At 42.5% G+C, this 132336-nt stretch overlaps 1 protein-coding gene across 1 annotated transcript; it reads right to left on the bottom strand.

The window, feature by feature from the left end:
• Nucleotides 1-10916: 10916 nt before the first annotated feature.
• On the bottom strand, nucleotides 10917-74273 carry CYYR1 (cysteine and tyrosine rich 1). Its single transcript, XM_055702982.1, has 4 exons — nucleotides 74079-74273; nucleotides 71850-71955; nucleotides 15672-15829; nucleotides 10917-11918 (listed from the first exon to the last, which is right to left on the bottom strand). The coding sequence occupies exons 1-4, from the start codon at nucleotides 74167-74169 to the stop codon at nucleotides 11785-11787; spliced, it is 489 nt and encodes a 162-aa protein (XP_055558957.1). The 5' UTR covers nucleotides 74170-74273; the 3' UTR covers nucleotides 10917-11784.
• Nucleotides 74274-132336: the final 58063 nt, after the last annotated feature.

Here is a 132336-nt window from a genome sequence, read left to right as displayed (position 1 = left end):
AGAGTTGGGGCCAAGGGTCTTTTACTCACATACTCATACTTCTGCTCAACAGGCAGCTTTCAGAGGAAAGGGAGAGGGAACTGATGTGTGAAAATCAACTACGGACATAAAAAGCTAATTTGCTAAACTACCTGCTGACTTCAGTCTCATTAAATTCACATTTCCGGCAGTATTTCATGAAGAAGCCGGCATATCCCAGCTGGACATGAGGTGCCAGTCACCAGGGACAGAGGCACTCCCCAGAGAAGGGCTGGCAGGAGCACCCAGCCCGCCGCAGACCAGCTCCACCACCACCCCTGCCCCAGAGTCCCCAGCACACAGGGCCCCCCACCAAACGCAGCTGCCGACAGCACCATCACAGAGACCAAGGCACTGTGGTGCTGTGCCTTGTTGCAACTGGGCAGCCATCAGGATCCAGCCCCGTTAGTGCATAAAAATTGAACTTACTGCTTTTAAACGGGAAGGGAGCTCCTCCCTTCCTCAGCTCAGTTGAGATTTTTTAAAGACTGTATCTTCCTGATGTGAAAGATGGGTATTTGCCTATGTTTTTAAAGCCGTGAAATAGCTAATTATCTTACTGAAAAACTGGGGTGGGGGTGGGTGGGTGGGGAGTGACTCCTGTTCTTTGCAGAGTGTGGCTGAGGAAAGGAAAGTTGCTGTCAATATTAAAACAAACAACCCTGACTGACTTCCAGCTGATTTTGCAATAAGGTAGCGAGGACTGGTTATTAGCTTAGCCTGTGGTAAAACCTTCTTTTCTTCCTTTTTTTTTCCAGTCAACCTTTATTTAAGGCTGAAGATTTCCCGGAAAGAAATATGAATGCATGCACAATAAATCTGAATTTTCTGGAAAGCTCTGCAAAGATGCAGTAAATCTCCTTCAAATATAAAATTAATCTACCACAAGGAGCAGGCAATCAGCAGCAGCTGAGCTGAAGGCCTCTCTGCACCTTCCCAGACCCACCTGGCCTGCGGGGTGTGTAGGCAGCCACGTGGCAGGCAGCGGCCTTCCTGCCTGTGACTCTCGCATGGTGGCCTCAATGGGTCTGCTGTGTATTCCCAGGAAAACTCTGGAAAGTCCTTAAAATCTGCCAAGAAAAACCCTCTGGGCTGATAAGGAAGATATAGGAAAAATGCATGAAAACTTGGAGATGAGGTTGTCTTAGCCCAAGCAGGCTACAAACCCAGAGTAGGTGGAAAGCCTTCCTCTGTTACGGTGATTTCATTATTTTTACCTCCAGATCTTGGAAGTTTATTCAGCATCCAACAATCCTGGAAAGCAAAGAGGGGAAGATCCTCTTCTTTTCCCAAACCACAGGCCAGCTTGTTCATTTCAGGGTAAACAAGCTGAACAAATGCTATCTTTTTTTAGTCCCATCTAACTGGTATTCACTCTTCATTTATCAAAAGACAACCTTCTTGTAGGCTGTCTGTTGTATAACCTACAACATCAGGTACGAAGTTTAAAAAAGACATGCCTCCCAACCCACTTAGATGGTTTTAATATCCTTCTGGTCCTGAGGACACCGCTGCAGCATGCACAGGGGTACCAATGCTTCCTTCCACTAAGGGGTTTAGGGCAGGCGTGATGGCCTGCAGTTATCACAAGAACTCATAGCAGTGGCATGGTCTCAGCAAAACGTTTAGATATGTAAATCTCTGTATCACACTCCAGCCTAGCAAAAATAAAATTTCAAGATCAGTGGCTTTAGCCAAACTCAGAAGTACCACACAGGTAATAGAAAACATGTTAATTGCCAGTGAAGCCAAATACACCATGGGATCTTCACCTTCCACATTAATGGGTACTCAAGCCAAAAGGTTTCTTAAAAGCCATTACCTCTCCTAGCGTACTCTGTTCTCATGCTGCCTTTGGTGGGTTACCAGATCTCACTCAATACACCCAACTCAAATTTACCAGTAACAACATGAGCAACAGCAGCAGCAAAGACATGGGAGCAAGGACAGCAGTGGTCTTGGAATGGGTGCAGTCTCTCCAGAGCCTCTGCACCTCCCCCCTGCAGGTCTGACTGTTGTGTCCTCTCTGCTGTCCTCCCAGGTGTACCATGTGTGAAAATCACACTTGCACGCTGCCACACAGAACTAACTTCAAGTCTTGCTGACACATTTCAATGAAGAATGCTCCAAGACACTTTAACTGCCAACCTTGTATTCAATATTTCCGAGGGCAAAACTGAATATTTTGTCATGCCCCATTACATTTCTAAGTTCAAGTCTTCACTCAGACCCGAACTATATGTTGAGTAATTTTCTTCTTGCATTACACAGACTAGCAAATCATGTAAAGGAAACCATTAAAAGCAACGAAAGCTATTTTGTGATTGTGTTGTCTCTAATAAATAGGGACTGTGAAAACGTATTATATTCAGTATCAATTATTCATATTTCCAACAAGTACCTGACACATCCTCAAGTTATGACTTCTATCCACACTGGCTATAAAATACCATTTTCAGTATGATTGGAATGGCTGTTACTGGCTGTCAATTAAAATATATATCATGTACCAGGCAATAGAAACTGACAACACCAGGAAGGAATAACACTTGACAGCCACTTGGGAAATATATAGGCAAGAGAAGACTGAAAATTGTTGAAGATCTTTATCTACAGCTTCTTACTTTTAAACACTGACCTCCAAGATAAAAAGAACAGAAAGATTTATCTGCACTTGAAGATTTCCCTTACCTCCTGTTGTTCTGTTTTCTTTTCATAACCAGGATAAGTGAAATATTTCCAAATCACAGATTGCATTACGCATATTTTAAAAATGCAGCACCAAAGTCACTCCCACTGCCCAGGATGAGAAATTCCCTTTAGCAGAAATCCTTGGCTGTCATTTTCTAGCCCTTGTACTCAGGGTGGACTGGAGCTAATTACCTGAAGCGAGGAAGTCTTCAGGTGAAGCCCAGGGAAAATTTATCATTTTGTTTGTTTAGCTCTTAGACCCAATGGAACTGGCCTTTCATAGCAATATATCTTTCATGCAGGACGGAGGATTATTTTTAGAAGCTGGGAAGTCAGACCAAATATTCTTGACTCTTGGGTAGGCACCCAGATGCGGACAACTTATGCAAAGTAAATACATTGTCTCAAATATTAAGTCTAGAGATTGCAGAGTTGGCCATACGATTGCCTAACAGTTCCCAAGGCTGGATGCAGATGCTCAGAGCTGTGTCCGATCCCTCCGTCCACGCTGTCACCGGGCTCTGCAGGAGGGCAAGGCCAGGCAAAGCTACTGCCAGAGGTCAGCCTGCACTCCGCTTCCTTACTCACGGGGCATGGAAGAAGCAAGTGGCAGAGACTTAATTGCCCTTTTCAGTTTTAAAGGTTGAAAATACCAGTTCATCAAATTCGATATAAAATGAGTAAGTGTATTTCTGGACGTAGATCCCGCTTTGCTTAATCCAAGTTCATTGTGCATGCCAGCCTTATGTGAGGGCCATGGTGAGCAGGGCACAGGGAAAGCAGACACTTTGCTCCCCCTAGACCAGAATTTCTTCCATCCCAGACAGAACTGATCACTGTTGTCCTATTTAATTTATGAAAACTCTCACCAGTTATCTAGACTGGCATGATCAAAATAAAGCCTACTATCCATGGATAGAGAAATGCTTTAAAACTTCACTGAATCTTGAGCTCCAACTAGTGGGATGCATTGTTTTCCCTCATTTCCCATAAGCCAAAATCTAAGATCCGAATCAGTCCCTCTTATTATCTGTATTTGTGTCAGAAGGATCACTGTCCAAGCTTACCACTGAGTAGATAGATAAGGCTTAAAAATTAAGTTCTCCGCACTCAGCAGCTAAAGAAAGAATGTATCTTAGGCTTCTGATCTTTTTTTAAATGAATATGACAAGTGTGGAAGGGATAGGAATGTCAGGATGCTACTCTTCTGACTCTAAAGATAAGCATCAATAAACCTACATGTTTATGTTGTGACTTTTCCCAGGCTTTTTGATTATCAGGTTGATCTTACCTTTCCGCAGGACTCCAATCCTTGAGACATACAGCATCCCCTCTCCGCACCACATCACTAGTCACAGCTTGTCCTCAATCTCACTCACAGAAGCTGACCAGAAATTATAATCAGCAATAAACATAAGCAACCAAAAGGAAATGTGGATCTTAACGACAGTTTTTTCAATGAGAGTAAGTATTGGATCTTACCGAGTTGATTTACTAATGTGTCCACCGTTCATTTTGCTACCCCGTGGGTGCCATACACCAGCCCCCGCGGAAGCGGGGAGCAGCCGCTTGTATGGTGGGACATGGGGACTCCTGGCTGGGAGAGGGAGCCCTCCCCGGCAGGGAACACTCACCGAACTGCCCTAGTCTGATTGTCTCACATAGTGAGAGCTGGTGGGAACTTTGTTTTACTCTACCAGTCTCTCACATGTGTCAGGGACCTTTCATACCTCACCATAGTCTCGTGTAGATTTTGAGGACGGATATACAGCAACAGTAATAGCTGCCGCAGACCTCTTAAGTCTAGGTTCACAGTTTGTGGGTCAGGAGCCCCAGTCTACCACCCAGCTGGGATGGTTTATCTCCAAGCTCAGCACTATGGGCACACACATTCATCAGCTGATTTCCCAGTCCTGATTCAGATGGCTGATCCTCCTCCCTCCACCTCAGAGGAAGAGCACCACCAAATGAGGAACAGCAATGGAGCACATAAGTATTTATTTTCATTCCTAAATCTCAAGAATTTACCTGAAAAGGTCTCAGCTGAGGCACAATAGCAGAGACTGTACTACCACAGCGCTTCTCTGATGAATGCCCACAAGAACACTGCCTTGTTTTTTAAACACAGAAATAATAAAGATAATTGACAAGGGCAGCCTCAGATGATTTCATAAATTCTTGTTATGTCAGGTAGCAGGTCCAGAAGCAACCTTGTCTCTTATATGTCAATAAACGGTAGGTACCCTGGTATCCCTTTATGCTTCGCTAATAATCAACCACCCCAAGCCCATTCCTATAATGAAGTGGCTCACTGCAACCATGCCCAGCCTCAAACAAGGGTCAGCTGCAAGTGTATGGATTTACTGCATGTGTATGTTCTGCCTATCCTGCCATACAATCTATACAATCTGGTTGTCGAGTTATGGTTCAAGTTTCTGGATATAATGAACGCGTTTAAGTCCCACTACATGGGTTTACTGGATTCCCAGCCACAGATTAACATTTTGTTTAATTAAGCACAGCCTAGTCACCAACAAGTTACTAAATAAAACCAAGGGACATTAGACATCTAAAAATTAAGCCAGGACGCATATTATACTTCAACAAAGCAAAAGTTGAGCAATTATTCGCAAAGGTCCAGACACAAAGCAGAGGGCTGCAAGTACCAAAATCACAAGGCAGCCCCAGGGATGTGTGGGCTTTGCAGTTGCACAGATGCCCATAACATACCCTCCCCTCCTGTTAAAGATGCTCTACAGCGAAGGGAAACATAAACATTCAGTAAAGAGGAGACATGCCATCAGCTTGATAGCTGGCAATACACAGGGAAAAAGACAACCCTCAGACCTGAGCTAAACCAGAGAGCAGATGTGGGCATGACTGCTTTTTACATTTCCTTTTCTTCTTTCTAAACTTACTGACAATATTAGAATTTTTGGAAACAGAAAGGGGAGCCTCATCACAAGCAAAGCTTGGGCTGAGGATGATCACAGGATAGCTGCCAAACAGCTGGCCTTCCTCCCCTGCAGAAAAGGCTATGTTTGAAACCAGGGCACGGCTGACTTGCAGAGCTCAGCCTCCCCAGGCAGCTCCTAGCTGATGCAGAGGTGATGCAGAGAGGCAGGGGAAGGGGTCTGCTTGGGAAGTGTTTTCTTGTGACCAGTGCTCTTCAGAAAAACTCTTTGGCAAGCAGCAGTAAAACAAGGACACAGCCCTGAGGGATCTTGAGGGAGCATGCAAAGTAAGGACAATGAGATGAGTCTGGTAAATATGCTATAATATAAAAAAGACAGAATAATTTGGATAAACTGGGGAAAGGTGGTACCAGTCTCCAGATTAGTGCCTGTAATGGAGAACTTCCCATCAATACAGCATGGGATCTATTGTGAGAAAACTGGGCATTACTTACTGGCCATGAAAAAATGGTTTTGCCCATATCCCTGAAAAGCAACATATCATAGATGTGTTGTGAAGTTTATGTGCTAAGATAGCCAGCTTGACATTAATGCCAGAAAGGGGACTGCGTTGAAGTCTTCCCCCCCCTCCCCCCCAAGCAAGTTTCCTGCAAGTGAGTGGAGGGGTCAGGTGAAGTCTCAGACCTGGGGAAAACCAGCATTACACAGTTCCCTCTTCAGCCTCCCTCCTGCAGGCTTCAGCTGTTTAAAATCAGCTGCCTTTGCTGGCAGTAGGCCATCTCGCCTCCATGAAGGAACTGGCTCCATATGCTAGGCTGACAAAAAAACCCCACTTTCTCTTCAGAAACACCTAAGTCTTCGGCGTTCCTTTTGTTTCTGTTGGCTTTAGTCCATTCTTAGTCATTACTGTGATAGCAATGGCATACAAAGCCTGCCCTTTCCTACTCTCCAGTAAAATACTAAGGGTGCATAGCATAATGAAAACAATTAACATTTTCCATTTCCAGTGCTGTGTAAACATTGACCATCTAATCTGCACAACAAACTGGACAGACAAGCATTTCTACTCTAGTTATTGCCTCCAGCACCTTGAGTTACATGATCCCCAAGCTGGAGCTTCCTAGATCCTTCTCTGGTCTGTTCTCCGGATGGCGTGGCAGCTCCTCAGCATACTCTCCATGCTCATTGCTTTTGCTCTTCCACGGTGAAAGTCACCAGCACCAGCACCAGCGAGCCATTCTCTGTAGGAGGGCAAAATCAAAAACCCTTGACCATTTTAATTTCCCCCTATCTTTCTTTTGCTTTTGTAAAGTGAGGAACCATCACTTCTCCTTTTAGTCCTCTGTTCATCTCTTTCGGCTGCACACCAAAATCATGACAGAGCAGGAGTGTTTTTACAGTAGGTGCACTATAATCCAGGCGTGGACTGGGGCTCTGCTTTTTGGACCTCAGGCATGGCTGCAGTATAAAAACCACCACTAGACTTGGTGCACCCATTGGAAAGTAAGCATAAGGACCACTGGATAAAAGGTCCTGGTTGTTATTTTCTCAAGATGTTTTGTCCAAGCACTGACACTTTAGTGAAACTGAATAAATATATTCAATTGTCCTTAATTCTTTTGTGCAGCTTCTGCCTCGGGGTGTTACATACTATTACTGTGTGCTGTTAAATACCTGTTGCTTTTTATTCCAAGGTGACTAAAATAATTATTTTTCCAGTTACTAAAACATTTGGAGAGCTTCCAGGATGAAAGTGAATACAGGAATGCCAAACATACTGCTCTAACAGACAGCCATCAGTGCTTTATGAACTATCCCATTACATCCAAAAAATATCATTGTGATTTCACAAAAGGTCTTGAGAACATTTGATTTAAATCGAAAGACTCTATTTCTACTATACCAGTACACTGTTAATATTGATCCAGGCGCTCTATGGAGCAATCTAATCTTTTCATTGTGGCGCTATTGAAAATGTGGTCTAGTACACTGGTAAAACTGCATCTTTCAAAGTTACCAACATTCAAAAAGCAAATCATTACATTTTTCATTAATTAAAAAAGGCTTATAATAGCATTAACAATCCTTTCTTGGGAGTGTGTCATTTAGGTAATGGCAGTCTGGCACATTAACTTCCCTTGGCTTTGTCTTGGCCTTTTAACTCCCCCAACTGATTATTACCTAATTTGTAAAGTCTCCCAAATGGGTCATTAGCTCTTAAATAGATTTCTCCTGCTGTTTGGTATATACCCTGGAAACAGCAGGCCGTCAGAGAGATAACTGGTTTCGAAGTAGCTCATTTTTTTTGGGGGGGGGAAAAAGTTAAGGAAACGCCAGATTAAATTAAGTTTGTGAAATGAATCATGGCTTGAAATATTCCTGATACATGATTAACTAAGACATCACACAGAAATTTTTTTTCCCATAAAACAGGACTGGCACCAGAGCATGTGAAAACATATGTGCCCTTGTAAGCACCTGCAACTCCCGCTGCTTCCAATCCGTAACAGCAAGTGTGCAACCAGGCAGCCATCTAATGTGCTAAACTAGGAAACCAAGGAGAAAGGCTCACGGGACCAGGTCCTGTACTCCTGACACAGTGACCTTCCTTCTCTGCCTCCCCAGCTCAGCCTAGAAATCATGAACCAAAAGCAGAGGGACCTGAGACCAGAAGAAAATCAGTTGCATTTGGTCCAAGTATATGAACTGCCCAGGGCAACGTTACGGTTACCAACCAAAATACTGATAATGTTCCCTGCCAAGTGAGAAAAGCGAAAGATAGTTTGGCCTTTCGCAGCCATAGATTTAATTTCTGTATTTCTGTTCTTACTCTGCAATGCGATGTAGGGCATGAGGCTGAAATAAGTCAGTGTGACTAAGTCTCTTTGTACTAACCCGCTCATTTGCAAGCTATTCATGTGAAACAGAACAAGCGACTACTGGCCGGCAATGTCTGCACTGCAGGAACTTTGAATATGGAAGCGTTGAACAAATTATATGTTTCCACGCAAAGAAAATAACACTTAAGGTATAACAGCACTTCAACTTTTTCAACCAAACTCAACTAATATAACTTTAGTATTAACAAATGCTTCCCTATGTTTATGTAGCAACTTCTTTGTTCCACTCTTTCACGTTTATCTATCTTTCAGACTCCCTCCTCTCTCTGGCTCTCTCAGTTTTACTTATTTTCAATGCAATCATCACCTCTTTTTGAAAATAGGTTACTCTCTGCTAGTTTTACCTGGTTTGCTGAAAGGGCAACACCTTTATTTTTATGCCTTTAGCAAGGACGAGATGCGGTGTCCTCTGAGATTGAAATAATTTGTCTGGTATGGCCCAACATACGTGGATCTGCAGAGCATTAATTAACATACCAAAAATCAATGTCCTGACTAGTGTTTTTATAGCAACAACCAGCTCTTCATCACTATGAAGTTCTCCATTTCCTATCCCCATAGTTTATCCCCCTGGAATAAGTCATGTATACATTGTAGGTACTTTGGTCACTATGAGTGCCCTCAGAGGCTACACACAATTGCAAAGCTGAAAACCAGAGAACTCTGTGATTAAAGACTTATAGTTATTTTCCAAAAATGCCTTTACATCTAAGAAATCTGCTTTCTAATTTGTTCTGACAAATGTCACGGCTGGAGAAATTCTTCCTCTAAGGGAAGATTTATGATCTATAGGATAATTCTCTTTCTCTGTATTTTTCAGGAGACTGGATTCATCAAATGCAAACTGCTCTTTGATTTGTGTGTCTGCATGCTCAGTACAAAGAAATGAAATACAAGAATGTGAAGAATGACAACACTCTTTATCTATAGGTAACTTTTTGGAACAGAAATACCATCCGGTGTGATCAGCTGGAAAGTGCTGAGGTACTGGCTTAGAATGATGTGGTAGGAACAGGACTTCCCGCAGAGAAAACTACGCTTCCTCTGTTCTTCACGCTGGCCACCATGTTGGCAGGCACATCGATACCCCAGCAGATGGTTTTGAGCAGGGACTGCCAAAACACCGCATGCAGAAGGTTGCCCTTCCTTCATGGGAGGATTTCAACTGAGGAACATCAGTCTCTTGAGAGGTCAGGGTACCAGCTACTAGCTGAAATGTCACAGGACACAGCCCAGAGGAGAAGTAATTGTAAAGATAACCTAGTTCAGGACTTGTCACCTCTGAACAGCAAAATAGAAATGAGAATGTAACTCTCCTTCCTTGGAGAGGACTCCAAGGAACCCGCAGCAACCAAAACTTGTGACACAGCTGTTTTCCTCTGACCAGGTTACAAATGCCTGGGTAGCTAATGGGCCTGTGATTCGAGGCTCAGTTTGGCCAAAGGCCACAACACAGATCATCTGAACTTACACTGGCAAGGACTGAGGCCATTCGTGCTTTCAAGTGGGGTTTCAAGAGGATAAGTTATATCAGCCTGGAAAGGTTGAAACTACAAAATCTGATCAAGACCAGTCAATAAGGGCTAGTTTACAAGAAAGCCTCTGAGTAACTTTTGTGCTCAGTTAAAACGATGCTTGAGTTCTTCCCTGAATCATGACAATGCCAAAAATATCAGACTGAGGGGGTGACGAGAAGTTATTAGTTGACTTCACTGCGATATGGTGCCACCTTCTGCAAGCTGCTTTTTTATTCATTAATACACTGATACACCTGAAAAGAAGATGAGGGTCACCCTGGAAGACATTTAAATGTGTGCTGATCTCTGGGAATCAGTGGTAATCTGCAGACTCTCCCTCTGAAACGGACCTGATGCCATAGCTGTCCTGAGCTCTAGGTGCTGTATTTTTGACACCTTCTGCTATTTTGGCTGTAGCACTTTCAAACTGCCTAGGCACCCAACTCAGACCAAGGGCATTCAGCACTTTCAAATCCCTGAAAAGAACCACTGTCTTTGTGGTTCATGAATAAATCTGCGAAAAATACTAGTCTTACCCTGGAAGGGTGATGCTTTAAGGTAATGGAATACTCTGTTCTGAAGTCAAATAGCTTCTGCTGATTTACAGTGAGTCCCATAAGGATATAGGACATTTTAAATCATAAAGGTCTGTAGTTTATATTGTAGAGATAAAGTAATTTTGAACAATATGTGTGACAAATGCAAAAAGTATTACAGTTTTAAAATGCCCAAGACAACATTGAAAAGGAGTCTGATGCTTATAGTCTCTATGTTCATCTCTTTGGTTAGGCTGAATATCATTATTACTGGTAAACAATGTGTTTTGTTTTTTTTTTTTAAATAGTCTTTATGCAATCCAACTGAAGACAAATCAATGATGTTTTAATATTTGGTTTTTATTTCTTCTCCCATTTGTGAGTTTTCCCAATGCAGTATTTTTGTAAAAAATCAAAGTTATCATTTGCTGATAAAAGAGGCACTGTAGCATATTTCTAATGTATACAGTATTCAAGTCCAGGTAAAATAAATCAGCTATAAATTAGAGTATTTCACATATAAAAATGCTCTTTGTTTATATTTTAGGCAACAAACTAGTTTCAAACTGTTTAAAAAAAGGCACTTAAAACAACCTGCACTCAGCCAAAGATAATATCCATAATTTTTTGGTTACTGAATAGCTCCGATAGCATTTCTCCTTGTAATATGCTTATCAGACCAATATGCACGGCTGGTCACTCGGTATTACCAGACTTAAGAAGAAACTGAAAATAGCTTCAGTCTTCCTTGTTCTTTCTTATTCTCCTCATTTCAAGGAAAGATGTAACACATACTTGACAACAGTAGTTGGAGTTTTATCCCGGAATAAGCCCCAGCAGGTGCCTCTTGTGCTTTCAAAACAGCTTGTTGAAACATGTGCACGACTTGCATGTTCTTACACGGGAAGACCTCCACTCCCACACGCTGTAACGTGTTGCAGCTGAAGCTAAGCACTAATACTAAGCACTACCCATCAGGCACTAACTTACAGGAACTGTTTCTTTGGTCACATGTTTAATCATGAAAAATGATGGTCTGGAGTGGACAGTATTCTTCTTCATCCTGAGCCATGGCAACCCCCACAGGTTATTTCAACACCTGGCAGTAAATGTTGATGCAGACCCCTTCCTATTTGTCCCTGAGCCGATAATATTTGTCCCAATGGTGCTGGCTGTTTCAACAGGCTATCTGTATGAAGCCATTTGATTACTTCCCTGAATAGCCAGGGTACGGAGGGGGTGGGGGGTACTGTATCGAAGTCTGTGGGGTTGGAGTATAAGGTGGAGGTAGGTCAGCTGGGTATTCCATTTCATATTCGTAACTGTATGGTGGTGGAGCCACTGAAATTGGAGAAAAAAGAAAACATAGTTAAAAATATTTTTTTCAGATGCAGGCCCCCAAGTATTTTCTAGTTATCATTCAGACCTCCATACAACAGATGTTAAGCCTCCCGGCAATGCACTCACTTTTTTTCCCCAACTGTCATTATACAGCCACTTTATGTTAGTGCAAGTCCTTCCTCATTGCCCTTTCCTTCACTGCTTAGCCGTGGGCACAGAGGCACGTTGTGCTTGTAACAGTGTTTGGCCATACAGCAGGTGGGTCTCCTCGGTAATTTAAAAGTGCTGAATGCCCCTAGTTTGAGCTGGGTGGCTGGCCATACGGCCATAGCAGGGTGATGTGGCAGAGCTAAACTTTTTCAGGAGAGGACAGCTGGGTTTTCATCATATAACCATTCTCTGCCGCCTCTTTCAGCAGCAACATGGATTTATGCCATCTCGAAATGATGGGGTAGACGGGGCTTTCGCTGATCTCCACAGACCTCTCAAACACTCCCTGGATGCTGAGGAGATCTGTGACATGCCATGCCATGACAAACACAGCAGTATCGCACCTCCCAGGGCAAATGCCAGACATCTTCCCAGGACATTCCCAGGGCTTGGGCTAAGGAAGAACAAAGCTTTCACCTTGATCACTCCGGCAGAGACATCTGAAGAGAGCCCAATGTTTGTCATTTAGGAAACAACAAATAACATTCACTAACAGCTGAAAACATTTTCTCAACTACTTCTACTAATCTTAGAGAAGAAGAGTTAATTCAGTGATCAAGAAGATGATAAATGCCGCATAATGATAGCATGGTGGGAACGGAATGTAGGCTCCATATCAAGACCCCATTAGAGTAATCTCTACAAATTTTAAGGTCTGTATCTGCTCATGTCACTATGTTACTGTTAGGGTCCAAAGTCTGCTCATGTCTCTGTTCATGTCACCACGGATGCTTTCCTATCCCCTCCCTAGATGTCTCAAGCAGAATGGCAGTGAAGTAGCACTTGAATGGAGAGGAAACAGAAACCCAGGATGTTTGTAATGGGGGGAAGAGACTCAAATCCCAGTGTGCCACGTGCCACGTGTCCTGGTTTTGTCTGGGATAGAGTTAATTTCCTTCTTAGTAGCTGCTACAGTGCTGTGTTTTGGATTTAGTACCAGCGTAATGCTGATAACACACTGGTGGTTTAGTTGTTGCTAAGCAGTGCTTACCCCAAGTCAAGGACTTTTCAGTTTCCCAGGCTCTGCCAGGGAGCAGGTGCACGAGAAGCTGGGAGGGGACACAGCCAGGAGAGCTGACCCCAACTAGCCAAAGGGATGCTCCATCCCACAGAACAGCATGCCCAGTGTATAAACTGGGGGGAGCTGGCTGGGAGGCACTGGTCACTACTCGGGGACTGGCTGGGCATCAGTCAGTGGGTGGTGGGCAACTGTATTGCACGTCACTTGTTTTTTTTCCCCTTGGGTTTTATTCCTCTCTCTCCTTCTCCTTTTCATTACAGTTATTATTGTTGTTATTGTTATTATTATTTTACTTCATTTCAGTTATTAAACTGTTTTATCTCAACCCACAGGTTTTACCTTTTTCTGATTCTCCTCCCCATCCCACCAGGGTGGGTGGGGAAGCGAGCGAGCAGCTGCACGGTACTTAGTTGCTGGCTGGAGTTAAACTGAAATTTCACAACACCATGAAAAACACTCTCTGCTCCCTGAGAACCCGGCTGTTGGTGTGGCTGAGGCAAAGGAAGGGCATCCCCTTGCCTGCCTGCTTGCCACTCCTGTCCAAAACAGGTAATGGCACAGGGGAGGGTTGGTCACAAACCCGGCGGCCAAAGTCAGGTCACTATTCCAGAAGTGTTCATGACAGCGGGCAACAGAGAAATCATTTCAGAGCTTCCCCATCCTCCAAAAACTGCTGCTGCTGAGAGGAAGAACTGCTCAAAGTAATGTTTGCATGGGTAACCAGGAGCGTGCAGACTCAAACTGCCTGGAGGTGGAGAGAGAGGGGTGAGTCACTGCAGGAACAGACTTGGGGAGGAAAAGGCTACAGCCCTGGAGTCTTCATTTTGCTCTTGTTTTTACAGCTTGCAGTGACTACTAGATTCTGAAGTAGCTCTTCAGCAATTCATGGTTGAGAACGCTGCAGTCTTCTTTCATTACTCATCTCTCTATGCAAAACAATGGTGCAATGATAAGGATGATTATAGATGGTTTTAGTTTAAATGGAAAGTAAGACCACGAGGGAGAAAACAGACACTGAGTGCAGTGAAAGTGATAAAGGAACACATAAAAAATATTGCATTTCTTGCCTGTAAGTATACATAATCCACGTGGGCATTGCTGCAACCTTTGCACCAGGAGGGAATATAAAGGCAGGGGATCTCTAAGAGTGGGATGAGGGGACTTCATCCATGAAACACCATTGCCTTTTATTACAATGAACTCTCGAGTTATCCCAAGGCAATCACTCCTGGATTTCTAATTAACAACATCACTGAAGCAGAGACATAGCTGCATTGCATAAACACCGTTATGCCGTTTCCAGGGTCAGTTTTGCTCTTCAACAATGTGGCCACTTTCACATGGTGGGGAGTCCAAACAAAGAAGCCTTGCAGACCCCAGCTAGCTCAGTGCAGATCCACCTTTGGTGCTCCTGTACCCTAATCCTAGACTGGCATGAATTGACAAATGTGGTGCAGGCAGAGTGGCTCTGCACAGAGCTAGCTCAGGTACAGCCTGATGTACCAGTTCCCACTCACTATGGGCACAAGTGCACTGGAGCAGACCCACGATGGGTCCCTACTGTCCCTTGGGGTGCCCCAGAGCCTCTGACAGCTTATTAGCTCAGTGCCAGATCTGGCTTAGGCTCTGTGCCTCCCCTGGTGCCACCCTGCACCTAAAAAAAACGTTACACCAAAACAATGTTAACTCACAGACAAGCCTGCACTGAGCACGTCCAATGCTCAGCTAACTCTGACCAAGGCGCAAGAGGCCTCTCTGCACCACGCTCCAAGTTCCTATCAGATCAGGCACAGTGCCAGACGGATGCAGAGAGCTAGCTCAGATCCAGCACCACGTGCCAGCCAGCAGTCCCTCCTGGGACACACAGCAGAGAACACCCTGCAAAAATGCCCACGTGCCTTTGTAGAAATCATCTGGGATCCTGCAGGGGCTTGTGAGCCCTGGCCAAGTACCAGCCAGTTTGGGCTGCATTAGATTCCACATGGCACCACTTGAAGCCTTTGTGCTATGACCCACAGGCCTTATTGTCCAGGTTTTCGCCTTTCTGTGGTATGCCAGGCCCCCATTATATCAGACAATGAAAGGGAGCTGACTGCATATGAACAAAAGCAAATACAAGAACCAGAACACAAAAGAAAAACAAGGGATCCATCACCAGAGAGCCTCTGGCACAGGGAGAAGGTCTATCCTGTACAATGCAGCAGTGCCCTGAGTGAGGTCTCAACATGCTACTGCAGGCACCACAAGCCATACAGCTGTGGAGTCTGGCACCTGGCCAGATCTCATCAGCCTACTGGAGTATCTGAATAAATTAGCCCAAGCAGAGTGCTGCACTGACGAACACTGAGCACACTGAGCTGTCTTGCGTTTCCCAGCAGGGAGTCATGTTGTTCCCCTCCCGACTGAGAAGAGCCTCCTGCTGAATTCACATCTCCCATTAACTGTGGAGCCATAACTATCCAAAGATACATTCCTACCGTGAACACAGGCACACTTGAAGGAGTGTCATTTTGCTTCCTTACCTGGGTATGTGCTGATAGTGTTGATGTGTGTAGTTCGGATGACCCCTACTCGAGTCCCACGGTTGTTCTTCATGCACATGCAGATACAGATGGCAATCCCGGCAATCACTCCCATTATAAATACTATACCAAAAACAATTCCAGCTATCGCTGTGCCTCTGCAAGGGGAACAGAAACATGCATTCAGTCTCAGCCAAATAAAGTTTACAAAATAAAGTTCCTTTCTCAGAAGTGGCTCCCATTTGAGCAAAAAGAGTACACATTGATTACTGTAAATGCTGCAAACTTTGATCCATCAGGGCATCTCAATAGAAGATATGACAGATCTCCAAGACCAAAGTAAGATGCCTTTGCAATCATGCCAGATCACTCTGCTGATTTACTGTATATTAAATCCTCCCATTCCAAGGTTATGTGGATTCAACAACTTTTCAATATTACCAAGAATAATTTCTTCCCTTTCCCCTCATCACACAAGACATTTTCTTCCTAAAGGCATTGGTATGATTTTCTTTTTAAAAGAAAGAGTAAGTTATCCCCAGTAATATATTCCAGAAGCATCCCAAAGTGCCTGCATGCTGTGCTTCCACAGGAATGGTTTTGTCATTGTTTTATCTTCGGTCAAAAAGTCCTTCTTCTGTGCTTCTGTGCCCACAGGTTAAGAAGAAGCAAAGTGAATGCCCACTCTTTCACACATCTGCTACTGCTGCCAGTACAAGTATTTGAGGCTTAAATGATTTCTTTTAAAAGGGTCCAGAGGAAAGAATTTAGTTCAGCCTCTGAAGTAATGAATCAGACTTTCCTTGAAATTTTATAGAGAAAGGAAAGGAAGCCTTACTGCACTGACACACAGGAGACAAACCTCACCAAGAGGCACTGAAGAGCTCCCAGTAATACTGAGGGCAAAATCAGCTTTTCTGATGAACCCTAGTTCACTCAGGTTTGTTGTCAGGCACAGGCTGTAAAGCATATGTTATATGAAAGGTGGTATTTATAGCCTACCCTTTTAGGAAAAAAAACCCCCAACCTAGTGACGTACCAGAATATTCTGTGTTCATCGCTTCATCTTCCAGCAAAGATTTCAAACAGCAACCTTGCTGGCAACTTTTTTACTGAACATTTTAGTCAATCCAAACTGATAGTTTGTCAACATGAATAAGCTCCACTAGGAATTATTACAATGCAGAGAATAAAACAGGCACTGCAATACTACGAAGACAATTCTTAAAAGGAGTCTAAACCACAGTTCAACTTCCCCATACAAGCATGTGAACCCATAGCAGGCCTGATTCTCAAAACGCTATTGATAGCCTCTTGGCTTCCAAAAAGTCAGCAAGAGTCAGGATGGATTCAGTATTTGAAAAATCAGACCTTCTGTTTAGGAACCCAAATATGAATTTAAGAGCTTGGTTTTAGGCACCAACTATTCAGGAACTTGGCCAAGATTTACAGTACAATTACTGAATTGTATAGCATAAGTAAACACAGACAATTTGCTGTCTTACTCAAATACACTGTCAGGGAGCTAAATTGCTCTCCGCTGTTATGTAGCAATGATGAAGAGTATATAGGGAGAGTAAACCTGTTAATATCTTGCAGAATATATAAAGGCCTAATTTACAAAACCCTAACTCATGGCAGCAAGCACCTGGCCATAAAACCCGTAGCTCAAAACACTGACGTGATCAAGTGCCTTGATATTAACCACCTGGAGAAACTGAAAAACACCTCCCCACCTCCTCCATATCCCCCATAGTTTGCATCCAACAACAAAAGTGTCTGATGCTCTTGGAAGAGGTGACCAAGAGACCTCCAGTTTTCCCATCCTGCTCTTTCTGAGAACATTATCAATACCTAGAGAGAAACTGCCATGTGAGAAAACAGTTTGATTCAGGAGACACTTTAACACAATACTCTCTTAATTCCAGAAAGTTTTCTTATAATGTCACAATTTAAAAATCAGGCACAGTGCATGGTATCCCTATTACAAACAACAATGAATCACAACTGCTTTTGCTACATCTATTTAGTCAATGAATCATTGTGCCCTTCGTTGGGAGCACTGCGTCACAGAGTTGCAGGGAACTCTTGTTATATTGAAATCACCCCTGTCCCATATGGAAGAAGCAGAACCAGTCACTGCTGACCACTGGCCACAGGTCCTGCATTGCATTTCTGCTTTGTACAAGGTCCACTGCTGCCCAGCTCCTGCCTCCCAGGTATGCTCTGCCTGGCTGATCTGCTCAAATCCGAGAAACCACAGCAGTTTCTTGCACTTTTAACAGCTGCACCCTGAGGAAAACCCAATCTCCATCCTAAAGCCTGACAGAAGTGCCGACATACAGCACGTTAGCTTCCCAGTGCTAAATTAAGAGTTCTATGTTAATAAAGCCCATTTTAAGCACAGTTTTAAACAGTTTGTCTCAGCTGTCTCCAAAGGCAAAGGTGTCCCATTTGTTTCCAAAGTGGTCAGCCAGGTGCCATTTGGTCATCTGCCCCGAGTGATAGGTTGCACTCTTCATGCACCAGTGCCTACTGGACACCGCAGCCTCACACCCAAAGCCTGTTCCCCTTCTGCACAAACAGCAACTGCTCCAAAGATTCCTAGTGACTCTTTGGCAGTGTTGGCTGACTGGCACTACCTTGCCTCTGCAAAGAAACAGCATCAGGATAAGACACAGCTGTGGAAAGCCCCTCTGTATCTGCCTGCACCTGAAATTCAAAACCATCTGAGGTCCACTGGCAAAACTTCCAAGCTGGAAAAGGACTCTCAGTCTAAACACAGCTATACTGGAAATCAAAACCCACTTGTGCCAGGCTAGCAAACCCAGGTCAATAAGCAAAATAAGAAATATCTGCTAAAGCATTCTTTTGCTGGTCCCCACCACAGCTCTTTCTGGTATAGCCATGAGCCAGAAACAAAAATGGTCACCAATGAACATATTCACCACCTAGCTTTCCTGACAAAACTGGTAAGTGCAGGTTTTGCTCGTGGTTCTGAAATCAGGACAAAAAGCAGTTTAAATAGCTAGACCCACCACTGCTTGTGGATCCGGGTTTTCACACTGCAGGGGTAAATTTAGACCACCTATGGATGGTTATGCAAAGAGAGCCTGGGATATGGAGCAAAAGATGTAGGCCACTTCTTAAATCTGGCTACAGCCTGACTGTGTGCCAGCAGAAAGGTGCTCACTGGTCTTGGTGGGCTTCAGATCAGACCCAGTGCCAAGCATGTGAAACTGTACCAGGAATCACATGTTTGAGTTGAAAAGGATCAGTCTGAGAGGACTCCAGATGTACTTTCCCAAATACCATGGAGCGTAAACCCATCCTGATTCGGAGTCCTGCAGCCCCTGCCACTCACAACAGCCCCCTCTAAAACTGGGAGCACTTAGCCTGTAAACATCAGATGCACCTCCTCAGCACCAAATCCTGGCAGGATGACGGTCATGGAGTAGCTGTTCCAGGCACACAGCACAAAAATAAATGCTGGTTCTTTTTGTGGAAAGGCTATGATATGACTAGAATGTAAGAAGAAAAATAAGCGTGCATTTTTTATAAAATAGTGAAGTTTCTCCTCATGCTCTCAGGGAATTTTTGAAAATAAGTGTCCTATAAGTAAATACCTCTTATTTTATATTAAAAAATGCTTGCTTTGTCTTTCTCTGATATTTTAGACTTCTGTCTATATAGACACAGAGGGATACAGCGATTTTTTATGCTATCACCACCATAGAGCTGTTCAAGGGAAAGTGCCTAAGAGAAAAAGGACACCGTAAAGGAAAAGAAGACCTAGAAACCACAGAGCAGAGTCACATAGCAACTAGGAAGTTTGAAATAAAGGGAAAACTTCGAAATGGAACAATGTGAATGAAAACATTATGCAAAGTCCTTTACAGAAGCAAAGCCAATGAAGAGAAAAAGACTGCCACAGAAAAACAATGCACTGAAAGGTGAAGATGGGGGGGAGGCGGGGGGGAAGTAATTTTAAAGCTGTAGAAATGTCATGAGACATTTTCGGGGTAAAAAACAGATATTCAAAGAAGCAGCTTTCCACCTGCTTTTAGCAACATCCTGCTGGAAAGAATATAAATCTTATTCACAGCTTAACATTTATGGCCCAGCAGAACCCCGTGCAGGGATCAGGCCTTTTGCTGGGTGGCACCAAGGCCTTGGCAATGCTCAAGCCAGGCAGGGCTCTCACTGCTCTTGCTGCCAGCACGGCTGAGCCGCCTGGGGTCAGAGAACCTGTCCCTTGGGGGAACTGGTAGCCTGGGTGTTTTACACAAGCGGCAGAGGCATCACCAGTGGTGGCTCCAGCCTGCAGTGGCTAGGGTTGAGATGACTAGAGAAAAGGAGAGAGACTGAAGAGCAGCCCTGCTCCTTCGGGCCTTAATAAGTGGGAATGGAGTTAATTTAGTTCCCCTTCCCTCCTCCAGAAGGCTAATACTTTGGGAGTTAGGCAAGCAAAGTGGATGTCAATCTTGCTCAAGATGAATATGACTTTCGTGGTCATGCCCACTTTGGGGACAATGCCTAAAAAAATCTTATGGCTCAACAGATTAGTGTTTCCTGAAAGAAGAATGATTACTGACTAGGTATCAATTTTTAAATGCATTGCCAAAATCTGGGTAGCAGGTATACATGGCCTGCACTGCTGTATGCCAGGGACTTTGTAGTCTGTTGGCCTCTCTTTTTCTTCTTGAGTTCTGCCGTAACTTCACAAGTGGTGCAGTGTGGAGCATAAAACTTTGCCAGGGAGTCTGGTTTATTAGTACAAAACTGCTAAGAAAAGAAAAAACCTTTCAGTCAGCTTTTCCAGAAAGCCCACAGACTGTAATGCAAAATGTTTTAATCCCACTGCGACCAAGACAGACCCTCCTGAGTCTACCCGCTCCACCCCTGCTTCCCACCCAGGGATCCCCAGCAAAGTGCATGTTCCAAAACCTCTCTGCATGACTGTGGCCAAGGGATGCTGTGCAGCATGCCCCTCCCCCCCCAGCCTCCTCCTGCCTCTGAGGTGTCCTCAGCATGGGGGCACGCACAGGTCTGGCTCTGCTTATGGGTTAGAGCAACCCAGGTGGGGCACAGGGGTATACATGCCTGCCAGCCTGGCCTTGCTGGACCAGAGACCTCCTGCCATGCCCTTGCACCCCAGTGCTGCTTCAGCCTCGCCCAAACCCCTCCTGCTGAGGCTTCGGTTGCCCTCCCCTTATGTTTGGACTCATGCCTCCACACCTGCACCTCCTTGGTGTGCAAGACAGCCCCAAGTGCTGGCACCATTCTCCTCGAGGATGCCCTGGGGACAGTATCCATTTGCACGTTCTACCGTGTCCCCACCCGGCAGCACCCCTTACCCCCTGGGTATCTTACAGGGAGGAGGTGCTGCCCAGTGCTTTGCTGGCTGTCCCCACATCCCCGACTCTTCAGCTTTTGGCTACGCAGCCCTCATACCCCTCCCCTTTTTGCATTTGTTGTCCTTCACAAGCAGATGATTTCTCTTGATTCCTGTTTCCCTTCAGCCCTTCCCCTCCCTGGGAGGCCTTTAAAGGCTTTCTTAAACTAGAGAAGCCACTAAGGGCAAGTAGCCAAGAAGATGCCCTGGGAAGAGCGTAAGAAAAGGGAGGACACTTTCTCCTCTGGCCTCCTTCAGTGATTTGCAGTTCAGCAACTTTCTGACCCAGACAGGTTGGTTTGTTTTTTAAGTTTATCACTCAGTGGATTTCTCCTCTGCAAACCTGCCCAGCCTCACCCTGAGTTCATGTGAATTTTAGCATCCACAGCCTCATGTGGCAAAAAGCTCCCCAGCTTAATTACATATCTGACGAACTGTCTCCTCTGGTCTTTTCTGAGCTGAACGCCCAGTAATTTCACCTGAGCCTCCTAGCTCTCAGCTCTTCAGCTGCCAGCTACCCCTTCTGCACTGCCCGTGATTTTACAGACCTTTAGCATTAAGCCTGGCAGCCAGCTCTTCCCTGTCCTGCAGGAGCCCCATCCTACATGGCTGTCCTACACAAAGGGATTGCTTCACCCTCTGATCACTCCAGCCACCCCTCCTTGCACTTTTCCTCATCCTTTTGTGTTGTTTTCTGAGAGCTGCAGCAGAAGCACATATGACAGGGACATAATAATGCCTGCTGTTTTCTTCTCCATTTTCTTCTTAAATAATCCACAGTATTAGATCTGTTTTTTCTTAACTGTCAAAGAGCTGGGAACTAAGGTTTTATGGCACTATTTACCATAGTACCAAGTCTCATTTCTGAGAGGTAATGTCAGCTCAGATCCCATCAGTTCATGTGGGAGTTTGGGTTCTTTTTCCCTGTATGCATCACGTAGTGTTTATGGGCTCTGGATTTCCTGCCACAGTGCCTGGACTCGTGTCCTCTACTGGAGGACACAGGCTAAAGCTAGCACAGGTGAGCTGAAGCCACCCGTTTTTCCAAAGCTTAGCTCACTCTATTAAGACTGTATCAATTTAGAAACTATCACTGCAGAAGTGACAGAGCTCCACACCAGAGATGCATTTATATTGGCATAAAGGTCTTTTCATCCTGTAATAGCTCACGTTAGCAATTTTACAGCAATTTGACCGGGTATAGCAAGAAGTTGTTAGAAGCATGTGAAGATCAGTATTCCTACTCTGCCTTTGCTATATTTCATTACCATATTAGTGCAAGAAAAATGTGCCATTCTCAGTCTTTACTTTGCTCAGCTGATCTATTTTATCTCATCATCTTTTCTAATTTCCAGTACTGTTTTAGTTCTCCAATTAATTTATTGCCAACTCTCTGCATCTATGACTTGCTGGCGCTACATGTGTAGAATAATATTAATAATAATGTATGCAATACATTTTGGAATACTACTGCTAATACTAATAAATACCTTTTAATTTTTTCCCCTTTCAAGCACTCAAAGAGAAGCTGATAAGGGATTTTTAAAAGCTCATTCTTGGAGATAAAACTACCAAAAAAAAAAAAATCAATGATCTTTGATCTTCTGATTGAGCCATTGCCGTTTTGAAAAAAGTACTCTTTGGACTCTTAATCAGACTTGATATTACTTGGAGGGTGGTGTTGGGCTATTTATTTAATTTGGTTGGCAAACCCTGGTTTACTCGGACTGCCAGCAGAAGTGCAGCAGGGTTGCACTCCATTTTCTCCTGCCTCTGCTGGAGCAGGCAGACCCATTCTGGGGGGTCTGTCCTTCTCCACAGTTGTCCCTTTATTTTCATAAGGACAAAACCATGCAGTGAGTGATCCTCTAAGAGACTGGCTTTGCTCTCCAGGCCTTTTTGGCTTTACGGCTGGGGTACCTTGAGAACCCCATGGCAAAAGCTGATAGAGGAGTGACTGATTGAGCCAGGGTACCCCATGGCTGAACCGATAGCCTTCTCATCACAGTGTTTTACAGCCCTGGAACACAGACACCAGGGCAGTGTGGTCTGAAGAGCCATTCAATTTGAGAATCAGTTAAATAGTCAGCTAGTTGATGCCTCCCGTTTTAAATTAAATAATTAATTTACAGAGTAGCAACTCAAATGGACCAGGCTTGCCTTTGAGAGCTTACTTTGCAAGTTGTACTTAGACAAATTTCTGACTAGTACTTCCTTTAAATACATACCGCAGGGAGGAAGGAGATGATTGTCTGCTTCCATAAACAAATCTCACCTGCTTGTTAAAACTCAATACAGACTGTACTTGGACAGTATTTCCCTTCTTTTGCTCCTGTTCCATCATATTTAAAGTGTGTTGTTAATGTTTAATCCCTTCCAAATAGTTTCCTCTGTGCCTTTCCCTCTTTACCTTGTTATACGCACCAAAATATCCTGAGTAGCAGCTGTACAATGAAAAGGCAGTGGGTGATCATCCCAGTTGCTGACCTCCCTCCTCCCAGCTCCTTGTGGACAGGTCATCACTTTGAGACTGCTCCATATTGTTAAGCTACATCATCTTGGAAAGGGTTAAAGGATAGTACTTTCCGTCTTTTAGTATTGCCAGTGCCTGAGCAATAGGGTACCTTCTACAGCTTGTTAAAAGGCTGCTGAGCCACTGAAGCGTAACTGTGGCAGGCTTGCAAAACCAGAGAGAAAAATCACATGAAGTGCAAACCAAAAGGATATGTAATTACAGCTTGTTCTGGTTTGGGCTGTCATTGGACAGACTTTTCAGACAATTTGCCTTTTGAGAAATATGTAGACATTTTATGCTTTCTTCCTTTATGCCAAACCATACGCTTTTCTCCCCACCACTGCTGGAGGTGCTGCTTGGCCAGTAGTGCCGCGAAGTGTTTCAAATAAGCAATCTGGAAAGGCCAATGTAGCTGCTATAGTAAAGGAAGAGTACAGAAAGCAAGCTTTTCCTCTAGCTGGGTCCCAAACTGGTTCCCCTGCCTGTGTATGACAGGTCTGAGAGCCTCCTGCTGCCCTAGGCAGAGGGTGGAGGGAAGGATGGCATCACTTCCACCCTGCTTTGGACTCCGCGTAGGGCTGGCTCACAAATAGTTTTATGGACACAAGGAATGATGCATGAAATATAGCCAGGAGGTGCATGCCACAACATCATAAGCACAATGCTTAAAACACAGTTGGTGTTATTAACTGATCACAGCTAAGCAAACACATTTTGATCAGTCCCAACCTGCCCAGCATTTTCATCAGCCTATTAAGTGCACACATACAGATGCTGGCATTGAAATATAGAGTCCATCTGTTTGTCAGTTCAAAAATTTCAGGATATTTCCAGAATATGAATAAAACCCCCACAACCCAACAACACATATGTAAATTAAAGCAAGAGATTAAAAAAAGTCAAACATAGAAGTAATGGGGGGAAAGCCTTTTTTTTGACATTTTCTGTGACAGATTTCTGATTAAGATACTGCAAGGCTTCCAGTTACCACTTCTCACCCTCATGCTCTCCTGCTGCTTCTCTGTCCTTGTTTTGCAGCAGCTCCTCTCGCCCTACCTTTCCCTCTCAGACATCCTGTGCTGTTCCCTGCAGTCATGACCTTGTCTCGCTCTGTAATGTGCTTCACATGCTTCCCTGGAAAGGAAACAGAAGCCATAATGCAATTTCCACTTTCCAAAACATTTCTCATTGTGCTCACAAATCCAAGGCCCAATCTGACATTGACTTAAAGAGAACATTATGGCACAACTGTACCTAATGTAGCCTTTGCTTTAATTTAGGGATTTTTATTCTTTTTATGCCTGCAGTTTGCATTGTTGACTGAGGCTGCCATTCAAAACATTTTCTGAATCAACAGCAATGGGAGAGGCTGAAATTGCTGCCCTACTTCCAGCCCTTTGAGCATCAAAGCAAAAGAGGTCAGGACAATATGGTGGGCTTCCAAGAAGACCATAAAGTTAGTAACCCCCAGTAACAGCTCACTTTTGGCAGCTGGGTTACTGAGTATTAACACTTAGAAGAATCCCAGGAATATTATCTTTCTGGTAATTCTTCACGTACTTTTTCTGAGTGATTTTATTTACACCAGCTTCTGCAAACACTTGACTTTGCACACTCCATGGGCTCAGCCCAGGAGAATCCTGCAGCTCTCCTTTCGGGAAGCTCCTGCTCCAGGAGCCTGGCTTACTGTTGTGACTTCTGCACCTCTTGCCTGTGAGATCCTGAAATCTCTGAGCTACCAACAGGCAAACCTGCCTAAGTTTTACCCAGGCATGCATTTAGAGTGTGTTTTTACCTGGCCTGAAGCCAGGCCTGTAGAGTCACAGTTGCCAGAAAGGTTATTTTGGCCTGTTAGCATGCCTGCTGCCTGCTTTGTGCCTGTAGCAAACCCTGAAGCCAGGCACGCATGATGTGATTGTGATGTGCCAGGGAACATCCCGCACAGGGCTGTTTTTTGGTCAGTGAAACAAATGAGGAGACTCCAAGGGAAAGGTCCAAAAGATAGGGCTCAACTCTTTCCCTGTGAGGCTGAGTAGCACAAAGGCAGGATGGAGGTGACCCACATATTAATTAATTTTAAGAGAAAGAACCATGACGGCTGTAATTAAGAGCAGTTCCTCACAATTCCCAGGGCAATGGGCTAAACAGAGATGAAAATGCTAGATATGGAAACCAAAGGAGAGTTCTGCCATGCTTCAGGATGTCTTTTTGTGTCCTCCCTTCATTTTCTTGCTGTTGGCCTTGATGTCTGTCTTAATAGTTTCATACCACTCTGCCCGTTCCAATCAACTTCACTTGCAATGTTTTGCACAGTGAAGGCTGGTCCTTATTGTATTTAATTTTCTCCATATAAGACTGTCTCCTTCTCAACAGCCTTGTGTGTGCCAGCTAGCCACTGCCCCAAGCACTTCAGCATGAGCTGTAGCTGCTGGCAGAGCTGTGAGCTAATAAACATCCTCTGCTGCCACATTCACTTCAGCTGGAACAAAGAAACCAATGAAAGAGTGAACTGCTTCTTGGCAGAAAACCCTCTACCCCCTTAACATGACAATCACACCTTAATAACAACGAAAATAACAACAAAAATAGCAGTAGCACTCTGTTCATTCGGGTGGCAGGGTGAAAGAGGGCTGGCGTCAGGGTGACTTTCCTCAGCTGTTCAGAGCTGGGACCTGACTCCTGGACAAGGCATCCTCCAGGCATTTCACAGAAGTGCTCGCACTGGCACAGCAGAGACCTGGGCCAGGTGACTTGGGAGGGCAGTGCTGGAAAAGCCTTCCCCTGCTCATTCCTGGTGGCAGCACAAACTCGTATCAACCTCAACTGACCGTGTATCTGTGGCTGAGTGAATTGAGGTAGAAACACGTTATTTCCCTGCCAGTTAAATCCTTTCCATGACAGGATTGTCTTTGAGAAGTAAAACGCCACTGAATTTAACAAAGACACTGTTATTATTTAGATTGCTAATGAGAAACCTGTTTGTATTGTGTAAACATGGCTGTGACCCTGGACTTTCCAGGTTCCCTCAGGGGCTACCAAAGGCGGCCATGGTTCAAGCGTTCAGTCTCAAAATACTCTTAACAGAGGCAAAAGCCCAAACTTGGTATCTTGCATTCAGTCCATGCTTCATATAAAATTGCATGTTGCTGACTCAAGATCTCCTTCCCAATTATGGAAAAGTTGAGGCCAACAGAAACATTTTTTTCCTTCTTGGTGGTCAGCTCTGAAGACAAAAGTAACCTAGATGCCAATCTAGTAGCTTATGTAAATTGCTAAGTAAAACATATTTTTAATATTGGAAGATTTCTGCCTAGATTCAGTGTAGCCCCTAAATAAACATTTGGTGAATCACCGCAAAGAAGTGCGCTATCAGCTCCTGACAGAGACAGCACAAGCCAAATAAGGGCTGTCAGAGGAATGGCCACAGAGTGCAGAGGGAGAAGCCACCAAGCAAATGCCACAGACCAGTTATTAAAAAACCAACTGCAGCTCTTTCTTCTGCAAACTGAATTGGAAGAGCATCATAGAGACTCTCATCCCTGAAATGCTCCCTGCTCATTCAGCCCATTTTTCAGGAGTCCCATCATTCTCCCTCAAAGAGGATCGCAGATCTTCCTCTGGCATCCTAGGATAAATCCTCATCATCTATTTAAAAGATGCATGGGACCTCAGATCATTCAGAGGAACTTCTTTACAGGAACACACAGTTTCTTCATAAATTGCCTCTCTCTGAAGTAAGTACTGTCTTGAGAGAGATCAGTAGACACCTGAACACAGCAAAACCACCAGTGCAAACTGTATTTATCCACAACATCACTGGAAAAGCATCTGAAGAATATAAATAATTGGAGGCTTTGGCTCCCCCCTGTACCTTCTGGGAAGACCAGCAGTGCTCCTACTTCTTTTAACGGAATGTCAGAGGAGCACCGCGACCCACTTGCTGAAGCAGTGCCAGGGCTGGTCCCAGTTACATAGTGACTACACCTGCAACTAGGAAACAGCTCTGACAGTGAAAAGCCAAGCCCCTTCCAGCTCCTGCAAAGCTCAAGGCATGTGACATGCAAATCACAATCCTCTCCTAACTAATAGTACTGTTTCACTTGTACTCTTTCACTGACATTAGTGAGTTAGAAATTATTCCTGGAGAAGCTTATTAACTCTACTTTTTTTTTTTTTTTCTAAATTCTTGGAGATGGAGGGAGGATGAAGGAGATAATTTTGCCATTTTATGCAATAAAGAGGAGGAAGACTGTAACCAAAAGTACTTTTTCACAACAACAACAATGTGAAAATAACAGAATAATAAGACAAATGAACAGATGCCTGCAAACCCCCCTACTTTACGTACCTGAAAAAAATGTTGTTGACTTTTTCAGAAATCTGATTCTCAGAACATATACATTGTGGCCCCAAAATGCATTTATGATTTATTAAATTTCAACTCAAATTGAAGGATTTTACTGCTTTTAGAAATTCTGTCTGTTACAGAAGTGAAAAAGATGTAGGATTTTTTTGACATTTAATAATCTGAAGTGGTTCCTGGAAGATCTGGGAGAAACAGTCTGGATTAAGAGATTAAAAACCCAGTGTTGTAAATTATTTGATCCCATTTTAAAAATAAAATCATAAATTATGTGCCTTGCCTGAGTAACAGTGCAATAGCTTTTTAAAAAGGCAGTTCTAGCTAGTACTGTATATTTTGAGTCTAAATAAATCTATCTGGGCTTTGAATTATCCAGCATAGGGATTTTTCCCTCATATCTTCCAATAAAAATAATAAGACACTGAGAGTTTAATTTTAGAAATTCTGGAGCAGAGTGAAAGGAAAAAAAATGGTTTTCATCTTCTCCTTCTATCTTCTTTTTCTAATGTATTTTAATATTCATCTCTTACCCCTGTGAAAGCAATAAAAGAGCCTCTTCTGCATTCTTTTCTGCATCAGATTTATAGCACCAATTCCATTTCCTTTTCTCATTCTCTCTTCCCAGGTGCTGTGTCAGAGCTTATGAGGACCACAAAGACCTGCTGAGTCTAAGCCAGTGGACATTCCGGCTCTAAATCACCATTTGCAAAAGCCTACAATGAACTTGAAAAGTATTTACAGAAGTCTTTGCAGGATTCAAACCTTATTACGTAGCATAAGCAAATTATGGTTTTAGTGGTTTGGAATACACTCATTAAGCATGCATGAAGTGCCATTTACAAATGTAAAAGGAGTTAAGTGCTTGAGTATATGAATCATTTTATGTTTCTGGAGAAAAGGACTATGAGTCAGAAAACTAAAAAAACCTGAAAATTAAACTGTAGTTACAAAAACATGCTGTGGCTCTTATAGGTTCCATAAAGTGATGAAAGTCCCTTTATCTGAAGGCAGCTATGCTGAGGATGCAGAAGTCACCGCAGGATAAAAACGTGCACACGCTACATTAAGTAATGTTGAGCTAGATCTGACCTCTTCCACCTCAGGAGTTGTCTGGGGGCTGGCGAAGAGCCAGTTGTGATGAATCAGCAATAACTTCCCTTGCAAGTGCACGAAATCCTTGCTCATCTGCCTGCACGGCCTGGACGAAGGACAGGGAAACCCCACTGAGCAGCGAGGGAGAGCAGACTGAGGACCCAGCCCCTTCCTCCTCTTTCCCTGGAAATGGGATATTGCTTATTCCTGTAAAGCTGTGCAGAAGAGACACCCCTTTGCCCTGGCCCTTCCTTACAGTTTCGGTGTTGCTTTGCCTTGCTTTTTACGCTAATGAGATGTAGCCCTGACTTCCTTAGGCGCGGAGCCCAATGCCCTTCCCCTCTCACGCAGGGAAGGTGAGAAGTTCCCTACCCAAGGGCCTTGCTTGGAAACCTCAGGAATGAGCTTAAACATATGCTTAGGTTTAAATATCACACTCCCAATGAAGTCAACAGACTTCATGTGCTTTGCTGAATAAAAGCCTAAATCCACTGTCTGTCAGACAATTAAAATGTTATCCTTCCATTTCAGTTTTGCCTAAGGTAACAGCTTTGACGCTCGCTCGACTATTTGAAAAGAAACGCTCTGCTCCCTCCTCTCCGGAACGCGAGGAAGCCTGGCAGAAGGCTCTCCCATGCTGTGATTATCACATTTGACAGCAGTTAAACACAACCGGGAACACCAAAGCACAGCCAACCTTCAGGTGTCCTTTGCCATACTGCACGCTCTGGTAAGTTCATGCTCTTTTACAGGTCTGAGCATTCATCATGGCTCTGAAACAACAACACGCACAAGCCAGAAGGGCTCATATCCATGCAAATATTGCTGGCAGCAAAAATGGAGATGTAGCGACAATCTGAGCTACTTTGACAGAACAATCTGTAAACACAACATTTATCGAAGTTTTCCTTGAGGCTTTAAGTACTGCTGTTATGTCACGACCTGTTACTAATCTAAACTTTACATCACTTTGCAACAATGGGAAGAAAGTGACTAAACACTGTTGTATGCCTTGCCAAATATTCAGCATCAAAAGCATCCACAACCGCTAAATCACATATTAATACAGCTTTCATTAAGATATATGCTCACAGGGTCAATTTTTTTCCCAAGTGTCACAGTCCATTACAGTCATTTCAGACATACATGCAACTGTTGGAAAGACCAGACAGGTCAGTCAACAGTGTGGTGGAGTAACAGAGAAAAACATTTTCCCCAGGAAAATGGACCAGATTCTGTCCCTTGGCATAAGTGAAACATGTACCCCACTGATCAAACAAGAATTACACTCTCAAATCAAGAACCGTACTTTAGCCTACACAGCTAACTAATATACTGAACAGGAACACTGTGATGCACAAGGACATATACTCTGCCACACAGCAGGTCCCCAAAACAACTCCAGTCTGGAAACATCGTCACTTAAGAAGGGATCAAAAAAGCTATTTCAGTTTTATATCAAAATGGCATATGCAGGGTCAGTTCAGACATACATTACTAGAATTAATACACTTTAGAGGAAGCTTGCAAAAGAAAAGATTTTCAGTGATCAGAAGAGTATGGCTCTGGAACAGCTTTCCAGTAGATGCAGCAGGGGTTAGCTACTTGAAAGATGTGAATATTAAGCTTGGCACATTTATGAAAGCAATCACGGGATGGGTTGCCTGCGATAGCAGGAGCCCAGTCGCAGTGACCCAGGAGTGCAATGCAAGCAAAAGTCCTGAATTCAGAGCCACGCTGCAGTAGGTAAAAAAAAAAATAAAAATACGCAAAGACATCAAAAGGAGTCATGTCTCTCTGAGTCAGTGCTAAGTCACCAAAGCTCTGGGCAAGCTCTGGGCTCAGAGATTGCGAGGAAGATCCAATTAGCAGCCTCCATCCCATACTTCTGTACATTTTCAATTCTTTTCTTTCTGAAACAGCTGCATGCATCAACTGTTTCCATCCAGCACAGATATTTTTATCTCATCAGGACAAAGGGAGGTGAGATAGTACGCTCGGACAGGTCTCATGGTGTGGGAGTGGCATTCTTGGTCACCTGCCTGATGGTACCAGAAGCATGTAATGGACTAGCCAATCTGAATTGAGCCAACTCAATTAAACAAATTGTACTGTACAGCTAATTTTCTGAGGTACAAAGTAGAATTATGCTTCCCAACTCTGGGGAAGAAAAGTGGTAAATGAAAGAACAGAGTGATGCGAAGCAAAAAAAGGCAGATGGTACAATAGGCAAAGAAAGTAAAAAATGGGACTCTAACAGCAACTACACTGAAGAACCAAAGAGACTAATAAAAGAATTAACTGGTCCTCCCTGCGCCACTAAGGATTTCTCCTTGTGCCTTTCAAACTTCAAAGGCTACTTGGACTCAAACAGGACGAGTTGAATGCAAAGGTCCTGACTCAACAAAACACTTCATCACTTAGAGTTGAGCATATGTTTAAATGCTTTGTGGCACCAGGACTCCAGCGCTTAAGGGGAATGAAGAAAGCAGGAAAAGAAAAATAAGTGGCAGTATGTTGGACTTGGCAGAAGCAGCAGAATAGACTGTGCCTAATATGTGACATGAGCTGAAACGGAAGGAGGCTGGGAACAGAGTTAAGAGTTAACAGGGTTTTAAGTATGAACAGCCTAGATGACATAATGGCTGAGAAGGTCTAATCCTGAAGTTAAACTGAAGCTAATGAGGCACACTGATTTCTCTGAAATGGATCAGAGTTTTACAAGCAGTGGTGCTCTACCTTTGGATTGCACCTTGCTTTTAAAACAATGGCCTTGCCACTTTCACCCTTTATGTGAATAGTAAACATTTCAACCAGACTGAAGGTTTGAGACAGGCATGCTGTAGGAACAGGACAGCAAGAGCACACGCAACGTGGAAGTGAGAGTGGGGGCAATGGGTGTCACCTGGCACAAGGGCATCCAGAAGCACAAGAAACACACCAGAAACCCGTGGCTGTATCACCTGGCACACACATACCCCCATCACAGAGTGAGATCCTCTCATGGTAAGCCACTACGTTTTGGCCCCAGGATGAACATACACCCAGGCACAAATAGCAAAAAGGGCAATGGAGAATGAGAACAGCAGTCGAGTAAGGTGTCAGCTGCATTAATTAGCAAATTAGCCACTCATATTTGAGGAAGTTTAACCACTGCACAAAAGCAAAACACAACCAGGACACTAAAGAAGGATCTTAAAACTTCAAAAAAAAAAGGAGGAAAGCAAAACATTACTGTCTATAATGGAGAAACCAGAGAAAACAGGTAAAAATAGGAAGGTGTTTAATCATACAGTTCTCATTCTCAGGCTTTTGCAATGGACAGCTTACATGCTTGAGTGACTTTTTTGCAGTTTCACTGTTTTATACTTCAGCTATGTATATCTGCCTGAACAAAAGACATGACTTAAAAATCAGGTAAATGTATTTATAGCTATCTATCTTTAATGCTACCGTCTTGTCTACAGCACTGAATAGAAGGTATATATGAATATGAAACCCATAAAGCAAGAGAATACAATGACTGGTGTATATGACTTCAGCGTATAATTTAATGGACGTAACTCCTGCCATAGAAATGCACTCGTGCCTTTCTTACAACCTGCCAGGTTCTGAAAAATCAACTATGTGATCTTCTAGCTACTTAATTATTGTAATGTTTCTGTAGTTTGGGTTTGCTTAGGAATTATTTAATAACAATTTTTCCACACTGTGTTTTTACTCTGCTTTATCACACAGATAATTACAAAGAATTAGATTTACAACTTTATTTTTTCTGATCAGAAAACTCATATGGCTAATGTAACATACATGGTTCCATGTTTTATAAAACCTTAATTTCAAACATCAGGGTATCACTTGTTTTTCAGCCTTCATCTCCTGCACTCAACAAAGACAACAAAGCTTCTAACAGGACTGCCTGCATCAATGACAAATCACCATTATTTTGAAGAAGCAATTTGCATTTTTTAAATTGTATGTAAGAAAATAAAATTAAAAGTAGCCTTTCTGTATTTCTAACATCTGAGATATTTATTTCAGAACTACTGTTCAGTACATGCCTCATAGTATAGTCACCACAGTAAGATATAAATATTGCAGCTGCCACAGACGTAGCATGAAGTATTCAGGGAATCATTTCAGTCCCACCGTGCTTTCGCTTTCCCTTATCAGCAACTTATCTTGAAAGGTGTTTCATCTATTTCAAAATGTTTTTACAACCCCCTCATTTCTTTAATGGGTTTGGGGATTATGAACAGAGCCTCTCACCACAAGGGAATCAGATAATTCTCAGATAAACATCTGTTTAGAGACTGAAGGTTGTGCTAGACCTATTACCAGATTACGGGTGGTCTGGAGACCCTGTTGTAAACACTAACTTTTGGGAAGCAGAGGAACAGATAAATTAAATCCTTGCATTTCAAACCAGCAATTTGACAAAGTGCTTTTCCCTATTTTTCCCCACTTCAAAAAGAGGGTTCAGGAGATTTCAGAGAAAAAGGTTTTCCCTACTAATGAGAGGCTTAGCTGAAAGCTCATATGATTTAAACCATGCTGTTCCTTTCTTCCTATTTAATTGTCAAAGGGAACAGCCATGTTTTAATTTTGCCTTTTCCTCATTTACTAATTGCACAGAAAGCTGTAACATTTAGCTTATTTAATTCCTTACAGAATTAAACTCTACGAAACCAAAATGTAAATCATGCTCAGTCATTGACAGTTTAGATTACTGGCAAGCAGTTAGGTCTGACCTGATTTGAAGTGAGAGAGTTTAAATGCATATCCAATACAGGTCATGATCAAATACTCTCTTTTCCTAGTCTTACAGCTACGCTAGTTTTCCAGAGATGCATGCCAAGACAGGGGTTTTGACTGCCTTTGACTGATGATTTGCACCACGCTTCTGGTCCCACTACCCAACCTTCAGCCTCAGGTGAGCAAGCCATCTCAGGGTGATGGAAAGGAGAAGGTGGGGAGACAGATCTCTTTCCCAGCTTCCTAAAGAGAGCCTCACCTCTTTTTAATTAATCAACACCATGCATGTGTGACAATATTCACAATATGGAAAATAGCTTCTCCTTTCTTTCAGAGGACAAAATAGTTGTTTCAGATCCCCAGCTGGCTTGAGAGAATGTAGGCCTATGAATGCTGACAAATATTAATGCAGATACACCAGCCCAGGATCTCGCCCAGAGGGTTTCAGAGTAACTTCTACCCAGCAGCATTCAAATGACCTGCACTGTACTTCCTCCATGTAAAACTACAGTCAACGAGAGAAGAAAGTTTATCCAACTCCTACAGCACTATACTGAGCAGGTACTCACAGTGCAGTCCATTAAGGAGCAGATGCTGGAGCAGGGAAAAAGCATGAGGAGGAGGAGGCAGCGGAGATGAGCTTTTATGGACACATCGCATTTCCCAATCCCCATCGCCTCTGTGTCAGTCAGGGGGAGGCAGACGAGCTGGGAATGAAGAAGTTAAGTTGAGCCTGGGATAAAGCCCAGAGGAGGGAAGGTAAGAAGGGGAAGGTGGTTTTGTCTTTGTTTCTTTACATTTGATTGGCAATAAATTAAATTGATTTTCCTCTGGTCAAGCCTGTTTTGCCCATGATGGTAAATGGTAAGTGATCTCCCTGTCCTCATCTCAGCCCGCAGGGTTTGCCATCTTAGTTTCTTTCCCTGTCAAGTTGAGGAGGGGGAGTGAGAGAGCGGCAGGGTAGGCATCTGGCCGCCATCTAAGGTCAAACCACCACAAGCAGATAAATAATCTAGACCCCTAAATCTAATATTCTTCAATGATTCAGGCTCTCAAAGAGAGATGTTTCAAGAGATCCAAGTACCCAGCACCTGTGCCAGGTTTTCAGCTAATTAGGAGGGAGGATCCATCTTAGAAGCCCCCAGGACTGGCCTGTAGCTGCCTGCTCCACCTCCTCCCCAGAGATACCCATCCACGTTCAGGTTTCTGCCAATTACTCACTGAACTGCCACCAATTACAGCCTGATGTATTAAGAAAACACCATACTGGAGTGAGTTTACCTTGACTGCATGAAGTCTGACTGTCATTTTAGGGCAGGGGACACAGTTTTTCATTGAATGTCTGGTTGTTTTGGTTTTTTGTTGGGGTGTTTTTTTTTTTTTTTGGTTGTTGTTGTGTTGTTTTGGAAATGTTAATGTGACCTCTGAATCAGGGCAGAAGAAAGTTCTGCCTCTTCCAAAATTTTCTGCTTGGTGAGAACAAATACAAAGCAATTCACTATACAGATATCAGAACTGGCACAGACCAGCAAAGAATACATTATATTTAAAAATGTAACCCGCAGGTGCTCAGAGGTTAAGCTCGCCTATTCTGGTCTCAAGCTGACATGACATAAAATCAGAGGTAGGACGGCTTTTGTGAACTGAGCTGAGGGAACAGGCCATTCATTAAAATGTCATACTGAAACACTGGAGAGAAGTGACAATGCTTAAATGGAAAGCAAAAACAGAATGAGGGGCAAAAAAATCCCTATTTAAGCAGTCAAATGACATTTAAAGAGACTTGATAGTAGCTGATTAACCATCATACCCAGAAAAACAAAAATCTCCATGATTTAATGCAGGAAGAGAAAAATAACAACAATACCAGCACTACAAAAGAAAACACATTCTCTGTCTTTAAGGCTAAACTCAGCAACCAGCTGTGTATCATGTAAATTTATGAAGAAAAAGCTAGATCACACATCTCAGAAAAAGCTAGATCACACATCTCAGAAATACTTGTGCCCACCCTACTAACCTTCCACAGGGAAACCTTAGGTACTTTTTTTAGTATGTGTGCAACATACTATGTGGAGCTGTGAAGAAATTAGTCAGTGCTAGGAGGGTAAAGCTGGGAAATGCAGCCAAGAAAATCATAGCCTAGAAGTTACAGCGGTGGCGGAAAGAAAATTTGCTGCTCTCCTGGGGCTAGCAGGGAGAAGTGGATGGTATTTAGTCCTTTCCCACCCTACCAGTCTCCGCTCCAGGGGACAGGATCTGAGCAAGTTTAACTGAAGCAATCAGGTAAAATGGAGATGTCATGCTGGAAGGGATGGCATAGCTGGACAAACTAGAGGTCACAGACAGGATTTTGCCTCCAGTGGCTGTCTTCACCATCTGAAAAGACAAATGGATTCTTCATACATTCAGTCCTATGTAGCAGGTCTGCTTTGCCAAGGTAAACACTAGAAATCACATTTTTCAAGTTGTCGAAGTTGATGATGGTGTTCCTAACTACATTTTACAAATCTTGTTTAGGACAGCAAATTACCTTTATAAAAGCACTCCTGTAAGGTAAGTAAACGACAACCCCATTTTTAGAAAGGAGGCACAAGCTACTGAACTGCAGCAGTTCCTCAAAAAGAACCCAGGACTTCCAATCCCCATACATACTTGCTGCTTCCCACAGCCATCCATCTCCCTATTGCAAAATAAAGCTTTATAATTTCCAAATGTTCTACCGCACTGATGCGGAGACACTGAGAAGCAATGCTAGAGGCTTCCTCAACAGTCAAGAGCACAAAGATTCAGAAATGCAGGGTTTGATGCAGGCTGTAGGATACTTTCCTTTCCCTTAGTATATGCATTCAAAGGGTCTAACACATGAAGATTGTGCTCCAGAAACTGGTGCTGAGCTGAAGAGCCCTCCAGTGATTCAATTGGATTCCAGAATTGAATTTCCTTCACTATTTGCAAGGAGTTCTTGCCCAAAGAGGCTGGCAGTCATAATTAAATGTACAGCAGTTTGTGGCTACCAGCAAATTTCCATGATCCGTTAGTTTGGACCTGGGCTAAATATGTACTGAAACTGAAGAAGTTAACGGGTCAGGGCACTGATGTAGAAGCAAGGCTGGCAACAAATGGAAAAGTGCAGCCCCAGAATGTACTACCTGTAGTTTCAATCTCATCCAGGCATCTCTATTATAAAACAGACTTTGGGTTTATTGGGAGCTTCTTCTGCCTCAGGCACTGTGGCAAACAGACACGTACTGAAACACTAACCCTTGATGCGCTCAGTAAGTAAGCATTGAGGGCTGCACATGAGCTGCATGTAGCTGCTGGAAGTAGTGAACTTCAGGCATTTTCCTGCTTCTGTACAGTAACCCTTAGATTTTTTGACCCCTTTGACTGGAGGATGAAAGGAATGAGCGAATCCAAGGCAAAGAGTTAGGCTGTAGGTTTGCTTGTTGTGCAGAAGGGGAGAAAAGGCCTCCAGCTTTCCTGAGGTCCAGGTAAATACAGAATACTTCTTTTACTTGGCACTATATCATGAGGCAAGAAGCCAGGTGGAATGGAGTCACTCCCCTGGAGAAAAGACATAGGTCTTCTCACCTATCTATTAATAAAACTGAGAGAAAAGTCTGGTAGCGCATCCCAGTCTTCTTAGTGTTCTTGCAGTTTAGTTTGGTCATTTACATGCATGCGAAATGACAGCAACAAAATCTGCAAATTAGAAGGGCAGGAGTTTACGCTCACTTTGCTGCTGTATAAACATGCAAGATGAAGAGCTGGGGGGGGGGGGGGGGGCAGGGCGAGGGGAGTAAATGGGGCATTCATTGTAGAAGTGGTAGGAAAAAGGAGATTGTAATACTTCCGTGGAATCCTTATGGCAGACTGTAGAAGAGCCTTTTAAGCACAGCACTGAGACCTTGCTATGCTGGGACCCTGTCAAGCCCTACAGGCTATGCATGGCCCTAGGCCCCTGCCAGTCTCTGTGATGCTCCTTCTTTCACACAACTGGTGCTGTAACAGAGGGTGAGTTATCTGACAAGCAGCATGCATTTCTCAGTTCATTATTACATGTTCAGACCTTAAAAACCAGGAGTGATTAGCGGCACCAATGTTATACAAGAAGACAGTACCCGCTCCCCCGGGAGTCTTAATGGTACTGCTGTGCACTTTTGAACTAGGCGGAAAAGTCAAGAAGGTATGTAATGAAATATAAGTGAGCTTTTGTAGAACGAGTCTGATCAAAATCCCTGCCAATGTGTTCCCCTCCCTTCAACATTTCAGTTCTTTTAATCTTTGTCTCAGCTTCCCCATGTTTCAAATAAACCAGGAAATATTAATGCAATTTCTTTCACTTCAGGAACAGGCATGCTCTTAGCTCAGGACTTGATGATTGGAAACAGTTATTTTGCCTCAGCATTGAGTCTGCGTGAACATAAAATGCTTTGGAAGCCATGATGGCATTAGCAACATCATTCTTTCAATGTTATCTATGTGGTGTAAATCCAACCTTTTCTGAAATTCATTGCCAGCCAGGCAAAACTATTCATGCATAATACATATCCTGGAGTTGGACACAAGATTACTGACATTATAGTACTCCCTATTTCCTTTGTCGTGGAAGCTCTGCATTCCTGGCAAATGGAATAAAAGTATCTTACATCTCTTATAAAGAAAGACCTCTCAGCTATGTTTTTATTTATCATTTCTGAGCACTGACTCAAAGTTTGGTGTCAGTGTAGGCGTTAATCCCGTTCTTCCCTTTCATGAAGTTTTTAACTTGATTGCATTGTTCATAAACTACCTTCAAAACGACATTAAAAGCAAGCATCTTTACAACAAGCACAACACAAGTAACAGCATGTGTTATAAAGAAGGTATGTATCAGTCTTTCTTGGGGTAATTCTAGCCACAACAAAATAAAAAATGAAGCAACTCTGAGGTAAGTCTGTAATTTTCCTCTGAAAGCTGGAAGTCTACATTCTGCTAATACTCTTCACACTTCTATAAGGCAAGACAGTGTCACATTTCAGCTTTGCTTTGTCATCTTTTTGAACTTGTTCCCAGGAAGAAATATGTGTGTACGTAATGTGCTGTACACATGTGGTAAGGGCAGTGCATCCTGGACACAACAGGGCTGTGGATATTCAGGAAAAACAACCCCCAACCCTGTGTCAATGGTATAATGCCTGCTTGTGAGGTTTGCAGACTGTGGACATTTTGGCCTTACTGTGTGCGGTTCTTGCCTCTGGGCACCAATGATCAGATTGACCCCTGGAGTGTTCGCAGTGGAAATCTTCCTGGTTATGGGAAGTGCCAGGACACAGCATCCAGTCTGCACTAACACAGCCCACCCCTACCCCTCATCTCCATAAGCATGACAGAAGAATGTCCAAAGATGGGTTTGACAGATCATAGAATCATACAATGTTTTGGGTTGGAAGGGACCTTTAAAGGTGATTCAGTCCAACCTCCCTGCAATGAGCAGGGACATCTACAACTACACCAGCTTGCTCAGAGCCCCATCTAACCCGATCTTAAATGTTTCCAGGGATAAGGCATCTACAGCCTCTCTGGGCAACCTGTTCCAGTGTTTCACCACGCTCATCATAGAAAACTTCTTCTTTATATTTAGTCTGAAGCTATCCTCTTCTAGTCTGAAACCATTCACATAATTTCTAGGGGATAGCTGTGGGTCAAATGTAAAAGAAACTTAGCCTTTGAGATAATTAAAGACAGCCTGTAACCATGTTCTTCTAAGCTGTCCCACTGGCCACTGGGAGTGTGACTATTCACCTGATCAAAATAATTTTTAAGGTGTTTCCAAGAAAGTATTTTTTAGGAAGTCTGTATGATATAAACTCTTGGCTTTGTACTAGGTAATAGTACAGTGAGTATGATAAATATGCAGAATTAAATTGTGGAGCAGAACTCAAGCTGGCAACAGCTGCTGGCACAGACCCACCAAACATTCAAGCCTCTGACGCAGGTGTATCAGGTTCTTCCCCCACTGTTAATCAAATGCGAGTCAGTATTTCTTTCCAGGACTATATGGAGTATGATGATAGTACAAGGAGTACAATGACAACATTTGTACTAGCAAATTATGCAAAATATCACGTGACATTTTCTTGACAGTTTCAAAATAAGGAAAAATAGAGCTAAAAGGTCTTTAGGGTAGCTTTCCATTAGTGACAATATGTCCACTGATGGAAGGAAGTATTTGGTTTTCCCATCTCACCACTGTGATTTTTTAAACAGAGTAATTGTTAAAACCCAGTCTGCTTTCACTTCAGAATCTCAAATGACAGAGCTCAAAGATTTCTTTGTTGCTTTAAGTTCTCCTTTATTTCACTGTACACCACCTTCCTCCTGGTTTATATCCCTGTGCATAGGTGTTTGCTCAGTTAAAGCCTAAGACAGAAAGACGATATTTCTATTTCATGGGAGCTAATCAGTGAAGGCAATCTTGGGTCTGCATATCACAGCTGTGGAGGGCCGTGTCTGTACCACAGCAGCAGCACATAAGGTGAATTTGCAGGCTGCAACAGTGCTGCATGCCCTGGAAGCTCCTGTGCTCAGTTCTGTGAGGGTCCTGGGGTAGTGGTGCTAAACAGGACAGAAAGGCAGTCAGCATCTGAAAGCGTCTGCTCCTGTATGGGGATGGGCTGCAATAAAAGCCACTGCTGACTGGGGTGCCTGCCACCTCTGCAACACCTCCGAAAACAGTTTCATGTGGAGAGCCTCTAGAGCTTTCCAGAAAAAGTTACTCAGGTTTTCAAAGTATGAAGCAACAAAGTGAGTGCTGCTGCTGCCAAGCCAGGACCCCTCAGTCATGTTACCCAAGCTGTGGCTGTGCCCCTGGCTGTGGGGAGCAAATTTTTCAAAGGAAAACAGTCAAGTGATGGACATGTGGAGAAGCAAGCCTTGCAACCCTGAACAACAGCTTGCATCAGGGTGAACACATGGTTGTAGCTATCTGGCACACATTTTCTTTTCTCTTTGTCAGGACCTAAACAACCTGCCTTTGGGAGCAAGGATGAAGAAAAACAGTGAAGAAGACGATGACCAGGGCAGTCTGCAGGAAGACACAAACATGGTTGTCAGAAGAGGAGAAAAGCACTTGTTATGTGCAAAAGTTATTTTCTATTCTATTCAGAAGTAAATTTAGTCTTGTATCAGAAATCACTTTAAATACGTGACAGTCCCTGCTACCGTTCTGGCAAAAGTGACTTTTCCTTCTGAGCAGCCCTTCAGGATTATTTTCATCCTTCTGGTTTCCGCATCTGGCCAGGCTGATCTCGTGCCAAGGGCTGCTGCTGAGCTCCCCAGCCCTCTGATCCTCAGAGGACCTCTATCAGTCTTGCCTCTCATCCCAGGATCAGGAACAAGAGGGTGGCCTGACAGTCAGCCCTGGCAGAAGCCGACCTCCAAATGCATCAACCAAGGGGAGCCATGACACTGCCAAGGGCCAGCAACAAATCAGGCTCCATTGCCTCTCACATGTAACCGTTTAAAGTCTCCAGAGAAAGAAAAAACCTTTCCTTCCTACCATGTCCAGTAGGACATTTCTTGCTGACAATCCAGGCTGAAATAAAACACCAGGACCTATGCCAGCACAGGCTGAAGCAGAAGCAGATGCAAACCACGCACTGTTCTTCCAGGGTTCTTCCATAAAGTGACACAAAACCCAGAAACGCAAGACCAGAATTTTCCATTTAAAAATTATGCCAGGATTTGTAAACCTGATAGAATGACAGGATTTTTACTGTTCTGATTCATAAATCAGCGATTTCCATCCCAAGGGCAAAGAAAGGATTTATATTTGAAAGCATATTTAGGATTTATTGGCAGGATTTGTACCGTAAAGGCATGGAACAATTTGTAAATCTAATTTCTGATTTACAAAAGCTTTTGAGGATTTTTGTGTGGTAAATCCTATTAATGTAATTTTAATGTCATGATTAAAAATCAGGTAACCCTGCCCCCTGAATGTGGAACCATGTCGCATCCTTATCAGTGAGAGCCACTGGAACAGTAAGGGTGCCCTGCCACTGAGCAAGGTTGCCTGGAAAAGCCTTAGCTGCCTACCATGGAGACAGGGGAGACAAGAAGCATGGCTCCTGGGGACAAGGAGCATGGGTGCTGGAGAAGAAGAGACACTGATGGCACAGAGGTCTCCAACTGTTTTCTCAGTACCTTCTTTGCTTGCTCATCACCACCTCTCCTGAGCCACGGCAGGTCAACAGGCAGGGCTCTCAGCCCCAGAGAGGCTGACAAGCGACAGCCTCCTCCTTTGGACCCAACTGCATCCCTTCTCCCAGCTCATCCAGGGCAGCAGACAGAAGGGAAGGAAAGGATCTGATGGGTGATCAACCCAGTCTGGGGCAGCTGTCTGTGCAGCATGGCTGTCTCCAGGCTGATGAACCCAACACCAGCTCCTGATGCATGTAACTCTGATGGAGGTCCCTTCCGTATCTATCCCCGCCTGGGTCAGGGCTCCCCCTCACACGCCGAGCGACAGCTCAGTTCACAGCACTGCTTTCCACCGGCTCATCTTCATGCTGGAGATGCTCATGCTTTGGTAAGGACACTACCTACCGTTGAGCTTACTGCTGCCTGAGAGACCAGGTCCAGACACTGCTAACCCTTGCAACGCCAGCCTTCCCAAGCTGGACAAGGTATGCTGCGTCACCTCTGCTGGGCTTTGAGGAGCTAAACTAATTTAGATCCCAAATAGGCTTCAGTTTTGAATCTCTACAGGGTGCGGGTGTAGAGGGTCTGTCAGGGGCTGGGGGCGGCCCCTGTGGGGAGCGGCCAGGGCTGCCCCGTGCCGGGCACAGCCGGTTCCAGCCGGTTCCAGCCGGCTCCAACGGCCCCAGCGCAGGCACGGCCGGGCCCCGCAGCCGCCATGGCCGCCATGGCCGTGGGGAAACCTGCGTGAGGGAGGGCAGCGCTGCCGGCGCTGAGGGGGAGCGGGTCAGGAACAGCCCGGCCGGCCCCGAGGGGAGAGGGCAGGAGGGGCTGCAGGGGGTCCCTGCTGGGGCAGCTGCAGCCCCTGGAGTGAGCACGCTGGAGCAGGTACCCACACTGCAGCTGTGGAGGCCCCCACACTGGGGCAGAATATGCCCTGAAGGAAGCTGCAGGGCATGGGAAGGGCCCGTTCTGGAGACCCATTCTGGAGCAGGTTTGGCCTGAAGGACTACAGCCCATGGAGAGCCCACACTGCAGCAGGGGGAAAGCGTGCAGTGGAAGAAGCGTCAGAGAGGAGCTGTTATGGACCAACCGCAGTCAAGTTGAGCCTGGGAAAAGGGGGGGTGGCGAGGGTAGGTGTTTTAGTTTTTGCCCTTGTTTGTCATCATCCAACTCTATTCTAACTGGCAATAAATTAAATTAATTTTCCTCAGGTCAAGTCTCTTTTGCCCATGGTAACTGGTAAGTGATCTCCCTATCCACATGTTGACCCACATCAGCTTTTTCATCTTTTGTCTTCCACCTGTGGAAAAGCAGGAGTGAGAAAGCAGCTGGGTGGGTGTCTGGCAGCTGGCCAAAGCCAACCCACCACAAAAACACAGGAGGTGCTGGCACAAATCAGGCTGCTGAGGTAGCAGCACCTGTGCTATCCTTTTTCCATGACTAAAGCTCCACATTTCATAATTCTTCCTTGCCAGTCTGTCAGTACTTCTACTTGTTAGCCTAATGAGTTTACATTTTAGAGAAAAACCACCACCCTGTTCCTGATGTTTGAAAAAGCTAATACAAGACAAAAGAATTCCAACTACTTAATTATCCCCCCCCCCAAAAAAAGAGTCCATTACAGTAACGTTAAAAACAACCAGTATCACATATGCACTTGGATTTTAACCAGTCTGTTTTCTGCATTCAAATTTGCCAATCATTTTCTAAGTCTCCCATGTCAGCAGCTAGAACAGCCCGTTCCTTTTCAAACAATGAAAATTACTTTTAAAGAAACGGAATTCCAACTTCAGGGCCAGCTGTCTGCAGGCTAAGATCAGGGACTGACTGCATTTGCTATGCCAGGCCCTGCCAATCTGCATCTGGTAAAGATTTGCATAGAGATGCAGCTGGTGGAGCAAGGGACTGGATATCAGGAAAAATGGGTTGTGAGTGGTGATATAATTCTATCCCTTGCTTGTTTAAAATGTTTAGACAACTCAGTGCATCTCATGGTGCCCTGCTGCAAACACAGGGCGAGGGAAAGAAATGATTTTCTGTTACTTCCAGAAGGAGCTGTAAAGCAGTATCTGATTCCTAGCAGCTTTGGGATTGTGGGCAGTATAAAATGTGGAGGTAATTCTGATTTAATTTCACTCTTAAATTCTGTCAAAGCACATCCGGTAAACAGGGAATATTCTTTATTATGACTAACAGTACCACAGGGTTTCAACCAAGACTATGAACATACTCAGCCAGGAAAAAAAAAGAAAAGAAAAAAGCCTGTACGCACATGCTCACAGATCTGGGAACAGCTGATTCCTTCAGTGTGTTTATACATGGAGCTGATGACAGCTTGCACAAGGCTGCCCAGGACGTCAGTGCCAGAGCCAAGAATTTACCTGTGATTTTCACTAGTCCTCATCCAACTGAATTCTCCCCTTGATATTTTCACAAAATGAGCCAAGAGGGAAGAAATCCCAATATTAGCTGAGATAATTCTGATGAATCACAAAAACTATAGTCTGGCTGGAACAAGTCTTGCTCTCCCACACATCAGAAGCGGGCACAATGCAGATAATCCCCAGCAAACCACTGGCTTAGTAAAACAATTAATTACTGACCTTATAAAGGTTTAACAGGATAAAAAAATCCTGCTAACAGAACAGCACAACGTACAATTAAGTTTTATCTTTCAATGGAGAAACCTCATTTGTACTAAAATACGGGGTGATTTATATTTTCTGTTTCAACAGATCATTTAAGATTTAACAGATTGCTGAATAAATTGTTTAAATATGCAAATCGTCTGGGCATTTTGCAATATTTCTCCAAGGGCTTTTTCCCAGTAGTTCTCACCAGATCATGCAAATTACTAGTGATTCAGAAAAGGAAGCATACAATATTTTAATTGAAAGAGTGTTTATTTCAGCTCCAGTTCTTTTAAATCTTCCCTCTCCGATAACTAGAAACATATGACCTCCAGGAATCCCTATATACAGTGGGGTTCATGACAAAATCAAGTATTAGGAGAGACAGAGCACAGGAAATTGTTTTATGTAGATAAAATGAGCTGACTTGGGGAATACAAATCGTACTAAATTACACTATATAGTCTGCCCTGTACACCTAATTTCCATGATAAATGGTGAGCTGTGATGGGCATTCATCGATTCCTTGCACGGCATCCCCAGAACTTCATTTCACCTCTCCCCACACCCTGCTTGGAGGCCGGCAGCTGCCCCTTCCCAGGGGTACGGGGGCAGCCCTGCGAAGGGAGTGCCAGCTGTCAGGCTCGCCACCACCTCAGTGCTTGGGGTGGGGGCAGCTCACCCACCCATGATTGCCACCACCACACGCTGCTGCAGCCAAACCCCGTTTCCATGAAGCACTCCCAACCTGATGCTCAGGGAATCCACCTTCCCACCCCAAAGCCATAAAAAGGAAAGGAGGTTTTCTCCTTCTTTCCCGTAACTGTCTCCTGAGACTAACTCTTTAATTACCCTGCTAAACCACCAGCAGCCCAAAATCTGAACCTCTGGGCCAGAAAAGGGAAAAAAAAAAAGAAAAAAGAAAAGGGCGGGGGGGGCGGGAAACCCAGCTTTTTTTCTTAATGAGTCATGCACTGATTTCACTTACCTACTAGCTGGTGACAAGGGCTGGTGAAAAGGTGAAATGTAATTGCATTACAGAAAAACACTAGGCATAATATTACTTTTCCTGTTTTCTTAAAGCTTATCCTTGGTACCAACCTACAGATCTCACTCAGTCCCCACCAGCCAAACGGTTTCCCTCATACGCTTCTGCTGGAAGGAAACCCTGCAGTGGCAGATTTGGGTACGCTGGCTTCAGCATATGCACAGTTCCCCAGTGATCCACTTCAATCAGAATCCAAAAAGAGCGATTTCAGCCCTGCAGCATGGTGTGAGCTCTGATACCTCATGCATTATTTCAGCGTGAAATATTTATAAATTGGAGAACAGGGGCAGGCTCCTTCTCTAAAAAGTGTAATGAATTTTTTTTAAAACATTTGAGCACAACTTGTAAGAATCTGCAACTTTTTTTGACATCCTCAGTTTAATAGCCCAGTCCCTACTCCTCATCCATACAAAAGGAGCTGAGATTTCACCTTGTAACCAATTTATCTTTAAAAATTGAATCTGAAATAAGCAGGTGGTTTGGTATCTTAGGGCTAATTTTGCTTTTCTTTACATTAGCTCTCAACCCCACACCTGTGTATTTTTTTGTAGAAAAGAAGAAAACAACAGTGTTTGTATCATAAGTATCTTTCCCCTGGCAGCAGTTTATATCCTGAAATTAAAATTGTGGTCACAGTTTACAGCGACACACTGTCACAGAACTGGTCCTTAGAAAGCCACAGTGGACTGATGGCAGAAAATCTGACAACTTAAGGACCAAACCAGTATTCCTGTAATACAAGACAGTTGGTGGAAAAAGCCTCTGACAGGTAGATTCCCTCACTCTACCAGATTACACCTGTAAAATGTAGCCCATTTTAGTTGGAAACCAGAAGGTGGGACTTCAAAAAAGCTGCAGGTAAACTGGTCCCCTGTGGGCACCGGTGTCCTGAGCAAGTGCAACAACCTTATAGCTTGGAGGGCTTGGGGCTGAAAAGCACAAATCTCTGCAAATTAATCTTCTGCTTTGACGTGTTACTCCACTAACAAATTCTGCAGATGCAGTTACACAATTGACCTGTTCTCTGTAGCACTGATGAAGCTTTTTTTTACCTACAGATTTAGAAATATTTACCAGCAGAGAACTAATTGACTCTCAGGAGAACAAACCCAATTTTGCTTCTTTGAAACATCAGGAAAATAATTCCAGATGTGTAGCATCTCACAAGCAGGAATACAGCAGTTGTTGATTTCTGAAGTAATTTGATTAAAGAATAACTAATTACTTCTGTTTTTCATGAAACATGGGAGTGATTTTTTTTCCTGTATTTCCTGTTTGGCAAAACAAAGGTTAACCGACCCGTCTTCCACTCAGCCCTAAAACATGTGCTATCTCTGTCAGCTGCCAGTATATGCCTTAATTTATATTTCCTTCAAGCCTACACTATAAATAGACTTCTATGGAGGCACTGTGTGTGCAGAAATCCTTATAAATGCCAGGACCACTGTGAATCCAGCCCAGGGAGCCAAGAGGCAGGCACGGAGCTGAGCAACTGACCCTGCCGTGCAGCCTCTGCCAGCAAAGGGGAACACAGATTTCAGAGGCAATGGGCAATTCCTAAGCATCCTTGTTTAATAAACAGACCACAAAAAACGTCCAGTGACAGGACACCAAAAGTTATAACTTGGATTATCTGTGGAATTTTAAACTCCTGGTTTGGAAACTGCACTGTTTAAACATCAGGACAGATGCACCACAGCTAAGTTAGCACATGAAAACGCTCTGCAACAAGACATTTGCATCCCCTTCATAAAGTGATTGCAGGAGAGTACTTAAGTGAGTTGCTAAAAAAATTAAGCTTTTAGTTTACTAAGGGTAGCTGGTCTGGCTTTTAACGACTTATCTCAGTACAAGGAATCTTCCAGGAAATCAACCACTTGCTCAAGCTGAAAACTTTTTTCCCACCGGGGGTCATCACTCTCCTTTGGTCATTCATTCCTACAGAGCATCATCTCCTTCACTGGCAGTTACTGCAGTGAATGGTACTGTGTGTGGAACAAAACTCTGTACTTAAACCTATTTCTGTCTTGTTGGACATATCCTTACCAACAACAACAACAAAAGCTCCATTTCACTCAGTGCAGCGCAGGCTGTGCTAAACCTGTGCCATCTGGTGCAGAGGCACATAGTAAGTACCCATTCAAATTTAGAGAGCAGTTACAGCACGACCCGCAGACCATGGCAGTAGACATTCATGTCTGAGCAACATTAGGTGTAGAGGAATGAAGGCAGTGGGTTGATTAGCATTGATAACATGCAGCTGTGGCCTTGCCTCAGAGGCAGTGGGTTGATTGACATGGACGATGTGCAGGTGTAGCTCGTTCCTGCTGAGTGGTTAAATAGCCCTGAGGATTGTGGGAGAGGGGGCTGGATGGAGGAGGAGTGGTGTGGTCTGATCTGATCTCTGGAGGAAGGAGAGACAGCACAGACAGTAAAATCTGACCAAGGGTAAAGCCTTGTTGCAGCCTACTGGTTTGATTGTGCTGGAATAATTGGTGCCCCATGTGAGGCTGATTGAGTTGGACCATACAACAACAACTGGTGCCCAATGTAGCTGAGACAAGCTGGAGAACCTGCAACCTGTAACAGACACCATGAGAGGTGAGCCGTTGCACCTAATTGGTATGGATGTATTGCAATATTTGTTATCTATCTTGACTCAAATTGCAACTTTTGGTACCCAATGTAGATGGGGACTAATTGATATGGGTACAGAAGAAGAAAGTTCCACTTTAACAATGCTTATAGATACATTTGAAAAAAGATATGTAAAATATAACAAGAAGACAATAAGAACTTTGCTAGCAGGGTGCAAAGTAAATGATGTGCTAGTTATGCTGAAAAATGTCTCCAGTGTTTGGACATGGCAAAATGCTGGAAAACTTCTTTTTGAGGCTACCTTGAGGGGCAATAAAATAGCAACATAGCTAACAACATGGAGATTAGTCTTAGACTTACTAGAACAATTAAATGTGGACAGGGAGACAAATTCTATATTTGCAATGCTTATGGATATATTTGAAAAAAGAGGTGTAAAATATGACAAAACGGCAATAAGAATTCTGCTAGTGTGGTGTAAAAAGTATGACTTGCCAGTTACAGTGAAAAATTTTCAGCATTCAGATATGGCAATGCATTGGAAAGGTACTTTCTGAGGCTGCCTCGAGGGGAGACAAAATTGCCACAGCTTTGTTAACAACATGGAGATTGATCACAGATTCACTAGAACAATCAGATGTGGACAGAGAAATAAACCCTATATTGACAATGCTAATAGATGTATTTGAAAATAAAGGCATAAAATATGATAAGACGGCAATAAGAACTCTGCTAGGGTGGTATAAAAGGAATAATTTGCCCATTACGTTAAAAATGTCTCCAGCGTTCAGATATGGCAAAGTGCTAAATTGTTACTTTTTGGGGCTGTCATGAGAGGGGACAAAATTGCTACCATGTCATTGACAACATGCAGATTGGTCTTCAATTTACTAGAACAATCAGAAGCAGACAAGGAGACAAAGGCTGCAGTTGAAATAGCCCCATCCCTGGTTGCAGAGATGATGCCCAATAAGGTACCTTTGGTGTCATCAGGTTCTCCGCCATCACCTGATTCATGCAGTCGGGGCCAGCAGGAGGAGCAGAGTGGTGCCGGGTCAAGTGGGCAGAGTTGGTTCCCTTCGGGGCATCAGGGAGATCTGGTCATTGTCCCTTTGCCTGTCTGTGATCCCGAGCCATCTGTGATAGGTTTATTGGAGGAGACCTTGGGTCATGTTCAACAACCAGTCCAAATTACAGCATCAGGACCAGATCCTGCCAAATTCTGGAAAAAGATGCGGGAGCAAGCACTTGCGGAAGGGGATATTGATGCTGCAACCGCCATGGGGGCAGGGTGTTAGCCTGCCCAGTGCTTCGAAAACATGCTAAAGCTCCCCCTGAGTGGGGACCTTTCAACTGGGGAGTGATAAAAGTCAAGATCAACCTGTATACAGTATGGAATAGGCTCACCTTATGCTCAATTGTTGTTACATAGTATTTTCACAGCAGAGCTTACCGCTCATGATTGATGTTCAATTGCACAAATTATATTGACTCCTATGCAAATGTTAATGCTTGATTCAAATTGGAGGTGCTTGGCAAATGAGCAATCACTGATGAATTTAGAATACCCCCAGGATGAGCCACACTTTGGGGCAGGGATTCCACAATTGATGGGGGAGGCTCCAGGTAACTCTCCTCAGTTACAAGCTGGCTTACATCCTTTAGTCCTGCAGCAGGGAAAAGAATTAGCTCTCCAAGCTTTACTGCAAGTTCCGGATCATGGCACTCCACAATAGTCATGGACCACAATAAAACAAGGCCCAAATGAGGGATGTGTGTCATTCCTGGATAGGTTGAGAGACTCCTTGGACAAGCAAATACAGAATGGGGCAGCTAAGGAAGCATTGTTACTTCAATTAGCTAAGGACAATGTGAATGAGGATTGTAGAAAGCTGATTGCAGGCATGGCGAATCGTAATCCAACTTTAATTGAATTAATGGATGTATGTGGGAAGGTGGGAACCGCTGCCGTCCAAATGGAGAGTCTGGCGAAGATCTTTGCTGATGCAGTCAGGGTTGTCCGCTGTTGTTACGCATGTGGGCAAGAAGGTCACCTAAAGAAGGACTGTCCAAAGAGATCGAGGCCGGGAAGGGCTGGTGGCTCGGGCTTGGTATGCCATCGATGCAACAAACCAGGGCATTTTGCAAAATACTGTAGATCTAAATTTAACAGTTACTTGTAGGTGGCAACAGAAAGCAGGGAAATGTGAGGAGGAACTGTGTGATGATACAAATGAATCCTCCACAACAATTCCAGGCTTATGCAGCCAACTCGCAGCCCGAACTTCAGGGAGCGCTGGACTGGATGTTACCACAGCAGCCGCCATCACAATAGAGGATGATGAAGTACATAAGGTCCCACTGAATGCTGTGGGACCCATCGGCAATAAAATGAGTGTGCTGTTGCTTGGATGTTCTAGTGTAACATTACAAGGTTTGTTTGTCTTACCAGGAGTCATTGATGCTGATTATATGGATCAGATTCAAGCAATTGTGTGGACCCCCACCCCCCCAGGTCAATTCCTGAAGGTAGCCAGATTGCACAATTAATTCCTTTCTGGGTGCAAGTTAATTATGCCCATGACAAAGTCTGGGGCAAAGAAGGGTTTGGTTTGACAGGAACACCACAAATTTTCTGGACTCAGTGTACAAAATGCTCAACCAACTCTAACCTGTAAAATCACCTTTGCCAAAGGGACTCCTTCTGCAATATGGGTGACCAGAATGATTGACACGGGAGCAGATGTAACTATTACATCTGCGTACATCTGGCCTCGCTCTTGGCCTGTCTGCTCGGCAGGTTCCATATTGGCGGGAGTGGGTGGTGCAACACTGTGTCCAAAGTCAGTATATGGTACCAGTTCGAAACCCTGAGGGCCAGACAGCAACAATCTGTCCCTATGTGCTTGATGTCCCCATGAAGTTGCGGGGACAGAACGTTTTGGGACAGTGGGGGGGGGTTATTGGTACCCAGAAGGATTTTCAATAGGGGCCGCTGTGATGGAGGGCATACAAAGACCTACTCTGCCTTTGACTTGGAAGATGGATACCCCTGTTTGGGTGGAACAGTGGCCCCATCCTGAGGAAAAACGTGTAGCCCTCCAACAATTAGTCAAAGAACAATTAGCACAAGGTCATCTAGAACCTTCCCATAGTCCTTGGAATACCCCGTGTTTGTGATAAAAAAGAAATCGGGCAAATGGCGTTTGTTACAAGATTTAAGGAAAGTAAATGATATAATGGAGGGAATGGGAGCCCTGCAACAGGCATGCCTTCCCCAACGATGATCCCATGAAACTAGGACATTTTGGTAATTGATTTAAAGATTGTTTTTTCAGTATTCCTTTACATGAAGCTGATAAATGTAAATTTGCTTTTTTTCAATACATAGCAGAAAATAATGACTCCTTGTAAGCAATACCAATGGATGGTGTTGCCGCTGGGTATGAAAAATAGTCCTACTATATGTCAATAGTATGTAGCAAAGGCATTGTCACCTGTACAGGAACGATTTCCACAAGTATATTGTTATCATTATATGGATGATATTCTTGTATCAGCTGCAAATAAGGCTGAACTTCAGCAAGTGTATCCAGTTTTGCAGCAGTCGTTGGCCACCTTTGGGCTATGTATAGCACCAGAAAAGATTCAACAACAAGCCCCGTGGAAATACTTGAGAGTTAAAGTGCTAGATTAAACGCTTGAGCCACAGTCTATCCAGCTCTGAATAAATGTCAGAACCCTAAATGATTTGCAAAAATTATTAGGGACCATAAATTGGGTAAGGCCATACTTGGGCCTTACAACAGAACAACTGAAACCACTCTTTGATCAATTGAAGGGTGACGTTGATTTAATGTCTCCCCGATCACTAACTAATGAAGCCAGCTTAGCCCTAGAGAGGGTGGCCAATGGTCTGCAACAAAGAAAAAAGTACACTGTATAGACTTAGAAACTCCGATAAGTTTATATAGTCATTGCTAACTATCATCCCATGGGATTGTTCAGCCAATGGAACGAGTGCTGGCAAGATCCGCTACATGTCTTAGAGTGGTTATTTTTATCTGTACAACCACAGAAGACAGTAAGCACTCAGAACGAACTAGTAGTAAAAATCATCACCAAAGGATGTACATGGTGCATTCAGCTCATGGGCCAAGATCCCAATTACTTGATAATTCCCACTGAATGTGATTATGTAAGCTGGTGTTTGGCGAACGGTTTACCATTTCAGTTGGCTCTGGAAGGGTTCAAGGGACAAATATCCTATCATCTTCCCAGTCATAAATTATTAGAAACTCATTTGGGCATACAGATACTTCAAAAGCTGCTGGTAGCAGATAGCCCAGTGCAAGGCCCTATGGTCTTTACAGATGGTTCTGGGAAATCGGGAAAGGCAGTGGTCACTTGGTATGACGGGAAGCAATGGCAAGAATTGATACACTTGACACGGGGATCACCTCAATTGGTTGAACTTAGTGCTGTCATTGTTGCCTTTAAAATGTTTTCTCGATGTGCTGTAAACATTGTTACAGACTCCGCTTATGTTGCGGATGTTGTGTGATGCATTGATGGTGTGCTGATTAAGGAGGTAAATTCAGAACAACTATTTTTTTATTAAAAACATTATGGGTAATAGTGAGCCAATGTACACACAGATATTACATCCTGCACGTCTGCAGTCACATTGTATTGTGAAGGACATGCCCGTGCTGATGCTCTTGCAGCTCCCACCTGGACTCCTCCAGTGCTGGATCTGATATGACAGGCCCTCATGACTCATCAATTTTTTCGTCAGGGGGCTTGGGCACTGGTCCGTCAATTTAAAAAATCTTTTGCAGATGCAGAATCAATCATCGCTGCTTGTCCAGAGTGTCAGCGATTGGGTCCCGGACTAATGTTTCCATGAGGGGTCAATCCACGCGCATCTCAGTCCTTGGATCTGTGGCAAACTGATGTTACACATGTGCCTTCTTTCAGTCATTTGCAGTATGTTCCACTGATACAACTTTTGAGAAGGTATGGGCATCGGTCCGTACTGGGGAGAAGGCTCTGGATGCCATGTCACATCTTTGACAGGCTTGGGCTGCTCTGGGGGTTCCGAAGCATCTCAAGACAAACAACGGACCAGCATATTCATCTGCACGCATGGCCAAGTTCCTTGTCTCTTCAGGGGTGGAACATGCTACTGGCGTCCCGCATTCCCCAACTGGCCAAGGTGGAATGTGTTCATCACACTTTAAAGCAACTTCTTGAAAAACAAAAAGGGGGAATGGGTTCTGAGACTTCGCATGCTCGTCTATGGAAAGCTGTGTATACATTGAATTATTTGACTGTGCCAGCTGGGAAAGAATGTGTTGTGATTATCGCTCGTTTCTTGTCTTTGTGGGGAGGTGATCCTCCTATCCGAGCAAAGGTTTTAATGCGAGACCTACAAATAGGAAGATGGACAGGCCTGTGGGATTTAATTACCTGGGGACAGGGGTATGCTTGTGTCTCCACAGATGCAGGGCTGTGGTGGCTTCCAGCTAGGTGTGTTAAGCCTGTTTTAGATCCTAGAATTGACAAGAGTTCATCAGATACCGGCTGTTCCACAGAACCCTTGAGAGGGGAGTCAGAATATCTGGGTGACCCTGATGCAGAGGCTGAATCAGATGTAGCTTTGTGCCTTCTTAACTCAACCTGAACAGCCTTTCCACATATCCTGCCAAGGGCCCTACAATAGATGACAGACACAGCCTTTTTGGTTAAAAACAGAAAGGGGGAATTGTAGAGGAATGAAGGCAGTGGGTTGATTAGCATTGATAACATGCAGCTGTGGCCTTGCCTCAGAGGCAGTGGGTTGATTGACATGGATGATGTGCAGGTGTAGCTCGTTCCTGCTGAGTGGTTAAATAGCCCTGAGGAGTGTGGGAGAGGGGGCTGGATGGAGGAAGAGTGGTGTGGTCTGATCTCTGGAGGAAGGAGAGACAGCACAGACAGTAGAATCTGACCAAGGGTAAAGCCTTGTTGCAGCCTACTGGTTTGATTGTGCTGCAACAATTGGGTGCTTCCATATCACCCTGCCTTTTAAATGGAGCCCTAGAGCTGACAGCATATTAGCTATTTTTTGCAGGCGTGGTCCCTGTTACACACTGACTTCTTGGTGGCAGTATAACTAATTCACTGGAAACTGCCAGACATGGACTATACATTGCAATGTTTGTTGTCCTGCTTCCCGGCATTAAGTGAAGAGATTCAAAAAGTATCAGCTTTACATCAAAGCACCTCGCTTGGAGTCAAACTCTGCAATCTTGTGCTAAGTATACAACTTTGCTTCAGGTTCTAAACGGAGATTACACTGATTTTACATGTGCTGCTTGACAGCTTGAGACATCCAGGGTAGCTGTAATAAATTTATATCCATGTGATCAGTTCAGAAATACTGCTGTAAGATCAGCAGCAAAATGAGTTGATAGCTTGAAAGGGATCCAGTTCCCAATAACCAGAACTGGCTCTTAAGCCACCGTAACTGGTGCCAGTCATGATGCTGACTGGTCAAGTCGGCAGTAGGACTGTGAAAAGCAAATGCCATTTCTGCTCAGATAGATAAAGAGAGGATGGTAATTACCCCTAGGAAGGCGGCAGTCCTCCAGTACCTTCCACCACAGTCCACGAAACACAGCATGAAACTTTCTGCTGATTCCCTGGGAGCTGAACTGGGACCCAGGTTACAAAGGAAGCAGATGTTAAAACCAGTTCATTACAAACTAAACAAAACCCAAAAAACCTACGTGGGTTACAGCAAATCCATATGCTCTCAGCACAATTGCTTGTACTTACAAAATAAATGGTATTTTAAACAGCAGTTTGGCCCTTGTAAAATGATCCAAGAAATGTTACAACATGCATTAGCATAAAGCTACTCTGGTTCCCACTAAACACAAAGGTTTTCAGAAACTTGTACCAGTGTTGGAAAGGTTACTTAAGCTTACACTTCGCTGTATTTTGCAGTAGATGCTTCTTTCTTATGCCTCATTCCTTGTGAGAACCTGCCCAGTGGGCGATCTGAAAGCACATCCCCTCCTACTTTGCTGACCCCACTAAAGTAAAATGACACCTTCTCCTCCTCTTCCTCCTCACTGCCCTGGTGAGGGGGGTGGGAGACCTTGAGGATGGGTGGTCATCTCCATGTAGGCATGGGTAAGCTGGGCGTACAGAGTGAGCTGCCTTTCCACGTGCTGCTCATGCAGCCAGAGTGCCAGCAACCTGGCAGAAAGAGGAGATGGTTCATGGAGCAGCCTCAGATGGTTTCTCACACCCTGAAAACAAGCCGGCCTACCAGGAGAGGCGTTACTAGGTGGGTGACGTTCCTCCACAGCCCCTTTCAGATCTTAAACCAATCACTTGACAAAGCTATTTGATGGCAAGATACAGGCAACAACTGATTTGCCAGTGAATAATCAAAGACTTTGAGAACTTAAAGAGAAGCAAAACAGTAAATTCACCCTGACTTTGGGTGGGAGAGGCTTTAAATCAAGGCAATGTCTTTTTAAAGTTCCTAGATCCATGCAGTAAAACATGGGGAAGGAAGTCCACTTCAGCAGACGGTCTCTGGGCAAGTTTCTAGAGCCCATTTGCTGTAAAAAGTTGGATGGTAGGGCATCCTGGTTCATGAAGAGATGGAAGAATGACATGAAGATTCTATGCTGATAATGCATTGCTATGATGATCGGGCTCCAACCATCACTTCCACCTATTTTATTTCGGAGTTTAAAATGACACACATGAACCATGCATCAACCACCACTGTGCACATGGACCAGAGGCACTTATCGCCAGTCCAGTTCTACAGCTTCAACAAGATTCCTGTTGACTTGAAGATAAATTAAGTTGGCATTTTCATGACCATTGGAAACATATTCAGACTGTAGAAATTAAGCTTGAGACAGACATATAAAAGCAGATTTGATTTTTTTTAGGAAAGTCTTGAAAATATCTTGCTAAAAATACAACTAAAAAAATCCTGTCTCATAGATTAAATATAACACTGCTATCAAAAATATGCTAAGTAGCTTAAAAGAATGAATATATTGTTACTGAAATTATTTCAAACAGGATTGAGCTTATTTTCACTCTCTTCTTGACCTTTATTTGAGAAGATGCCCTTAAACTCTAGGTATTTACATCTGATGGCACTAATTCAAAGGAGTTTCCAACCAATACTCAACTATCAGAGAACACAGCGCAATCCAAATACCCCCTCCCTCCCCCATTTAAATCACCATCTTGGACAGCTTTCAAAAACTGGAATGCAATCACATCTGATTAAGACTTTATTTATTATATGTCATGGTTTAGCAGAAATAATGTAAAGATGTTGGAAGGTATGGAAGGATCAAGAATCAGAATAATTGAGCAAGCAGTGAATGCAAGAGCTTTTTGAGGTGTACGGGTGTTTTCCTTTTAAAAAAAAAAAAAAGGAAGGAAAGAGCTATGACGCCAAGACTAAAAAGTCAGGAAGGGCATGCACTGAAGTCCAATGTACACAAAGATGTACAGTTTTCCAATACAAGGGGGTAAAATTTTGGTCATGGAAAGCAAGTGTTCCAAAAGCCAGGGGAGACTCCACAGGAAATCACTTGCAGAAAGTCTGAGTCTTCTGAGGCCTCCCTGAAACTTTCCTCTGGAAGTAAGCCTCTCACTGCAAACATGAAAATGGGATCTGGGATCCCTATACACTTTTGAACATAGGGGCTGGAGAGCACTTAGTGATATTTTTAATTAGGTTGCACAGATAATTTCTCATTTATTGTCACTGAAGTCCTGAAATACCACAATAAAAATGACACATAATTAGTATGCTGAAATTTTAATTGACTTCTCTTAATGTGCTGACATCACAGGAGAACACATCTTGCTTGTGTTCAGGTAAGTTATGCCACAGAAAACAACAAAAAACCATCCCTGCACTGCCTTGCCAGTTGTTGTTTGTTCTGGCCAGCAGGTACCGCCTCTCCAAGGAGAGGGCACACTCAGTTCTCTGGCCCTTGTGCTTCTGGTTTGAGCTATCCAACTAATATTTTGCCTGGCACCAGCTGTAATGAATTTTGGTTGTTAACAGTAACAGCTGGAATAAGGCCAGCAACATACTTTCATATGAGCCGATAAAGAATTTTGGCCATCCAAGTCCCAAGCCACTTACAGCTCTCATATCTGTAATCTCCCATATCAAGACCAGAGAGGGCCTTTTGCATTACTACATGCAATATGCATTAAGGGGGCAAGTTTAAATCTGTATAGAGATGTACATGCCCTTACGCATTAAAAACATGTCCACAGAAAACATGTATGAATATTACAATCCCACTGTTCCGGGAAAACCATGTAATTGAAGGCTGCACCACAAAGTATACAAAAGAGGAACAAATTAAGGTCACAGAAACACCCTTAAATATATCACCTGAAAACTTCCAAAGTGCATTAATTTAAAATATATCTTTCTCACACACACACATTTACAACCAGGGATTTTGCAGCTACATCCTAAGGTCCTGACTGGCATTGGAAAACTTTAGTGCTAGCGCTAATCCCCAAAGAACCTCACTGCAAACATCCCTCATTACACCGTAATTCTCTCGCTGCCTCCACTTTTTGACATGTCAGACAGTTCTTAATCCTTTTAACTTCTTAATGAAGAAGCAGTTTACACACCAGCAGTGTCCTGTGGAAGGTTACCAATCTGTCCCTTGAGAGGGCTTCCCTGGCACATGGCATGGAGAAAAGGGCTGGGACCCTGGTCACAGGGATGGACAGCTCTGGGATGCACATCTGTGGGTGGGTGGGATGGGGCTCCCAGCCTGGAAGATGCAGCAACAGGCATTTAGGGCTGAGGGGTAACACCTCTACAATGCATAATTTCCTCTGAAGAGATGTCCTGCCGGCAGCTGAGCTCCCTGGGCAGAGGCAGTGACAGCTCCCAGCCAGGGGCTACAGCCTGACCTTCTTTGGGATAGCTGACCTGTGCCTCCACACATCCCTACAGCACAAGGGGCACAGCATTGTCTTCCCAAGGAACAGCAGTGATGATGCTGAGCCTACGTGAAGAAAAGAAAGAGCTTTTTCCTCTAAACTGTTACAGTTCTGTGGTGGACAAGCTGCACTTCCTAGCCCAAACTGCTTTTGTTTTGGCTCCTGGGACTGTTTGGAGCTGCTACAGCAAAAGAGCAAATGCCTGGCAAGGGGAACTATTCCAAGCAATGAGCTCGCGGCCAAGGCTTTTGTGTTGCTGCAGTTGTCATGAGGGCTTTCCAAGTCCACTGGCAGACCAGGCAGGTGGGACAGAGACAAAAAGTAAAATAATCTAGCTATTTTAGCAGCAGCTAAAACCCACAAGAATAAAACAGGACTGGAAACACTTGGCTACAAAGCAGGGGCCAGTTTGAAGTTCAGCCTCAAACAACTTCTTAACTAGGTCAGAGCACAAAACTCAAAGCTGAAGATTTGAATTCATGGGTGGAGAAACCTCCAATCCCTGGTTTATGGCACAGGAACCCGAATATTCAAAAGGTTTGTGTTGCTCTTCAAAAGCCAATATGAGAAGGTATTTCTCGCACCAGAGGAGCACAGGGAGTCCTTATGGTGGCAGAGGTGCTGCAGTGCTCTTCTCTGTATGGGCTAGAGACAGCCCGAAAGATTTTGTCTGCCAGTTTTGGAGGAAAATCTCAGTTCTTCTCATGCTGGACCATATTTTCAGCCAGTGCATGTCAGTATAAATCAAGTGACTTGAGGATTTTGCTGAGTTAATTGACAGTTTGTATCTCATGACACAAGCTGGAAAAAAAAATGAGAGTGATAAAAATACAGCAACAGCTATGGCAGTGCTACTGGTGGTTACGAAGGAGCTGTTGGTTCTGGCAGTTATTAAAACCATTCAACGCAAGTGACAGATAACAGTAATAAATCAGCTGAGTTGTTTCACATATCCACACATCCAGTGTTTTTGTGAGCACAGCAAGTATTCAGCCTGGAAAAACAACGGCATCTCATTATAAAGCCCCATCAGCAACACAGATTAAATTATTGACACATAATGAAGCTGAAGTGAAAACCCTCACTTGAGGGGTAGCTCCTTCAGATTTAAACAACGGCTGCTAACCAGTAACTTGCTTTCCAGTTACCAGTCTCACAAAGCAGTAATTGCTTTTGTATTAGCTAAAAGATGTACTGCATTTTCTCCCGACACAAGGGCTGTATCCAGATGGAGTGGCCTTGGGAGCCTCCTGGGAAGATGTAAGAGGGTAACTGTGCGGCGAGAACATGTCCTCACCACCCGAAGGGCCACTGCGTCCTCCCCGTCGAGGTCTCAGCCTCTCCCAGGAGGCCCCTCTGGCTACCCTGTTCTTGCCAGGCAAAGGCTGAGCACCAGGCTGGATCAATGCACCCAAAACTGTGCCCTCCCCAGAGCACGGCACCATGGGCAGGACAGGGAGGACAAAGAGCAGATGTCCACCAGTGATGGGCAGCAGGGGCAGGCACCTGCCAAGTAAGTACACTCGGGATAAGAGCTCATAGCTACCGAGGTGCGACCTGCCCTTTTCCTTCAATTACAGAACACAAACGCCATGAACAATTCTCCTTTAAACCCCACTATATGACAAGGCATAGAAAGAGAGTACCAAGCAGGAGTTTTCCATCCTTGACACAGCCCTGCTCTCCCCCATGCAGTCCAGGCAGCTGGAAGCTCCTCAGGAGTCCTGGTGATTTTCTGGATGAGCCAGCAAGCCTCCGCCCCCCTGGGGAGTAACCTCCCCACCTTTTAAGCAACAAGAACTTCCAAGTAACACAGCTTCTTCATGGAAGAGATGAGTCAACCTTTAAGGAGGGTATAACCTAGTTACTGCAAGTTCCTGGGGTGATTTAGGATTGCAGGTAGTCCTGTGATGACAAGAGATGTCTGGAGGAAAATAAATCAGAAGTATAGAGAAACTTAACTGATGCTGTTTCAAAGGTACCTGATGGTAACTGTACCTGACAGATTTCAAATGGCATGGAGATAAATTACAGGCATTATTTTTCTGGACTCCTAAAAATACCTGATGATCTAGTGGACACTCAGAAGAGAGCCCAGGGAGAAGCCCTGGCCTGGCAATCACAACAGACCCCCTGCAGCCTCCCACTGCCCGCCTGCCCAAGTGGGACCCCCCAGCAAGGCTGCCCAGCCCTTCAGAGGGGATCATAGGGCTCTTCAGGTGCCTACGGAGGCATCCTTCTCGATACATACTCACATAGAAAAAACCCCTTCTTTGTAGGGGGTAAAAAAGACCCTCCTTCCTCTAAACAAGGGTCCATGGCTCAAAAACCAAAACAAAAGTTGCTTTGTAACTTGCTAAATTGGAGTGATGTAAACCAGGGCTGTTTCTGTACCAGTGCACAGGCCAGTTCACACGCAGAGGTGACTGTCCCCGCTGCACAAACAATGCTGCTCACCACCTGCTGTGCAAACACTGCCTGGAGGTCAGCTTGTAAGCAGCTGCTGTCAGCCTGTGACTGCAGAGGAATACGGGAGAGAGACCTCGTACCTACCAGCTTGCTGAGAGCTTCAAAATGTTTGATCAGCCGAGGCCTGAAACAGAACAAATTCTTCCTTCTGTGGCTGATGTGAAAAGTCCTTCCTAGGTCACCAAATCCATCCCCTGCTCACACAGGTAGCCACACCACAGAGGTCATTTCATCCTCACCTACTTCAGAAGAAAGGAGGGCTGGTGAGGGCTGTGAGGAGCAAGCAGGAAAAATTTCCTCTCTTGATACGGACTTTTAATGCAAAATAACTTACGTTAGAAGATAGCAACAACATAAGCTTACCAAATGCACACAATAAATACCATAGCTTCCCTCCTAATCTCAGCATGTTATCGGGATGTAGCATATTATTCAAAACATAGAGCAGACATGCCACTATATTTACAGCACCCCTGTCATATAGCAATTTTGAAAGCATTATTGTGAAGCTGACATTTTATTACCTTTCTGGAAATACACTAATTCAATCGTTAAGTTTTGTTCAACAGTTGAAGAGGCTCAGGAACAAAGACGCATTGTGCTTTACTTCATACAGTTTTAAATGTTGTTGAAAATGGAGAATGAAGGCCATAACTTTTCATCCATCCTCCATCCCTTTGAAGCTCTATTCTTTCACTCTCCAGTGGAATTTAGTATCAAATTATCCTTACAAGGAGCCACTGGAGGAAAGCAATGCAAGGTAAGCACATTGGCGATCCTGTCATCCATTTTCATAATTTCAGTTTATGTAAATAGGCCATCCATTTCCAAGCCAAACACAGGGTTACTGCCGTGAACTTAATAAACAATATTAGCTTTCAGCCATGTAAATATATTGGCTATCATCGGACACAGCCTCACTGAGGTCTTCAGGGACTAGGACCATGCAGCGTAGCAAGCGCTCAGCACACTGCAGTGCGGGAGAAGCTGCGCCCCAGAGCAGAGACGTCGGCAAACAGAAAGGCAGACAAAAATAACTTGCCTTAAAAGAATGCAGTGTTTGCACATGACAAAACAGGTTTGTGGGGAGGTTACTAATTACCTACATTAGGTTAACACCAAGGCTTCTCACTCACAGCTGAGAGTACTTTTGTGCTGGACATGGCACACACAGACTGCCCACATGCAAGGCCATTTCCATCCCAAGAGGTTTTCTTCTAAATATGCTTACCCATGGCATATTCAACGTCTATATTCAGTCATCAAACTTTGGCTCCAAGTAACAAAAATTCTGCCCATAACTCAAACAAATCACCTAAATAAAGGTAGTTTATATTGTTTTTAGAATTAAGCAGCCCATCACCTGGAGAAGCCCACTTTCAGGGGATGGCAGACCAGCAATGCCCAGAGACTGTTGCCTTGCCTGACAGGGTATTGTGAGCATAAGACTGAAACAACTGACAATCCTAAGTACTTCAAAACCCTCAGAAGGGAATATGCTACACAAGTGGAAAGCAAAGATAATTACAAAAAAAGCTGTGTTCTTTATACAAAGTAGTGCACTAACAAAATTCTTGTTACTTCTCCAGGAAAATCTAGAAGATTCCAAGAGATATATTTCAATAAGGTCTTGTACAAAACTCTTAAAGAGTTGCTTCAGTCCCAACAATGAAAAGTAGAAGTGTTAAATTTATGCTGGCTGCTTATTTTCTCTTCTCTTGGTTTACACTTCCAAAGCAGCAGATGAGAGGCCCAAAAGCTCAGGAACTTGGAGGATTTGAGCCAAACAAAAGAATTAAGAGCTGCTGTCACATACCATTTAAACTCCATCATATTATAAGTGCTACTTATATGTAAGTAATTAATTTTGGATGTCTCCACTGCTTGTCTTCCATTTCTACATTCTCCCGAGTCTGCTATCAGAATATATCCGATATATTTTTTCCTTTTCTCCCAAGGTCTATCACAGAGGCATCACGGTACAGGAACAAGAGCGCTGCAGCTGTCCTCCCTTCTCCCTGCTCACCACCCCACCAAGGTGGCAGAGGCCAGCCAACCTGGAGCGCTCCCAGCAAGGGGGTCTCACAGGCTCCATGGTGCCTTGAACTCTGAATGCTGCGTGCTGCTGACGGGTGCCACCAACACGGTGCTTCAACAATACAGATACAAGAGCAGGATCATAACACCAGCCGGTACTCTAGAGATGGTTTTAGTGTTGTAGAAAAATGGCAAAAGTAGAATCTCAGAAGAAGACGTATTATATTAATTGTGTGTATACATACACACACATATATACACGTGTATATACATACATACACACATCATGTAGCAAAGATAATAGGCAGCAGCCGCAGTTCCCTGACCTCTCCTTGACAACATTCCTGTTCTCTCCAGTTTGTGTTACTTTACCCAGAGGGCTGCAAACTGCTCCTGGGGGATGCTGTCCTCTGAAGTGCAGGGCATCTGCTGGTGAAGCTAGTGCCTCCCCCTCCATGGAGGGACATGTCTCTCTCAAAGGCTAACTGCTGCTCTCCTAATAGAAATTATTATTTCTGTTCTGTTCCTTTTACTGGGGACAAGGAGGGAGCACCGGTGGTGAGAGAAAGGAAGGAAAGGAAGGGGCACTGCTTAGATCTACGCCCAGCCTTACTCTGCTATTGGAAGGAAAAAGACAAATGCACAGGCAGAACAGGAATAAGCAGTACATCGTATCACAGACCAAAACTGCAGTTAATGTGTTGGGATCCCATTTTGTATGTTCCTAGTTTACTAACGCTGGTGCCCTACGGGCTGCTCAGCAGCTGGAAATAGCTACAGGGCAGCAGTACCCTAATTATACCTTCATTAGATCATCTGGACCATGGACTGTAAGGAGGACTGGAGTAGAGATCATTTGCAGAGTCCCTTTATACTTCAACAGCAGCACAGCAAGTCAACAAGACACCTAAAAAATAAGGTTCAGTGCATCTTGGCTCACGAATAGATGTTCCAACAATAGCTGTAGATCCTTAGTACCTCTTGTGCTTGTGCCAAACTGTACCACAGGCCTCAATAAAGAGAGAGAAGCTGGAACATTCAGCATGAAACCAAGCCTCCCTTGTGAGCAAAAGGAATAACTCCATTTAATGATAGCAGTAAAAATCTCTTATCTGTGTGGATAAGCCAACAGAGGGAGACACAATGATGAAACATGCCTGCCCGGTTTGCGGTATTAGTACCTTTCCATCCCATACTACATACTTACATATGGAGTAAGTCCCAGAAGAAATCTTGTATTTAAAAAAAAAAAAAATCATTACAGGGGAAAAAAAAGGTTTTTATGATAGTGATTAGTTTTCTTTAAAGATTGTGCTAGCTGTGGAATTTCTATCTCGTTGTGGTTATAAATCCCAAAGGAACTTGTGGCTGCCCTGTGAATTAATAGTTCATTTCCTTTAATTTTTAATAACTCACTTATATATGCCGAACTTTGTTTCTGTCCCTTAAATAAGCATATTAAGATTAGAATGAGAGTTTATCTTTCTAGGACAATATTGTTCAAATATTGAAATCGTGCTACAGGTGTTATTTGGATTGGCTGCAATTACACTGTGTGCAGCATCAAATGGCCCTCTTGCACAGCTTTTGACCCAGAAGTATCTTCATTAATAACCCTGCTCTGAGTTGCTGTGATATTACTTACTCCAGAGCAACCAGTATAAAATGCAACAAACTAATCCTCTGAGAATCCTGCAAGCGCAGTGAAATCTCAGAATTGGCCAATAAAATGGAAATTCTCTAGCTGGGAGTAGGGGAGACATGTATGCATCGAGTGTGCAGGGAGTGGATGAGTCAGATGTGAGGGGATTTGTCCTGGGTAACTCCTGACCCTCCAGGAGCGACACACCTTCTTAAGCAGTGCTTGAACTGAGAACAAGGATCATGAAATGGCAGTGAGCATGGACGGGACCATGGTGATTGGAAAAAAAAACAAAACAGAAATAAAAAAATGGTTTTTTTCTAACACTTGGATTCAACAAGGTACTTCAGCTTACAACTTGTCCCATTAGAGCCAAGTGCATGAAATCCCCACTGAAGTAATTAGCTTATTGATTTCCTCAGAATGAGGACTCTGTCCATTGCATCCACTCACCACCTTGAAGATACAAATGCATTTAACTTCTGTGCTGAACTGGTGCCTAACAGACTACCTGAATTCTCTCAAAAGCTTTGGATGTACACATGACTGAAAAAAAGTTACAGATTCTTATCCAATTCAGAGGTGGACCTTTCCCCAAATTCAAAAAGGGAAAGGTGTGTGAAGGGGTATAAAAGAACAGACAGAAGGTAAAACTCTGGCAAAGAAAGGACAGTCCTCTTCTGATCAACTTAATTCCTCAGGCTCAGTCTTTACATCAGCCTTACTAAGTGTTAAGAAAACATTTATCTTTTACATGACCAAACCTTATGGGAAAATCCTGCAGGCTTCCAAACCAGACCTCCACAAGTGATAAACACAAAATTATCTCTCCTTTTCACTGAAAAGTCTTTTCAAAATAGTGCAGTATAAGCAAGCTAATTTCACTGAATTCCTTACGAATGTTTGTTTTTCCCCCTTAGAGTTTTCTGTAAGTCACAGAGAGCATTTCAGTGATTTATACCTTAATGCTTCCATTTTCAGGCCAAATTCTAACAATCTTCCAAATGATGAAAAACAGATGACCCACAGGGATGTCAACAATTCAAGTTTTAGTACCAAACTGTGCTAGCCTTTTTACTTATGAACAATTGAACTTGCATGTTTCCAAAGACTTCCAGTTTTCACTAAAAAGGGTATTCCAGTTCTTATGGCTACCTACTAAAATAACAAACCCTAAACTTCCAAAAATGATCAAACAAACAAAAGAACCTGATCCCATTACTCCCAAACATTTCAAAGCAGTTAAGACACCGGGAGACTTGAATTGGGAGCTGTCTTTTGAGAGCTGCTGTTTGGCAAGCAAAACAGTTTTTTCTCATTTTGAGCTGCTTGTCCCAACACGGGGTCAGAAATAAAAACACAAAGCGCAAAGAAGAGGCAGCCTGTGTTTTAATTCCGGTACTGACAAGGGCTTCCTCTGCAGCCATCATCAAGAGCAGATACCGCTCTGGTCGTAAATCTGATTGCACATTCTCTGCCAAAGGGTATCAACTAGGACAATAGGCATGGAACAGAAAAACAACTCAAAGTTCCAACACTTTGCAAAGGTCACATTTCAAATACCGGTTCTCTCTCCAGCAGATCTTTCTTTAAGCTGTGGTTAATCAACCCACTGCACGCGGAGAGTTGGGTTGCAACTCTGGTTGCAACCTTGCAGAGGTCTCCCCAGGCTGACAAACAATATAGCATGCTTCCACAGGTACTCCAGATGCTGAAGACCATGGATTAAAAGGCTGAACTGCTATTCAACTTTTATACAGAATGAAAGGGAAATGAGTTTAGTCGAATTATCAGAGTCTTGCCCTTACTGATGACATGTTTATAGCCAGCCCCAAGCATTCAGCACAAACATCCTCAGGCTTTGCTCCGTGTTCTCATTCAGGAAGACTCTACTGATCAGAAGCCACAACTCAAGCCAAATGGAAAAAATAATTATTGAACCAGGCCTTTGGCACACCTCTGGGATCATATCAGAAGCCACAGAGCCACAGGCACGAAATGGCAACTGCCAGGTAAATCGTAGTTTTACATATTGTCCCGAAGTGCTTCAATCATGGCAAATTTTGAACATTGCACTGATGAGGAACACAGTTTTATTTTAAGCAGAGTACAATACAACTGTCATGCAGACACAGAACCATGCCCAACCCATATGCTGCTTCACATATTTACTGTGGGATGCCTGAAAGTGTCTAATTTTAATTATTTGGAATCTACAGTGAATGCCAAGCTTCCTGATTTTTTTTTATTCACTATGAACTGCAGAAACTACATCTCTATATTCCTAACTCTTAAAATGTAAATTCTGTCCTTTGGTGGACTCCTCTTACACACCCACCCTCTATCCCATATTCTCCTATCAAGTCAATCAGCTGGGACATTCTTCCTTTCACAAACGTGGCATTCTCTGAGGTTAGTTGCTTTTCTCAAAAGTACTGCTGGATATGAAGTAATCGACGTGAAATGCCAGATGTAGATACACTACACACGGCTTTTTCTTCAGTTTTGCAGGCTGAGGCATGCACACAATTTTTCTGCCTCTTTTCCTCCCATTCTCTCTGTCTGCCTTCCTTCCTTCCTGGCCACATTGTGCAACCTCTATAGACTTAAAACAAAACAAACCAAACCACCTAAACCCTCACCCCCTCCAACATACATTAAGTTCATGTAAATAACACCTGAATATTTCAGTGGTCACTAAACAGGCTGTTACATCCTCACCATCTCTGGTAAGATTTTTCCACCTACCCTTCTTGCCAATCACCATCCACTACCTATAATGAGATCGCAGTTCTCTAAAGCTTTTATTTACTTTTTCCTCCAGTTACTTTTGAAGTCCTTGGAATCATGTGTTTTGTTTTATTTTGTTTTGTTTTTCTAACTAGAAGTTGTCTTAGAGTAAGACATTCTGAAGATATTTACCAAGAAAATTAGCTCACAAAAAATCCACTAGGGTAAACATGAGGGCCAGACAATTTGGGGCCTCCCAGAAGAAATACAAAAAGCACTGTTAGAACACACTCAAATTTGTGTTCTGCAGAAGAAACCCCTTTCATACCTATTCCCACCTCTAAGGAGCTCTGGGGTTTGACGCTGGAGCTGAAGGCAATAACCAGATGTCTCTAACTCCTCTAAATGATGGAAGGCAAAATCCTGCCAGTCGGCTAGTTAGGGAGATACTGTCGTTGTGGGCAAGACTGGGGCATCTGTCATGGAGAAAACATGCTGCAGTTCTCACAGTCCCTAGCCTGGTAGCAAGCTGCAGAAGCAGATGCAGCACAGGAAAACTGATAAAAGGTCCATCACAAATTATTCAGTAGCTTAGAAACTAGCTTCTGAGGAGGAGGGAAGTTTGAGTTTCTCGACTCAAAGGGCTGCGATGATGCTGAAGGCCGGGAAGCGTGCCTCCAAGCTTTCTTCTGGTGGGAAGTGAAAAGGTGGGCAGGAGGAACAGTCTGCGCACTCAAGTATCCCTACACCTTTTCCTTCGTCCCACAGACACAGCTCTGTTATGTTGCACAAGTCCAAACATAAATCTGTAATTTGTCCAAGAAAAAAAAAAAAAAACATTTTTAGAAGGGCTACTAAGCACTAGATGCCAAGCAAATAAACAGAAGGAAATGCATATGCATCAGAGGAAATAATGACAGGCTGTAGCTATTGAAAACTATAGGAAGGGAAATCTAACTGGAACATTAATGCTCTAGCAACTTGTCTGAAAGGGTATCATGAACGCGAGAGAGGAGAAGGACGGATGTGTTACTTCACATTAGAAATGCTCACGAGATTACAGATGACTCAGTCACAAACCTTGAATGCTTACAGATTACAACTGTAGTCCAAGTAAAGATGGACCTACTGGAACATCTCTTACAGGCCCTGGAATCCTAATACTACAGCGAGCTGGTAACTCTGCATCTGTTCTTCATGTGTGGAAAGAAAAACCAGCTAATCACAGATGCACGCAGCCTGGAGGATGTTTGCTGAAAACCTCATCTAACTAAAGAAAAAAAATTCCCCAGTGTCCTAAAAAGATGATGGTTTCCTAAAATAGAAAATTCTAAAACCCTACATGGAATATCTCCATGTTGAATCTCATTTTAATGAGTGAAGAGAGTTAGTTAATAACCTAAAAGCCACAAGCAACTTACATATCAATGATCATGATCTAGTCACACTAACTTTGTTTTAAAATCAGTATATATATTATTGCCTGGTGTTTATAGTCTGTTTGCACAATTGCTGGCATATGGATCTAGAAAGGGAAGAGTGAGAGGCATGAAACAAAACAGACAGTACTTTAAAAAAAAACCTACTGCACACCAAAAGACTTTTTGAAGAGAAAACATTTTGCAAGAGAGAGTAAACACTTGTGAAAAAAACCATACCAGAGAAGACAGACAGCAGAAAATTCAGAAAGACATGCAGGTTTATAAAGAATGGAGAGAGCAGAGAAATTAGTGGTAAACAAATGAAGGAGCACACGCAATCTCTAAATAAGCCAGAGAGCCAATACAACACTGAAGACTACTAACAGTGTTTAGGACACTGAAAAGGCACTCCTGAAAGCACCCACCGCAGATCAAGTCCATGGTTTGGTGCAAACAGTAGGATCACACATGATGAAAAGAAGGATATTTAAAGAAAAGCATTACATGGAATTATCAGGATACATAGTTTGTGTAATTAAAAATGGTTCTTTAAGAGATTTCAATACACAGCAGTTAACAGAAAGATACGAGCAGATAGGTTGCTAGTGGCCACTTCCAGATTGCAGGGGTCATCTCTTCTTGTAATGCAATTTCATTGTTTTGTCATTTGAGGGTGAGGCAATATGCAACTTCTGCAGGAAAACCTTGCACGTGAAAAAAAAAACAAACCCAAAACCAATATAGTGCCAAATAATAAAAAGGGAAGGTGATTCTTATGGAGCATAGTTAAAGTCACAATAACATCTTTTGCAATGCAACTAAACGCAAGGTAGTAACCCTAGCAAAGAACACTTTGCAGGCTTAACGCAGCAGACGTGCTTTGAAGACTGTGACTTAAGGACTCAGAGCTGGAACAAGCTCACTTGTATCTTCTGTGATCATCACAGATAGCTGCTTCAAAACAAGTACTCTAAGAATGATACAGGAAAAAATAATCCTAGCAAGGCTTCTGTCAAAGCCCTGTGCTAAGCCCTGCTAGCCACACTTCAAGAAGGAAATAAAAATATTGGAGCGAGCTCAAAGGAAGGCCAAAGAATTGACCCCTGAGCAGGGCAAAGCAAAACAAAGCAAATCTTACATGTGAAGCTGACAGAGTTCACCCAGCTCAGCAAAAAGGTTGAGAGCTGTCATGATGACCATTTAGGGCCACGTTTCAAACCTGCAGATAAGGTAAGAGCCAACAGTAGGAATTTCAACCTTTGTTACCCAGCAATGCTAGTAAACGAACTATAGAACAGTTTACCAGGGAAGTTGATCAACTCATTAATGCCTCAAGTTTTCAAAATGAGATTACACATGTTTAAAGAAGACACACCCAAAACAGCTTTGAGGGAAAAAAAATATATATGGCTCAATCATGCAAAATGTCAGGTCAGAGGAGTATAATGGCTTTTGACTGGTCTTCAAGTCTATGAATTGGAGTACTTAACCATAAAATATTAGGAGAATCAAATGTCTCCTTTGAGACGTGTTGTGGCAAACAGCACTTGTAAGAGCCCCTTCCAGTATTCAAAACAATCCAGATACACACAAACCCTTCCAATGTGTCAGAGCCACTTGCACTCAGCTCTGTTTAAATGTTTACATTTGTTAAATAAACATAAAAAAGACTAGATGGCAACCTGGCACTGAAGGCATGGTTTGAACATTTCAGCAGTCACTCTAAAGAAACCTCTAGCAGATCCTTCCCAAAGCACAGATCTGACATTGGCTACACAAATGCCAGTGATGTATTCATACGGAAGTGGGAGACGAAATTCACTTGCTCTATGGGAAACTTCCTTCTTATAATGTGATATCCTACACTATTGTGTCCATCATCCCTAACCATACGCGAGCTTGAATAAGGTATTCAAAAACAGCACCTCCTTCCATGCATGTAAATGGGAAAGCAATTTTGGAATGAGAAAGCAAAAAAACCATCAAAACAGACATTCCGCAGGTGAGCAGGGAAAAAAAATCACTTGTCATTCTCCAACAGTAATCAATCTTAAGTACACACTTTTTTATTTCCAAAGAAATGAAGGATTCTGGTGCTCTATCATCATTTTATTTACCTTAGCCCAGGAAGTGTCTGATCTGCTTTAAAAACTGTGGATCAATTCTGTATTAAAATACCATCACTCTGCCTACTCCTTCAAAGTGCTATAAAACACACTGAAGGGAACACTGGCATGTTCCCCAGGTACCATGGCTCAAACAAAACCTGTGACAGAGGAGTCTTTTTAGAAAAAGCAGCTACCACCTTCCCACTCACTCCTCCCCAAGCACCAAGCGGTCCGTATGACATACCTCTTTTTCCTTTTCTGGTTTTAGTCAAGAATATAAACCAAAAATACATCACAGACTGCATGCCAAAGGTTAAGGAAATAACCGGTGGGGTTGAAGAAACAGAAGGTAAGATGCCCTGTCTTGAAGAACAAAATTTTATGGTTTTGTTTGTCCTTGCACATGAATGTAGTACATACGGGCTCTCACTTACATTCAGCCCAGAGCCTAGAGTCAGGTCCACTAGCATGCAAGCTTCTCTTCTTCCTCACTGATGCAGAGCTGAACAGCTGCACTGGAGTCTGTGTTTTTAATCAAGTTTGCTCCTATATTTTTCTCTAGATAGGAAATATTCATAACCACCCCATTTCACCTGCTGTGGGTTTTTTTTAGCACTGTGAAACATTCTGTTCATACCACAGCATAAAACAGTCAGATTACCCTCACCTAGAATCTATTCAATAAATTCCACCAAAAGCCAAAACACCATTTAACAAAACCAAGTAAGTCAATAAAAAGAAAAGGAAAAACAAAGTACTCAAAGCAAAAAGAACCTCAAATCCAAGTAATTTGAACAGTGGTTTTGACTCAGATATTGTAACAAAGCTTCTCAACAAAAAATCCAAGATTTCTATTTCCTGCCCTTTTCATCTGAAGAGCTTGAAACAAAGTTCTCTCTACCTCTGAAGCTTACCTGCACAAATTACACTCTTGTGCACAATCTAGGGACATAACCCTCAGTTTTTAGCAAGCTTTCTGGTATGCTTCAAAAATATCTGGACATGAAACTTTAGAGGAATATTATTTGTTACCAGCAAGGAAAAAAGCGAACAAAACCAAAAGCAAAGAACCCCAAACCCTGCCACTGTTTATTGCCAAAACAGTTTCCCACAACCAGAGTTTACAAGTCCATGAACACAGCACATCCATTTTTCTCTAAAGCGCAGATATACTTACGAAAGGACATTCCCAATGTAGGCATAATACGAACAGCAGTAGGGAGTAGTCCCATCACAGCAGTAAGCTTTGCAGTCATTATCACACTGAGCCAGACAATCTTCTGCTGAATAAAAATAACATTCATGCGGTCAAACGACTGCAACAACAAAATTCTGTACAGCACAGCTTTAAAGAAAATGCAATCTAACAGTTCTGTACAATCACAGGACTACACTCGAGGCGCGACCTGATCTTGTAATCCTAATGGCAGCCCATTCCCACTCATTCTGCATTTCAGTACGAAGTTCAAAGTTAGCTGTTTTGTGTATGGGTATTTTGTAGCTGGCTGTATCAGTTCCTTCTCATACTTCATCTTTTAAAATAAAAAAGAGCATTTTGAAATGTCAAGACACCACAGGATCACCTTTTTCCATTCCAGTAAGAAGCCCTGAGAGAAACCTGAGGCCAGGCTGCCCGTCTTGCTGAGCTGCAGGGTGGCAGGAGAGACGGAAGCTGTCTGGGAACTGGCTAACTCCCCCAGTCCCTGCCCAGCCCTAGCCCAGGGTGCAAATTAGAGCTGCCCGGGGCTCCCTCATCCCCTGCCAGCTGGCAGCAGCTCTGCCCTCTATCCACTCCAGCTCCAGGGCCATGGCCAGCACAGCATGGCAGTGCCCAGCATGGGGGGCCAGCGATACCCTCTGTGCCCCACTGCAAAAGACTGTCCTCCCCAGATGGAGCCACAAACGTTTCCAGCAGCGATGCTCTGCCAGACTGAGGAACAACGCAAGTGGTGAAACAACAGTAAGAGAGCTGTTTACAATCAAGAAACATGGAAGAAACGTATCCTTTTACTGCCATGAGAAGCTATTTTAAAGCTGTTGACCTCCGGTGCTGTTGCAACTCAGTGTTTTCAAAGTCCTAAGTCAGGTCCCCCGAGGTGAAAACACCGTACAGTCTCTGGGTACTGCCACTACACTGTAAAACATCTGCTGGGATCCCACACTTCCTCCATCTCATCCCAGGCTCTCCTTCCCCACTGCCAGGACCTCAGCTGTGGCCTGGATGAATCCAGACGGAGTCTCTGCCTTCACCTTTGGTGACCTCTTTGGTCACACACTGCCACAGCAGAGACCTGAAAACAAAGATGGCAAACTATGCTTCTGCGCTCCCGATGCGCTGTGGCTCCTATTCCCCAGGCAGATCATGCTACAGATCCCATTCCTGCTACTGCCTTCCATCCGTGCTGGCCCATCTTTTGGCGTGCGGGGATCCAGGTGACCCTACCTCATCCCAGTGGCTGCCGCACTCCCGTTCCTGCCCCACCTCCAGCCGCAGGCTCCCACCTCGCACCAAGGCTCCTTTGCAAACTGACTGCACGGTGAACGGCTCGCGCTGCTGCTCCATCCCAAAACCTCAGTCTCTCGCCCATCAGATTTTAGCAGGTCAGCTCTCTGAACCTGCTCGTGCTTGGCCTCTGCTTGAAAACAAGCACCAGGCGAGGGTGAGGGCCGGAGCGGGCTGTGCAACGCAACACACGGGGCAGTTCACGCAGCTGCTCCCCAAACCTCGAGCCACACCTGTGTCAAAGGAACGCACGCACACTGAACTGGAGCCCCTGACCCATCGGCCTGGATGCAGCCTGCCCAGCAAGGGCGCCGGGGCGGACGGCAACCTCCAGGAGCAGAGGGGAGGCCCGCGGCCGGCACGGGCCCTGCTGTGGTGGCGCCGTGCGGGCCTCCCCGCGCAGCCGCTTCCTCCCACGGCAGCCGCCCCAGGCCCTTGCTCCGTTACCGGTCCCCTGGCACCGGCACTTGTGCCCCCGCTCTGCCCCCAGGCGCCCCGGCTGTGCCCCGCTACTCCGCCAGCAGCAGCCGCCTGAGGCTCCCGCTCCCTCAGCGACGCCGGCGGTACCGAGGGGTGTCCCGGCCGGCCCGGGCCGCGGGGCCAGGACACCTCTGGGCGCCTCCCCCGGAGGGCGCGGGTGCCACCCCCTGCAGCCCGCCAGGGGCTCACGCACCGCACGCCCTCCCCCAGAGGGGCTGCCGGGGCACCCCGGGCGCCCCTTCCCGCCCCGGCTGCCGGTGCGACCACCGGCGACACGGAGAAGCCCCCGCGCCTGCCTCGAACCGCCGGGCCCCGGTACCCGCGGCGGCTGCCGGCGGGGGGCGGCGCGGGGGCCACCGCCGGGCCCCGGCCCCGCTCGCCCCCGCCGCCCGCGGCTTCGCGCCTCCCCCCCGCCCCGCTGACCTGCCAGGAGGAGGAGAAGGAGGAAAGGGGGGCGCAGCACCCCCAAGGCGGGGCGCCCCTCGGCCCGGCCGCGCCGCCCCGCTGCCTCCATGCCGGCGGCGGGCGCGGAGCCGCCGACCGCCCCGTCGCGGCGCGGGGGCGGACCGGGGTGGGGAGGGTGGCGGTGGCGGGCGGCGCCGTCGGGGCCGGGCCGGGCCGGGCCCGCTGCCCCCCGCCGCGCCGGGGCCGCCCCCGGGCTGGCCCAGCGGCGCCGTGGGTGGCGGTGGCGGGGCAGCCCCGTCGCGGCACGGCCCCTCGCGCTTCCCCGCCTCCCGCCGCCTTTGTCCGCCCGGGGCCGCTCAGCCGGGCCGGGCCGCGGGGGGAGCCCCGAAGGGGTGTGAAGGGCCGTGCCGCCGCCGTGTTCGAGGGGGCTTCTGCGGGGTTTGCTTGTAAACGGGGCTTGAAATCGCCGTTTGTCGGTAAGTGCACGAGCAGGATCAGTGCGTGGGACTGGGCGCGGAGCTGCCAGGCGTCACCGTGCCGCCAGCTAAAGTCCCTATACACACTTGTCCGTGCTGCTCGGTATTAAAAGATTTTCCATGCCCAGGCCAGCACCATACTCTGAAGTATTTTTCAAGAGTAATTTTTATAGCTCTCTAAATGCTGCCATGACTAGCTCTGCGCAAGAATTCCCACAGACGGGGCCCAGAGGCCAAAATACTTACCCCATGGTCTCACCAGACAAAAAGGTTAGCTCTGGCTTTGCACGAAGAGCTGCAAGTTGAGGAATGCCCTTGGAAAGGTTGAAGTATGCACGCAAAAATGAGAAACATCCACAGGTGTTTCTGCTCATAAAGGGCTTCCTGCTGCTGGCAGCTTAGAGGGGAAGGCTGACACCCAAACGTACAATGACTTTTCTAATTTTATTTTTTTTTTTAAGGATGTAGCTGTTTTACACTGGCAACAACAACAAAACCGCAAACCACCAAGCCAAATAATTTGAAAACTGGTTGCTTTATCAATGCATAACTGAGTGGTTTTTCAAATGCACACCAGAACCTGACTGTCAACAAAGGCAAACAGCTTCTTATGTTTTTAACTACCCTGCACTGTGTTTTCCTTAGTTTATGCACCAGCCTGAATTGAATGGGTAGAAGGAAATTTCAGGGGTTTTTTTTTCAGAAATTCAGAAATCTCAGCTGGTGAGAGTAAAACTTGGACCAGGTGGGTAACTTAATTTCAAAGGAATTGCATCTGCTTCCTGTGTCTTAGTCTGGTCACAGGCCACAGTTTGCCCCTGAACAAAAGCTTCAAAAAATAATACGGTTTTGCCAGTAGATAATATTGGTAGTAAAAGTAAAGAATTTATCAGGTAAAGGAGACTCAAATCTGGTAGGTTAACTCACAGAAACTCTGACATCTCCAAGTTTTTTATTTTCATCAGTCATCTTCGATCACCATGCCAGCCTGCCTTAGAAAAGCCTTTTGTTGGTATTTATTTTCTGTTCTTCCATTTTTGTTGCTGATTCCTTCCCTTGCAGTCCCCTCCCCTTCACAGCTCTCTTGGCAAGTCACATTTCAGTTATTTCCCAAAAACACTGGGTAAAATAGCCCAGTAGCTGTAAGCCAGCGTAGCAGGCTTGACTTCAGTAGTGATTTGCACTTAACAACCTTCCAGACCTTCTGCAGCTGTCACTTTTTCTGTCAGCAGGGGACGAGTCCTTTGAACCTCTCTAACTCCCCCAGCCCTATTACTTCCCAAGTACTGTCCTTTGGACAAACAATTGAAAGGTTCATCTGACAAAGGGAAATACGTCTTCAAAGTAATGCTGAAAATAATCCATGAGAAACTTTCAGTCCAAGGTTCTACCTGCTTCTCCTATGGATTTTCCCTTGGAAGAGAGGAGGGCGTGTGGGGAAAATCACAAAATTAATCCTCTGGCATTCTGTTACCAGCCTTTAAACCGTGCCCATGAGTAATCTGGGGTAAGAGAGCCTGTGGGGTGTGTGGTGCTGCTGCTGTTACGGGCTGTCACAGGCAGCGCCAGGGGCTACTCCAAGGCGGCCCCTTGCCCTGTAAGAAGGGAACCCAGAAGAGGGAGTGTAGCCCTGGGCCTGCTCCTCATTCCAGCTCTACTGTCTGCTCTGAAAACAAAGAAATCCGCTGGAAGAAGGCATGATCAACTTGCCTCCTACTCTGTCCTCTTTTCTACTGCTCCCAGCATCATGGAGGACATTTGTTGAAGGCTGAAAAGAGGGAGAGCAGTGTCAGGGCGGGTACCGTCTGGTTGTGCTGGGGTGCAGTGAGGGCCTTCTGGGATCAAAAACCTTTTTGTTTTCTCAAAAAGAGATTTTAAAGAAGACTGATTCATAGCAAAGAACAACAGAAGATTATAGCTAAGGTCCTAGCCACGATGATGCTTTGTATAAACCTCCAGATCAGCACCACATGATAGCAAAATCATCTCTTATCAGAAATGTTTTTTGAAAGATGGTTTTGAAAAGCATGTAAGATTGATAACATCATATTAAGTGTACAAGCCCTGAAGTGCTAATTTTCAGGCACAGTTCAAGGAGAAAATCCCACTGCCAGTGCACTAGTCTTTTGAAACTCGCTATAATCAGGCATCTCTGTCTCCCGAAGCTTAATTAGCAGTTTAGAAACAGTGATTGCACATGTACAGCACTACAGGAAACTTAATCGAGGAAAAGGCACATGCTTGGGACAAGCATTTAAACTGTACCTCTAGACTACCTCTAGAGAAATCACTTCAAAATGATTAACAGAATCTCTTATATACGTACTAAAGATGTCTCTTGTTGAACTGAAGCCGCTAACTGGATCAATATGAGGAATGGTAGGTCTTCTACATGTTTTCCAGTGTGTTACAAGCTGATGAACTCCTGAGCGTGTCCAAAGGAGCCTGGACACACTTGGCAGCAGCAGGAGAGCTGCTGAGTCAGGCAAACCCCTGGTTCTCAAAAGGGGCGGCTGGGAAGATGTCTGCTCAGCTCTGCCCCATGTTATCCTGTAATGACATGGAAGGGAGTCTCACCTTCTGAGCATTAGCCACCTCTGAACACCACATTTTCCTCCTGGCTCTGCAAGATTTGGATGCCGTGGTCCTCAGTCAGGAGCGGTGCCTGGTATCTGCTCTGGTACCTGGGAGAAGCGTAAACCCTTGTTTTCCTGTAGGTTCCTCGTGTTGATGTCCAGCAGTAAGGGATTACAACAGATACACTTATTTCAGATGGCAAATACCATTTCATTGCACATTTCATTTAGTATCTTCTCTTTTCCTACACCATGAAAGAAGAATCAGGGTTAGCTGACAGAGGGCATGCTCCAGCCTCTGCTGAAGTTAATGAAAGGCTTCCCAATGACCCCACTCTCAGCTGGACTTGGCTTTTAATTTCTGATTCCTTTCTGTCTCCCTTTAAGTACCTTGCCACTACTCAAAAAGACTTAATCTCTTCTCCTCCTTTAAATGGAAATCTTTTTGCATTTCTAATCAGTTTCATTGCCACTTTGGGATGCTCTTTCTGCTAAATCTTTTTCTGAGGATGGTCTGAATATTAAATGCAATATTTAAAATGGATTTCCAATATCAAACTCTGTCCTCCTTTGACAGAGTGCCATGTCTTTCCCTGACCACTCCATTAGCATGCATTAGGTCTATTGTAGTATTGGCATATAGTTGTACTGTTAATGACTATAACACAAAAAAATGCATGCTTGCTTACTTTTTCAAAAATGTTGTCTATGATTACATTGCTACTTATCCGCACACAAACTACTTTATTATCTCCTTCGGGGTTTCTGATTTCTGCTGGTATCTTTGACACTGGAGAATTTATCGTAGAGCTCCTAGAAGGCTACGAGACAGTCTTGTTCTCTGCACAGACTGCCGATCCCTGTTACATGAGGAATGTACTTAACACTCCTGCCTGTTGCTGTGTAAAGCTCAAAAAAAGCATAATGCAGGAATGCCATTATTCTTAGGCAGCTAAGAACATCTCTTACAGCCCCTTCAGTTATATCTGTCATGTTAAGGTAGATGTAATCTCTGCAGTATAGCAGTTATATGCTACAGAATTATTCTAATTCTAGAGGGAGAAATACTTTGTTTTTGTAGGCTTGTGTAAAAGCTAGTGAAATCTTTACCTTTATTTTGCCTCCAGAAAAGATCAAGGCAGAAGAGAAGATAGGTGGATGGTTTTTTTTAATTATTTCCAAGGCAGACATTTCCCTGTTCATATAATCTTCATGTATTTGCCTACAGGAAGAGAAATAGCAGAACACCTTCAGCATTATTTCTATTAAGAGCAAGGAGTGTCTCAAAAACATCGTATCCTTTCTGGTAGAGCACCAGACAGTGATTTTTAAACCTATGCTGACAGTAGGCATCTGCTCAAAGACTGAATTTCATTCAGACTCCATAAACACTATTTAAAACTACAGGCACTTATGTGCTTTACTGATTTCCTTAATAAAACATTTATTTAATAAACTAATTGGTAGTGCTTGATGAAGCTTAGAAAACAGTAACAACATCTGGAGAAAATTCACTAACCACAGAAGTCTTGGGTTTAGGTATTAGCACTGATTTTTTTCTCTTCCAAATGCCATCCTTCCCAAATAATGACATTTTTTTCATAATTCAGTATGAAAAATCAGAATTGGAGTGATGAAATGGTCTTTCTGAAATATCTGTATTGCTTTTGAGGATGTATGGATCAAAACCAGAAATATAAGAACCTAATCCAAACTAGACTTTTCTTTCCTTTTGAAACTAAGCATTAGCTATTAAACACTGATGACATAAAATCCCTGGCTGAAGTGTGTTAACTGTCAAAGCAAAAGGTACCAGGACAGCCTAGCTTATCTGACTAATAATACTTTTTTTTTTTTTTTCTCCTAAATTTCAGGTGGTTTATTTTGAAAAATTTATCCTGCACATGGTTTTAGGGGACAATGGTAAGTTTCTGTGAACAGCATCCTTTTTTAGAATGACAGTCAGTGAGGAAGGTATGCAAGAGGATGAGCAACAAGCTGAAGATTACCAAGCTAAAATGTGATATCAATGTCCTGGTAACTGTTATGTTTCATATTCCTTCTACAGAGCATTTTAAATTATCAGCCAAACTTTCAATTATGTTGGAAAGCACTGAAATAGTATGAAGAGCTCTGTACCAAATGATCTCAGTGCCAGGAAAAGTGATGCACCCCAGAAACCAATAAATCCCCATAGTTTGTCAAGGGCTATTACCAGCAGCCAAGATTTAGCATTATTCTAACAGTTTTGTGCCTTAGGAAAAATCCAGCAGCCCAGGATTCAGGGAACCATGAATATGACTTAAATCTGTCTCTCACATTGATTCAGGGATGCCATACCTAAGAATTTGGCCTGGAATTTTAAAATTATATCAAATACTTGTAGAAAATATTTAGAAAATACTAAATATAATCTTCTCTTTAATAAAATCAATTGTTTACAAGTATATATTACTGTGTTGTAAACATCATAGGAAGTGCTGGCTACTGCCACATTCAGTGCAAGCAAAGCAAGACCTCTGAAGACGTGGCAGAGACTAACATTAAATAATTATTTATGAGGAGCAGATGAATACCCCCACTTAGAAAACAATGACCTCAGTGAACTTCAAGTTTCTGCTCCAAATAGAACATTTTTGTAGTTTTAAACTGAATCATTCAGAGCACAGTCATGACGCCTTCACCATTCAATGCTGAGTGGGATTTTAAAAGCTTACGTTGGGGATAGGTAGATGAAGGTTTCATTGGATCAGCAGTTGCTGGTGAAAGATGCATTAGAGTCCAAAGAACAGCTCTGTCTGGTATGGTACATTTTCTCTTACAAAGTCTGGTCTTTCTTGTGCTTTCCCAACATATAATGTATTATCTCAGTTTGTTGTTTAGCACCTATTATAAAAGCAGAATGAAGGGATGGTAGGAAGGTCTCTGGGTTTAGGGATATTTCCCACCTCATATAATGAACCTACCAAAATTATTTTTCCTAAGAAATGTACAGTGCGACCAGCCAAATGTCAGTTTGTTCTGCAGCATCCAGCACATGGGGTGAGTAGCCTCAAGTTCCCATATCAGTGTCCATTGTAATTACTGATGCTTGGCTGGTATTTGTGACCTTCAGAGAACTTCTGTGTGAAAAATATCGCTAAATTTACTTTTCTTCTTTGCTAAACAGATTTACATAAGAAAACATTTTATACAAACAAACACAAGACTATATTCATTTCAGTCTGCTGGTAAACTGAATTACACTTATATTAATACACTTACTTGAATAAAGACGAAATAGCAATTAGCAGAAACCATCTAAGACTAGTGACAAATGAAGAGGAGCACACTGGGCAGGAGTTGTAGCTTGTTGTATTTGGGGGGAAGGAAACAGTTAATTCTATATTTAGAAGGGAGGAAATAGTTATTCTACTGATGCTTTAGTCTTCTGTACAGGTAGTCTTCCCTAATACTATATTCTTCAATGTTTGCTTGGGCAAAGATAGCTATTTGCTGTTTCTAAAAGGCCATCTTTTGTTTAACATCCTTTTAATCCTCATAGTTGCAACAAAATATACATGACTCTCAATGCTTGTCAACATTGCATGACTTGGCAGGACCCATTGCATTGGAGAAAGCTTAACCTTTCCTCTTGAATCCTAAGGGAGTATAGACACAGCCAATCTGAAAGGATGGCAGTCTGACACGCTGCTCATGGAAATGGTGGTAGAACATCACTAGTTCAGCAGACACCCTATGCTAATGGGCCCTGGTAATTCCTTTCAGTATTCTATTTCCATGGATTGAAACAGGAGAGTAGTATTTGATAACATTTTATTAAACTCTCACAAGAACCCAGTCCCCGTTAGCTGGACACAGTGCCTTGCCTTTCAAAATTCTTCTGGCCTGTATGTCTACACCTCAGTCTTTTCTGTAAAGTGGTATGAGGGACAGCAGTAGTCGATGAGGAGTTGGTGAGATGGGGAAGAGAGAAACCCAACTACCATAATCACAGTTCTACAACTATGAAAGGGCTGAAAGCCACATGTGTGAAGGTGGCCACTTTTATGAGCTTCAGTATTAGAATTGCTATAGTCAAAATGCAGTTGCTCTTCCTTGAGCGACTTCAGGATGTGGAAGCAAATCTTTGGCCATTTCTCTGTCTTACATAAGCATGCTTTCAGAAGTGGCAGTGTGCTTTCATTGAAAATCCAAACAAAATGTTCTAAACTTTTCAGTTAAAGAAGATTACAAATGTTTTGGAGCCGGGTATAACTCATTCAAGTTGGAGGCAGAGAGAAGGGTCGAGACAGCACCATCTATATTCAGCAATGTTCCTAATCATCATGACCAGTGGCACTGGAATTATTATTCAGACTATATGCTCATTAGCACCTTGGCAGCTTGCTAGTTCCCTAGAACTGGCAATAGAAACAAGTGATTTGTATTAATAAACTGCAGGGAAAAATAACATCTTCACAATTGCTAAATGTTTTTGGCTTCCCAAAAAAACCCTCAGCTGAACAACTTGCATCTCCTATTTTCAATGCTGTATGCAAGCATCTTTGTATCAATCCCCATGAAGTAAAGTACATTAGAATAAAAATAGTGTCAGTATTCTTACAGTGGTATTCTCTTCCCTGGTCTGTAAGGAAATAAGGTAGAGAGACTACGTGACTTTCCTAATCCGCTATGAGAAGGCAGTGGCAGAACCAAGATTTGAATCTAAATGATCCTGAGCTCCTCTTTCAAGTGCAGTCCTGCATGATATCCTGAATACAGCACTAGAAATATTAGGTAGGCTGGTTTCATCAACAGGTTCCGGTGAGAAAATTAAGACCAAACTGTCCATGAGGCTCTGGCCACACACATAAATGAAAATAAGCTGCTTTAAGAACAATGGCTTTGCTCTGATTTAAAATGCAGCAGCTGTGTAACCCCATATAAAAGCTATAAACATGTTCTTCTTCCTAATAATACACCAAATGCACGCATATGTGCATATACATACATGTATAATATATATGTGTGTAGATATAAATATTATTCATGCATGCATACACACATACATATATATGTATATTTAAAATCGGGCAATAAGCCTGAGTTCTGCTAAACAAACATACAAAAATACACAGCCGTTTGGAAGTTTGGTGAAGCTGGATGGAGTAAACTGAAGCGCAGTGCAGAATTCATACGTGTCACCCACGTTATAGCTGAGGAGTGGTTGGGTGTTGCAGCAAGAGGACAAGGGGCCCAACCTAATGGTATCCTCTTCAAATTGTTCTGTTAACTAGGCGGTGGGTATCCGCAAACCTTACCTGTCACTTCCAAGCCTCACCAGACATTACAGCAGGATTTCAGAAGAGTGAGTAATGATGGATCCTCCTTAGCAGACGGCAGGAAACACCAGAGCTGTTTGTTCTGGTTCTTGGCAGTTTGGCCTTTGAGTGCAAGAGTGGCATAAGATGCTTGTCATGGAGACCCAGTGCTTCTGGCTAAGGCTAGGAGGCAGTCTTCATAGGAGTCACTGGATTCAGAGGATGAAACCACAGCTGTCAAAGACTGTCCCCATGCTCTTCTGTGGCGTCACTGTGTTCTGGCCCTTATATGAGGCAGCCACAGGCTTCCTCCTCAGACTGAGGTCTGACATAGTTGACAGTTTTCAGGTCCTGGGGCTAGAGACAGAGCAAAAGCACAGGAATTCAGAAGTAAGTGCCAAGAACTAATATATGGAAGATTAAAGGTCATCCTTCTGAGAAATGTCCCACAGACATCTCACAATGACTTCTTGCCATAAGAACTTACCGGGATCAAGGAGCTGTTAACACAGATAAAAAATACCATTAATAACATGTCTAACAAGTGACAAATACACCTTCTTTATTCTTCCTAGACACTGGGGTCTTTGGAGGTCCTGGTCTGTCTGACAGACATCAAGGCTCAAAGGCTTTTGTTTAAGGAATAATTTTTGAAGTGTAAAACATTTTCTAGAGATTTCATAGCCAGCTACCGTAACAGTTCAGGTGAACCATTTTCAAACAATGGCCTCCTCTTCATGGGATGCCTTAATTTTCGGGGTGGAAGGTTTTCAATCTCCTAACATTTTTTTAAGGCTTTTTTTATTTTTTTAATTGGGACGCAGCTTGCATGCAATGTCACCCTTGCCAGCAGCACAACAGCTGTTAATTGTGTTCTGCAGAGTTCATCATTTGGTGACACAAGATGTGGAGCTGAAAAGCAAAGGGCTGGAACAGCACAGGCTTGTAATCATAAGGGGGGACTGTTACAATCAAGCCATATACATTCCATTTTGGAACTGAAAAAATTATCTTTTCAGAGTGATGAAAGACTTGGTAAATTGGATTGTAGGAGTTGAGCCAAGAGATTACTAACTTAATCAGAAGAGAAGACATCTCTGTGTAGATTTAGATTTAATTCCAACTATCCAGAATTATCCTGTTATAATGGATCACACAATGGATTACCCAGTATACAATTAGTAACTATTTTTTATAAAGGGTAGGGAAAAAGTGAGCTCTTCCCTCTGGTATTAACCCATGTGCACTGGATGCAGTAGGGGCAACATTTGATCAAGTACTTCAGCCTGAAGACCCATAGGGACATTCTTTCTGAAGCTCCTATTTAGACACCGGAATGGTCAGCTTGTGAAAACTGTTGTGGCTCCTGAATTTGTCCTCATGGTGTCATGAAAGTAACAGTCTGTGCAGATTTATTTATGGACCCTGGAAAGTGGGTGATGGAGGAGGAAGGGACATAAGGAAACTCTTCATCCATGTATTGATGCTGAGTGGCTAAAAATCTGTTCTGTTGGAAAAACTGTCTCTGCAGCTCTTCAGAACCTGGCTTGTCCAAGTGCCAAATTTGATAGGTATGGATTTTTACTGAGAACACACCAATGCACTTACAGGAGAGCTGCCTAGACTTTCCTGGAGCTCGGGGCAATCCCCAGGAAAACCAAGAACATTATGTCAATACGGACAGCTGTAACTGAGCTCAGTCCTGCAAACAACTTACACCACAACTTCCTCTGAAAGAAGCCACTTCATTCTGTACCCATGCTCCCATTCTGCTCCTGGTATCCTCTTTTCTTGTTCTGGTTTGGGAATCAGTGGGGTTGCCTGGTAAGGAGGACTGGGAAACTACTCTGAGTTAACCGTTGCTTACTTTTCTTTTAAACTATGCCAGTTCAGTGATTTTCTGAGACCAAATTTGGGCCAGATGTCGATGGAAGGCAAAACACATGCAATGAGCATATCCTTTCCATTTCCTTTGTTCTATCTGGCGTCCCTGTCTGTCTAAGATAACAGCCTTCTACATTGTATCCATTATTTCTCTTCCTGTTGGATACTCTTGTAATAAAGCACGAGCTTCAAATTCTGTTCGCCTGTTTACAGTGATCAGAGGTAATTACTGTAACTGGTTGATGACCAATAAATGTCACTTCAGGGAAATCAGCTGGAAAACTGAAGCTATGAAAGGTCATTTTTAATCAATTCGTCTCCTGAAAATCTTCTCCAAAGGTCTCTTTTGGTTGTATACTCAGCTAGTAATGCAAAACTGATTACAAAAAACAAGGGAGCAATGAATACAAGTAATCTCAAAGATGTTCCGCAGCCTATGTGTAAGTTTATGTGTCATTATTTACAATAAAGTAATTGTCAATGAAAATTAAGATTTGCACTCAGTTGTCACACAATGACTGATATTTTCTCTATTCAGAGCAGAAAATATTTCTACCTATAAAAAAAAGCTGATATCTTAATTTTAACCACTGTATTGCACCAGCTGGCCACATGCATTTTTACTAAAACATTAAAAAAGAAGTTAGCATGTATAATACATATGTGTTCACAACCATAACTCTGAAAACAAATACTGTTTGAGCTTCTTAAAGGCAATATTATGGTCAATAATAACTGTGTCCATATGACAAGCAGGCAAGGAGTGACCTCTTCAGGAAACAGTGATATCCTAACTCCTGCTTGACAGAGATATCCTTACAGGGCCTGATGGCACCTGGGATAATAAAAAAAAATCAGAAAATACCCATAAAAAATCAGTGTTCTTGAGGATTAGGTAAATCCTGCTTTAACATTCAGATTAAACCCCCCCACTAAATTCATGAAAGATATTTGAAACGTGCCATTTATATTTGGAATTTGTGATTAGAACCTCCGCTGTTGTAAACTGCCATAGAGAAAACATAAATGCAAACTTGTAAACTGGGAAAGTATTGAACCACAGGATCAAATCCCAATCACCTTTTGGCAGCCACAGTGAGAAAGAACAAGAATAAGAGAGCTGAAAGCAAAAAATGAACATTATTCTCGGAAGTGGCAAGGATTTCCTTTGTGAGCTCCCTAACCTTTGTATTCCTTGTTTATCAAACTGTAAATGAAATTGATCCATAACAGCTACACACAGAGTGCTTAGTTCACTATTGTTTTGTGAGATATGTTGAAAACCATCAACAAAATCTGCAGTAGAAGGTAAACTATATCTTACGGTTCAAATTCTACAGGTTTAATAAATGATAAGTAATAAATTTAAAAGTATAACACTTTTGTCAGTGTCAGCATGACAGTAAAAGAAAGAAGGATATTTTTTACTACACAGATTGCTGATGAACTTGTGCTATAGTAAGAAACATCATAACCAAAATTCAGAGAAGAAAAATCTTGGTCACTTGCCAACAGAGAATGTAAAATCAAGGCATATGCATCTTTTCTTATTGTTTGTTCCATTATTATACCCAGATAAAATAAGTCTTTAATAGTGTGCTGTGCAAGTGAATGTATAGTTCATGGTACCATCCACATCTGAAGACTGGAATGTATTTGAATACATCCAAGGACATTTGTTATTTGAAGGAAGAAAGAGAATCAGCATCATCCACATTTTCAGGAACAGAGGTCATCTTACAGTTTTTAACAGGCTTGGATTTTAAAGCTCTGTTTCCTACAAGAACTGCTTTTTTATTGCCATTCTGTTGAGTAAAGAAAAAAAGCATTACTCTGAGCCCAGGGATTCCTGCTCAGTAGCTTTTTCAAATTCTACAACAAAGGCCACCATCACCATCCTCCTAGCCTCAAAAGCACTTGTTGCCTAAATTCTGTGTTCCACAACAACCCTTAAAAAAAATCCCTGTAAAAAATGCAGTTGGTTATGCTGAGAGAGGGCAATATTAAAAATCTACAATGGTACTTCACTTGTTTGTCAAAAATAACTGCTTTTCTTTCTTCTGACAGTGAACAACTTGTCTAATTATTGTAAGCCATTTACAGGTATCTAGGGTATGATGAATCTGGGCATTCATTAGGGCAAACTCTTCTGTATAAAACTAAAAAGAGGAAAAAACTAATCTTATATAATTCTAGGAGTGGTGTCATTACTTCCACTAGTATGGGACTACCTGTTTGGTAAGGTTAAGCCTGTACTTAAAAGCATTGCTGGATCAACACCTAAAAGTTGTAACTTTTACCAAATTGTTTACTTTTGCAGATCACTGCTCATGAACCAATCTGTTTACAATGGTTGTCCTGCATATTTTATAGAAAATTAAACTCTTTCAAGTGACATTTTAAAGCATTTTAAATTGCATACATAACACATAAAAGTATAATAAAAACATTTTAGAAGTCTCTAGAAGTTATTTAAAAGAGACGACTCTTCAGTGTCACTGTTTTCAACGTCGATATAACTGAGAACCTGCTTAAGCAGAGTGGTCAAACCCATCCTAAATGTTGGTTCACTACAAAGGAAAACAATGTGTGTAAGTATTTGCTAAATAAGGATGAGCTTAATTCATAAAAGCTTGGTCCTGAAAAAAAATGGAAAAGCCTCGTGGTAAAGCTGGGATGTTCCTTGTTGTGTAGTGTAAGGCTTTCACATCCAGCTAGTATTAGCTGTATTGCATATTTATCCTGTCATTACTCAGGACCAGAATACCATAAAAGCAAAATTTTTTTTGTGGCAGATTTTATAACTCTAGAAATGCTGATATATGCTTCATGGTAGGGATTTGGGAAGCTTGGAGAAGCCCCAAGAGATGCAGCAACAGGCAGAAGGTAAGTGATGCACCCTAGATGCAATTTTTTTATATGACTTAGACTTTCATGACATGTTGGATAACATACATTTCTTCATGCACATCCCACTAACAACTCAAAACATATGTTGAGTTCAGTTGAATAAATGAAACATTGTTGCATAGAAAGATGAACAAGAGTACTGTCTGTAGAAAATTTAATGGACTTGAATGAGTGTCTTAAATGGTAAATAAAAATTTGAATAAAAGGTATAATTTCCTGTTTACCACATAGACTAGAGTAACTTCTGTATTGTTATTCTGCTCTGCTGGGTACATAGTATGCTTTAAAAAGGCTTAATTACATACTTAGCTGGTAGACTGATAGCTCTGGTGGGAGTAATTTTGCTCTATTAAGTCTGAATAAATATGTATTTACCCAAGATGGAGCATTCCTAGTCTCCTGAATGAAAGGTATGAATTGTTGGTTTCTACCCAAACATGAAAGAATAATAATTAAAAGAAACCCCAAACCAGAAAAAGGGCAAAAATGAGGTATTTTTACCTACTAAAAATACTACATGAAAATAAATACATGAAAAGATTTCACAGACAATAAAGCATTGAAGTAACACTTTTCCAGTCTCTCCCCGGTGTTCCAAGTATAAACATCCACAGGTGAGAAGGAAACTCCCCTTACAACTTTAAAATGCCAATGGCCGTATAGTAATTTCCCTCCTTGCAGGACAAATTGTGCTACAGGGGCTTCATAGGCCTGGCAGCTGGGAGGTATTTATGTTCCATGGGGCTTGATAGACATCAAAGAGAGACCTTGAGGAGAAAGTTCTTTCAGATGCTCCCAGCAGCTGCATGAGCAGCTCCACACCAGCCTGTTCAGCACCCATGAACAGGTGCGCCCAGTTCTCTTGGAGTATGCTAGAGAAATGCCCAGCATCTCTTTGCATCCCAGGCCAGCTAGGTACTGTAAGTCTAATTCAACACCCTGCTCCAAGCAGAGCTAACTTCAAAATCAGATTAGGTTGGTCAGTCTTTTTACAGTCACGTTTCAAATATTTCCAAAGACAAAGGTTTTGAAAAATCACTGGGTTATTCACCTGACCTAGTGTGTGAGCACCATAATTGTGATCTTTTCACCTTACGGCTGGAATTGCTCCCTTTGTAACTTGTGAACGTTGTCTCCTGTCCTTTTGCTGTGCACCTCCAACCATTCTGAGCCTGTTTCTTCTATAAACCACAGAAAATAGCTGAAGATAGCAGCTGGTCCCCTGGCCACCTTGAAGCCATCTTTTCTCCAGCCTGAACAAATCAAGTTCCGTCAGCCTCTCCTTGCACATCATGTGCACCAGCCCCTTAATGTCCCAGTGATCTGTTCCCAGACTTGCTCTATTGTGTTGGTGTTTCTCTTGCCAGTCCTCCAGCTGGGGTCTTAAGAAAGCCACATATAGGAGAAGCATCGCTTCCCTCAGCCTGCTGGTTACGCTTTTTCTAACTTGGCCCAGTATGTGGTGGGCCTGCATTGCTTCAAGGGTGCACTACTGCTGGTGTTTGACCTGTCGCCACCAGCACACCCAGCTTTGCAAAGCTGCCTCCTGACCAGTCAATTCTCAGCCTGTGCTGCTTCACAGGCTTGTTCCATCCCAGGTGAAAGACTGCATTTGGTGTTGTTGAACTTCAGGAGGGTTTTTTCAGACTGTTTCTCCAGCTATTGAGGGCTCCCTGCATGCAGCTCTCTCCTCTGCTTTGTCAGCCACTTACCCTTGGCTTGGTATTATCCACAAAATTGGATTCTGTCACATGGACCAGGATCACAGGTGGAGATGTCAAACAGTTGGTCTCAGTACTCAGGCCTGATGAACGCTGACAGTAATCAGCTGCTAGCTAGATTCTGAACCACTGAGTACTACTATTTGAGCTCAATGCTCTTATCAGCTTTTCACTCATTTTACAGTCCTCCCACCCAGTCCATACTCTTCAAATTGGCTATCAGCATGAGAAATAATAATAAAACGTTTTTTGCACTTTGTCACTGTTGAGTCCATACTGTGGCTTCATACAGATGCTGAGTGGAAAGAGAAAGAAATGATCCTTGTGGTAACCCATAACTGCTGAATGCAGCTTGCCATCCTCCATATACATTCAGTACATTTCTGTATTTTGGTGCACACCCTTGGACATAGGTGATTTTTCTAATGAAAAACTACAGTACTGCATGACCAAGAATGAGTTATTGCATAGAAGCTCAGAATGATGAAAATAGCTCTGCATCATCATCAGGAAGGCATATATTAAGATTTTTTAATCCCTCTTCTGTTCCAAATCTAGATTATGCCCTGTCTAAGATACATTTAGACAATACAAAGAGTATATTTGCAGCTGGCCTTTGACTATTTCTTCCCAAGAGTTTGCTATGGAATGACATGTACAACACTGACAGTAGCTGGCCAGAGGCAATGGATGGAGGATTGGCTTCTCCACTTGAAACTGTCCTGTTGAGAATTTAAAGTTGAAAGGTGTTCTTTCCTTGTTTTGATTAAGAATTGCACCAGGAGCTCAGGAATATTCTTCAATGGTCAGAAAGGGAATAGGCTAGATTTGTAGCTCAAGGATCAAGACTCTTTAGGGAAAGCTAATATCTTTTAAGAGCAAGCATATACAAAACCAGGATAGTGATGGTCTGTCTGTAGAGGAAGCACAGGTCCATTCTACAGAGGAAAACTTGCTGAATGTGTGTATTATCCCACTTCTAATGTGGTGGAATAATGGTTTAACATAAGAATGCCTGGTCCAGGCTAGGTTGGATGCCTACTTTACTCAGTACTATGTCTCTGAAGGTGACTAGAAAGGATGCATAGGATGGAGAATAAGGAAGAGACAAAACCACATTGCACTGCCTCTTCAGTCTGAGAATCAGACTTGTTTTGTTTGATAATCGTTGAAGGACCTTTTTTGTATGAATGTGTCTTAATTTCTTTTTGAACACGTAAGAAAGCTTATAGCACTCATAGCCTCTAGCAGTAAGGGATTCCACACCTGAGCTATGGATTGTGTAAGAAGGTGACTTCTTTTATTTGCTTTGAGCCTGTTGCTTTTATGATTCATTTGATGCCACTTTGTCCTTATACTGGGAAGCAGTGAACAATCATCCCTTGTTTACCTCTGCATTATCATGACTTTATAGATATCATAAAGGCCATTTATCTTCTAGGCAGAACTGTTCTAGTCTGCTTAATCTCTTCCTGTGTGGAAGCCCCACACCTTAACCATCTGCTTTTGCTTCACTTTTTCTAATAGTACTGTATTCTCTTGAGATGGGAGATGAAGGTTATGCATCCTGGTTATTGATCCTACCGAGGATACAGCTACCATCTAGAGCTATACAGCAGCCTAGTGATGTTTGTTCTTCTGTCCTTTGTTCTATTTGCTTTTTTGACCGCTGCCAAGCTTTGAGCTGACACTTTTACAGAACTACTTATTATAATTCCAAGATCTCTTTTCTGAATGGTAATTGCTAGTTTGGAGTCCATCATTCTATATGCAAAGTGAGGATTGCTTTTCCTCTTGTGAATCACCTCACAAACAGTGAAATTCATATGCTGTTTTATTCACCCATCATTCTTCTAAGAACCTTCTGTAGCCTGTCACAGTTGACTTTTTCATTTCTTTTGACCATTGCCATGCCCTGAAAAAGTTAGTATCACCTGCAAATTGACACTGCACTCTCTACTCATTTTTAGATCTTTTAGGGATATGTTAGACAGTGTAGATCGTAGCACCAATTTCTGCAACCTCTCTCCCCTTTTGCAAAAATGTCATTTATTCCTACCTTTTGTTTCCTGTCTTTTAGTAAAATCCTAATCCATGAGAGGGCTTTCTCCTTTTGGTCTTTAGCAACTGAATCTCTTGAAGAACTTTCTGCTTGGGGAAGAAGAGGAAGTCTTGCTGAAAGCCTTCTGGACATGAAGTAGACCATGAGCCTGTGATGCTTGCCTGTGTGCTGAGTCCACTGAATCCACTTCAGAGGACTCGTGGATTTGTGAGGCATGACTTGTCTCTACAGAAGAATAACGTGATCTTCCCCAATATCTTATTTGTCAGTGCATTTATGAATTTAGTTATTTAGGGCAGCTTCTGTCAGTTTGCCCTACACTGATGTCAGGCCTACAGGTCTTCATTTGCCAGCATAAAAAGAAGAAACAGCAAAAATGATGCTACTAAAAGCTGTTGGGGAAAGGAAGTGGCCATGTTTTGTTTTCTGCTCTGATTCACTTCTGGTAAGTTCTATGTCTGAGTAGATATATATCCTGCTATAGTGTATGATAGGGTCCTACAATAGCTATTCTTCCCTTAAAATGATAATCTGAGATACAGTTAATGAGAAGAATGAGGAAACTCCTCATGCAAGGACATAGATGACCTTGGAGTCCTCATGCAGATCCTAAACCGCCCTGTCATGAATAGAAGTTTTGCACATGCAAAGACTGATTAAAAAAATCCCACCAGTAAAGACCTCAGATTTGTTCTGGTTATTTATGGACACTGCTATGTATTGATGTTTACTGAAGCACACCTTAATATGTCTTTTCCCCTGTCGTTCAGTTTTTTAAAAAGGTAAATAGTAGTTTCATAGGATACCTGGAGCTTTATGCATGCCATATGACAATAAGGTTGCCATGGAGATTTCTCATCCTTGAATACTGCTGTAATTAATGTAGAAGAATTCAGCTCCTTTTATCTGCGCAAGAGTTACAAGACAGTCTCTTTTTTGTTGACTTTTTTTTGAGTGAATATGCATGCTTTGTGTAACAGAGCAAGGCATGTAAATCTAAAGTCTCCTGACCTCTGAAACAATGCAGAAAATATAGAAATACAATATTCTCTGTTGCAAGCAAAGACCAAGATTACAGCCTATGTGAAAAAGCATCAGTAATAACACAACAGCAGCTACTTGCAGTAGGATGCATACAAAGCAGGAGAAAAGATGGAAACATGCTGAATCACAAAATGGCAGCTCCCCTCCAACACTCCTCTTCCTTGTAGTATCAGTATTAATTTGTCATGTATGATATGGAAATGTATCTTTAATTTATTCACTGATAGCTTAGTAGTCACCCAACATACAAAAATCTGACCTGGAGAATTTCTTTTACCTGACCCCACAGAAGTAAATGTGTTGGTGTTTGGAGATTATCACCAAAAGCAACATGTGGCATTGGCAATGTAATGTGTTTTGTTTTGTTTTTTTAAAAAAGCTGCATATTTAAGAGCTATTGGATGAAGAAAGGGATTTTGGCTTTAAGTCAGAGGGAATATTCTCTTACAGTTCTGTATAATTCTTTATTTACATTTGGGATGCTCTCCAAGGCTGGACCAAAGTTAGGCTGCCTTATTTATTAAGGCCACTTAGTTTTTTGCTTCCACCCTGGCTGTCATTAAGGGTTCAGATCCTACCTGAACTGGATGATTCTTTTCACTGCAGAACTAATGAAACCATGACTGCATGAGATGCAAGAAAATGAGCTCTTACAATGAAATAGGGTTTCTTCACAACTGTTTAAAAGTAATTTCTGTTTTGCTTTTGTTAACACCTATTTAATTTCAGCACCTCATGTTCTGTATAAATCAGCAAGGTTCTGTTAAAATTTCTACACTTTCAACATTTCATTTAAAAATTTGAAGAAAACAAACATTAGACTGTCTCCCAATAAAAAAACCCCAAGTTATTTCTGGTTTTATATATTCCAGGGTGTGCTGTCAGTAGAAAGTCATGTATGTTCTCAATTCATGTTAATTAACTCAGCTCAAATGCTGAAAGATAATTTCTTATGCTGAACTTACTTAATGCTCTTTTTTTCCTCATGGAGACATAAGCTAAGGTACAAATCAGGCAGAATTTAAGGACAACTGTAAAAAATATAGAAAATATCACATTTCAAACTCTTTGATATTCCATCTGATATTCAGTAGAGCTTCCAGTGGTCACAAGATTTCTTTTTTCACCTGTATATTTTCATCCTTTCTGCTATTTTTGAAGTGGAAATACAAGAAAAATAGCTATTGATAAAAGCCATACAACTCAGTCCTTGAATATTTTTTTTGGTAAGTCTAATTGAGGCAAGCAAACCTCAGCTTTCCCTTCAGCACATTGTCCAGTTTCACATCGGCAATGAAGTTGCCAAGCAGACTTTAAAGTCAATATACTTCAGGAGCAGCAATCACTTCCAGCACACAGGTAAGAGAGGCCAGACCAAGCCACAGCACCGCAGCAGGCAGAGCACTACCACAACCAACAGGCTGTTAGTAAAACATACTTTCAGAGGACATACCACTTTGCTACCTGCAGCAGCTGGCTCTTAACCAGAAGCACTTTGAGCAGGGCCTGGACTGGAAAACAGAGGATGTGATCTCAGCTTCTGGCTCCTTCACAGGCTTCTTGGGGCCCACATACTCAAAGGGTTTTCGAGGACCAGACAGGTAGTGAGCAGAGGTGCCCAAAGACCTTGAGGACACTGGACTGGAGTCCCCTGTCCATTAGTAAGTCTGTTCTCATCCTCCTTCTTTCAACCTCTTGTTCATCCTGTCTGTTAAGACTGAAAGAGTAATCCTTTATTCTGTACCTTTTAGAGCACCTTATTTAACTGAAAACCTGCTCTCACATTATGGGTAAGTTAGTAGATGAGATGTGCCCACAGATGATGGGGCTGGCACACTGTTCCTTGTCTTCTTAGCAGTTCTTGTGAGCCAAATGTCCCCAGAGGGGTGCCTCCCACTCATCTGAGCGGGACCTTACATCGGCTGCATCAGTGGGAAGTCACAGAAAGGCTGAAAACAAAACTTTCTAGGAGATTAAAGCTGTCAGACCTCTCCACACAGGGCCGCATTAAGTGTGTTGGACCCTAATATTGTAGCTACATTTTCTGTGGAAACGTTTGGTGGTAAGCAAGAGAAAGAGAAAGAGGGTGAGGAAGAGTGTCTCTGCATCTATGCGCGGTGTCTCTGTGACTGGGGTGTTATAAGATATCATAATCTGACACCAGACATACACCTTGTGTCTGCTCTTGATACTCTTCTGATGTAGCCATTAAGAAACTTAAAACATCAGATTCAAATTTCTGGAACCTGTCCACAGCTTGTTGTAAGTAAGCTCTCGTAGAAAATGTACATACCTTATATTTTCATTTCACCTTAGGGTTAATTCCTAAGGGTTCTTCTATCTTAATTTGCAGAAATCTCTTGAAAATTATTAGAAAATGATCCAGTAAACAAGCAGAGCCAGACAGAGAGTGCCTGGCACCTCTAGTGAGATGAGTTACAATGACCCATATGGAGTAAGAGATAGAACAGACTTTCCTATCTGAGGGGATATTACTGACAAGAGTTTTAAGATGTCATTTTCACTTGCTGAAAAACGTCAATAGAAGCAGATCTTCTTGTCATATGTCTAGACAGAAAGGTTATTAAAAGCATTTGTTGACAAACATTGCAGGTGGTGAGCTCAGTTTGGGATTATTATGTGGTATAATTCACTCTATTATTTTTGGCTCTCAGAAGTTGAGCAGAAAGAGAAGCAAGAGTTTGTGCCTACCATTGCTGCGTGGAAGGCATATCACTGTGCCACTGCCCAAGTAACAGGTTGGCAATTACACCACAAATGCCCAGGTAATGCTACTGCACTTTAAATGGAAGCCCATGCAGCAGCAAAATTTTATTTAGTGAGCAAGAAACCTACCATACAGGCTGCTGTGGGAAGTCAGTATCAGATGAGACTGCAGAGAGACCGTGGCTTGCCTGAAGCACAGTTTTGTTCCTTATGGGTTTTATGTTATGCATGTGACACTTAACTCTACGTTGCTGTTGCTCTGATTCTGAGCAAGGTTCTCCTGCACAATTCCCTATGTTGCCATACCATATGTTTTAGAAAGGAAGTCGGGAATGTTGAGAATACCCTGCAGTGAAAAATACCTGCCTTTGTGTGCTGTCAGCATTTGTCAGTTCTGCCCTTGGGGACACTGGTGTCCCAGCTGGGCTGAGCTTGCCCTGATGGGGCCTGTGGGATGGGACCTGGCTGGAGGAGGGCACTGTACTGCCCTGATGACCCCACATCCCCCCTTCTTCCCTGTGCAGTCGTTGACGGAGGGTATTTAAGTTACTCATTGCTTTTTTTTTTTTTTAATCTAAAAAACCCCAAAGTGTTTGGCTCTCTGACTGTAAAGCCTGCCTTTTTTATTTCTAATCAGAAAGAAGTACCTCAGATTTGCAGACGTCATCAGTACAAAAAATGGACATTAAAGCAAAACCCCAAAATCAGGTGTATCTCCTACTCCTCTCTACCTCAATGACACAGCCAAAGATTGCAGTGGCTACATCAGGCTGTGTGATTGCATGTTCAACGAACCATCTGCTACCATGGCCTCCAGCTGGAGTGTGCCCTCCAGTCCCCACCCCCAGGTGTGTGGCTGCACTGTGCTGCATCAGGAGCGAGGCAGTTTGCTAGCTTGCCTCCCACTTACCTGGATGACTGAATCAGTGACTTCATCCTTTCTGCTTCTGGCTGCTGTCCTAGAACTCATGTTCACTGCAAACTTCTTAGCTATGATTTTATAGAGCCTTACAGGTCACATTTTGAATGTTAAATAGCACAAAACCAAGGCCAGCAATAGAGAGATCTTCAGAGAGAGCCAGCAACCCCATGACTTGTCCTTTTTTTCAATTATATTTTGAGGTAACATCACTGAAGCCAGTTTAGATCCTTTTAGTGAATGCCAAGTCAGTTTTAAATCATTCTAATTTCTTGACTGAAATACAGAATAGTTTCCACTAAGGCAAACTGCACAAGCCTAAATATATTATCTCTATGTTCTTGTTTTATTAACAATATTTATAATGTCCTAAAAAGTGGGTTTTTTTAAGAAATAGGTGTGTGTAGGCTGGTGTGCTATGTCACACTTTCAAAGAGGTGCAAAGACATACCACATTTTTCTGGTATGGGTTAAAGACAGCGTTCCTACTGAGGAATTTATGTTTGTATTTTGCCTGGTATCACTTTGTGGTATATACCTCTGATAAACTCTGAAGCACAAGGTATTTATCTGAAAGATCTGGGATATTTTGGTTTTGCTTTTCAAAAAGTATAATCCCAATTCTGCTACCTTCAGCCACACTCAGACATTATTCCTCAAGCATTTACTTGAATTCATGGGGCATTCACAGATTAAGAGCACACTCATTGCAAGAAAAAATGTCAGGATCCAGTTCTAAATAGTAGAAATGTACAAATGCGTGTGGTATTTGAACTATTGCTTTGAAAGTGAATGACAGTAATAACCCATTAACTGCCCGAGAACAAGTAGAAGTGACCAGTATTATCACAGGTATAGTATTTTTTCCTTCTCCATGGGTCAATTCTTAAGAAACCATCAAGCATCCCTCTGAATTTTTCTGTCCCTGCCCCTGTCCCCAAATTTAAATAACTGAGGAACACTTCTGAAGTGATCTGCTGAAGCTTATATACCATGTGCTTTAAAATCAGTAAGGGTGTGAACTTTCTAATGCTGCTTGATTTCTCTTACAGCATCAAAATAGTTTTCAAAAGACAGGTGCAAAGCACTCACCATGGCAGAAACAGAAAAAATATAATCATAAAATCAGTTTCTAATAGCTAACAATGTTGACAGGCAGACACAAATTCAATATAGATCTTATGTTTTCCCAAAGCTATGCACTGCATTTTATAGTTTCAAAATGAGGACCTTCCACAATGAAAAATGAAATGAGTTTTCTCCTGATGTTCGCTCTTCTCACCATGAATTTCCCCATTAACTGCTGCTTTCTTTGCCAGTCAGATTTTACTTTCTAAGAAGTAAGTGGACATTTTAATAGGACAAAATGGACTGTTCACAGAGTAAACTACTTAGAAGTATGTTGAGATGGTGTCTGCCCCAACAGGGTCCTCTTTTTCAGCTCCCTGCTCTGCTAAATAGTCTTACTGGAATAAACAGGATTGCTTTTATTGCAGGGTTTTCCAGAAATATGCGTAATTGTTCCTATTGCTTGGATACAGTTGTACAGTCTCTGATGCTGAGGATGAAGAAGAGTGCTGGATCTGAAAAATAACAGTCAAGTCCCTGTGGCACAGGAAGGTCTTATTCCAAGGAGAAATGTTTTTGAGCATCCACTGGGTAGTGCAAAACATTGACAATGACAAAGCAATAACAGAATAATATTGCTAATTGGGTTTCAGTATATTTTGATTGGTTTAAAAGCCATGAAAACACACACTGCTAAATATGCTTTTGGCCATTCCAAGTCATCCACAGAGCCCAGGAGGATTAGAGCTAGATTTCTAATGTTCCCAGAGAAGTCTTTTTTAAGCTCGCTTCTCCCCTTATTTCTATTAATCACAAAGATTGTACAATGCTTATTTCAAAATTACTTTTAACAGCCAGTTCAATTCTGACAGCATGCTCTTATCCTTTTCTAAGGTATTATCTTTTTGTATTTTATGGGTCACAGACTAGGATATATGAAAACTTTCCCTCATGCTGACAGCACAGGACAGCCAGACACAAATCCTTGTATCTATCTAAATTAGGCTACCAGACCACAACGTTTTGGTTTTGGTTTATTACAGGTACTCAGCATCCTGCCATAATTCAGAAGCCATTCCAATCATTTTCTTCACTTGATTCTCCCGTAATTGTGAAAAGAGGGGTTGGAAGAAGAAACCACAGTCCTTACTGTAACAACATGCTGTTCCCTTGCCTCCGGGTGCTTGGAACACTAGTCTTGGATGCAGGTTTGAATTTCCCATGTGGTTTTCCACCGCTCTGGAGGCTTTGGAGACCTCACTGAATCTTCTCATGCCTTGGTTTCCCAGCTGTTCTAGTAAGATACAAATATTGCCTCCCTTGTTGGCAGTGTTAAGCAGAGAGAGCTCCAGTTGTAGTACCAACAACCAAATTAGGAAAACCCATCAAGGATATCTTATTTGTAACACCTGGCTCCAAATAGGTCTGAAAGCCTTTCAGCACCTTTACTAAGATGGACAGACAGCATATTCATAAAAGACCGTAAGTCGCTACCAACAGAGATGAACAGGACATTAGGGTGTTTTTACAGAGGAAGAGAGCTGATGGATTTTTTTCCCCATTTTTTTCTGAAACTTGAGAATCGAGTTTCAGTTTAAGTTAATTGCCAGTCAGAGGAGCTACGACAATTTTTTCCAGCTGACAGGTCTGCCCACTACGGCTTTAGTGTGGTCCCTGAGCTGTGCAATGCACTGCTGAAGAAGTGCAATTTTAGGGCTAACATTAAGTTCTTTTATCACAAAGCTGTTGTCGTATCAAATACAGTATCAGCATGTGTCAAAGGAGAATCGTGAGAATAACAACACAGAAAAAGCCCCATAATTCTATTTTTAGTAGGAGTAAAATCTCTTCAAAATTATTCCAATTCCAATGAAATGCAGAAAACTGAGTCATACTGCAATGATTAGAAAGATATTCCTCCTTCTGATGAAAGTTCAGAAGCAACTGGGATTACCATGACCATGTCTGTTCATTTAATACAGGCTGGCTACAACAGTCTTTTGGACTAGTTTACTTCATGATTCAAAATCTTGCCTGCCGTAACTAGAAGCCATTAGCCATCCCACTCACAATCCTGCCATTTAAAACCACTCCAGCTCAAATCCAGGAGGTACTGGATAAGCCATGTTGGTGGTCACCAAGTTTATGTCTGGTCCCTGAGGGCACTGATGGGCCTGACTGTCCCTGCCCAGCCTGCTGAGGCTCCACCACCTGCCCACAGCCCAGGACCCCATCTCAGCCCCCCAGGGCCACCACCCTTTGCCCCAGCGATGCTGCAGCAGGACCAGTCTCCATCTCCCCAGAGCCCTGCCCTGCCCGCACATGGGTCCCCCAGGCCAGGCCCATGCCTTAGCCCACCCTCGGCTCATCCCCAGGGAGGTGCCCGATGCTGTGGCTGGGACTGCCCCGTGTCCCACAGTGTCCTGCCACTGCTCCTAGCTGGGGCAGCGGGACAGGCCCTGCCATCCCAGGGGAGTCCCCACCATTCCTAGTACCCTGGTTCCCAGGGAACCAATGACCCAGGCAGAGCCCTGACAAGGTAGGGCCAGGGTCAACTTTCTGAATAAAAGTTCTATATTAAAATCAATTTTTGGTCTGAGTGTCAGATTTCAAAGTTAAGGAAGATTTGCAAAAATTTCTCATCACTGCTGAACTGTTGAAACCATAAATATTGAAAAAGTAGTCCCCAAATCTTCAAACCGTCTAGGGAAATTCCAACTAGGCTGTTCTTCAGTGCTTTAATAAGCGTGCTTATTCTGGATAAATCATGCAAAACACTGCCTATGTTAGGAGAAATCTAATGTTTCAGCTATGAAACATGTAAACAGAAGTTTGTGCTTCATCGCTGAGGTGTATGCTCACACACCTGTGTGGTGACGACAGAGCAGAGCTTGGAATCACTGCTGCAGAGCAATGCAAGAGGGATCCCATTTCCCCCAACCAAAACCAACAATAAAAAGTATTCCTCAATAAAATTCTTTGACAGCAAGGCAGAGACACGTAAAGAAAGGAAAATCTGCAGAATGGTTGTGATCATATAGGCAGCGGCCTCTTATTAGAATATTAATCTTCATGAGGGCTAAACTGTTTTTGGAATAACTTCTCCCTTCCCCACAGTTTTATAGTTCCTTGGAGAGAAGGAAAAAATTCTCATAGGGTACATTTCAATACTCAGCAGTTTCTTACTTTATGTATTAGTCTTTCCATGAATCAAATAAGTGTATAATGGTTTAAAGGGAAGACTTTGTGTGGGCTGAGTATTGTCAGGAAGCTGATACTGCAGTGGGTTTCTTAATGAAGCGACAAGCATCCACCCAGTAAAACACCTAATAGCAAACTTGTGGTCAATAATGTGTAACTTCAGCTGGATGAAAAACACAGAGGAGCGTAGATGTTTGAGGGAGAAAAGCAACCACAAATGTTATAAGCAAGAATATCGTTAAGCAAAACCTAAACATGCAAATAGAAAACATTCACTACACTGCACTACTTCTCGATACAGGTCAGTCCTATAACACAGGGAAATTAAGGTGTGGGAACCTTGCATGGTGTTAGTGTGGAGTCACACTCATGCTTTGTTTGTTTACTCATTTTGTGCTTGGCCTGGAACATGCTGCTTCAGAGAGAGAAATGCCTAACAGAGCTTCCACGTTACAAACACATATGCTGCCCTATTATTTTGAGAGCTCAGCGTGGTGCCCTTTTCCCCAAGCTGGATTCCTTCTGTTAGACAGGAAACACCCAATATTGCTAGTCTTCATTACCCCCTGCACCTTTCGGGATGGTTCCAGGGAGGAATAGATAGCAACTTTTCCACTCCACATAAATCAGTTTCTTATTCTTTTCATAACATGCTGTTTTTCAGGGAACAAAGAATCGATTCCTCACCAATTAAAGAAAAAAATGATAAAGCCATTAACTTCATTAATTTTATTTTATTTAATTTTTATTTTTCATTTATTTTATTTAATTTTTATTTAAATAAATTACTTTTATTTATATATATAAATTATTAATTTATTGAATTCTCATAGTTATAAAAAGGAATCAGATTTTCTTATGCCTACAAAAAGCTGTTATGAAGACCATCAACAAGGATGACCAAGGATAGAAGAAAATCTGTAGGAAAAGAGAAAAAACACAAGGATGCAGGGCTATTCAGGTATGAAAGGGAAGCTGATGTTAGATTGTTAACGGGGGGAAGTTGTGTTTGAACAGGGAGCTGGTGGCACAAGATGACTTTGAGGCAGTTGGCATAAGGACAGGCAGTCTGCCTCATCAGCAAAAGAGAAATAAAAAGAAACCTCACAAGAACCTAATCAGAAACTTTGTGAACAAATGTGTAAACCTGTTCGTTCATTTATTCTGTATATAACTATGGTCTTTATTCAGACAGAATTTTCAACTAGCAAGTTAGAGCATGGCACCAGGATCCATTGATGTACTGCAAATGACCAACGTGTAGAACATGCCTTATCCTAAGCACCATGATAATATTGAATTGCAGTATTGAGTGATGATTTTTTTAATCCCTTTAAAGTCTGTTATTTTTTTTTTCAGCCTTAAATTAGTTTAACTAGTTTTTATTGTGGGTATTGCAAGCAAGCATCAGAAGTCACTGTTAGCTTGTCTTTTATATAGATCTTGTCACTGGGAGGTTTTGTGTAGACATCAGAGGTGGTGAGGTAGTAGGCAAAAAATTATTCTGAAAGACTTTTTCCACAGTCAACACAGACAAGGAGAAAATACTGAAATGCACACAAGAGAAGCTGCCTGATAGGCTGTGCTGGTGGAAAATAAACTAGTCTAGTATTTTCAATCCATATAACTTCTCCCTAGGAGGCCAGAGAGCCTTGCTTGCCTTTAAATCTGAGCACGTGGACAGTAGTACATTGGACCACAGGTAGAAAATAGTGTAGATGCTTTTCCTCTTCTTTCTCATTAATTACTCAGAGAATGAAGTGGCAACTGCACAATAGTAAAAACATCCCTACAGATTCAAAATAATCATTATGTACCTCCACCATAACAACAGATTGTTAAACCACAAAAGAACAGATGGGAATTTTGTAGCAACTTAGAAATGAAGCAGGAATAGGCCAATGGGCCTTAACAATAACAAGTTTTTCAGAACCTTCTAGGCAAGGATCTCAAAAGTACTCTAACGTTATACTGCCTTTGAGTCATGCTTTAATATCTTAAGTAAGTATGCAGAAAAATGGAAGTAGCAAGTATTACATGACTGAGATAATGAGCAAGATCAATAACAGATCTAGAAACAGAACCCAAAGTTTGTAACTTCCAACACTTTTTTCTTAATAGTCTCTAAACTGGAATTGTTTGCTTGAGTAAAAACAATCTAAATGAACATCACCCCACATTAGGTCCTGATAGGTGCTTTGTACAAAAATCATCTATTCTAGCTTTCTGTCCATAATTAGAGTAACAAAAGTCTGCACTGGCAGCATGCCAGATGAGGTAGGGAGAGTAATCAGTGTCTCAGAAGTACCTGCCACAATACTGGGGCTCAAAAAAATTCAACAGGGAAGAAGGAAAACTTATGCTCTTTCCTGCCCTATTATTTTCGCATTGTGTTGGACTGAAAGTTCATAATCTGTTTCAATTTATTTCCATACCTAGAATGGCATATTTCACAGAATTAGAACCATGCAAACCTCATTCCTGCCAAAACACCCCAATATATGCTGTCATGGGGAAATCTACTGATGTCCACTGACTTGTTATGAATATAGCACTTGTCACTGCTGCAGGTTAAGAGATTTTGAATAGTTTTGATTAATGCACCTTGACTGGCCGAAAACAAGGAAAGAATGACTTTATATTTAGATGATCAAATTCCCTCATAAAATATAAATCAAAACATAATAAATTTATTACTTGTCATAAGAAGGGAGATAAAGAGTCCAAAAGATTACTTGCATACTTATTGTCCCAAATCCTGTGATGTCTAGCAAATTGCAAAAGATTCCAGGCTTTCACCAAAATGCAAGTCAGATTAAAATGTGAAACCTTACAGTTTACTGGATATAAAATTTCATAATCCCTTTTTAGTAGTTTGAGATTTATTTCAGTTCTATATTTCCTATTAATCTGCTGAAGAGTAGAGCTGTAATCTGGAAAGAAAATAATGATATTTTGAATTCATTGTATTAAATCATCTTCTGGCTCGCTGCTCTCAGTTTCAGTTCTAAAACTCCAGGAATTACACGTGAGACATATAGTTCTAGATGAATTTTTAAAAATATCTTTCCCTGTAGTTCTTCTTTTAAAACCAACCTATAACATATACAGTTTCTTACCCCACAACTTTCAAAATTCATTTGAGAACCAAAAAAACTACACAACAACTAAAACTCTATTCCAACTTGTATAAGGAAGCATCCTACTAACTGCTTTATTAACACATCCTATACCTTGTGTTAAGATGGCAGCCTGTTCTTGATTTTATAGATTAGAAGTAAATTCTAAAAGCTATACAGAAACATACACTTACTGTATCTGATTTTGAGATACAGAAGTCTAGCAAGGAGTTCGGATGTCAAAGGAAACGTCTGTACAAGTTGCAGCCCAATGTTGAGACACACTAGCTATTTTCAAACAAGAAACAACAAAACTGAAACACATGAACCTCTATGCTATCCTGGCTGCCTGCTTCCAAAGCCTGACCTACGTTATTTTATGTTACTGAAAACCACCTGTAATATTACTGTAGTAATGCTATGAATGTAGGATATTGTAAATCTTCTCTTTCATTGAAAATTGCAGGGGGAGTCATACCACTCGCCTTCAAAATTGTGTGTTTCCTTGCAAAATGGTAAATAAATATTAAAGTGTTAGGTTCACACACTTCAAATATAATTACATTCAAAATTCAGAAAAAAATCCATTCAGACATGATCTGCAATAACACAGCAGAGAAAAGATAAATCAGTCTGGCCTACAAAATAAAGTAAATCAGAAACTGGGAATTCAGAAGAACTTAGAATGTATATTAAAAATAGAACAAATAAAATATCACCTTCCCATACCCAATCAGTGATGCACACACAGCAGAAAAGAACTAACTACTACTAACTACTATTTCTTTCCTTCTCAGGCAAGAATTCAAATGATCTGCTTGAATGTGCAGGAGATTCTTGGGAAGGACAACAGCCCTCTCCTTTTCAACATATTCCTCAGAGCTCCTCATGAGAACAGAAGGAAAATCACTAGAGCTATGAGGAACTTCCTCTCTGTTGTACTCCCAGAGCATGGCCAATATTATATTCCTTTAGAGATTACCCCCTCAGAGGCATTGGAGGATAGCATACAGCTCACGTACTCCAGCCAGTCCCTCTACCTTCATTAGTATCACTACTGCAGCAAGGACATAATTTATACTGGCTTTATAGCCACGTGTGCAAAGCACAGCAGAGAACGTACACCCAAAGCACTGATCTTCCCTTCTCACCTTAAACAAAAAATATCTAAGGATGGTAATACTGGATCTTTCTGATCCAAACCCTAGGAAACAGTTTTCAGCACTTAATCCTTCCTAGAGGTTTATTAGTGATAATTGACCTTGCTGTAGTGAAAGCTGCGTGCCCTTGATTAAGGCTTGCAAAGCTCAAGTGCTCAGCTCAGTCAACTGTATTACAGTAATGTTGATGCCATCATGTTTTACTGTTTGAAGATACTGTCTGCCACTAAACATAAGACATGCAGACTGTCACACATGAGCAGTCAGTGGCTGATGGCCTGTAATTCTCAAATTACAATAAATCTAAAGGAAAGAGTTATTCTGCTAAATATTAGCTGAGTCGCTGCTCATTACAATACAATGGGGAAAATGTGAGGCTGAATTTTTTGAAGGGTCAAACACAAACCTCAATAGATCTATTGTGTTTACAGTTCAATCACTTTTGAAATCTGAATAAAGAAAACTAGGGGGCAAGAATACCCATCATAGTCTTTCGGAATGTTCAAATACTAAAAAAATATTACATATTTAAAACAATTTTAATTTAACTTGTCCAAAAAGCTTGGAATAAGATGTTGTTCCCTGCACTACATTTGAGACCATTTGATCTTTGATCGTAGTGAGACTGAACTTCTCTTAGCTGGAAAGAAACAGGATTCTCATACCCTCCACAGAGATTAAGCATTCTGGACTCAATTAATGTTCTTTCATAATGCCTTGAACTTCAAAAATAGATGAAAACTCAAAATACAAAAATTACTCTTCTGAGAAATAGGATATTATAGTTCACCCAGAATATGTGCCAACCTACTGGGTCTTCTTCATCTCTAGCATGCTGGTTGCACCTGAACCCTGGAGTCCTACAGACCAGCACTTCTTCCACATTGACAACTGTGTGGAAAGGGTGGTGACTGTCTTCTTGGAGCTAATCCCAAAACCCTTTTCTTGCTTTTTTCACTTGCTTAAGGAAAGGTAGTTTGCTTTGGCCCTATACCAGAAGAAAGCTGTAACCATCTCCTGTTGGTTCAGCCACACTAACTTCTTTAGTGGAAAAGTGAAAAACAGGCCTCTACATCCTCTCCACACTTTCCCCTGCCAAACCATCAAGACTCATACAGATCTTGGCTTGGGTTTATCATCACGCAAGATGGTATTAGGATGCTTCTGGTACAGAAAGGCTTCCTCCTCCACTTTCCTTTTAAAATCTGCTTTGGGTTTTACTGCAGTTAGTTATGAGACTGAGATTCAAAGTGTTATAAGCTTAGATGAAAAGCCAGAATGTATTATAGTGCTGGGCCCAACTCAGATTTGTTAATAGAAAGCTTACTCTGCCAGGTTTTACCTTACCTCACTTCAGATACTTACACATTAGATGTCCAACCATACTCACTGTCTAAATTCCTACTGTGGTCAGTTGATAAGACAGGCAGCACTCAAGAATTATTTACTCCATGTGACTGAGATGCTGGCTGTGGAGACATAACATACTGCTAGAGGATGCCTGTCTCCCTTGACTAACAGATTCAGTGCCTGACTCCTAGACAGCCAAACAGATGGATCCTACCCCAGGGAACATCAAGGGATTGGATCAGCTTCCTAGACATTAATACTTTTTATCTGCAGAAAGACTCTGCAGATAAAGTTCGTAATTAAGTAAAGGACTTGAATTCAGTAGTCCAGGTGTTGGAGATAGGTAGATTTTTAAGTAGAAGGTAATACTGCATCACAGTGTTGCGTATTTAAACATCCTGGGCTGAAACATGCTGTGCTGTCTACCCGTCCCCTACACCTGATCATTTAGAGTCACTCAGTTAATTCTAAAGATATCAAGAACAAAGATGTTGCCTGGTTTATACTAAAAAAATCCTATAGAATACTGCATGTGAAGTTGTAGTATTTTTGGAGCTCCAAGTTCAAATGTGGTGAGGAAGAGTCATACACTGTGGGTTGGCCCTTGCTAAGTCTTACCTAAATTCGGCCAAATTATATGCCTTTGGAAACTTCAGTTCATATTCCTCATCAGAGCATCTGACAGCTGCTAATCTCTGTTAATTCCATCTGCTGTGGATTACACCCTAGTGTAGTTCCTTCAAGGGCTGCACAAAATTCCCCACTGCAGCAGGGAGGTTACAGAGGTATTTGTCCTGTGCTGTCAGCGATCCCCACCCTATTCCCAGCAATACTCGCCTGCTTAACGGTGCCCAAAGAGCTGGGTTAGAACTGAGAAAGAGGAAAGACTGGCACAGAAGGAACCTGGGACTAAAATTGAAGAAGGTCTGGCAAGGGTAGGAGAGGAGAAAGGAAGAACCTGTTGATAAGGCCAACAGTGGAGGGTGCAATATTCACCAAAGCAGACTTGGTGTCTGGATGGGGCGCTAGGATTCAGGGAGGTCAGCGTTAGCCACTTCTTAGGAGGTCAATAACCAGGCAGTGAAGGCTAGTACCTCTCTCACTGTCAACTAAGAGTGGAGGGGATGATTCATGCCTGGAAAGTTGGTGTGGTTCATCCTGGCTTTTAGCTACTACCCTATATAGGACTGACAGAAAAAACCTCCTAAAGAATCCTGCTCCCTCCGCAAATCCCCTGCATATATTTTTATGTGAAATAACAGGTTGTACCATGTTGCAGCACTCTCTAAACTACCAAGCTGCAACAAGGTCTTTTACCATCCCATACCAACATACTCTTCATGCCAGTCCCTCTGCTGCCCTTGTCTTGCCTCATCCAGGGCCCACTCTCTCTTCTCTTGCTTCTTCTTCTCTCTGCTTCTTCCTCGGCTGCTCTCTCTTCATTGGTTCTCAACCACTTCACTTAACCAGCCACAGCTGCACCTGATCTACATCAACCAACCTACCACCCCTGAAGCCAACACACAGTTGTATATTATCAATGATAGCTTCATTCCTCTACAATTCCTCCTTTTTTTTTTCTTTTTAAGATTTCATACCTCATGTTTTTACCAATCATCACAACTTTTTCACAAATAAACTTTTAATACAGTCCAGACAATTCGTCCCTGAACTCATACACATATCCCTTCTTCCATTTTATCTTGGGCTTTTCAGCTTCTGGGGGCTGATCACCTTTCTTCTCATCTGCTTTCTTGACCTCTAGGATTTTGTTTTCTTCAGAGTGGGGTTCTGATGAGCTTATAGTACCTCATCCTTTCACCTCTTGGGTCACACCGGACAGTAACCTGAGTGAGCTTTCAATAGCAGATCTAGGATACAGCTGTAACACATTACTCTGTGCTCCAACAAACTTCTCAATATCCTTGTGGTCACTCCTTTCTTCTATGACTGGAGACACCTTCAACAAGTACATAAACAACAGCAAGAATACCGCCAGGCCAAGCAGCAGCAGCAACAGCAGAAGCCACCCATGGCACCACGCTGCTCCCGTGCCTTCCCCCAGCACAGCCATCACCTCTGTCTGTCTGGACCCGCCACCGCTGCGGGCTGCTGCCATGTCTGGCCACATACTCCACCGCTATCGCCCATTACCCTCAGTCTCTTAACTCCACGGCAGTCAGGCTTCCATCTCTTTGATCTCACCGGCTTTACCAGTGTCTGATCCAGATCCCCAGGCTCTTCCCACCTATCTCAACATGATCTGGATCACAGGCTATCCCCACTTGGCTCTGCTACATTGGGCACCACTGTCAGTGTTCAAAACTTCAAACGTCCCCATCACAGCCATCACCACTCATTACACTCAGCCTCATAACCTGAAGGGCCTCACAGGGGGCACCAAGTGTCACAGCACTCTCCAAGCTATCAGGCTGCAACAAGGTCTTTTACCATCTCATACCAACGCACTCTTCATGCTAGTTTCTCTGCTGCCCTCATCTTGCCTCATCCAGGACCTGCTCTCTCCTCTTGCTTCTCCCTGGGCTGCTCTCTCTTCAGTGGCTCTCAACCACTTAACAGCACCAGCCACAGCTGCACCTGATCTACATCAGCCAACCCGCACACCCAGCCCCTGAAGCCAGCCCACAGTTGTATATTATCAACGTTAATTAACCCAGCTTCATTCCTCTACAGTACCACACGTGTCAGGTCATGATTCAGTCCTGCAATCTTTTGTCATATGGATTGTACCTGGAAAGTAGAGAGTACTTGGAAAATCAGATTAGAGGCAATAGACTAGAATTCGAAATCATTTGAGTTCTCTTGCCTTTGCCAACCTAATTATTCAGGCATCATAAACATAGCTCCACAAGAACATAAGAGTTTAAAAATAAAATAAATAGAGCATTACTTTTATTGACCTTCTCATTTTCTGTTTCCACTATCCAGGCATCAAATATTGCTCTGAAAAAAGCTCTTGTTTATAAAATTAAGAAAAAAAATATTAAGCTGTACCTTTCACGTAGTCACGTGAATTAAGAAACAGAAAGACCTTGATGAAAAGAGAGGACTAACTAATACTAAACATGGACCTGGGAAAGAATGGCAGTACAGCAGAGGTCTTCTCATTGCTTGTCACAGCTGCATTTATTCCTGTCACATGAATTATTATAGAAATTGTGCGTAGTATATTCTGCTTGAAAACTAGGGAGCAAGTATAACAAAGCATAGAAAGTATGTACTTTCAGTGCTCACTTGCTTCTATCTGGTACTAAGAGCAATAAAAAAAAAATAAATTTTTAACCTCCTTTCTCTGCCTCCTATCTTCCTCCTTATTCTTCAGTGAAAGAAGAGGAAGGGGAAGGAAAGTTAAAAGGTGAAATTGTTTTGTGCCCCATCTTAGAAATTAACTAATCCTCCCAGGCCCCTTCTTATAACTCCAGCTGCCAGGTGAAGTCTTTTCAACTGCTACTTCCAATACATGATTTTCTGAAGCAACATGTTACTCTGTGGCACCTTCCAGATTCTCATTGTTAAAATTTACAAAGAGAAAACAAAATACAGCTTTTGATATCCCCTGCTTGCCTTTAACCCTGCAGTAAAGAATAAAAAAGCCATAAAATGAAAGAATTCTAAGGCTTCCTGCCACCCCCCCTGCCAACTGCTTTTAACCCAAACACATTGCCTGCTACCATGCCTGAGCTTTTTTCCTCCCTTCTCTTTTGTTTGTGACTGCAAATCCAAATCTGCCAAGTTGAACAGTTTATATTTTATGGAGTGACAGAAACAAAGTGTTGAGTAAAAACGCCACTCTCCTGAAATTGTTGACACATTGTTTGTTGTTCATAGTTGAGGACTCTGTAGTTATATGTGCTTTCAAGGTCAGCGAGTGACACAAAATCATGGGAAACACTGAGTTAAAAATGTTCAACCTGGATGTGAAAATGCCCTGTCATCCTCCTGTATATGAGCTGATAAAGTGCTTATAAATGTTAATGGCGCAAGTCTGTTAAAGTTAAAACTATACTTAATATTACAAACCCATGCTAATAAGATACACTCAGGGCGGCCCTTGATAACATTACGCACTGCTACCCTTAAGACATGAAGAGAAAGGCATACATTAGTTATTTAATGTGTCTTTTAGGTGCCCAATGAACCTTTAGGTGAAGCAAAATGTTTAAAGCTCTGATCCATCACTGGGACTACTGGGATGAGTAAAGAGTGTAGAACCCAGCCATCAAAGAAGAGTGCTAGAGCCCTGCTGGTTGGTCCCTTAAAATGTGCATCTGGGTGCATTCAAAGGGAAGTGATCTGCAACCAATGCCTTGGGAGAAGAGCTGACGGATCTGCGTATCCTAGGATCAAACTGGGGCTTGTTTGTAATGTAACCCTCTAGGACTGACTAGTTAAAAAATAAAAATACTAACATATCCGCCTCATTCATTTTGCTTCTCTGTGATCAGCCTATTTGCATTATATTTTTAACACCCCTGCCAGCATAACTTTTGAGAATTACTTTCTCTCAGTATGGTGATGCCCTATTAACTCTTCTTGAGGAGTGTAGTCAGGTGGTGGTGCTGCTTGCCCAGGCGGGGCCACCTGCATCTCCTACACCACAACCTTCTCCCTTGGCCTGTGGACAAAGACTGCAGATCTCAGGCTGGTGACAAAGTAGCCCTTGCACTAAGGGTGCTCCAAGTGGGACAACAGATATCTTGGTCCAGGGTCCATCCCTGAGGACAGTTTCTGACATTCAGAACAGATATCGCTTGCAGGCATCAGTTCAGCTGTAATTATCGTGATCTTTAGGTTATGTTTTAAGACTCTGTGGCTGAGACTGGGAAGGCTTTGTAACAGCCATGGCAGAAAGAGTGCCCTCCCTTCATGGTCTTTTCTACATTATGAGTGCATAAAGCTGTACCAGGCCTACAAGTGTTACATATAAATTGTTAAATCAACTGGCTTAGCTGAATAAGGACAAACAGGAATAAAGTATTCTGTGATTTGTTTATTGCAGTGCACCCTATGGGAATTGTTCTGCTGATTCCATTGCAGACACTTCTTCATTTAACTGTTTCCTACACCTCAAAGGAATACGCTACCTAAGGAACCTAAAAATACCATAATCTACCTTTTCTAAAAAATGGCTTCACTGTACACACCCTACACAGTCCCTGCTGAATGGCTGTCATAACTGGGCAAGCAGCAGGATACTGGGGACAGTATAGTCTTGTTGCTTGTATGTTTATGTTTTGTGACTAAAATAACATAATATAAACATTTTAAAATGTTTCCTTCCTTTACTTTGAAAGGCTATTTCAGCATCATTTCCAGGCTATTTCTTCTCATAGGGAACTATTGCCCTTTAAAATGTAGCTACTTTTAAGAACAGTTAGCAGCTTGTAGAAGCTATAAAATATTACAGATGTACCAGAGTGGTGTGAAAAGAGTGGTAATTAAGGCACAATGTGGCACCTTAATTGAGCCAAGTGGCAAATAAAAATGTCTACTCAGACTTGAAGTGGATCATATTTACTAACTCCATGCTTCATGGCCTCTTGTCCCCTGGATGCCCAGCTCCATGTTAACATGGGCAGAGCCAGATCAAGTGCACTGAGAAATATGAAATATATATAATGCTACCGCCAAGGTTTTGAATAGAAATTAAACTAACCCTTTCCTTAGTGTACACTGAACCAGAAGCTAGTGTGCATGCAGAATGCAGTTTTCAGTATCTCAAAACAAAGAATGGGATGGGGGCAGAACACAGGCCAGATGCATTAGTGGCACTCTAACTATTTTTTGCAGCACGTTTCACAATTATTTATTTTAGGATCACAGGGAGCTTTAGAAAAAACAACAGAGTCATCATTTTGTTAAAATCAACTATATTCATAAAGTTTGCTTTCTTTGTTCAGCCACAGAATCAGAATCAGAAGTGAGGACTCTTCTTTTGTCGTGTCAGTCATCCCAGGTCAGGTGAGACTCCGAGACCGGAGTACAGCTGGCAGGAGAGACAGGGCCAGCTATATTTAGCAGCTGGCCTTTTTTCTCTTCTTTCAGGCTGAGAGTGCATCCCTAGAGCATGGGACTATTGAGCAGGACTGGACAACATGGCTCAGGTGTAATCACATCAGAATGCCAGAAACACTTTCAAATCAGTAGTCCAGAGTGGGTCATATACTTGTTATATATTTCTATGATATCCTATTTTCCTAATCAGTTTGCATGCATGACTGACTATACTTAACCAAAAAAAAAAAACCCCAAACAAAAAACCAAAACACCAAAACCCCCTGACACTTCATCGCTGAAGAAAGCAATAAAATGGCAAATGATAAAATTCAGCATTCATTTATTACGTTTTTTGCAGCTGAACAGCCAGATAATACACTTTTCACAGAGTTATGACACCAGAAGCCTGCAGCATCTTTTGGGTGTCATATTGGTATGAAATAACACGTATCTTTCTTCTAGTGTAGACAAGGCTATGAATCATGCATATGTTCTAAAATTTCAGGTTCTAGTATTTCAGATTTAACAGCTTGGTAATCATGCTGTTAAATGCATTTACTTATGGTAAGTTCAAAATTACTTGCAACTTTCAGTCAGCGAGGCTAATTACATGAAGGGAAAATGAACATATTTATTTCTAAAAGCACAGATTAAACCCTAAGTAACAAAAGCCAATGTGGAGGATCTTACTGAGACTCACACTGTAACCAGTGACAATTTTGCTGGAGTTACAACAGGGGAGACAATGGGGAAGTTTACAAGAACATGATAAAGGGAAGATTCCTCATATTTTTTTAGAAATACTGATGTCTGTAAAATAACAAAAGCTATTCATAATGTACTGGAAAAATAGCATCGATTAATTTAACTAATTGGCATCTGTGGCCAGCTCCTTCTCTCCTTTTTTTTTTTTTTTCCTGCAGAGCCAATGGAAAGCAACATTGGACACAAGGGTACCTTAGCTTGGAGGCAATGGTTCATTTTCTTAAGAACAGCATGCTTTTTGCTCGAATCTGTTCATTATTCAGCTTGCCCTCAGACAGTTTATAAGCAGTCTCTTGTGACTCCCTTACAATCAAAATTCCATCAGTTGTGCTGGATCTCACTACTGAAACCACTTGGGTGAACATTTATGGCCACAGAGACTTGAATGCAGGATCAAGGCATACACTGCTTGGTCCAGACTGGATGCATATCCTAAGGGACTCTTTGCTCTTTATATGTTTGATAAGTGTAATTCTTTGACTTTTTAATATTTATGAATTCAAACATAATTTTCATAGGTATCTTCTATAACTGCATATAATTGTAACACCGCAATGACTGTTCCCACTTGTACATCCATTTACTAGAATATCCATGGCTGCAAGCATCCGAATGCAGGTAAAGCTATTTCATTTTTTAAAGGCATTTTCCCAGGTCTTCCATTCAGTAATTTTTTAATGAATAAGTGCTAAAATGTTTGATATCCAACAGATAGGAAAACTAAAGCAATCAATCAGTAACTGGCTTTGTGCTGTCAATCTACACAAGAGTTTTGCATCCCTCATTTGATTTTGAACTTCCCAGCTGAAAGTGGTGAGTAAATTCCTGCTGCCCCTTCTTTTCCTTACATCCTTTGCTGGGCAAGGCTCCAGGCCTGCATCACGCTCAGATGGATGCACTGCTATTATGCAAGGAAGGGCCTCAGCTGTTAGGGAAAAGCTGATTCCTACGGATGTGGGAGATGTGAGGGAAGGAAGACAGGAGCAATATCTCCAAAGGTGCCACCTCATTAAAAAGATCTAAAAGTTATATTAACCAATTCAGGAGCTATGAATTCCATTCTTACTTCCATTTTCAATATCTTGTTTCCTTTCTCTCACTTCAAAAATAACCAAATTAGACTGCTAAAATAATACATCTTCAAAATCGTGTCTTTCTCCTGTTTGATTGATGCAAGTTTCTCCCTGTTGCTAGGAATCCTCCCTGTCTTTGAAGGAACAGAGCAGAATACTTTACATGAAGACTTTTATTCTTCCATGTAAATAGATTATAGAAAACATCATATAATTTTTATATCACTGATACTATTGCTTCGTGTTTCACAGATGAATTAGCACAAAGCAGAAACTTATAGATTTAATAGTGTAAGGTGTCATGTATATTTCCAGACATATAAAAGCATAATAATAATAATAATAAATTGTAATGGTGGATGTAGAAACATCACGTAGGCACGACTGGATAAAGCACACTCCTCTAACTAGGGACAAGTTATTATCTCTAGACATTCGGATTAGTCATACCTGAGTTCATCTCTTCTCCCACAGGCTCACTATGTTTACTGAAATTAATCTCAGTATCAGTCAGGCAGTCAGTCCTAGGATCACTTTTGCTTTAAAACTTTTTCTCATGCCCATTGCCCCCAAACTGAATAACTGAATGTATCCTAAGGTGTCTCTGACTGAGGAAAGTTATAAAGTTGACTAAATTTCTTCTCTTTTTAATCATCTGTCAGCTTTGTAGGTGAGTTCTAGTATGACATGAGCTTTACACAGACCTTGTAACACAACAGTGTTGAGTGCTGATAACTTTTCCAAACCAAGAGGTAATTTACAAATTTATTTTTTCTTTCCAGCAACACCCAGTATCAATACAGGCTAGGTGGAGAATGGATTGACAGCAGCCCTGTGGACTTGGAGATGCTCACGGACAAAAAACTCAACATGGCCTGACAATGTGCATTTGCAGCCAGAAAGCCAACTATATCCTGGGCTGCATCAAAAGAAGTGTGACCAGCAGGTGGAGGGAGGTGGTTCTCTCCCTCTACTTGGCCCTTGTGAGACCCCACCTGGAGTACTGTGCTCTGCTCTGGAGCCCCTAATATAAGAAGGACCGGCAAGTCCAGAGGAGGGTCTGGACAACGATCAGAGATCTGGAGCACCTCTCCTATGAAGACAAGCTGACAGAGTTGCGGTTGTTCACCCTGGAGAAGGCTCTGGGGAACCTTATAGCAGCCTTTCAATACTTAAAGGGGACCTATAAGAAAGATGGGAATAGACTTTTTACTAGGGCCTGTAGCAATAGGACAAGGGATAATAGTTTTAAACTAAAAGAGGGTAGATTTAGATTAGATATTAAGAAGAAATGCTTTACTGTGAGGGTGTTGAGACTCTGGAACTATCCAGAGAAGCTGTGGATGCCCCATCCCTGGAAGTGTCCAAGGCCAGGCTGGATGGGGCTTTGAGCAACCTGGTCTAGTGGCAGGTGTCCCTGCACATGGCAGGGGCGGTGGGACTAGATGATCTGTAATGTCCCTTCCAATCCAAACCATTCTGTGATTCCTTTACATCACTGGCCTCCATGACATTACTGATGAATCTGATAAAATCAATAAAGGCCATGACTACTTTTTAAGAATTGTGTTGTCCATGTCTCCTAATGCTTTATTTTAATCCTACCATTCATCCTAGAAGGTCCAAGATCATTGCTGTCAGCTAATCTCTCCCTATCACTGGAAAGTAGCTCCCTCTACAAAGTAAACTGTGCTAGTCACTGCACTGTGCAGCATTAGGAGAGGTGGGAGGACAATCAGAATTTTGTACCCAAACATTAAAGTTGATGATGCTCTCTTGTAATTAACTCTGTTACAGGAACTTTAATAACTATCTTAGAAACACAAGAGCTAAAATATTAAAATCTCTTAAAAGTTCCTACTTAACAGCTTGGAATGGAATGTCTCTAACCTTAGAGGCAGGCATGAGCTGGTCCTGCAGCAATGTGAAAGCATGGCTTCAAGGACATCTTCCCTTGGACAAGATTGGGAGGAGTGTCACTTTCTGCACATACCTAATTCTTGCTGATTAACACATTTGTATTATTGCCAAGTCATCTTCTCCTCTATCCCTACCCCTTCATTTTGTTCATTTGCTCTGTGTCAGCTTTATGGTGGTCAAATCCCTTTGGTTCTGTGTGACATGTTGTGCAAGTTAACTTAAAGTTAGTTTGATTATTTGGAAAAAAACCAAATCTGAAACAGTCAGCATCTCTGATTCACACACAGCTGAGGAGGGAGGGCAAGAAGTTCTGCAGAAGCTAACAGCCCTGGCCAAGACAGGCATTTGTGTGGGTGGGTGGATGCCTTAACATAAGGGTGTCTGTCTGATCTGCTGTGGCAAGAAGGTCATTCAGGAAGAAGGAGCTGGTTGTAAGAAAAGGGAATCAAAAGTTAGTGTTAATTAAGCACACTTTCATCTGCTTCTGCTGCGATCACTGCCCAAGAGTCCTGGCCATTCCCAGCCAAAAATTAAGCTGCCTCATGGCAAGTTCAGCCAGGAGCTTTGGCATGTGTCCCAGCAGCAAGCAGTCCCAAAATATGCCTGCTGTGTGAGAGACCTGACTAGAGCATCCCCAGGAAATGTTCCATGGCCACCAGGTCCATGGTGTTACAAATGCCAGAAAACTTCATTGTGGGTACATGTGTGGGTCCTGGTCCTTTGCCACATAGTAGTCCAGAATGAGCCACAATAGGAATCCTATGCTCTCAGCCGGGGCATCAGGCACAACTAGAAGTAATTTAAAAAATTCAATTTTTATTTACTTTCTTAACTGTTGGCTCAATGAACCCTTGTGCTGCTTTATGTGTCTGAGAGAATCATAGGCTGAGTGCAGAGAGATACAGGGAAGCACACTTCCCTGTGCAAACTTCCCTTTGAGAGGAGTCTTTTTCCCCTCTGACTGACTTTTAGACTGTAGAGTTGGAGAATTAAGAAGTTATTCTTTTGGCCACATCTGCCTTCCACACGTATTTACCAATGCGTGAATATAAATGTTAAAAACCATGCTGTGGCAAAACCTGTTTTTAATTGTTTTTTCTTTAGTTGTTGTGAAAATTCTCAAGCTAGCTCTGTTTGACCATGGATGCTGCCATTAACTTTATTACCAGCAAGTATCTGTTCCATGCTACGTAAACAAAGCCCCTCACACAGCCCCCTACGCAATCATGCTAACCATGTCTTGAAAGTTTACAGCCATATCGGACAGAAATAAAAATGGGGAACACAGCCTAGAAAAGCAAGGGTGTGTGAGAGAAGATGCAGAAGATGATTTATTATGATGATGATTTCTTGTAAAAAAACCACTGCTTAAAAAGGTTATTTCTACTCTTGTGTTCACAGGATAGTTCCAGCAGTGTATTAGAAATTTCCAAAATCTCTTATAGCTCATATGGGACTGACCTCATCTCACATATCCTTAACGGGCTATCACTTTCACTCTTAAAGAAATGAATGAAGTTAGGAAGAGAAATAGAGAACAGATAGTTCTACACATTGGAAGTTTTTCAGTACAAGGACTAACTTGTTAGTGCTTTTCACCTGTATCCGTGTTGTGCTCAGCACAGTAGGTCCTGCTACCAATTAGAGCCCATGGGCGGCTGCTGTAGGAGAAAGGCAGAACAATAGCAAATGATAATAACACAGGGGTAAGGAAGGGCAGTAGGGGAAAGAAAGAAAATTGAAAGACATTATTTCTGAGGAAGATATTAGAGGAACAGCAGGAGGGTGCTTAGTACTGCTTTACCTGTGTGCCATTTTTGGTGCAGGGAATAAAGTAATAATGCCTATTTATAAGCTTCTCTTTCTCACTAAGCAGACTAAATCTCCGAACAGCCAAATTATTTCTTTAGCAAAGAGTTAGAGATTTGCACAGACTTGACATACAGCAATTAATCTTTATTTCTCATTATGACCATATGAAAAATTTTGTCTAGCCTGCAGTTTGGCCTTGCATAGGCTAGATAGTTGTGTGAGTATGTGCTGGTGCTATTAATTCTGCCACAGGGATTCAGAAAGGCAAAGGAAGAAAGAAGAACCACTACAATGCTGCAGCCTCAGATCTGAGTCTTTTCTTCCCTGCTTATACTCATTACCCTTCTGTTGTATTCACCTAAGTCGTGAAAGAACAGTGCCTGATACTCACTAATCCCACTGTTGTGCAAACAACTAAGCCTTAAAACATGTTCATTTGTTGAACATGGCATGGTACGACAAATAATAATTATGGTACTAATTTCAGAAAAGATCATACAGCAAGTACTACCCTACAGCAACAAAGCATTTTATTTCCTAGTATCTTTTCTTTTTTTCTGTACAATCTATACTAAATGACCTAAATTAAAAGCTCTTGATGAAATAAAAAGTAAAACAAGAACCCTAGACAATTCAAACAGCACACTTGAGCTATTTCAAGGCTGGAAAAACAAAACTGAAAGCAAATGGCACCATACTGAGCAATGTGAAACTAGGTTGTTTTACTTTAAATAGCACTCAACTGATCCTTCTGTTTGTGTGTTCTGGGTTTGCAAATTGCCTTAGCTGTATGTGGTTTCACATTAGGGTCATCAATCCTTCTTCATAAATTCTTTTTTTACCATTCATTGCATTTGATGTGATTATTTTATCTCTTTTTGTTCTCTGTTTATTGGACTGGGAGTGGGAGGAACAGAAGAGAAGTTAGGCTCTGTAACGTATCTTAGTAATTTTTTACATGGGACAAAGATATTTCATCTTGCCTAGACAGACAGAACATGGAAATTTCTAACTATGAAGTGCAGATATAAAGAACTAACCCACCCCAAGCTATATATTTCTAATTGGTGATTTATAGATTTTATCAGACATTCTCGCAAGCCAATTGGCATTCACTTAAAGCTTTTCTTCTTAGGAAACTGAATTGTAAGCTTCAAATCAGCTTTCAGTTCTGCTTTTAAGTACTTGTTACCTGTAAATTTAAAATCAGCTGTCTCTGTTTCTCAAGCACTGATGAGTCTGCATAGCATGCCTGTAAGGTAAAACACGGTGTTTTTTTCCTTGGAACTCAACTGCTTGAGAAGCGCAAAATGGCAGAACTTGAAAAGAAAATTTACATTTTCAACATGACCTTGCAAATTTTGGGACAGAACAACACTTTAGCACAAGAGCTGATTTTCACTGAAGTGTTAGTGGACCAGCATGAAATATTCTACTTGAAGAGAAGAGTTTTGTCTGAGATCAAGCCTCACCTGTGAGCTAACAATGATTTATTAAGCTCTTATTAGAGATTTCTTGACCTATCTGTATCCAGTGCCTACTGACTTTCTGAAGTTGTTTAAAAAGCATTTCAGGTTCAAGCAAAATTTATCAGCGGATAGCATAAGTTCACACAATTCTGTTTCACAAGTTTGATGATCCTATCACACGTGATCAGCAAAGCCCTTTTTTGAAAGAAAGGGAGAAACAGAATTACAGTGACAAACTGACCCAGCTGAGGGAAAAAAAGAGTAATCAGATAAAAAAGTAATTTTCTCTGCCTGCCTTACTATTTCTATCTCTGTATGGTGGCCTTGTATAGTTTTGCTTTGTGTAACTGTCTCAGTTTTGGGGCTATCTTAAAAATAATGTGAGCAAAAATTAGAAATAAAACAAGTCCTTGTTGTGTAAGAAACTTCCTTTCTCTTCCTGACTCCTATTAAATAAGTGTCTAGAAATGATGTGTTTTGCTTTCCACAGCTTTTTAAAGGCTTTGGGAACTTTACATTTTCAGTCATATAAATCAGTAATAGTTAGGCACTCACAGGCACTCATTGCTGACCTGCCTTGCTGTCCTGGCAGCTTTGCTGCTGCTGGGAACTCTGATCTGGGATATTGTTGAGGCTCACCCATTGCTATTACATGGTGCTTATACACATGGGCACCAGTGAGACTGCTGATGGTGATCTGGAGCATATCAACAGTCGCTACAGAGCTCTGGGGGCTGATAAATGGGTCCATAGGTACATTCAGGCCTTTTTATGATTTCCAGTGTGTCTCCACACTGGACAGTTGAAGGGAATGGCTAAAAAGATGTGGACATCAGTGGCTTGAAAATCTGCATCAACTTACCCATTTAAGTCTACTTTCCTCATTTAATGGAAGTAAAACACTCAGAGAGGAGGGCACTGGGACTTTAAGAACATAATAGTGTCGCACAAGTTGAATTCTTTCCTCTTGTCTGAACAGATTTATGTTTTTATTTACAGTGGATTGTTAAAGAATGTCAAAAGCCCCCAAAAGGGTTGAGAAAAAAATAGGAATGATAAGTCAGCATCTGGAGCAAGTTTATAATATCAATACTCCACACCACAGTAGACAGAACTAAGAGTACCAACTTTTTATGGTTTGGTAAATAAATCCTTTAAAATCTGATCTTTGTGAACATTCTGGGGAGGCAAATACTCCCCTGGAATGAATTTCTAAGCTTTTTTTGTTCTAAGCTATGCATAGGTCCATTTTTATTTTTTCTCTTCAAATTTACTTTCTCTTCACTTCCATAGCAAAATAAGAAAAAGGGAAGAGGCATGGCAGAGAATGCAAGAAATGGCAGAGAAACAGCTTCTTCCTTCCCTCCAAATTTCAAAAAGTGATTAGTTGCTATCTGAAATGTATTTTTTTCTTTCTTTTTTTTTTTTTTTCCCCACAAAAAACCCTATTTAGAGAAATTGCCAAAGCCATGGCATATAACAACCTTGATCACAAACTAAAACGTGAGCATCCCTCTGTCATGAACCATTTCACAGGTGGAATCCGGGGAGAGTCTGATACTTCATGTTCCTGCTTTGCATTCACACAGACACTCTATCGCTTTCCTTTTCACCCTTATTATGCAAGTCTTCATAAAAAAGCCACAACAGAATTTCCCCAAACCAAGAAGAAGGGGAGGCTGGATAATATCAGTTCTCCATATTTGAAACCACATTGAAGGGAAACTCTATGAGAGACAGTTAATCCATCATTGCTTTATAATGCCAGAAAGAGTTCACAGCAGGAAAGGTATCTCCTGGAAAAAGTGTGCAATGCCATAAATGGCTGTGTTAGATTTAGACATCATGGGATGATATACAGAGGCACTTCTGAAAAATCAAATAATGCTTCTGATACTGTCCTACTGCAAGCCTAGAGGCCAGATTTTGCCACTAGCACAGTGCATATACTACTACCAATGTATGTCACAAGGGCTTTCCTATTGTCTATAAAACTGATTTTTTAAATTAAAATTAAGAGACAGATCAGTGAATTCTGCCATGGCATTGACTTTCTCCAGAAACAGTTTTTATGCCCAGTTATGAAAAGTCTTCTATAATCTGCACATATTTCTGCACTTTATTATATTGCACTGCTAGCACAATATTTTTTCCAAAAATCCATATTACAATGCTTGTAAAAAAAAGATAGAGTTTGAATATAGTTTCATAGACTCTTTATTATAGAGAAATCACATACAGCTAAAAAAATGAGATAATAACATGTAATCCTGTTCATTCAAGTATTTAGATGGAGGGGTTTATTCTGGAGCTGTATTCCTATTTTCCGTTATGTTCTTCTGCCTGTATTTTTTTTAATGACTGGTAAAAAAGTCATAGAAAGGAGCCTTCAAATAATAGAGTCAATTTTCCTTTAGTAGAAGTAATAACTTGCACGTCTGAAACATTTTCAATACCTTAACCCAAGCCAATACAGGTAAGACCTCTTGAGAAAATACTGAAAAAACCACAGTGAAATAGTAGTCTGGACAACCAGATATTAATCATTATTGTCTCTTCCCTCTGTGCAAGTGATATTTTGAGGAGGTTTACGAGCATTCAGTGCAATTACTTTCTGGACTGGTTATCAATCAATAGACATTGCAATGCCCTCTTTCTATAACCTCCTGAGGTATTTCTCTTTCCAGCCTCCTCAGATACATCTCTCACCAAAGGAAAAAAAAAATTTTCCTATGTTTAATTCATCTTAGGCTGCCTGCATAAGACCAACATACACTGTAAAAAAAGAAAAGAAAACAAAATCCCCTCCCATAATAGAGCTTTGAACCAAATATCTCACTTCTTTTTGTCTTCTAAACAGGCAAATGAAGCCCAACACCCAGCTCTAAGAAATGTTATTTCAGTCTTTCTAATTCGAGTCATGAATTTATACATTCCTACAGCCACATGCCCTTATGTCCTTCAAAAGGAAAATGTAATTATTTTAGGTATATTAGTAACTTTTTGGTCTTTCTGTTTCCTTTTACATAGTAAAATGTGTTCTTACTTTCTGGTTTCCTTCTAGACTCACAAGGTTTGGAAATTTTTATTTTTATGAATGAGATTCTCATATCCACATGATCCAGGAGGTATGATATGATAACAAAGCAAAAAATGAAGCCATAAAAACCTCAGTAAGATTGGTGGAATCAGTCACAGTATTGTCTATCAAACAGCAGATATGCTTACAAAACTAGTTAGTGTGACTTCCTAAATGCACTGAGGTGAACCGGAAAAGTGTGCTATAAATCTCTGGTGCTTTTAGGAATAATGTGTCTGGTCTGGTTGCACTAAGTGTTGCAGAACCCTTTGTCAAAATGAACAGAGTTAAATGAAAGGTGCTGTACAGGATTTACCTAAGTGCACCCCTAGGGAAGGTAAAACAATGGACTCCACAATGTTCCTGTACAGCTAATACCCCACTTATATAACCTCAAAGAAGCCCTCCATCTTGCCCTGTGACAGTCCTGATTTACCTGAGAGAAAGAAGATCTAAGTGATCTGTTAAAACTTGGCTTTGTAGAAAAGAGGAAGCTGCAGGTAAGATCTGGAAGGCTTGCAGAGGTTTTGCCAGGGGAGACAGTAGCAAGCTAGGAGGCAGACGTGGGACAAGACAAACCTACCTTAGTTATTGCTGTGGCATTCGGCTTAGGAAAAAGAAATTATTAACCTTATTCTTTTACTTTGTGCTGATTTTATTGCGCTTTGTTTTGAGGAAGCAGTCTATACCAGCTAGCCAACTGTCATAGCTCCAAAGGGAGGACCTGCAGCTGAGGCTGGAAGCTGCAGGTGGGGAGGGAGGAAGGTGCAGCCCAGCCCTGGATCGGACAGTGATGGAGGAGGCGTTCAAGGCCCACAGCCAGGGAAGATAAAGGGATGCAGTCTTGTGACTGGAGAGGTGTTGTGGTTTAACCCCGGCTGGTGATTAAGTACCATGCAGCCCCTTGCTCACTGCCCCATCACCCAGAGGGATGGGGAGGAGAATCGAGAAGGAAAGTGAAACTTGGGGGTTAAGATATTACCAACCATTTAATAATTGAAATAAAACAAAAATGAAAGAACAATAATAATAATAGTTATAACGAAAAAGAGGGAGAGGGTGAGAAGAATGAAATTCAAAGGGAAGGGAAGAAAGAAAACAAGTGATGCACAATACAATCACTCACACCAAAGACAAACCACAGCACTGCACCAGCTACTAAGAAGAAAATTAATTCTATCCCAGCTGAAACCAGGACAAGGGCTGTGTTTGATGATATTCAAGGAGCAACATGCAACACCTACTGTGCTTCTCCCGTTACCAAATATTCAGAATTTTTGCAGATTACAATGTTTAACTTTCTTTCAGATGTGAAGCTGCCAAATTTATTTTGTTGATGCTCAGGTAAAACAGACTAAAGGGCCAGAAAAGTTGTTCTTTAACGTGGTTTTAATAAAATGTTTCTTCACCCCTCAGGCAGCCTAAATGGAGTTGCCTCCACAAGGCACCCTGTAGCCAGAAAAGCCTAGCAAGCATAGATGGAGAGACTCTGTGAAGTGCAACACAGACATAAGTAACTTCAAAAGAAATTCGATAGTGAAGTAACAATATTCACTAAGGATATAAAAATCAACTTCAAGGTAGTTAAAGAGCAGCAGAGGGATCTCATAGCATGGTGATTCAAAAAAATGGCAGATGACATTCAATATAAATGAAGTACATGTAAAATGAATCGACTCCAACAATACATGTACAGTGATAGGTTCTCAAGAAAGAAACAGTAATTTCATGGAGACCTTATAGATGGTACAGCTGGTTTCTCTAAATATATCTCATTGCTGCACATTGACCAGAACATGAGCACAAAGTTGGAAAATTTTAGGAAAGAACGGAGAACAAAACCTGAGGATACTGCTATGCTATTGTTCATGTTGTTGGAGAGAGGAAGTGCAGCTTAGAGGAGAGATGGCTGGAGGGTTGACACGATAAAAGTCTATAAACTCACAGGTGGTACAGGCAAAGAGAATACGGAATTAAAAAACAGTCACAAGAAGAGCTAGGGCGCACCAGTGAAATTACAATGTAATTACCAAATAATTTCTACAAATAATCAGTGAGCTTGATATACAACCCAATATAGATACCCTTCTGGTCTGCAGCCTTCCCATACTTAAAGCTTACTAACCAGCTTCAGAAAAATAATTCTGCAAGACAGAGAGCCACATCTCTTCCTGCAGGCATAGATGTGTGTCTGCCCTTAAAGTCAGCATCTTCACCAGAGGTTTGTCAGGTAACACAGAGTAATGGGTATAGGTTCAGAATGACCACCTCCCTGGCCAATTTGCTGTGGTTCACAGGTCTTCAGCCTCATGCACCTACCCTTCAGGACTCCTGGGAAGGGAGAAGGTGTTGAGAAAGAAAATGACCCTGAAACAACCCGCTCGAGGTCCAGTAAATGAATAATAGTTGGGATATCTTTCTTTCAGCTGTTCTTTCCTAGCTAGAAAGGCTAGCTCCATGCTCTGCCTTCTCAGGCAATGTAGCAGCAGATTGCACAAAAATTCCTCAGGGTTATTTTGGAGCTAGTTTCACCTTCCCAAGCAGAAGGGAGGAAGAAACTTGGCACAAGATTCCCAGTGTTTGCCAGGGCAAATTTTCAGATACTTTTAGTCTCAATGAATATCAGCATCAGATTCCTTTGTTAAGAAACTAGGGCTGTCATTGTGCTTGTATAATCCATCTGATTTGTAAAAGTCATTCTCTATATGCTGAAAAACATTTTATTTTCCAACATACAACAGAACACAAAGAAGTCTGTGACCTAAGTTCCAAAGTAGGAACTTTTTAGCTGTAGTTTTGCTACAGTTTAACTATTTCAAGAATTACATTGTTTCTTACTAATAACATCAACGTTTAAGATGTCAATTTTACCTATATGTAGAAGTCATATATTTTATCCTTATGTAGAAAACCACCAATACTGAGCAAGAATTAAGAAGTGTCTAATAATCACAATGCCTAAATGCAAACAAAAATCCTAAATCAGAGGGCAGAATATAATTTTTCCATGGGGCAAATAAACATAGAATCACAAAAACATAGAATAATTTGGGTTGGAAGGGATCTCTGGAGAACATGTGGAGTAATACTTTGCTCGGGGCTATCTTCTTACCTGGCAGTGGTTGCCAGGACTATGCTTTAGTGCCCTGATCATCTGGTTTAATATCACCAATCATTCACGAGAACAGTACTGATATTAATAGATTATTTAAAAAAAATAGCAGGGTGGATGATATTCAATATAAAGAAAGTGGAGCAGATGGAATATTAAATAACTCCACTGATACATACACAATGATAGCTGTATAAATACCTCAGTGCAATGGTAGGTACCTAAAACAAGTGGATCTAACTTGATTCTAGCTCATCCACTCTCTAAAAAGTAACTTTAGAACAGTATGAGTTGCAAATGGGCTAAGTAGCAAATGTGTCTTTTCTGACTAAGCTTTTCAAAAGCACTAAAGCTTGGACAAATTCCAGTCTGTCTGAGATATCCAGTAGCTTCCCACTGCAGTACAATGCTGGCCAACATGGACCATTTAGCAATATTTAAGTAGGGGGGAAGAGTATCTTCACATTTTATAAAAGATCCATTTTGTAACTGTAAGAAGATTTTTCAATAAGCAATGTAATAAGTCTTTGCTATATATCAAAAAATACTGCACAAATTACCACATGTGTTTAGTTTTAGGATATCATTTACTGTTAAATATGCATATGAGGTGACTACAAAGAAACACACTCTTTTAGAGAAATAGCTGTAGCAAATAGCTGTATTTTCAGAAACAATGAACATTGTTTAATGCTATCACTTAATGCAGTCAATATCCAAATCCAAACATATGTTAGTACTTATTAATATTATCAATCTAATGGTTTCCAAATGAAATTACAACAATTTCAGAAAAGACCATTTAAAAGAGAGAAACTATATTGGTAGAAACACTGAAAACAGAGCTCTGCCAGCTTGAATGCAAATCTGTCTCATAAAGCAGGAGAGAGAGATGGGATAAAGCTGTGTCATGCAGGCTGCCTGTACAGAAATGCTAACGTGGCTGAGGCAGGCAGGCATGCTTTGCCACTGCTCACATAAGGCCATTAGGCTGCAGTCTCTGCAGTCGACCCATCCCAGTAGGAAAGGCAAACATTTACAAGCACCAGAGTCTTCCAGCTATTTCCTACTTGGCTCAACAAATAGAAATGTGGGGCACCCCCTCCTCCCACCATATAAGCTCTGATAAGGCGGGGAAGGCAAGTGTGAAATCTGCCGGCAACATCCCTGCCTCCGTCCCGAGCTGCGCCCACGCTGGTCACACAGCCCAGGCCCACACTGCGCATGTACAACTGCCCTACCCACGCGCAGCACTCAGCAAAGCTCTGCTCTCTACAACAAAGCTCTTCTCTCTACTTTTCTCATCTCTGTTTTATCCATCGTACTGTTTCCCCTGACCACTGACAGAGATGCTGTAATTAAAGCAACCTCTCAGGTCAGTCATTTCATGTGAACGCATTCAGTGGTCAATATTTACCAGTTGAGGCTGCACTGGACTTGTGATATTTATCTGGCATTCGCTGTAATAAGAGGTGGTATTTAATGCTCTATTGATCACTGCAGCAACAGGTGTCCTTCTGAGGAGAGGGACGGTATCCCATTTCACCCCTTCAGCCAAGTTTGAACATTGTATGTAGTCTTAATGCTTAAATATACGGGTCCACTGGTGTGTGTAATACACTGAACACAGCAGATCAGCCTTGCTGTGGTGAAGCTGGAAAACGTATACACTTCAGGAAGGGAAGCTGATGAAATTAAAGAGACTTGATTTTGTTTATCTACACTGATACAGCATGAAATTTACCGTATCTGCCTACTAGTGTGGGTTCATTTTTATTGCATTGAACTAATGCAGGGCCTCATCCTTAGTCCTGATATCAGTAGGAGGGTTTTCATTGGTCTCAGTGAGCACTAAATCCACAGTTCCCACTGTGCTTTTCTCTGCCAGAATAAAGCAGCTGCAGATACTAGACATTCTGCAAGGAAGGTTGTGGGGCTCGGCATAGCATCTCTTGTGATCAGCTGAATATGAGAGAATGGTTCAGCTTATAAAAATAACCTTCCTGTAACACAAGGATCATTCTGTGTATGTGTGTAAGCTTCAAGACAGTAAAGTCAACCTTCATCTGAAACCATGAGAAAGGAAGATTTTCAGAAATTAACAGGGGAGCTTTGCAGTATTTTCCATGAGAAACAGCTAATTGTCTTGCGAAAAGTAGCATATACTTTTAGGGGTACATTTCAATTTTCTTTCCCTTCCATAAGCTTTCCATTCTGATCAAATTAATCAGCCATTTTACTAATAAACAGCTGTGGAAAATATCCTTTCCTTCATTTTCAATATTAGTCAAACCTAATTAATTAGTTTTAGCTTTATCTCCGCCACAATCCTATCAAATTCTCTTTAAAAAATATTTTTATCTTTAATATCTGTCTCATTATGTTTAAAATTATTTGTTCTCATCCATCAGAAATTTATACTGGGACTCTTACGTATTTGCTTGTTTAGAAGTCAGTCATACAAGTAACCCTTCAAAATATTAAATGGGACTAGATGTGACCTGACAGTTTCAAACTGCCAATTTCTTCCTTGAGAAAAGAGATTTTGATTAAGCAATGCATTTATTTTGCCTCCCAGTTTGGAACAAAGTTGTCTTTTTGTACCTGCCAAGTTAGAAAAACTTTCAGAAGGACTTCTCTCAGCTCTGCTGATGTAAACAACTGGAGTGCCAAGAAGAGGAAAGCAATTATTATAAGAAAACTTAAAACATCTTATCGAACTGTAGAGCCATTTACCAAAAAGAAGAGTCAGACACATTACCAGAGTCATCTCAGTATAGACTGGACCAAGCATTTGAGAGTTTACAACGTGCACCAAACTTTCGTGATGGGGTGGCAGGTAAGGAAATAGCTTCATACACCCAAGTCTTCAATATCTGCCTGTCGGTATAGTCCCATGTAAGTTATTATGCAGTTTCTTTCTGTAGGCATGTCTCCTATGTAATAAGCTTGAACATGGATGATGTAATTATCAAACATTTAGAAAATTATGAAGATATTTAAATTCATTACACAATTTTCTTGTAACTTACAATCAATACTAGTGTTGCTCATGGCAGTGGAGAGGTGAACAGGGGAAAAGCGCTTCCCAACAGAACACTAACATTTTCAGGTATTTCATTACCATCCTCTCTGCTGCTAACTTTTTTTCTGATGGTTTCTATAGTGCTGCAGAGAGAGTATATTAGTCCTCTGAATATTACTACTGCTGGGTATGTACCAGGGACACCCAGCTTTATCATCAAATTTCATATTTCAGCAAGGAGCTCTCAGTTTCCCTTGTGTCAACACTGATAGCACCTTCATGGTGACGGGCCTGACAGCCCCTATGTAGATTGATGAATAGGAGTTTGATGGATTAGTTGTTTAGTCCAATGTTAAATTATTCCTGAATGTCTTTGTATGGAAGAAATCACCACTCCAGCAAGAGAGTAGGTTTCATCTATCACTTAGTCACTTTTCCTACAGCTCCAAACAAGATCATCTAATAGATGCTGAGGAAGAAGGGTGGGGATTGACTGGTGGCCAGCATTAGTGGCCAGTTAGCAAGGCAATGGAGGTGAAAATAAAACTTTCTGAGATTATTTTACCAAATATAGTTTCAAACTGAAGAGTCAAAATATTTCATTTTCCATTTGTCAAAGCAAATTATAAATTCTTCCTTTCCACCTTTGGATTCAGAAATACTTGAAGTCTCCATGAAGTAATTTTTGGGATATGGGGGACATGAGAAATTTGATACACAATTATATTTTTTATTTTATTTTTACTTGATTATGTTTGCTCCTGACAACAACAGATAGTTCAAAAGCTAGCTCATACATTAGCTAGGGACAGACAGAGGATGAGATGACCCAAGAACAAAAAGTATTACTGCTGTTCTGCAAGCTTTTTAGAATAAAGCAGTGGACTCAGTACACATAATTACTTGTTTACTTCAGTTAAAAAAAATGCAGTGGCACCTAAGATGGTCATGAACTATGTCTGGGACCTAACTACCCTGCCACAGGATGTCTACCACCTGTTGGAATGGATTGAAAAGGTAATGTTGAACTGCTAACAAGTACAGAGAATGGCTATCAGTCATCTGTTACTTAACCTATACACAGTGAAGCATGCTCACACAGGATAAGGACTTAGCACAAATGGTAACTGAGTCTAAAAGAGCAGGAAAAGTGTATCTTAAAAAACTGTAGTTAAGAAAAAGAAAAAACAGATCATAGAAACACAGAGTGGTTTGGGTTGGAAGGGGCCTTTGAAAATCATCTAGTCCAACCCCCCCGCCATGGGCAGGGACATCTTCCACTAGATCAGGAAACACAGATAAAATAAAGGAGTACATAAGGTTTTAGGATATAATTTCTCCATGGGAAAATCTTAATGGAAGTGTCTCTTGCTGTATGCTGTTCCTGAAATGCAAGCCTGGGAAAGTGTATATGAACTGGCAGAAAGGCATAACCTTTCACATAACCATAATTACTATAGAACGTGTCACCATGCATTATTTTGCAGTACAGATGCACCAAAAAAATAAACCCATAACCTACTCTAAAACTGAAAGGGAGGAAAGCTGTCCTTCAGCTTTGAAGGTCTTTTACCCTAAATACTTTCCTAAGCATCCACATTACAGAGAGCAGTCCCAGCACTTAAGATAGGAACCCCTTCAAAGCTGATATGCACCTTTTGGATCTCCCAGAAGGCTACTCCTGAATGTTTTACTCCATTATTCTTTTAAACCCTTCTTTCTTCCCTAGCAGTAGTACCTTTGGTATTTAGAAAATTATTGCAAAGGGTAAAGACTAGCTAAGTTTTTACTATGCATGACCCTACAGAGTAAGTAAACTAAACCCCCAGAAGTCCACGCCTGCTGATCAGCTGTTATACTTAATTAGCCAACTCACTCAACTGGGCTAAGGAGGCTGATATGACCAGCTTATCTAAGATGAAATGGGCCATCTAATTATGCACTTTTATAGCTCATTATACCTCATTTTGAACTTGCAGCACCAATTAATTCAGGGGAATTCAGTGGCTGTGTTGAACTGGAGGCCATGTTATTTAATATTGGAAGTCCTCATTTATATTAAAAATGTGTATCTCTGAATCTATCTTAAATCAATATACCTAAACATTTAGCATTACTATTCTATTTTGAACATTTTCTTTGAGCCAGTTCTTTGAAGCTGCAGTCCGGGGCATCCCTGTTGATGCAAGTGTCGTCTGAACGTGCCTGGCTGCTGCAGATACATGCAGCCCCTGTTCCAAAGGGCAGCCATTTGCCACTAAGTGGCACTGGAGAAGGAAGGGCAAAGGGAGGGAAGGAACCAGGGAGCAAACCGGGCATCTCCCCATGACTGTGCAACTCCCAGACACTTCCATGTTAGCTTAGTGCTTGTGCAATGGGTCAGGCAGGTGTCGCTGAGAAGCCAGTGGGGTGGCCAGCTGCCGCCTGGCCCTGTCACATGCCAGGTCACTGAACCCCACAGACCACATTCCCAATGGGGGAAAAAGTGAGCTTCCCACCCCTTTGCCACTTATCCCCTGCTCAAGTGGCCTATTCAGGGAAGGGGCCAGCCATCTGAGGAGGGGGACATGAGCAGCGGCCATCAGCCCTGGGGCCAAGAGTTAGCAGAGGACTTGAAGAGTCTGGTGGACATGGAGGAGGACTGCCCTCTAGCCTCCACTGCAGAAGGCTCCCTCACTGTTCTCTGCACTACTGCAAGCTGAAATTCAGAACCTGAAGAGACCGTGATGCAGGGGCTTTGGGCCCAGAGATACCTGGGGTGGCTATGGGCTTCCTCCTCTGCCCACCCAGTGAGGCTGTGCCCACCCAGCTGGGCAGGGGATGGGCTGCATTTGCTGAGTGGCCCGGGTCTCACTTCTCTGCCAGCAAAGCACCCACGTCTCCTGCAGGGAATACACAGCCCAGTCTGGACCTCCAGCCCCAGCCCCAGGTCTGCTCCAGCAAAGGTGGTTGGTGTGTTTATATCAGGCAAACACCAACAAAGCTGATTTAACCCATTCCCGTTTAGATACATAGTAGTATAAAACCAGGCTCTATTAGCGTGCTCAAAGATGTAGCGCTATCAGATACCAAACCACAGATTTTTAGATTTGGTGAAAGATATATGAGTGGATTGTCTTCCCATCAAGTCAATTAGATGTTTCAATGCAACTGAAAGCCCAAATTCATCTATTTACCTTTTGCAAATGTGCACTTACATTTACTCAATGCATGTAATGTTTATCAGAATTTTTGGCATCAGCTGAACTAAGAATCATTCTAGCCATTATTCCAAAGGTTTTTGAAATGCAGATGGCATTTGTCATGTTAAAGATGGGTTACAAAGGAGCAGACCAACGCCATGAGCCAAAAGATGAGATGGTGGGAAAAAAGACTGGCTTGGATGAACAGAGAGCTTTGGCTGGAACTCGGGGGAAAAAAAGGAGAGTTTACTACCTTTGGTAGGAGGGGCAGGCAGCTCCGGAGGACTATAAGGAGATCGCGAGGTTTTGCAGAGTGAAGCTTAGAGAGGCGAAAGGCCAGCTAGAACTCAGGCTGGCCTCTGCTGTAAAAGGTAACAAAAAGTGTTTTTAAAAATACATTAGAAACAAAAGGAGGGACAAGGGTAATCTGCATCCTTTATTGGATGCAGGGTGGAATATTGCCATGAAGGTTGAGGGAAAGGCTGAGGTACTTAATGTTTTCTTTGCCTCGGTCTTTAATAGTCAGACCAGTCACCCTCAAGGTACTCAGCCCCCTGAGCTGGAAGACAGGGACAAGGAGCAGAAGGAAGTCCTCACAGTCCAGGAGGGAAAGGTTAGTGACCTGCCACTCCACTTAGACACACACAAGTCTATGGGGCCAGATGGGGTCTGCCCGAGGGTACTGGGAGCTCACCAGGCTGCTCTCCATCATTTATCAAGGACCTGAAGGAGGATCTGGGAAGCTAGAAGCCTGTCAGTCTGACCTCGGTGCTGGGGAGCAATATGGAGCAGATCATCCTGAGTGCCATCACATGGCACATGCAGGACAACCAGGGGATCAGGCCCAGACAGCATGGGTTTATGAAAGACAAGTCCTGCTTGACTAACCTGATCTCCTTCTGCGACAAGATGACCCATTTAGTGGATGAGGGAAAGGCTGTGGATGTTGGCTATCTGGACCTTAGTAAAGCCTTTGACACCATCTCCCACAGCATTCTGCTGGAGAAACTGGCTGCTCATGCCTTGGGCAGGTGTACTCTATGCCAGGTAACAAACTGGCTGGCTAGCCGAGCCCAAAAAGCGGTGATAAATAGAGGTACATCCAGCTGGCAGCTGGACACAAGTGGGCTCAGCACTGGGCCCAGTCCTGTTTAATATCTTTGTCAATGATCTGGATGAGGGGATTGAGTGCACCTTCAGTAAGTTTGCAGATGACACCAAGCTGGGCAGGAGCATTGATCTGCAGAGGGATCTGGACAGGCTGGATTGATGGACTGGGGCCAATTGTACAAGGTTCAACA

This window comes from Falco cherrug, chromosome 2 (assembly GCF_023634085.1).
Source record: "Falco cherrug isolate bFalChe1 chromosome 2, bFalChe1.pri, whole genome shotgun sequence".
Taxonomy (NCBI): domain Eukaryota; kingdom Metazoa; phylum Chordata; class Aves; order Falconiformes; family Falconidae; genus Falco; species Falco cherrug.
Note: the sequence above shows the minus strand (reverse complement) of the source record. Positions and strands in the feature narration are given on the sequence as shown.

Bases quoted from the DNA above. Each gene is read 5' to 3' on its own strand.
- CYYR1 (XM_055702982.1), bottom strand. From the start codon at position 74,169: ATGGAGGCAGCGGGGCGGCGCGGCCGGGCCGAGGGGCGCCCCGCCTTG. The intron at 15,830-71,849 runs GTAAGTATATCT...TTCCCCTTGCAG, and splicing joins TACATTGGGAATGTCCTTTC to AGGCACAGCGATAGCTGGAA. The intron at 11,919-15,671 runs GTAAGGAAGCAA...CTCCAATTTCAG, and splicing joins CACTATCAGCACATACCCAG to TGGCTCCACCACCATACAGT.